Genomic DNA, 105,964 nt, shown 5'->3' on the forward strand with positions numbered 1-105,964 from the left:
ACGCCTTTCCTGCCCCTCTTCTGTCTTCTTGAACTGGGGGCACCCCTACCCCTTCTGCCAAATCCAGGGCGAGCCATTCAAAGAGCAAAAGGGGTGTGTGACTTGTTCTGAGTCATCTCTGCACGTGTCTGTCCCCTCTTTTTTTTTCTTCAGCTGCCAGTGGCCCATTCTTTGAAGCAATTCTGGGTTAACTGCTGCGCCTCCCTCCGGGAGGCAGAGAAAGGGAAGACTTGAGGCTGCATTCACCAGCGAGGTGTGTGGCTAGTCTGCCGGCAGGCTGCCTAGTTGAGCCGAGCGGCGCGCCCAGCCCTCTGCCGCCGCCAGGATGTGCGCCCTCCGCGCTGTGCAGGCACTGCTGCTCCTGGGGGTGCTCCGAGCCTTCCCACAGGTAAGGGGGTGTCAGGAGCCTGGGGAGGGAAGCGGTCCAGACCCCCCTCCTTCCCAACAGTGCCCTGAGCTCTTGGGAGTGTGGGGCACGTGGGGTGCAGGGGAGGACAGGGACGCCCCTGCCTCATTCCCTGCTCAGCTGGAGTGAGGGGGCGCAGGTGACAAGCGGGGGTGGGGGACCAGAAAGTGCAAGTGTTATAGGTGGGAGGGTGGCTGACAGGCTAGCAGGGTGCCTGTCCCCGCCCTGGCAGAAACAGGGATTTTTCATCTATTTAACCTTCACTGAGCTCAGGGGACTGCCTGCAGGAGACGGGGCTGTTTGTAGATGGGGGTCCTTGGAAGATCAGGTGAGGTCCCCTGGGATCTGGGCAGGCCAGGAGAGGTTGGGGTTGGGGCTCTCCCTGCTACACCTCCCTGGTCCCTAAACTGGCTGCTGGCTGAAGGTCTAGGGAGGGAAGGAGGGATCAGCAATGTTCTTTGGAATCCTAGGGCAGGGGGTAGAGGGTAGTTGGGTAAGCTCAGGCAGACGAGGGAGGGTATGGGTGGGAAAAGGGGGACAAGCAGGTGCCCCCCATCTCTCTTCAGTGGGACAATGTGAGACACCCCCTCCCAACAGAGGGTAGAAGGGGCTGCTGACAGTGTAATAGGACAGAGACTCTGGCTAGAGAACCACCTACTGCCACCCCCAGCCCTCCAAGCCCTGGGGGAGGTGAGAGCTTGGGGCACCAAGGTCTTGGGGAGGAGATAAAGGGAGGAAGGAATGTAAGAGGGGCTGGGGGCGGGGGTGGGCTTTGCTAGTATTTGGTGGCTGGAGCTCATGTGCTTCCTTTCTATACAGCGAAACCCCTCTTTAAGGAAAAAAATGATGTGTCTCATTACACAAGGAATATATAAATATATCCTCTAAGCAAGAAATTGAAACTCTACAGATAAAGCACAATCTTTGGGCATTGCCTATCTTGATTCGTTCTAAGATGTAACTGCCATTATTGCTTTGGTTCCTGAGGAACCTACAGGGTGTCCCATACGCCGCACACACCGTAGGGACACACAGCTCTTCCTCTGGCTTTTCCAGCACCCCCGGCGTGTCTCGGGATGCTTTCCTTGCAGAACCTAACAAAGCCCCTGCTTAACTTTGAAAACGTGGTGGAGAATTCCGTCCTACAGGGGGAGCCTGCAGTTCATTTCCATCCCTGCTAGATAGGGATAAGATTCCCGCCCTTGTTTTTTGTCTGTTTGCTAACGTAACACACAGCCTTGTACCGGTGCTGGTGCCGGCTGCGCCCCCTTCCCGCAGAAGCAGCTGAGAGAGAACGTGGAGGCGCAGGGCGGAGACGCGCGCCTCCCAGGGTGGCTGGCCAGCTCACCCTCCAGGGGCAGCGTGAGAGTAGCAACTTCCCCACATCCTAACCGACATTTGATCTTATCAGAGGAGTTTTAATTTTGTCAATGTGATCTGTGAAAAGGGCCATATCCTTGTCGTCTTAATTTGCATTTCCCGCCTACTAGAGAGGCCGAGTGTCCCTCTGGGCTCAGACACTAGGGCCCTTCTTGCCAGGAATGGGGTGCCTGTGGGGGAGGGGCTGCGTGTCCAGCCCATCTCCCCCTCTGTCTAACCCTTCACGCCCTCCCCCAACTTCTGTGGCCCCAGGAAATATGTGGGAAGTTCACTATGAAAAGACAAATCAGGGCTTGAAATTTAAATCTATTTTTCATCACTGTCTGATTTTACAAGACAGCATCATTTTTTTTTTTTTTTTTTGTGGTCGCACGCTGGGGGTGAATACTTTCCTGCTGTGCGTCACCTTCTGAGAAAGAGAGCTGGCCTCCCATGCCTCATACCACAGTCTTCCCAGGTGTGGTTGTGGTGTGACCCAGGTGCAAAGCCCGAGAGAAGAATTCCCTGCTGTGAGTCTCGCTGGCTTCCCCCTTTCCTGTGCACGCACTGGGCTGGAGGGAGCAGGCATGCGAGGGAGGCCCGAGGTCTTCCACAGAGCTCTGCCCACCTACAAGTCTCCCCAGTCCCTTTCCAGGCCAGGCAGAGGCTACAGGCAAGCCTCCCTTCCACATCCACAGCCCCACTTCCAGCTCCCTTCTCCTCCAGCTGCAGACGGACCTCTGCCCAGAGCTGGCGGGCACTCCTGCTGGGGGAGGTTCTCATGGATATCTCTTTGCTGTGGATAAATAACTTGGTGTGTCCCTCTATCCACCGGGGTGTCCAGACTTGAGCTAGTGACCCCCATCGAGGGCAATGGTCCTGGTGGGGTTTTCCTGGCGAGGGCACTGGAAAGACTTTCTGGTTCTTTTTGGGAAGGGGGTGTTCCAGGTTCCACATCCTGCACGGAGTAGGAGTCCCACCTGGACGAGGGGGCCTCCTAGAGGGCACCCCTGATGGGAAGGGGGAAGGGGTGTGTGGGGTGAGTCTGAATCCAGGCCTCCCCTCCCTCAGTGAGGCCAGGGCAGCGAGGTGAGCGTGGTGGGGATGGGGGGGCCCATTACTCAGCTTGAGAGCAGCCAGTGCTGGGAGGCGGGCAGCGTTTACTGTAAGTCTGCTGGCGCTCCCACTCATATCTGACCTACACTTGTTTCTTGAGTTCGTTGTGATTCATCCTTAGGCCCATATGCACCTTCCTCAGCCCCTCCCTTCACCTCGGGAACATCACTGGAAGGAAAATGGGCCCAGGGATGTTTGCATCTGGGCCTGGGAACGCCTGGAGGGCTGGCGGTCCTTGGCACAGACGGTTAGCTTAGCCCAGCTGGGGCCAGCACGGCTTTGTCCGGCCTGTGCCCTGACGCAGGGCGGGGGCACACCTGGAATTCTGGTCCCATTGGGCAGACGAGGGTGTGAGGCCAAGAGGAGGGGAGGGCCTTGTTCACAGTCTCAGGGCCGGTCTGGGTCAGAGAAGGACCTGAGTCCCAGACCCCATGGACAGACAGCCCACAGAGGCAGCTCTGTCTGGGGCCGGCCATCCAGTGCCTCTCTCTCCTCCCACCTCCCCCAGCAGGCTGTCAGGCTGGGGATAGCAAGACCTCTTCTGGAATCTTCGCTGCGCTGCCTATGGTTGAAAACCACCAGGCATTCTCAGTGGCCTCGCCGGTGGGAAGGGACTTTTCATACACCACTCAGGCCACTTACGCAGAGTGCCTAGACCTTTGGGGACATTCATCCAAGTATTCATGCATTCACTCACTCATGCATTTATTCATTCATTCAGAAAATCTTACAGGGACAATTGCCCTGTGTCAGGCGTGGCCCAGGGGCTTTTGTTCCAGGTTGTTCCAGGTGGTCACTCTGCTTGCAGGTGACAGGGCACCCTCTCCCTCCGAAGGCAGCTGATGCTGCCTGGGCCGGCGCTCACGTGCAGATGGTCTTTGGGAGGCATTGAAATCTGTCTCCTCCACGCTTCTGCCCCTTGGTCCCTGTTCTGGAAGCCACCTTCCTTGGCAGTGCCTCCCAGCAACGTGAAGGCTTCCACGCTGTACCCTCCAAGGTCTCCCGGCTGAGCGCACCTCCCAGGGCTTCTGGCATGCCTTCCTCACGTGGTGCGGGCTCTGCCATGCTTGTTCTCACCAGTCCCTTCATTCTACAAACACAGACCGAGCCCCACTGTATGCCAGGGAATGCTCCGGATGCTCAGGGTCAGCCTCTGCTTCCGGGAACTGACGTTCCGGTGCCGGCAGACAGACCAGTGCTATGTTGCTGTGGAGGTGGCTATGACAAGCTAGTGTGACAGGGAGGGTGGCCACCCCAGGTAGGGAAAAGAGGAGGGCCTCCAGGAGACAGGACACTCTCAGGAACAAAAGGAGGGAGCCCAAGCTGGAAGGAGGCCCATGTGGCTGCAGCAGAGTGGGTGAGGTGGGGTGTGGCAGAGAAGGTGACAGGGAAGAAAGAGATATCAGGGACCTTTGTGGCCTGCCGGTTTTGTAGGGGGAGTGACATCGCATGACATAGTGTGGCGTTCCTCCGTCTGCTGGGGCAGGGGGAGGCGCAGGGGCGCAGGGAGCCAGGCTGTGGCTGTATCCAGGGGAAGGGCAAGTGGAACCAGGAATACGCTTCGGACCCGAACCCACAGGAGCTGCCGATGGACTGGGTGCGAGTGCAGAGGACAAGGGGATAGCGCCCAGATGTGAGGGCTCCACATCTGGTTGAGTGGCAGTGTCGGTTACGGAGGCAGGAACACTGGGCAAGGGACAGAAAGGGGTTTCAGAGGAAAGCGTGAGGTCTGTTTTGCTGACAATGTTCTATGGGGGCCGAGCACAGAGGTATGGGGCTCTCTGCAGAGCCCGGGTCCCTGGCTGATGGCCCCGGTCCCAGGGGTGACTGTAGCATTCCTGGGGCTGCCTGGGCAGGGGCCGAGGGTCAGCCACACTGCCCCTCGCTGGAGCCCCCTCACTTCTGTTGATGTAGCCCAAGATGTTGTGTTTTCTTGACATTGTCTCGATCCACTCCACCCAAAGGTAGGCTCTTCCTTGCATCCCACTTGGATTTCCTATTCGCTTTCTCCAGTGGCTGCAGCAAACGATCACAGATTTGCTGTCTTGGAGCTCTGGAGGTCAGAAGTCTTAAGACTGGTGGCGGGCCTTGTGCCCCCTGGGGGCTCCAGGGGAAATGGTCACCTTGGCTTCGGAAGCTTCAGGAGGCTGTCTGCCGTCCTTGGCTCAGGGCCCCTGACCACTGTGACTTCTGCTGGGTTGTCCCATCTCCTTCTCTGACTCTGCCCCTCTGTCCTCTCTCTTCAAGTGCCCCCTGTGATGACACAGCCCGTCCGGGGAGTCCAGGGGAATCTTATCTCAAAATCCTAAATGGAGTCCCACCGGCCAGGCCCCCTTGCCAGGGACAGAGCACGCCATGTTTTGCTGTGTAGGGTGTGCTCCCCTGTATGATGCGTACCCACGTGTTTGGTCCAAACTTTCAGAAAAAACACCTTTTGTTTTAATTTTAAAATTCAATTATTTATTTATTTGTTTGTTTATTTATACTTAGGTATTTGTTTTTTGTGTGTGTTAGAAAGGAATTTTAGCATTTATTTTTGAACATATTATGGTACAAGAAATTTTTTTTTAATCTGACAAAAAACACTATTTATTTATTTTGAACAGGTAAAAGAATTATATTTAAAAATATGCTTGTTTGTTTTTGGCAAGAAAAGCTTACAATATTTAACTAGGTTTTTTTTAACATTCAAAAGTCAAAGCAACTGAAACAGTACAAAAAAATTAAAATTAAAAAGTAAAATTTTTTCCACTTCAACCCCTTCCTGCCCTATTCTCCAGAAAACATTCCTTTTTTTAAAAAAAAACATTTTTTTTGTTGTTGTTCAAGTCGTTTTCTGCCTTTCCCCCCCACCCCTCCCCACCAACCTGGCCATCCCTGCCTCCCTCCCATTTCCATCCCCCATTGTTTTTGTCCATGTGTCCTTTATAGTTGTTCCTGCAAACCCTCCAACCTTTTCCCCTGAAATCCCCACCCCTCTCCTCTCTGGTCACGGTCAGCCTGTTCTCAATTTCAGTGTCTTTGGTTATATTTTGCTTGCATGTTCGTTTTGTTGATTAGGTTCCTGTTAAAGGTGAGATCATAGGGTATTTGTCTTTCACCGCCTGGCTTATTTCACTTAGCATAATGCTCTCCAGTTCCATCCATGCTGTCGCAAAGGGTAGGAGCTCCTTCTTTCTCTCTGCTGCATAGAATTCCACTGTGTAAATGTACCATAGTTTTTTGATCCATTCATTTACTGATGGGCACTTAGGTTGCTTCCAGCACTTGGCTATTATAAATTGTGCTGCTATGAACATTGGGGTGCATAGGTTCTTTGGTACAAGAAATTTATGTAACAAATAATTACAAAATCCAAGAACAGATACAAGGTATTTCAGGTACTACCCATGTATAATGTGCACCCTTACTTTTCCCTAAAACATTTAGGCAAAAAAGTGCGCATTATACACGGCAAAATTCAGGTCCCTACTCACAAGGTGCAGGGATTAGGGTGTGGCCCTCGTTAGGGGCCTTATTCTGCCCCCCCAGTTCTTCTTGCTGAGTCTGGCCCATTGCTCATCAAGCCTTTTTCTGAGGAGACAGTGGAGCATCTTGGTTCATCTGGGCTTTTGGGTCATCCTGCCAAGGTTGCTCGCTGCTTCTGACACCGCATGGCGCTCTTGGGCAAGTTAAGTCACTTCTCTGTGCCTCGGTTTCCCCATCCACAGACCGGGGGTAGTGACAGCAGCTATCTTGTGGGGCTGTGGGAAGAGTCCCATGGGTTAATATGTGAAAAGTGCTGAGAAGAGCTTTTGGCACAAAGCCGTTATTAAGTGCCTATTGTATGCAAGGCATTATGAGTGCAGGGTGAAGATGAATCAGGTTTAGGGCTTGCCCTGAAGGGTGGTGGCCTGGGGAAAGAGACACAGAGGACAGTGTGACCAGGACTGTGTGGAGAGCCGCCCCAGGTCTTCGGGAGCCCATGGGGGCCCGTCCTCTCCTCCAGGTGGGTGGGTGGGGGAGGAGGAGGCCCCCAGGCTCAGATGCTTGCTGTAACCCCAGAACCTTCAGGAAGACTACAATCTGAACACATGGCCCGGGCAGCCAGCCGGGGTTTCTGTGGGCAGGAGGGACGTCAGTGGGGGTTGAGGAGTGAGCAGTCACAGAATTTGGACTCAAGGCCAGGTCTTGGGCCTGCCGACTTAGTCTCCCCCATTCCACCCATCCCCTCTCCTGTTGGCTGCTCTGCAACCAGGGGCGGGACCAAAGGCACTTCCAGGGAATAGTCTTTTTTCCACGAGAAAAGGGCTCTGTGGTCAACTATGTGTGGCAAAGCTCTCGTCCCTCTGTCCCCAACCTTTCCTTGGTGAATCAGAGAGCAGGTGAGCACCGAGGGGCCCTAGATGTCCAATGAAAAGCTCCCCGATGGAATCCAGTGATTCTTTGTATTTTGTTTTTGTTTAGCTCGTCACTTGTTGACATCCTGCAGAACCAGCAGTTGATGGAATGCCATGTGGGAGATGGCAGCCAAGGGTGGACTGCCTGGCCCTGAGTCCTGGGCGGACCTCCTTCAGCACCCACGGGCTAGCACATCAGGCCGCCGCGCTCCGTTCTTTCCCGCCTCTGCACCTCCGCTTCTGTGGTGCCTTCTGCCTGGGATGCCCTCCCTGCATTTCCTCCTACCAGGATCTTCCCCACCCTTTCAGAATATGTGGAAGTACTCCTCCTCCAGGAAGCCCTCAGGAATCCCCCAAGTTAGTTCTTTTTCTCCACTCATCTGCTTTGTGTTAGTGACTCACGTATTTTTCTGACCTCGTCTTTGAGGTTCTCTTTCATTCATTCATCCCACAGGTTCTGTTTGGTGTCTCCCACTGTCTCCCACATGCCTGTTCTGGGAGCCAACTTCATGACATGGGACTGTCTAGAAACTGTCCCGAATTGGCCTTTGTGTCTTCCCGAGCGCCTTGCCCAGCGGCTGGGTGCTTAGAGCAATGCGTGTGGGAAGGGACTTGGGTTTACTCCTTGTCTTCTCAGTGGGGCGCTGCCTCAGTTTTCTACTGTGGCTGCTGCTACCATGAACTCAAGTGGCTTAACACGACATGGATGATTCTCTCTCTGTTCCTAAGTCCAGATGGTTGTTGCTGGGCCAAAGTCAAGGCACCGGCAGGCTGCCCTCCTCTCTGGAGGCCCCAGGGCGGGGGTGGGGGTGGGCAGACCCAATCCCTGCCCTTTCCAGCTGCTGGAAGCCTTCTGCAGCCTGTCCTGTGGCCCCTCCCTCTGCCTTCACGCCCGCTGCATGGCTTCCTTCTGACCCTGCTCTTATCATCGGTACATGTCTCTCTACAACTCTCCAACTGATGCTTCCGCCTCTCTCTTGCATTTTTAAGGACACTTGTGATGACATTTTTAATGACCTAGATGATCCAGGATCACCTGCCTGTCTCAGGCCCCTGATTAGCACCCTTAATTTCATCTGTAACCTTAAGTCCCTTTGGCACCTCAGGTGACACAGTCACAGGTCCCGGGAAGTAGGACGCGGGCCTCTTTGGAGAGGCACGATTCTGCACGCCACAGACCCCTCACCTCCATCTGTCCTCCCACCGGGGAGATTCTCCGTGAGCACGGCCACTGTTCTTGTGAAGTCCATCCCGGAGAGGGTGCTCGCCTCCTCCCGGGGCCCCTCCGGCCCGGGGCTCCTGGTCCGTTCTCTGTGGCTGTTCCTGTGTCTACCGTCTTTGAGTTTTATTTCCAGCCAGGGGCCTGGGCTGCACGGAGTAGTGCAGAGCACCCCCCACCCCCTCTCTGGAGGTCAGAGGCGGGACCTGGGGGAAGCTCTGCCTGGTTCCTGCCTGTAGGTGTGACAGCCATGAGGGACTCGGGGGCCTGCCTGTGGGCAGGGATGGACTGTGTGCCTGTGGGCATGTTTCAAGTCGGGGAGGGGGATGACTTCAATTTCAGGGGATCTCTTGGCCTGGAGCTCAGGTGAGCCCTCGGGGTGGAGAGCAGGGCTCAGAGCCCCCAGGACTAGGAGATGACAAAGCCCAGCCTCAGGGTCACTTAATAAGCCAGGTTATGATCCGCAGAATAGTGGCCCCTTAGAATGTTCGCGTCCTAATCCCTGGAACCTGTGAATATGTCGCCTTGCATTGAAAAGAGGGCTTTGCTGGTGTGATTTAAGGTACGGACCTTGAGGTGGGAGGTGAGACTGGATCATCCAAGTGGCTACATAGTCCTCACAGGTGTCCTTAAAAGTGGAGACGCTTTCCTGGCTGTGTAGGGAGAGGTGACACGGAGGAAGACAGAGATGTGGCAGGACTCGACCCACTGCTGCGGGCTTTGCTGACACAGCGAGGGGCCCGTGAACCAAGCGATGGGAGCCAAGCCCCTTGGCGGTCTAGAGAAGCTGGAAATGACCTTAGTTGGCAACAAAGAGGCAGCACATTGGTCTGAACAACAAACAGATCCTCTCCTGAGGCTCCAGCAAGCACCCAGCCCTGCCCACATTTTGGTGTTCACCTGCTGAGACCTGACTTGGCCAGGCGTGATCAGGCAGGGGGGCCCTGAGGACGTGGCATGCACAAGTGAGGGCTGAAGGATGACTTGGGGTGTTCTGCATGGGGAGGGGGGTGCTGGGGTGGTCAGAGGACCAGCATGTGCAGGGCTGCTGGAGGGAGGGCATGGGTGTAAGTGGAAATGGGGGGAAGGCTGATGGGAGAGGGTGCCAGAGGTTACACTGGCCAGACCAGTGGGGCAGAGGCTCTCGGACCCTTATCAGGACTTTGGGCTTTATTCATAGTTGAGTTGAGGCCATCTGAGTATCTTGGGGAGGAGCCCACACCTGTGTTTGGAAAAGATTCTTCTGGCGTCTGCGCTGGGAGTGGGCTGTGGGGAAAGGGTATATGTGAGGAGACCCGTGCACAGCCTCTGCCAAGTACAGCTGGTGGAGAGGTGTGGAAGAGCGGTGGGCTTGACGGCAGAACCAGGGGTTAGACGGGGCTAGTGACACCAAGCCTGGTGGGTGAGAGCCCATGAGGGACAGCTCAGGCTGCATCCCGGCTCTAATGCTGCTTGGCTGTGGGGCTTAGGCAAGCTTCTTAGCCCCTCCGTGCCTTAGTTTCCCATCTGTAAAATGGGGTAGTTAGTAGGTGTAGGGTGGGGACTGGGGTTTTGCACTTCGAGCAAGTTCCCCAGGGGTACCAGTGCTGGCCCAGGTACCTCAGCCTGAGTAATAGAGGTGGGGGTTCCCCCGGAGTGGAGCTGGGGTGCACCTCCAAGCCCCACCCAGCTCTGGCCCCTTCGTGTATTTGGTATTTGATCATACTCTTCCACCCCCCACCCCCACCCTGCCCCTCTCCCCCAGCTCTAGACTCTCAGCTCCTACATGTGCGGCCCAGCTCTTCTCTGCTGCGGAGACCAGGTGGGGCTTTCTGAAGGTGACCTTTACCACCTGGTTTTGTAGGGAAAGCCAAACCTGAAAACAGACAGGCCTAGAAATGGGAAGGTTTCAGGCCACTCTCTCTTTATCTTGATGCCACGAAGGCTGAGCTGCAGGCCTTGGGTTGCACAGCTCATCACCCTGCGGACACTGTGTCCCACCTCGAATCTGCTGGGGAACCCCACCCAAAACCCCCCCTTCCAGCCCTCGGGCTTCCCCCTCCCACTCTCCCCATTTTGATCCCCCTTCCCTCCCCGGCCATGGCCAGAGCACAGCCCAGCGCTGCCTCCCCCTTCCCCAGGGGCAGCAGGACTTGAGGGCCCACTCAGGGTCTGGGCCTGTGGCCAGTAGAAGTTGGTGGGGCCTTTGAACTTCAGGAGGTCAGACCTCCCAGGGTTGCTGTAGGTTCTGGGGCTGTTGCTGCCTTCTCTGCCAGGAGCTGGGGAGGTGAAGGGCCCGTGTAAGTGGGCAATGGGGGGGCAGAGGGGGGCAGAGGGGACAACAGGAGAGGCGGCAGAGAGAGTGATGAAGGGGATGGTGGAGGGGGGGAGGGCTGTGGGGGGCATCAGACTGGGCCAGTTTTAGGGGACCATACACAGCGCTGCAAGGGAGAAGCTGCAGTCCCCTGATGCCACCTCTTTCTACTTATGGGCTAGGAATGCCCTGGGCAGGTGTGGTGGCCTCCCCCACTGCAGCGACGTTCCTGGAGGGCACTCGGGGCCCGTTCAGCTCTCTGGCACACAGTAGGTGCTTGGTGAACTCATGTGGTGGTCAAGAGTCAGTTGCCCTGGACTCAGATCCTGACCTGGCAGGAAGTGTGATCTTGGGCGGGTCTTCCACCTCCCCAAGATTAGCTTCTGTGACAATAGGGCCCCATAGGGCTGTGGGTCAGAACCAGCTGTTGTTACTACATGTGCGAGTTGCATCGACCCCATTTTCTGGGTGTCTGTAAAACAATGACATCACAGGCAAAAAAAAAAAAATTCCCTGGTGTCTCTTACAGAGAGGGCCAGCCACAGCTGCCTGGGGGCCTCTGGGTGGGCGCTGGGAGGGTGAGGCGAGTGGTGCCCCCACCTGGACCCCACCTATATCTCTGGGAATTCTGGGGAGCTGGGGTCCAGCACTTCCATCAGATTAGGGGGCTAGCCCCTTCCCCAATAAGCCCCATAAGGAAACGGAGACCCCCAGTCCTCTACTGCTCCTTCTGGTGGGGCTCTGATGAGCTACAGCCAGACATCCTGGCTGAGAACACAAGCCCCTCCCCACAGCAGGAAGACAGCGCCCCCTGGTGGCAAGCCGTGGACATACACAGATTGTGGAGCTGCTGTCTCCTGTCCGAGGTGCTGGATGGTTTTGTACATTTGCTTTATTTCTCTCTCTTTTTGTATGCACACATTATTATTACTACTATTCTGTTTTACTGATCCAATTCCAAGTTAGTTGCAGACATTTTGCTCCTTCACCTCTAAACATTTCAGCGTGATTCTTCTCCAACGAGGGCGTCTCTGACATAAAGTTACCAAATTCAGGCGCTCGATGTCAGTAGAACGATATAAAGTCCACATTCAGACTTCATCTTTATCTCAGTATTCTCCCTTACAGCCACTCTCGCCTTCCACCTCCATGCAGGGTCCAGTCAGACCACATCCAGTCGTCCTTAGCCTCCTTTATTCTGGAACATTCCAAAGCTCTTCTTCGTCTTTCATGCATTGGTGTTTTTAAAGAGTCCGGGCAAGTTGTTTTGTAGAAAGGCCCTCATCTGGGCTTTATCTGATGTTTCTTTATGATTTGGCTTAGATTATGGGGTTTTGGTAGAAAGACCACAAATGTGATGCGTTCTTCTCAGAACATTATTTTAAATATGCCACCCAGAGAGGGGGAGAGAACTGGGGACACAGTGAGGGTCCAATGTCCTCTCTGCACTTAGCTGCTGTGTGACTTTGAGCAGGTGACTGCACCTCTCTGAGATGCAGTTTTCTCACCTGTAATGTGGGCTGGCGATCTGGCCCCAAAGGCCTGGGGGTGGCATAAAGGAGGAGATGTGTGACTGGTGGGGAGGGGTGACACATGGTACCATGGGTTCCCTGTTCTCCTCTGCACCTTCTGCCCCTCCACGGACCCAGGGTGTGGTGGCAGGAGGAGAAGGGTAAGTAGCCAGCCTCCCGTCATCAGTCCCCTGGGCCCTGGGGAGTCCAGAGCAGTCAAGGAGATGAGCAGGCGGGCCAGGAGGGGAAAACCCAGACCAGTGGCCCAGAAATTTCCCCACACTCAGCAGGCCCAGCAGGGCTGAACCCTCATACCCCTGGCCCCTCCAACCTGTAGCTTCCAGGCTCGCTCAGTGTGATGCTTTGGGCAAGGGCAAACGGAGGCTGCCAGGCTGTGTGCTGCCCCTGGAGAGGCCCACAGGGGCCACCGTGTGCTTGAGAAGAATGAGCTCCTGCTGAAGGGGGAGGCTGGGTGTGCGTGGGTGAGGATGTGTCACATGACAGGTGGTGTGCAAATGTCAGGTTGTATTTATTATTTCAGATTTGTATGGTGACGTTTCAGATGTGCGCAGAAAGAATGTACACACCATGTATCCACCCCCTCCCGACTACGCAGGCCTTCTTGCTGCTCTCTGTCTATTACAGAAAAGTGTGTTAATTTTCCCTGTTCCCTTGAGGGGAGAGAAGAGCAAAGACGTCCTTTAGACCAGCCAGGCCTCTACCAGGGTGGGGCGTGTGTGAGGGGGCGGTAAATGGCTCTGCTTTCCCTCCCAAACCAAGAAAGCCTCATTCCATGCATCTCATAAGTAGCTGCTGCCTGCCTGTCAGACACCATCTGGGTGGCTGTAGGTATGGGGGTGGGGAGGGCATGCTCCCTCCGGCCCCGCCTCCTCCCCTCCCGCCACTCTCCCTCCCTGGAGCTCTTGTGATGGGCCTGTCCAGAAACCTGCTTCATGCCCCCCTTTGGTTCTACCAGGAAGGACAAACCTCCTTCTAGAGGGTCTCAGCTGAGACTTTCCTCTCTCAAACCCCCTCCTGCAAAGGGGCTTAGTTTTCAAAGAGCCCTGGAAACATGCTCATAAAAAATGCATATTCTTGCAAAAAATGAGTCTTGGCCCTGCTTCACACTGCGTACCAATGTGAAACCTAACACCCATCTGGCAGAAATTCACACTGTGGACCTGTGCCAGAGCGCAGGTGGGAGGCAACTGAATTAACCCAGGGGAGAAGGGATGGGGCTGGGACCAGGCAGGGGAGGTGGGGATAGTGGTCCAGGGAGGCTGGGAGGACTTCTCTGATGGGTTGGATGTGAGCACAGTGGAGGACAGAGCCGGGGAGCCTCCAAGGTATTTGGCCTGAGATGTGGAGGGCTGGAGCCAGTTCAAGGAGATGTGAAATCAGGTGTTTCCATCCTGATTTCTTTTTTTGGATCATGAGGCTTGGGCTCAGGCCTGGCCTTGACCATGAGTGGAGACCCGGCCTCCTGGGACCTGAAGGGCTGGAGGGAGGGTAGGTGCCTGGGGCCCACTGGGCCTCACCAGTTTGTCCTACCTTCCAGGGTCAAGCCCCCACGGACACCTGTGCTGGAGACCCCAGCCTCTACTATGACAAGGCTGCCGGGAGGTGCTGCTTCCGCTGCCCTGTGGGTGAGTGGGGGTGTTGGGGCTGGGGCAAAGGGATCGGGGAGCCAGCATCACCATTGTTGTGTTGACTAAAGGTTCTGAAGGCCACCCTGCTGCGAGTTTTTCTAAATTAATATGGAACAGGTACTGTATATACACTGACCTGAGACCTTCCCATGCACAGCATCCTCTCAGAAGATGCTCACGGTTGTCCTTTGTTATCCCCATTTTGCAGATGAGGCTTTTGGGGTGCTGCAAGGTTAAGTAAGTTGCCCAAGGTCACGAGCTGGGAAATGGCAGAACTAGCTGGGGCTGGAGCCCAGGGCCCCGGGACCCCAGAGTCTGGGCTGTCGACGCCCCCTGACCACCTGGACGCCTGGCCCCTCGGCCTCAGCTTTGCTGTCTGCAGGGCGGTGACAGGCCACCATGCACATGGAGGGCCCGTGGCCGGAGCCAGGCAGGAGCCCCGGTCAAGCTGCTCTTTGACCACGAGGGCTGACAGAGCCCGTGCTCAGGCCAACAAAGGACCAAGAGAAACACCTTGGGAATTCGATGTTTTCTGTTTCCAAAAGTGGTTTGGAGTCGTCGGAGAAAGAGAAAGAGTCGAACCCTGTTAGCCTTTCTGGCCTTTGTTTTGTGGGTTAGTGTTGGCCTCGAAGTATATATCAGGTGGGTCCCTGTATATTTTTTTTAGTGCTTGGGACCTCAGTGCCAGCCAGCCAGCCAGCCAGCCAGCCAGCCAGCCATGTACCTGCCTGTCCACCCGCCCACGCTTTCACCCACTCACTAACTTGGCCACCTGGCTGGCCCTCCTGCCGGCTCCTCAGATCCTTCCCATGGCCTGCAGCCCCCTTGAACCCACCCTGGGGGGGCCTTGGCAGAGAGTGGGTGGAGAGAGGGCGACATCTGGTCCCAGGCTCCCTCCATATAGACACTGTGATTTGGGAAAAGGGGCCCCCCCCACCGGCCACTCGGCTTCTCCAGGGCCTAGTGACTGGCAGCAGCTGAGTACTTCTTGTGGGCGGGGCATTTTGGTGGAGTTTTATTGACCCTGTGCTTCCGGGCAGGCAAGGGAGGAAAAACCAAAAACCCACAAAAACCCCTTCCTTGGTCTCTTGGGGAAATTTCTGACATTTTGCCCGCCCCCTGCAATCGGCACTCAGCTGTGTGGCAGGGTTTGTGCGGGGGCGCGGGTTGGTGAAGGAAGGAAACAGGGAGACCTTTGAAACTGAGATGTTTAGATGTCATCAAAGCCCTCCTCTGCCCCAGGCCTCCAATGCTTTTCTGAGCATCTGTGACAGCTGGTCCTCTGCTTACACACCCTCAGTGATGGGGAGCTCACTCATTGCTTCCTAGCACTGGCAATGATTTGCATTGATGAGCATGCTCTGTGCCAGCCACGGTGCTGAGCCCTTTACCTACATAGTAGCTCACTGAACCTGATAGGAAACCCAGACAAGGAACTTGGACATGGTGGGGTTCAGGGAGTTGTCCACAGTCATGTGCTCCGACGTGGCTCAGGTGGGGCTCAAATGCGGCCGTCTAACTCGGAGCCGCAGCTCCTCAGTCTTATCTGGTGCTGACCTCCAAGGCACCATGTTTGAGAGGCAGCAGAGCGCATCAGAGGAGAGCCCAAGCCCCTCGCTGTTCTGTACCCGCTTCCCAGATCACCCTCCCACTTGTGCCCAGACTCACTGCCCACAGGGAGGGGCCTCTCTGCAGAGGTGTGAGGCCCGCCCAGGTGTGGGGGGACCCTGTGAAGCCAGGCTGGATGTTCAATGGAGAGCGTGGTTTGTTTGGGGCCAAGTGAGTGTATCCCACCTAGTGCCTAGAGCCGAGGGTTTCTCCAAGGGCTGTAAGCAGTGGGGGGGAGGAGGAGGAGGAGGCCTTTCTGCCCTGTCTGTTCTTGGCCAAGCTCGGCTGGCCCACCCTTCCCTTCTTATCTGTACTTCTTCAGGGAAGCAGGAGAATCATCAGACAAACATCTTTCAGCCCCAGTTCCAAAGTCAAGCAGAAAGCGTCTGGTGGCCCAGATAGGTCTGGATGTTCACCTCTGCTCTGGTTCCCCAAAGCCAGGACCGCCCTGGACCGCTGCTGGGGGGAGGGTGGAGATGGGGGCCGTTCCCCAGGAAGGGCAGCCCGTGGGCTGGGAAGCCCTTCCAAAATCTGTCTGTTGCAACAGGCTGTCAGACTCAAGGGCGGTGCTGCTGGGGGCCCTGGGAACACACACCCGGGGGACCTGAGCTGACTGGAGCGCACAGGGGGGCTTCCTTGAGGAGTCGGCATCTAAAGGAGACCCCAGGATGTGCAGGGCTCTGCCAGGCCGAGGTGGGGAGGCGGTGTGCTTTGGTCAGAGGGCATAGAAGATGCCAAGGCCTGGAGTGAACAAGGATGGGCCACTCAAGAACTGGGCGCTGCTCCATGTGGTGGAAGTGCAGGGCTGAAGGGGGGTGAGGGAGGGGACAGTGTGGGAGCTGGTGGCTCAGACTCAGGGAAGTTTCCGGGGCCAAAGCTGCTGGGGCTGGGCTGCCTAACCACCCTGAAGCTGAGCCAGAGGAAACCCTGACTGGTGTGGCTCAGTTGGTTGGACATCATCCTACAAAGTGAAAGGTTACCAGTTCAATTCCCAGTCAGGGTGCATGCCTGAGTTGTAGGTTTGGTTCCTGGAAGGCGTGCGTGTGAGAGGTCACTGCTCGATGATCCTCTCTTGCATCGATGTTTCTCTCCCTCACTTCTCCCTCCCTTCCCCTCTCTCTAAAAATAAATAAATAAAATCTTAAAAAAAAAAAAAAAAAAGAAGCTGAGCCAGAGGCGAGAGTCAGTGACAGAAAAGCCAGGACAAACGGAGAACACCGGACGGAGGTCAGCGAGGCGCTGGCCAGAGCCCGGGAGCGGAGCGTGGCTGCAGACAGGTCAGGACAGAAGGGAACCAATTCTAAGCGCGCTACCCCTCGGAAGCCTGTCCGCACCAGTTTTGTTTCTGATGATGAAAGTGATGCTCAGCGGTGAAGATCTCTGTGGAAAATGGGAAAGGGAGAAGAGAGAAATGAGCAAACACTCCTAACTCTTCTGCTCCCTCTGCTCCAGCCCCTGTGGCCTTTCTAGTCTCTGCACAAGCCGAGCCTACTCTGCCCAGGGCCTCTGCACTGACGGGGCCCTCTGCCGGGAAGGCTCCACCCCCAGCCTCCTGCCCGGGGCCGCGGAGGCCGCAGGAACACGCTCTGCAGGGCTTACTCTCCACTCCCCGCGCTCCTTTATTTTCTTCAGAGTTTGTATCCACGCTGGAAACCAGCTTGCTAATTCCCTTATTGGCTCCTTTCTGAAACCCAGGCTAGAGTGTAAACTCTATGGAGCAGGGTCCTCATCTTCTTCAATCTCAGAATCAGTGCTGGTGCCCAGGTGGTGTTCAGGTGGTGTTCTGGGTGAGTTGAGTGGGGAAAAAAAAATCCCCACCAAATAAGTCACGCCGAGCCTTGAATTTTATTTTATTTTATTTTGCACTTTAAAACATCATTCTCAGCAGCGTCCACAGGCTTCCCCAGAATGACTCAGGGGCGGGCACAGAAATGTTGAAAACATTTCTTTCGGTTGTAACTGAAAACAGTCTTTCGGTTGTAACTAGCAGAACCATAACTCAGGCCCAAACAAGACAAAAGAGAAATAATTGGCTCAATAATGGGAAAATCCATGGCACCATAAATTTGGGTTTGAACTATGTCATCAGGAGTCCATTGCTCTGCATCTGCGGCCTCGGCTGGCTTCTGAGTTACGTCCTTCCCAGGGAGACCCTGCCCACTGCAGCAGCTGTGCTAGGGCAGCTCTGGGCCCAAACTGCCCTCCCAGCGGGGGATCCAGCAGTGGAGAGAGGCTCTTCCTGGTAGCTTTTGCAAAACTCTCAGTGATGGGGTTTATTGGCTGGCACGGGTCAAGGGCCCATGACCCAGAGTGTTGAAGAAGATGTACTCTGATTGGCCTGTGTGGGTCATGTGCTTATCCGAAAGGATGAAGTATTCTGATTGGCTTGCCTGGGTCATGTGCTTGTTTAGAAGCCACCAGTGGGAGGCCGACTCAGAGTGGGGCGGGGCAGGGCAGGTGAAGGCCCTGTGGACAGCCAGGACGCCGCCTACCTGTTTGCTCCATGCATTCCCTCTCAGCATCATGCCTCTCCCCGCCCCAATCCTGTACAGTGGGATTCAGGAGCAGCTGGGTGACTTGCCAGCCTCTCAGTCAAGGTGGATGAGGCCCCTCAAGGTCTAGGGCCCAGGGCTCCCTGGTTCCTACCGCACGGCAGTACCCCAGGAGTGAGCAGCACTTGCTGTGTGCCCAGGACTGCGGCAGGACCTCAGCCAAGTTTGTCTTCACAACCCCTTTCATATCTCTCCACAGCCCTGGGTGGCGCGTCCTATTGTTAATTTATTAGTGCCCGTGAGGTCGTGGTCACTCGCCCAAGGCCACCCAGTTGGCCTGAAGCAGCCCTGGAATCCCAGGCCCAGCTCTCCTCCCCACCCCACGCTGCTTCCACTGCCTGCCAGGCCACCTCAGGCATCAGCGCCTATGTTTATACACGAGAGTTGTATCGATGTGATTGGGGGCTCAGGGGTATTGCTGGGAAGGGCTTCAGGGATGAGAGGTGGAGGTGGTGGCCCCTGGGAGTTTGCCACGGTGGCCTGGCCTGCAGCGTCTCTGCTTCCTTTCCCAGGGCTGTCCCCGCAGCAGCGGTGCCCGCGGGGGTCATCCGACTGCAAGAAGCAGTGTCCACGGGACCACTACCTGGCCGGGGACGGCCGCTGTACGGCCTGCGTGAGCTGTCACGGTAAGAGCCCATGGGGGACAGGCGGAGAATCTAGAAGGTGGGGGTGGGGTGCATCAGGGTGTGGTGGCTACACTCTGAATTGCCCCCCCGCCCCCATGTGCCTCAGTTTCCTGCCCCGGATTTGCCAACTGATATCAGCCATGATCTCCTGCATCCACACTTTTTGAAGAGACTTAACTTAATTAACCGGCTTCCTCAAGGCAGGCACTCACAGTTACTGAGTTTAGTTTTTGCAAAACCCACAGGGGAAGATTCTTGTCTTATCCCTGCTTTGCAATGAGGAAACTAAGGCTTAGGGAGGCGAAGGGCCTTTCCAGAGTTACACGACTCTGGTAAGAGTCCCGACCGGAGCTGGAACGGATGGTTGGACACCGCAAGCTATGTTCTCTCCGGGGACCACAGTGCTCCCAGGAGAGCCGTTGTTGTGAGTGTCTTGTGATGGTTCGTTCGTGTGGCTTGTGTGCCAGCTGGTGTTCGTTTTCCTTTTGTGTGGGTTTTTTTGGGGGGTGGGGTGGGGAAATTTGTTGAGATTTCTTAGCCTAACGAACATTCCTATTTCTTAGCATGTGTGGTGTGTTTGAAAAAAAAAGTGTATGTTCTGTTTGCTTCACACAAAATTCTATGTATACCTATTCGATCACATTTGTTAACTGTGGTATTTAAATAATATACGTTCTCACTTAGTTTTGTCACCTCCACAAAGGCCGATTTCTGAGATAGATGTGTTGACATCTGTGTGCCAATATGCTTGGTTTGCATCCGGTTTTCATGGTGTTCTGTCTATTTTTGCTTCAAATAAGTCAAAGCTGTGTTGTCAGGTATAGTGACCATCATATGATGCTTCCTTGGTGAGCTGGACCTTTAATCAACATGAAAGATACCTCTTTGTTCCTTATAATGTGTTTGTCTTCGTTCCATGTTTTTGCATACTAGTATGGCCATTCTGTGTTTATGTCAGCGTTTCTCTGGTCTAGCTTTAATGCTTTAAAATGAATGGCCGCATTTTATTAAGTGAACGTTACACGTGTTCACTGCTAAAAATTCAACCAATAGAGCAGTGTAAGGAAGCAAGGCAATTCTGTCCCCTCCCCCATCACTGGGCACTGGACGTTTCTCTGTTCTTCTCTTTAGAGGGAGCGGGTAGGTCAGTAGACAGACAACACAGACATAGAAGGAATTTTTAAAAAATGATTTTACTGATTTATTTTTAGAGAGAGGGGAAGGGAGGGAGAAAGAGAGGGAGAGAAACATAGAGAGGGAGAGAGAATCGGCTGTCTCTCTCTCACTCCCAACTGGGGACCTGGCCTGCAACCTAGGCATGCGCCCCGACAGAGAATCGAACCTGCAGCCTTTCAGTTTAGCAGGCCGGCACTCCGTCCACTGAGCCACACCAGCCAGGGCAAAGAAGGAATTTTTTTAAGAGGATAGGATCATACTATCTGTGGCATTAAAATGATTACATTCAGTTTCATTCAAATGTATCAGAGGAAGAGGAAGCTGAAGGGAAGAAACTAAACGATCATTAGAGATAGCAGTGCCTAACAAAACCCCCTAAAATTAAGAAAAGAGGGTATGAAAATCACTAAGTGCTTAGGAATCAGTTAAGGAACCACTATTTCTTGTGATAAATTCATATTCCACTTGACTCTTTGTAATGAAAATGAAGGCATTAGCATGCCGACCTCCCGGCCTCTTTCTGGCGTTTATTGCTCACCTGCTTTCGCTTTGTCCCAGCCTGCGGTCCTTCTATTCTTTTCTCTGACCCTAAGTCGCTTGGCATGGCAGCTGTGCGTCACTCTTTCAGTGTGGTCCTTGCGCACTATGAGTACGGTTCCCACGCTGCTCCGTCCCTGAATTTTTCATTTTGATTTATTGCTTGATTTCACGGTCATGTGGATTTTCCCGGAAGGACTCAGCTTTGCACCTTCCTCGGTTTCTTTCACGTCTGAGAACGTCTGTCATCTCCATACGTGAATGACAACTCGGGAGGCGGAATGTTATTCCCGGGACATGTTTTCTCTAGAACTCTGCGGGTATTGGTTCACTGTCTTCTTGTGATCAACGTCGCCGCGGAGGGGTCCACTGTCACCCTTGCTTTTTGCTCTTTGTAGGTGACTGAGAGAATAATTCTTTCTTTATCCCGAAGGATCAAAGAATGTAACCAGAGAAGGCTTTGATGTTAATTGCTTGGAAACCACTCTTCCTGGTATCTGGTACATCTTTTCTACCTGCAGCTTGCGCTCTGCCTTCATTCCAGGGAAACTGGTGTGGATTTTTCTCTCCTCTACATACCTGTGGGGTGGGCAAGAGTAGGTTTACAAGTTGTGAGAATGCAGAACACAGAGTTTGTGCTTGTATTATTATTGATTGGTTATTGCATCATTTTCCATATGAACAACTGTACACCTACTTTTGCCCACCCCTGTATATTTCAAGGTCAACTGTATCGACTCTAGTTATCCTTCTGCTTGTTGTTGAGGGGTGTTTGCATTCCTTCTCTTTTACCAGCGACTTTTTTCTCTTTGAGATAAAATTCACCATTTAAAAAATTTTTCGTAATGTATTTGACTTCTGTTTGGTATTTTTAAATGCTTATTGCTTAATGCAGCAAATTCTAAGATCACCACAAAACCAAACAGACAATGAGATTTCAAGACGGCCAGACTGCAAAGCATGTCCAAGAACTAAGTCAATTACTAGTGTGGCATGCTTGTATTCGCTGTAGTTAATAACTGCCAGAAATTATTGTTTGAAAAAGTACAAGGCCTTCATTCGTCTCTTTTTTGCCCTATAGGTTTAGCACATAACTATTATCAGATGAATAATAATCAGTTACCTCAGTGGCAGTTAGCAAACGCATGGTTGTTGATATTGCATTGTGTAACAACACTTAGTTACCTTTCAGTACAATGAGTTTGCACACCTTGGCCCCACGGGAAGACTTCCTCACACTTAGCACCTTATTGTTAACATAGTTGAGATGTTGGGACGCATTTAGTTTGTAAAATTCACCGTTTTAAAGCGTGCAGTGCAGTGATTTTCTTATACTGTGCTCACCGTGTGTAACCACCACCGCTGTGTAGTTCCGGAACATTCCTACCTCCCCGCCGAAGAAACCCCTGACCTCCCAGTTCTTTCTGCCTCTCATCCCGCCCCATCCACTTCTCTCTCTACGGACTTGCCTGCTTTGGACATTCCGTGGAAATGGGGGCATGCGGTACGTGGTTTTCAGTGCGTGGCCTCCTCTGCTTTGCACAGCGTTTCCGAGGTGCAGCCATATTGTCACAGGTGTCAGCGCTTCGTTGCTTTCAATGGCTCGATACAATTGCATCACGTGGATACACCACGTTGCGTTTACAATGCGACGGGCATTGGGGTTATTCCTACTTTCTGGCTGTCGTAAACCGAGCTGCTGTGGTCACTCTCGTATGAGTGTCTGTGTGGACATGCGTGTTCAGGTCTCTGGGGTGGATACAGAGAGTGGAATCGCTGCATGTCCCAGTACAATCTATGTTTAGCTCCTTGGGGACCTGCCAAGCTGGTTTCCACAGCGCGGTGGAAGTAGCATTCCCCCCGGCACTGGGTGAGCATTCCGGTTTCTCCACATCCTCGCCACCGCTTGTTACCGCCTGTCCTTCTGCTTCCTGCCTTCCTGGTGGATGTGAAGTGGTGGCTCACTGCGGTTTTGGTTTGTATTTCCATGGTGACTAATGATGCTGAGCATCTTTTCCCGTGCGTACTGGCCATTTGTATGTCTTCTCTGGAGAAGAATTTCCTCAAATCCTTGGCTCGTTTTAAAAAAACACCTAGAAGACCTTTTGAAGGAACAGTTTTTGATTTTTAGAAAGATTGAGCAGAAAGTACCTAGAGTTCCCATGCGCCCCCCTGCCCGCTCTCCACCACGCCCCGCAGCTTCTCCCAGTATTAACAGCTCACGTTCTTGTGGTACATTGTTGCAGCTGGGAAGCAGCACTGGCGCCTTATTAACTGAAGCGTATGGTTACGCGAAGGCTCACCCTGCGTTTGCAGTTCTGTGGTTTTGGGCTCGTGTTTCACAGCACAACTCCACCGTTGCAGCATCGCCCAGGACAATCCCCTGTGCTCTGCCCGTTCTTCTCCCTGCCCTTGGCCGCTGCACCCGGCAGCCACTGATCTTTTTACTGTCTCCATAGTTTTGTCTTTTCCAGAAGGTTATACAGTTCAAATCACAGTGTGTATAGCCTTTTCAGGTTGGTTTCTTTCACTTAGAAATGTGTGTTCAATGTCCCTCCATGTCTCTTTTGCCCATTTAAAAATGGGGATATTAGTTTGTTTTTAATACCAATTTGGTGATCTGCAGGGCCGTGGGCCGGGCGGTGGGGGCTGCCTCTTGGACACAGCCTGCCGTCCTGCCCTCATCTCAGGAACACTCTGGAAAGGGCTGAGCATGCTGGCTGCCCTGCCCAGTGGAAGGCCACGGCAGCACCCCCTCATGTGCTGGACTGTCCCTGGGGGGGTCCTCAGACCCCTTCCCCAGACCCGCCTCTGTCCTCTGTGACCCTTCTCTGTGCCCCTTAGACGACCTTGTGGAGAAGAAGCCGTGCTCGGAGAACTCGCCCCGTGTCTGTGAATGCCAGCCCGGCATGTTCTGCAGCACCACGGCCACCAACTCGTGTGCCCGCTGCTCCCCCCACTCCGCCTGCCCTGCAGGGAAGGTGGTCAAGTTCCCAGGTAAGTGCCCTGACTCCCGGGGCTGCTCCATCATCACTGATGCCCACGTGACTTCCTGCCTCCCATGTCCTCCTTCCGTGGGACAAATCACTTCTGTTTTCACAATGAGGCCTTGGTGTACCCAGTACCCAGACCCCCCTGCTGCCCCTTGCCTTCACCTGTGTCTGGGGCTCAGAGAGACCCCGGCGGCCCAAGGCCCATGCCTGGCTGGAGGAGGTCTTGGGATGGTTTGAGGCTCTGGATAAAAGCTGTCTGGTGCCTGATAAACAGGAAAGAAACCTCAGGTCTCTGTCCTGGGAGATCCCTGGGAGTTTAGGGCTGGTTTCCCCATTTTACAACCGAGGCCTTGGGAGTTAGACCAGCAAGAGGTTGGGTACCAGGCTCAAGCCTGAGAGATGTGGCTTTCTTTTCCAACTGTTGTGTGACCTAGGCGAGTTCCTAATGTTCTCTGGGCTTCTCATTTCCTGACAGTACAAGGAGGGCCCGTGGCTGGAGGGGAGAGAAGGGCCATAGGTCCCGTGTGGGTGGCACTGAAGCATGGGGCGTGGGTGGGCTCGGGACCCCAGCCCAGAAGAGGTGCCACAGCCACACAGGGCACACAGGGAGGGGGCAGGGGGGCATCAGAGGTAGCCACGTTCACCGGGAAGGACAGAACCCATGACCTGGTCCTTTCCCAAAGTCCCCTCCCTCCCACATGCTCCATTCCTCCTTCCCTTCCCTGCCAGCCAGCCAATCTCCAGTTCTCTCTTCTGCCCCCACCCCCAGTGTCTTCCCCATGGCAGACAGCCAGAACCTCCCGGGCAAAACCAATCAGATTGTGTGTGTGTCTCTCTCTCTCACACAAACCTGCCTAAAACATTTAGTATCTTCCTTTACTCTAACGATAAGGACGTGATCCTTTGATAAAAGAGAACAGGTTTTTTTAGGGGCTTTTTAAAAGCCTGCGTAACTGTGGCATTTCTGGGTTGCTGGCTTACTGGGCGTATGGTCTGGGATATGCAAAGCAAAGAGAACACCCAGGGGACTCACCACTGTGTTATTCGCGGGCGCCAAGACCCCTTGCCTCTCTGCCTTTTCCTTTCCATGTTTCGGAGTCTTAGCCATGCCTGGTGGGAGCACTAGGGGCAACTGCATGCACTCCATCTTCCCAGAAGCAGAGTCTGGGTTTTTCCTTTTTCACAATTGTATGTATTTATTTTTAGAGAGAGGAATAGGGAGGGACAAAGAGAGGGAGAGAAACATCGATTGGTTGCTTCTCATGTGCACCCTGGCCAGGAACTGAACCCGTAACCCAGGCATGTGCCCTGACTGGGAATCAAACCGGTGACCTTACACTTTGCGGGCTGATGCTCAGCCCACTGAGTCACACAGGTCACGGCCAGAAACAGAGTCTTGAGGACGAGACCCTTCACATGGCTCTCCGTGGTATGGCCCCTCGGCCCTCCAGCCTCAGCTTTCAGCCCAGCCCCTCACTATGGGGGCCCCACCTGTGTGTCTTCTTTCGGCCCAGTGCCTGGGCCATGCTGTCCCTCCTACCAGGCCTTTGCCCACGTGGTGCCCTCTGTCTGGGACACCCTTCCCTCACCGTTCACTTGGTTAACTCCTACGCAGCCTTGAGCGAGCTGGCTCACCGGAAGTGCTCTGGTTTGGGGCATACAGAAGCCGCCACCCGCGAGCAGGGGCCAGGTGGGGGAGTGGAAAGGGCTCTGGACTGGGCATCAGATACCCACGATTTCGTATAGCTCTGCATCTGTGGGGTATGTTCCCACCCTCTGTGGGGCTCAGTCTCCCCATCTGTCAAATACTTTGAGTTCAGTGGTTCTAACCAGGGCACATGGACCAGCTGGGGCTGGTGTGGTTCTCTCAGAGGTTTTCCTGTGATGGCCACACAGGGGCGCCAGAGTCAGCTTTTTGCTGCCCCTAGAGCCTCTGCCCGAGTTAGGCCAATGACCACTGAGTACTTACTTAGTACTTAGTGTGGCCAGTGGCACTGAGAAACGCTGCCAGTACAGAATATGCACGGGGTTTCAAGGGCTTAGCATAAACAAATGGAAAACATCTCATTAATTATTCTTTGTATCAGTTACCTGCTGACACAATATTTTAGATCTATTGGGTTAAATGAATATATCATTTAAGTTAATTTCACATGTTTCTTTTTACTTTCTTTTAAATGTGGCTACTAGAAAATTTAAAATGGCCTGTGTGATTCTCATCATATTTCTATTTATTTATTTATATTTTTCGACAGAGGGGAAGGGAGGGAGAGAGGGAGAGAAACATCAATCAGTTGCCTCTCCTGTGCCTCCTACTGGGAACCTGGCCTGCAACCTAGGCATGTGCCCTGACTGGGAATCGAACCGGCAGCCCTTTGGTTCTCTCACTCCACTAAGCCACACCAGCTAGTGCTGATTCACATCGTATTTCTATTGGCCAGCGCCGCTTTGGAAGCGCCCTAACCTTTGGCTACTGAACCCTGGCTCACTTCCAGACTCCGCTGTGGTCCCACTCATGGGGCACCTCTCAGGGTCTCGGTCTGTCCAGCTGTGCAAAGTGGAAAGTAGTTCCTGCTGTGGATTCAGCTCCCAGCTAAACCCCACGCTGAGAGCACGCCTCGGCTCTCATTCCTGAGACTCACGGACCCCCACAGAGCAGACGTATTAGCTCCGTCTTACAAGTAAGGACGCTGGGTCTGGAGGGGGCAGGCAGACTGCTCAGGACCGCTGAGTGGAGAAAGTCCGAGCTAGGGTTTGAATGTCACCCCGCCGCGCTGAAGATGCACGAGATAAGTCTGCCTCGTTCATACCTACCTCCATGAAACCTTCAGATCCTCTCCCACTCACGTGGGTCACTTTCTAAGCGATGGGACAAGAGTCCAGATGAGGAAAAGGACACTCTGTTTTCTGGGCATCTGCTATCTGTTGCACTGTGTGATGGGTGCATTAGGCACCCTCTCTGTCTCTTGCGACAATGGCCTTGCGAAGGTTGTATTAGTATTATAATCATTTGCCTTGCATGGCACAGCTACGGCATGACAGAGGCGGCGGCAAACTCAGGCCCGCCGATGGCAAGTGCTGTGTGTTTTCCTCTCCACTCCGCTTCCACCCAGTATAGCCTTCAGGACTCTTTGCATTGCAAGTAACAAAATCTCAATTTTGGGGGCTGCTGTAACTAAAAAGTCTGGGCATAGCTATGGGTAACTTCAGGCATAGCTGGATCCAGGAGCTCTGTCTTTGCCTCTCTCTCATCTGTACCTGCTTATGTTTAGGTGTCTGTGAGACACCTACCAGCAGCTCCAGGCTTGCTTCCTACCCAACCCCAGTGGGAAGGCAGCTTTTCCTCCCTACATTTCCAACCACCAAAAACAAAACCGTGAAATTGCATCTCATAGGCGTGGCTTGGATCACGTGCCCATTCCTGAGCCAATCCATCATGGCCAGAGGAATGGAATAATTTGATTGGTCCAGCCTGGTCCCATGCCTACTCCTGGAAGGGAAGGGGGTCAGTCAGTCCCAGCCCCTAGAAATAGATACTGGGTTTGGGGACAGTGATTCCCCTGAGAAAGTCGGGGTGCTTTGCACCAAGGGGGAATGGATGCTGGGCAGGTGCAAACACCAGAGGGCTGCTGCGTTTTCCAAATCCCTGGAGTCTTTGGACTCCTCGATACCACGCCTGAAAGCATTGTGTCCCCCTGCAGGCACAGCGGAGAGGGACACCGTCTGTAAGCCGCTTCCCCTAGGAGCTGGCCCTGACTGTAGCACCAGCCCAGAGGACTGCAAGGCACCTGCCAGGTGACTCCGGCCTGCCTCCACCCAGTTGACCTTATTGTGGGGCAGTCTCTCTCCACAGGATGCCTGGGCCATAGCTGGGGCTGGTGGTGCAGGTGGGGTTCAGCACAGGGTGTCAGGGGTCCAGGGTGCCTCTTTGCCAAGCCCATAAGTCATTTGAAGCCATACTGTGTGCCCAGCCCACCCTGATTGCATGGGAGACCCAGAAGGCCTAGAAAACAGCCCTTGCTCCCCGACAGGGGCCTGCCAGAGACTGTGGGCAGAGGGCGTGGGGACCCCTTCTCTGCAGAAATGGTCATCCCTGAGCACAGACCCCCGCCCCCCCCCCCCATCAGTACAACTGTCTGTTTCATCTCTGGCTTTTTTCCCCAGCGGCACCGCCCCCCAGGCCAAGCCCATCCTGACCTCTGCAGACTCTGATGCCAGGACCACGCTTCTTGGAGGGGACACTCCCCTCACCCTGAAAGATGATTCCAAAATGACAAGGACGCCCAACTCTCTCTCCTCTGGGGAAAAGCCCAGTCTGGATCCAGGTAATTTCTTCAGATAAGCTGTGGGCTGTTTCTCATAGCAACGGTGTCTGATTGGTGGGTGACCTGTGTATGGTGGTCCCGGTAGAGGGGCTCTGAGCTGTGGGCTCTTCCAGCGGGGGGAGAAGAGAGACTGAAGGCATCGAGGGCCAGAGTATGTGATGGAAGTGCTCCCTCCTTTCACCAGAGTTCTGAGCGCCTCCTGTGAGCCAGACACTGAGGTGGCTGCTGGGGCCTGCAATGGAGCAGGCCAGCCTCTACGGGTGTCGATCAGATGCCCTCCTGGTTCCCATGGCAACAGACTGGGGCCCGCAGTTTGCCGCTATTGATTACTGAATAGCCTTCCACGTGTAGGCACACCACCCTTTGCTTACCTGAACAGTTTTTGGATATTTGGGTTGTTTCCACTTCTTGGCTATCGTGAATAATGAAAAACAAGTCTTTGTGTGAGTGTATTTTCTTCATTTCTCTTGGGATATTAAAAAAAATTGATTTCTAGGACTTCTTATAATGCTGGGTTTTGAGCCCTTCACCCTATAGTTGTGCTCAAATGCCTCCTCCCAGGCCGTGGTCTGCCTTCTCGTTCTCTTTACAGTCTTTCCGCGGAGGGTGTTCTGAACTGTAATGTAGGCAGATCCAGCCGTCTTTTCCCGTGTGACTGTTGCTTTTTATATTCTGACTTGTAAGCCTTCCTCCTCCGAAGTCTCCCAGGCGTTCTGCACTACCGTCTAGGACCACTGCCGTTCAGCGTTCTGTGGTTAGCTCTCCAGCTCCCTTGGCTCGTGTGCCCGGTGTGAGACAGTGGTCGTGTTGAAAGTGTCCACGTGGATATCCAGTTGAACCAACATCATCTACCAAATGAATTGTCCTTTCCCCACGGTGTGCGTGCCAGCTTTGTTGTGAACCGAAAGTCCACGTATGTGTGGGTATGGTTCTGGACTTTTTATTCTGTCCTGTGGGTCTTTTTGTCTGTTCTGTGTGAATGCCATACTGTTTTAATTGCTGTCCTTTTTCAATGTCTTCGTGGGTGGTTGAACGACTTCTTCAACTTTGGTCTTCAACAGTGTATTCTAGTAGTGTGCATTTGCACATACATCTGAGAACCAGCTTTTCGAAGTCCACACAAAGTGTCCTATTGGGATTGTGGTTGGGGTTGCCCTGAAGCCACAGGTCGGTTTGCAGAGAATCCACATTGTTACAGTGTTGGGAAAACTGGCAGAGCCCTGCGTTTACTTAGGCTTCTTTAACTTCTCCCAGTGATGCTTTATTATTTTCTATGTGGAGATACTTGAGTCTTTTTCTTAGATTTCTAGGTATTTGATATTTTCAATGAAAAGGTAAATGGTATCTTTTTCGATATGTCATGTTCTAACTCTTTTTGAACCATGTGAAATTGCCAGTATTTGACCTATCAAACCAGCAGTTTCACGTGGTTCAACCCAAATACACGGACATTCAATATGGATATAGTAATATTATATTCGACCACCTCGCTGATTCACGTATTAGTTCCAATAACGTATCTGCAGATTCTTTTGGATTTTCTGTGTACTAAGGGATATCATCTGTCCGTAACAGATTGATATCTTCCTTTCTAAACCTTACTGCTCTTATTTCTTTTTCTTGCCTTATTGCATGGTATAGGATCCCCGTGCCATGCTGAATGGAAGCTGGATAGTGGGCATGCATGCCTCAGCACTGATCTCAAAGGGGGAGTGGCTACCAAAGTTTTGAGGGGGGCTGTGGCATGGCAGTGAGTGTGGGGAGGGGACTCTGGCATAGTGGAGATGGTGGACCGTGGCGGGGACCAGAAGTGCAGGGGCGCTCAGAGCTCTTCTCCTCTGTGTCCTTCGCCACATTCCTTCCCCCTCGGAGCCTCGCGACCTTCCCTCTGGGGGATGGAGCTGACACGTGTGGAGTTTGGGAGCTGGCCATGGAGCTGGGGGTACTTCAGTGACTGGGGAGCTGAGGCCCCCGCCAAGGTGGCCTGGCCTGGACCTTCTCGGCCTCTTTTTCCAGGGCTGTCCCTGCAGCAGCAGTGCCCGCCGGGGTCCGCCAAATGCCGGAAGAAGTGTGAGCAGGAGTACTACGTGGACAGGGACGGCCGGTGTACGGCCTGCGTGAGCTGTTCAGGAGGTAGGAGCCTGTCTTCCCAGCAGGGGCTCCTTCCAGGGGCTGGGGGTGGGGGTCTTGCAGGACAGACTGAGAGTCTGGGGGAGGGGAGCCCTGAGCTTGGCCTTGGGCTGCTCAGCCCTCCGGAGCCTGGTGCACTCTCTGTGCTTTGAGCTGTCAGCACGTTGTGACTCCCACTCACGGCTGTGGGTTTCTGGCGGCGGTGACCCCTTTTCCATTCACTCACTCTCTCCGGTGAGGAAACACTTGTTCATCACCTCTCTGTTCCAAACAGGTCTCGCCATTTCTTGTCACTACCGTGCAATGCATGGCCTGCGATTGTCCCCATTTTGCAGAAGAGGAAACTGAGCTTTGGAAAGTCAAGGGACTTCCAAAGGCCACAAGCCCTCGAGGGTGGCAGGCTGGAGTTTGAACGTAGGGTGTCTGCCCCCAGGTTCTGGGCTCTGGTCGCCCCACTGTGCTGCCCTTTAGGGTGTACTCTGGACAAGCGCTTGGCAGGTGACTGCTGTGTGCACTGCAGGCTGACATCCTGCTGGCGTTTCCCTGTGGCCAGTTCGTCACAGCCCCAGAGCACCACCACCAGCCCTGTGACATCCCTGAGAGCCACACGGGGCAGGGGAAGTGACCCAGGGCTCGGGCTGCCATGGTTGTTAGTGGCCCAACCCACTCACAGAGGCTGCGGGGCAAATGCGCAATTCTGTCTCCTTGCCTGGGGTTTCTTTCACGCAGCAACCGCGACCAGACTCGAGGCAGACCAGACAGAGGAAAGAACAGCGTGCCGTCACCAGGGGCCGCTGTTCCAGTAACCAAGGCAGCGTAGCAAACTTTCTCAAAACCAAGTGGTGAAAACAAACCACCCACTGTGCTCATGGATTCTGTGGGTCAGAATTCAGACAGGACATTGCAGGGACAGTTGGTCTCAGCACCAAGACGTCTGGGGTCTCAGCTGGAAAACCCGAAGGCTGGAGGCTGGGATCCTTGGTGTACCTGGGTGTTGATGCCAGCTGCCTTCTGGGGCCTCAGGTCCTCCCCATGTCGGCCTCTGTATGCCTCACCTGAGGCTTTCTCATGGCCTGGTGGCTGGACTCCAAGAATCGGGGTTAGGGGAGGAGTGGAGAAGTCACATCCCTCTTTATGACCTAGTCTTTGAAGCCACATGGTGTAACTTCCACCACGTTCTAGCTGTTGAGGTCGTCACAGATCCTGCTCGAATGAAGGGAAGAAAGAAAAATCAAGCTTATTGACCTGGCCAGTGTGGCTCAGTTGGTTGGAGCATCAACCCATAAATGGAGAGGTCACGGGTTCGATTCCTGGTCAGGGCACATGCCTGGGTTGTGGGTTCATTCCCTGGGCATGTGCGAGAAGCAACTGATCGATGTTTCTGTTTGGGTTCTGGAGCCCAAGTGCTAGGGTTCAAATCTTGGCTCTACCACTTGGTAGCTTAGAAACTCCAGCAGGCTTGTCTGCGCCTGAGCTTCCTCATCTGTAAAATGGGTGTGATACCACTACCATCTCAGAGAGCTGTGGGAATGAAGCAGGTTAAACTGAGTTCATCGGGTAGAGTGTTAAGAACGTTGCTTTGCACACATGTGATTTTATCGATAGCTGTCATTGTGTCGAGTCACCTCACTCGTGGCTGAGCCCACTCTTGCCCCTGCACAAATTCCCCAAGCCCCCTCTGCACCCCCCACCCCAGTTCGCGCTCTCTGGAGGGTGCAGGAAGAGGCTGTGCGGCCCCTCATCTTTATCATGCCAGGTCTCTACCCAGGGATCCCGCCCAGGAGATGTGTCCTGCCTGAGCACGTCCCTTGTGCCTCACCTACGATGCTGTGATTGTTTTCCCATAAGTAGGGCATGCACAGTGTCTCCACACATACATTAGTGCATTACTAGGCCTTTTCCCTGATAAAACCTCTGACGTTCTATTGTTTGATTTTGGAAACAACACTTTTCATCACTGAAAATTCAAACCTGTTGAGCAGAAGAGCGGATCAGGGACGCTGGTGGACTGCCACCCAGGGTCAAAGACCCATGGAGTCGTGGTCCGTCCTGGTTCATCGATTCCTGTGCCCACTCACCCCTGGCCTCCGCGTTACTGTAACAGGCCACTGAGATAGAGTGGGCGTGTAACGCAGTGCGCGTGTTTCAAGTGTGCGGCATGTGAGTTTTGACATGCTTGCATCTGTGAAACCACTGCCCCGGCCAGAGTAAGAAACTACCCAGTACCCCCAGCGTTTCCTCCTGATCGTCCCTCCCCGCACCCCGCCCCCACCGCTGCTCCCACTCCCCGACACTTCCGCTGTCTGTCGCTGTGCAATATGCTGCGTTTTCTGGAAACGGAGTCGTAGAGCACACCGGTCTCGTCTGCCTTCCCGCACTCCGCATGGTTATTTGAGCACGCGGAAAATCAGCTCAGTGGCAAGTCAAATGAGCGTTTGCTCCCTGGGGAAATGCATCTCTGCCCACCCCCCACCCCCCGCCCCTGGGGGGTTCTCTGCACTCCCTGCCTTTGCCATCCCTCCTCCTTCCTTACAGCCTGTCCCTGTGCCCCTTAGATGACCTCGTGGAGAAGACGCCGTGCACATGGAACTCCTCTCGAGTCTGCGAGTGTCGGCCTGGAATGTTCTGTGCAACATCAGCCACCAACACCTGTGCCCGCTGTGTTGCCTGCCCCATCGTCCCCCCAGAGACGGTCTCCACACTCCAGGGTAAGCAGTCCGAACCCCTAACGGAGCGGCTGAGGTCTGCGTCCCTGCAGCCGAGCCTCTTCCCCGCCGTGGGGCAGGCGGCCTTCAACCCCAGCTGTTAACTAGGTCAGGGATCGGAGCTTTGTTTTTTCTTTGACTAATTAGATCCAGCGACTGGCATGAAATCCAAACTGGTTGTTTTGGTAAGAGGTTCTGATGAAGATTAAAAAAAAAAAATTCTTCTTCCTCAAACTGTTGGGCTGGTAAAATCTTGACTTGCTTGCCAGGTTGTTGTATTGACTCAAGATAGATGAATAGAAAATTTATGAAGAGGCTTCCAGCCCAGGACGGCGGATGTTTGCCAGAGTCCAGAAAAGTATGACCCCTGAACGTGGAAAACAACAGCAACAAAAAACCCAGGTTCATCAGCCACTGAGAGATTGCAACAAACTCCTAGACAGCAGAAAACAGATGCAAGGATGGTGACAAATGGGACCAAGTGGAGGGAAGCTCACCCCAGAATTCCCTACGTGAGGGCTGTGGGGAAAGGGAGGGGTAGCTTGCTTGTAAGATCCTGAGAGAGGCTCAGGGCTCGGAGCCGGCGAGTAAAATCAGGATTGGGGTGAAATGGAGAATTGCAAATTGTAACTTCATCTTGAAAATAAAATTTCTAAAAATCTGTAACAGTGGTATACCATGGGCACTGAACCATCTGAACAGGTGGTTCTGGGGTCTTTATCTCCTGGGGAAAATAATCCACTTTTCTGGCCAAAGACACTCACGGAAGGGGTCTCCGCAGGAAGCCAGGGCTAGCGGTGCGGTGCCGCCCCTCCGGGACAAAGCCCTGTTTGTGTATTTGGGAGCACGCCCTGTCACCGGGCTCCTGACACTCTGTCACTAAGTGAAGGTGGCCAGCTCACACGCCCCACCGGCACCCCAGAGCATGCAGGTGGACCCCCTACTCAGGAAAGCGACCCGCCACGGAAAGGACATGCTGACACCACAGCAGAAGAAACCCTGCTGGCTACTGGACTACTCAGCATAGTCCTTTTTTAAGACTACGAATGAGCAGTCAGTATTTTCAGGCCTCAAGGAAAACCAGAGAATAACGAGATATGCCCCAAACTGACTACAGTTGAAGCAATGGTAAACCTAGGAACAGAAGAGAACTTAAACAAAGGTAGATGTGTCCACAGGAACATTCAAGAAGTTGTTACATCCACAAAGTGAGACCAGAATGCTATGAAGCAAGAGCAGTACAGACCAGAGGACCAGAGATGGCTTTTAGAAAGTGTGCTTGTTACTGATCGCCTCTCAGCTCCTTGTGAGCACAATGCTAAGCTTTGCCAGAAGAGGGCGCTGGGGGGACATGGCGGAGGGAAGAGACTCTCTGGGCTGTGTTTGCTGCTTGTTGCTCCCGCTGCACCCTCTCAGTCAGTCCCTCCCTTGGAGACCTCCCAGCTCCAGCCCAGGCCTGGTGACCACCTTGGTGTGGTGGCCTTCCTAACAGGGACTCGGGCACCCTGCAGGCCTCGTGTCTGCAAGAGTGCTGTCATTTCCTCTGTGCACCCCCTACCTGCCCACTTGGCCACTGGGGGCTCCAGGCCTTGCACCCACAGTAATACCCCAACTTTCCCTGTGTACCTGACCTGAAAAATATGAGACTGCAGGATGAAAGCACCTACCAGAGGCAAAGCAGGGTGAACGAGAATCACCCACACCTAGACACAGTAGATGTGCTTCCTGTGTATATATGTATGTATGCATGTATGATGTGTGTGTGTAAATTTTCAACGATAAGTGGCGTGCAGTATTATATTAGTTTCAGGTGTACCACACAGTGATTAGACGTTATGTCACTTACAAAATGATCACCTTGACCAGTCTAGCACCCACCTGACACCATTCACAGTTATTACAATAGTATCGATTATGTTCCCTGTGCTGTACTTTACATCCCTGTGACTTCTTGTACGTGGCAATTGATGCATGTTAACCCCCTCGCCTTTTTCACCCAGCCCCCCGCCTCCCCTTCCATCTGGCAACTGTCGGTCTGTTCTCTGTATCCATGATTGTTTCTACTTTGTTTGTTCATTCATTTTGTTCTGTAGATTCCACATCCAAGTGAGATCATATGGTGTTTGTCTTTCTCTGACTTACTTCACTTAGCTTAATCCCCTCTCGGTCCATCCATGTTGTTGCAAATGGCAAGATTTTGTTCTTTTTTATGGCTGACTAATATTCCATTGCATGTCTGTGCCACCTCTCCTTTATCCGCTTGTCTGTTGATGGACACCGAGGTTGCTTCCTTGGCCTGGCCATTGTAAGTAATGCTGCCGTGAACATAGGGGTGCATATGTGGTTTTAAATTAGTGCTTTAGGTTTCTTCAGGTAAAAAACCAGAAGTGGCCCTGGCTGGTGTGGCTCAGTGGGCTGAGTGCCAGCCTGTGAACCAAAAGGTCGCTGGTTCGATTCCCAGTCAGGGCACATACTGGGGTTTTGGGCCAGGTCCCCAGTAGGGGGTGTGCAAGAAGCAATCACACATTGATGTTTCTCTCCACCTCTTTCGCCCTCCCTTCCCCTCTGTCTAAAAAATAAATAAATAAGACCTTTAAAAAAACAGAAGTGGAGTTGCTGGGTCATGTGGTAGTTGTATTTTTCATTTTTTTTGAGGAAGCTCCATACTGTTTTCCATAAGGGCTACACCAATTTACGATCCACCAATAGTGCATAAGAGTTCCCTTTTCTCTGCATCCTTGTCAACACCCGTCGTTGGTTGATTTATTGATGACAGCCATTCTGACAGGTGTGAGGTGACCTCGTTGTGGTTTTAATTTGTATCTCCCTGTTTTGTGATGTTGAGCATCTTTTCATATGTCCGTTGGCCATCTCTATATTCTCTTTGGAGAAGTGTCTGTTCAAGTCCCCTGCCCATTTTTTCATAGCATTTTCTTTTGGGTGTTAAGTCATATGAGTTCCTCATTTATCTAGGATATTAACCCCTGATAGAGTGTATCATTGGTGAATGTCATCTCTCTTTCAGTTGGTTGCTTTTTTGTTTTGTTGATGTTTTCCTTTGCTGTGCAAAAACTTGTTAGTTTGATGTAGGCCCATCTGTTTATTTTTTCTTTGTCTTCCTTGCCCGAGGAGATGTAGCCCCCAAAATATTACTAAGAGTAGTGTCAAAGAGTTTACTGCCTAGATTTCTTTTAGGAGTTTTATGGTTTTGTGTTTTACATTTAAATCTTTAATCCATTTTGAATTTATTTTTGGACACTGTGTACAAAAGTGATCCCATTTTATTCTTTTGCATGTATCTGTCCAGTTTTCCCAACACCGTTAATTGAAGAGACTGTCTTTACTCCATTGTGTAGTCTTGCCTCCTTTGTCATAGATTAATTGACCATATAAGCCTGGCTACCTGTCCCCCCACCCTGCCCCAGTGTGGTCTGCTGCTGATGGTGATAGTGGAAGTGGAAAAGGGGGCAGTGGAAGACAGAGGCCTCTTAAGGCCCAGACTGGAAACAGGCACCCTGTCATTTCTGTCCCTGTCCACTGACCAGACACATCATATGGCCACGTTCAGGCATCGGTGGGGCCGGGACACAGGCTGACACCAGCCTGGGCTTGGAGGAGCTGCAGAGTCCCCAGGAGAGAGGTCTCGGTGTGGGGCAGGGCGGGGGTGGGACCCACAGTGTATTCCACCACCCCCATCCCATGCTGTTGCTAATTCAACTCATTGCTTTGGGGAGAGAGACTGGAGTTTTAAAAGCAGCTTTATTGAGGTGTAATTCCTATGCCATAACAGGGATTCATTTTAAGCGTACAATTCCATGATTTTAAAGAAGTTTACAAAGTTGTGAAACTATCACCACCATAAAAAAAATAATATAAACAGAGCCACTGAAAATGGGGCTGGAGCCGCCAACCCAGGAGCGCTGCCTGGCGCATCTTCTGCCTCAAACCTGTTAGAACTGGGCATCACCACCTTTGGACGGGGCCTACTCAACCGTGCGCCCCAAGGAACCGTTCGCAAAGATGACAGGAGAGCAGATATGATGACTACCGGACTGAAGACCCCAGGACTGAAGATTAAAACCATTCCCTAGAATCAGTGTCACTGTGTCACTGTACCTGCTCCTATAGCAATGCCTGCCTTTTGTGGGTGTAACTCACATTCCGTTGATGTAGTCTTCCTTCTAATGACGTCACTGTCTCCCTTCCCTTTCTCATACACACCCCCTGCTTTTGCCTCCTAATCGGACCACTATTTGGGGTTCTGTCTGAATCAGAGCTTCCCAAATAGCTATTCTTTGGGATAGCAAATAAACATTTGGTGTCTCTCACTTTGGCCTTTTATTTTTAGGTGAACACATGATCTGAAGAAACTTGTGCCCACTTAGTGGCTCGGATGCCACTAGTTTACTTCCTGTCCCCCTAGATTAGAGCTTTGGGGACATTTTCAGAGTAGTATGTGTTCTTCTGTGTCTGCTTCTTTCACGGAACAGAACAGAACACATCGGAGGGGCAACCATGCTATAGCACAAGCTGATACTTTGTTCCTTTTGCTGCCCAGCAATATCCCAGGGGAGAGATGTTGCTGCTTGTTGTTAGCGGTGCATGAGCTGAGGAACATTTAGGCCGTTTCCACTCCTTGGACTGCTATGAAGGATGCGCCGTGAACCAGTGTGTACAAGAGACCTGGCTGTGTTGAGTCCCCTGTTTCAGTGACCTCATGTGCTCTCGTGTGACACCTGAGTCACGCCTGTGAACCCTACCAGCCTGTCAGCTCCTGAGGGTGGGGAACTTGTGGCTATGCTGTCTCCCTGGAAGTCCTCAGACCCTGCTGGGTAAGGCTCCTTGGCACTGACTCTTAAGACCACTCTCTGCAGGTACAGCTAAGAGGGACTCCAGCTATGAGCCGCCTTCCCCGAGGCCCCACCTTAACTGCAGCACCAACACAGAGGACAGCAAGGCTCCTAACAGGTGACTCCGTGGACCCTTCCGGGGGAACTGGACTGGGGGCGGAGGTGAGGCTCAGGCTGGATCTCTGTACCAAGCCTGCAAGTCATTTTGGAGAGTGTGTGCCCAGCTCTAGGCTCGCACCAAGCCTGCAGGCCTTGACAGGCAGGCCCTGACCCTACTGTGCCTGGCAGAGGCTGCAGGCAGAGGGCCTGGGGACTCAGGCCCAATCTGCACAATCTCCAGAGGACAGGAAGTATTCCTGAGCTCATACTTCCGTTCTCCTATCTCCATCGTCACTCCTACCTCCGGCTTCTCTGTCCACAGCACCAGCTCCTCTCAGATCTCCCCAGCCGACTCCCAGGCCAGTAAAGGGCACGGAGGGGGTGCCACCCAAGCCTGGGGGGACGCCCCCATCTCAACAAGTGTGCCTATCTCTTTCTCCTCCACGGGAAGACCCATCCTGGTTTCAGGTAATGGTCACGTCCAGGAGGCAGGGCCTTCCTCCCAGGTGGGCATAAGGAGGGAGGCTTCTCCCAGGGCTGTGGCATCTGCTGAGTTGGGATACCACAGTGGACCCTGGGTTTCTGGCTTCTTGGGCTGGGGCTGGGGCTGGGGCCCTGCCACTTGCTAGCTATTATTTCTTAATTCTTGTGAGTAGGGATTTCATTCACAGCTTCCTGCTCCTGGCCCATAACTGCTACTCAGAAAGTATTGATATTTGGCGAATGATTTAATGACTGCGGCTAATTGCTTAATGCCTTTGAGCCCCAGTTTCCCCCCGTGTAAAATGGTAACAGCATGTACCATGCAAGGTAAGTATGTAGCCAGCCGCTCACCACCAGCTCCGTGCAGACATTCGCTTGCTTTAAGTACAATTCATTCCAGGACTTGCGGTTCTAGTTTTGGGCACCAGGTGGCGGTAGTTTCAGGCCAACGGTTCTCACCGTGGTCTTGATCTTGCAGCGTCAGCAACTCGTTAGAACCACAAATTATGGGCCCCACCCCAGCCCCACAGAATCAGAATCTGCATTTTAGCATGGTCCCCAGGAGATTCCTCTGCACATTCAAGCTTGAGAAGCACTTCTCTGGCACAAACTACTTTTTAGCGTCTAAAAATGCACTGAAAACGGTAACTACTTACATGATCTACTGAAACGGAAAAAAGGAGGCAAGTTAAGTACGAAGATGTAAAGAAGTATACCTGGGTAGCAGTTCAGCATGTGGGCTCTGGAGTCCCCCTGGCCTGGCCGGGCCTGAGCCGAGATTTTGCCATTTACCCTAGGGCGACCTTGACCGAGTTACTTAACCTTTGAGAGCCTCGGCTTCCCTCGTTTGTAAAATGGAGGTGGTGATGGTAATGGTGCCCGCGGCCCAGGGCTGAGTGTGTTCTTGTGGGGAGTGGACCCCGTACCCGCCTTCACAGAGCTCCCCGTCTTGTGGGGACACACGTCCTCCACAGTCCCCAGTCCTTGTCCTTTCGGAGCTCAACTCCTTCTTCACCTGGCCCCTGACTCCTCCCTTCCCTGCCCTCTAGGAATGGTTTGCTCTTTTCTCCACTATTAAGCCCCCCGATGGGCTTCCTGGAGCCAGGGCTGGGAGGGCAGGTGGGTGAGAGCTGGGCAAGATCCAGGGTCTGGTTTTCAGTCCTGGCGCAGGGAAGGGCTCCCTGCTTACCACCATAAAGCGGACTTTGGGGGCTCCAGCCTTGGGGTGGAGAGTACAGGGCCACCTCTCTGTTCCAGGCTCCATGCTCCTCTGGGTGGTCCTGGTGCTGGTGGTCTTCATCGGCTCCGGCTCCTTCCTCATGTGCCACCGGAGGGCCTGCTGGAAGTGGATTCGGCAGAGTGAGTGGCTGGGACCCTGGGGCTGTGGGGAGGGCTGGGTGTCTGTCAGGGCCCTCCCTGCCCTGCCCTGCCCTGCCCTGTCCTGCCCTGACCTCTGAGGCCCTCTGAGGCTCAGTCCCCATCTGGATGTCATTTCAGAACTCCACCTGTGCCGCCCAGTACAGACCTTCCGGCCCCAGCAGGAGCCTGTGGGTAAGTGGTCACGTGTGTCCGGGGCCTCATTCCACCCCAGGAATCCCAGGCCTTCCTGAGTTCTAGGTTGTTCTTGCTCTCTGATCCCTGCCCAGGCTCCAGGCCAGCTCCTCCAGGCAGCCTTCCAGAGCAGTGGCCCTCCCCACCCACCCAGGCAGCACATCTCTCTTCCAGCTCTCACCTGGGGGGAGGGGCCTCCCAGACACCTTGTACCGAGTGTCTTCTTTCTCCCTCGGAGCCCCTTTCAAGGCAGGGCAAGGTCGTAGTCAGCACTCTGGGTGCTGGGCCCTGAGCTCAGAGGAAGGAGCAAACCTGAATGGTTTGAGCTTCCCTGTCAGGTTCCAAGGCAGGCCCCTCCCCGCTGCAGGGTCTCCTGACCCAGGAACCCCAGGGGCAGTGGGTGATGGTGATCTTCTTTTTGTAAGGAGGTAGATAGCTGGCCCCCGGCCACACATCCTAACAAGAGCCACGCCGGACTCAGACACCGGTCCTTGAGACTGATGTTCCGTGCTTAGCGGGCTCGGAGCTGTTCCCTCCTCCTCCTCCCCCACAGGCTTTGTCCACCCCATGGCCCCCCAGGCACCCAGCGTCCAGCCCCAGGCCGGGTCATGCCCCCCTTCCCCCCCCATCTCTCCAGGACCCTTGGAGAGCCTTGCTGTGGCCTGACTTTTGACTTGGGCACGAAAGCACCATCCTCAGAGGCACGGTTTGAATCTGAGTTTCACAAGCAGGTGCTCGTGTCCCCTCCGCAAGGGGGGTTTTTGTGTTTTGATAGTTTCAAGCCTTTTTCCATGAGCTGTCAGGCTCAGTGTCTCATTGAAACCCGTGTTTGCTTTCTTGACATTTTTCTAGTATTAGAATTTCCATTGCCGTCAGTTTATTTTTTTCTTCGAACCTTTGTGACAGCAGTTTTGTCACACACAGAAAAAAAAGGGAGAGAAAAAAAGCACCTGCCCTTAAGAAACCAGCCCTGCAAGGAACCCTGAGCCCTGAGACTCGGTGGTGGCTGGTTCTGGCCCTCCGGCTTCCGGTGGGTGCCTGAGGGGGCTGGGAGGTGAGGCCAGGGTCAGCACGCAGGGCACAGGCTGGCAGTGGACTGCGTGGGGTGGACGCCGTATTCCCTTGGGACAGAGCGGCTGGCGCTGCAGGAGTGAAGGAGCGTTCGCTCATGTGTCCGCTTGTGCAGATATTCAAGCCACTGGGTGGTTCCTAGTGGGTCTGTGCTGTGTCCAGAGCTGTCCTCGCTCTCCTGAGCTTTTAGACCAGCGTCAGGTGCTGAGGGGTAGCAGGATGGGAGTGGGAGCCCAGCCTGGCACACTGAGGCAGGTGCCCATTACATGCTCACCAGTCATCTCCTGAACTGATCTGACTTTGCGGCGTGTGTCCTCGGTGGCCGGCGTTTACAAAGCCCGTCCATGACCTCTTTTGCCCCCTCCCAGCATCCGTGGGCGGCACCCACTGCTATTAATCCTCCGTTCCCAGGTGGGGGGCCAGAGGCTCAGGAAGATGTTTAGGGCGATGTGGGTAATGAGCAGGATTGTGTTGTTATCGTGGGTGGTGAGGCTTTTGTAAAAAGGGTCTCACACCCTCGCACTGTTGACACGCGGCACCGGATAATTCTGGGCTGTGGGGGCGGTCCTGTGAGCGGTAGGGTGTCGGCCCCGTCTCTAGACCCACCAGCTGCTAGGGGCACTTCCCAGCTGTGACAACAGAAAATGTCTCTGGACATTACCACGTGTCTCCTGGGGGGGAAATCACTCCTGGTTGAGAAACTCTGATTAAAATTCTTTCAGTCCTTCATTTTCATGGACACTAAAGTCATCACTTTACCAGTTCATTCAGGTAGGTTTAGTTTGAAAAAAAAAATATCGTCTCCCTCTTTTGAAATAACTTCAAACGTACAGACACGTCCCAAGGACAGTCAGTGCGAAGAGCTCACTCTTCCCCGGCGTTTGAGAGTAAGTCGCTGACTTGGCACCTCGTCATACCTGACGCTTCAGTGTGTCTCCTCCTAGTGAGGCATATTTTTACACAGCCGCGGTGAAACCATCAAAGTCAGAGGCGTCCCCGTGACGCATTGCCCCCCGCCGATGCTCAGACCCCACTCAGGTTTCTTCATTTACCCCAGTAATGTCCTTCAGAGCAGAAGAACTCAGTTCCTAATCTCGTATCAACCCCTGGGTTGTCGTATCTCCGTGATGCGGGGTCAGTTCCTGTCTCTTCCTTCACGTTCATGACCTTGCCACTCTGGAAGATTCCACCAGTACTGCCGTGGGTGTCCCGCCCCTCGGCCTGGTCTGCTGTTTCCTTGCTGCTGGATTCACCTGGTGCATCTCTGGTGGGAAGAGCCCGGAGCGACGCGAAGCCCTTCCCTGTGGCATGCGCCCTCCCAGGCTTCGCCTGCTCCCTGTTCTGGCTGTGGTTCACTTTGATTCAGGTGGCCTGCGCCAAGCTTCTCCACCATGACGTTGATCCGTTCCCCTTGGCAATCGCCAAGGACTTGGAGGGGAGACACTAGGAGGATATGTAAATGATCTGGTTTGCGTCAGACTTTCCTCTCCTTCATTTATGTATTTATATCTGACTCACGGATTCCTATTTCATTCTGCTGCCATCTTTTTTAGTTTGATGTTCGAATTGTCCCTGGTTAGGTCAGAGGGGGCCCCTTCAAGCTGGCCCCGGTGTCCTTTTGTGTTTGGAGTACTTCTTTACTCTAAGATGTTCCCAGCTTAGCTTGTCCTTTCCTGCCCCCGCCCTGGAGTCCTCCAGCTCTGCAGGGAGTCCAGGATTTGAATGGAGATGTGCCAGTTGCCGAAGCCTGGCCGAACCTCTGTGCCAAACCCTTTCCTTGGGTCTGTTTCACTTCCCTCCGCAGCTGGGATCCCAGGCCAGAGAGGGGATGGGACCGAAACGGGGGCGACTGGGGTGGAAGGGACCCAGGGTGATACATGAGCCAGGACCCAAGTGCTCGGCTGCAGTAGCCTTCAGGGTAGCCCTAGGATGCCATGCGCTGTCCCAAGAGGGCCACTGATGCCTGGCATGTCCCTGGACTCATGTCCTGGGGTGAGTTTATGAGAAGATCATCATTATTCCAAAAGCAGTGGAACCAATAAGTGGAGACAGTGGACTGAAGCAACATTTTTAAGGGAAAAGCTCTTTCGCAATTGGCCTGTGTACTTGGCACAATGTGTTCTGAGTCTTTAGCAGAGTACACAGGCGGGCTGCGGGCTGGCTGGAGGCAGCTACTCCTGTGTACTGCATTCTGCCTTTTTACGCCGATATGATTCCCTGCTGGTTTGCGAGGGTCAGTGTCAAATGCTGATCTTGTCTTTGTTGTGATGGAGTCGGTCCAGGGACCCACTATGTACTCGGCTGTGTCTTGCGCACCTTCCCTTTCTAATGTGAAACATTTTAAGTAGACTTCATTGTTCAGAACCGATGTACAGAAAATTTGAGAAGGTAACACAGAGAGTTGCCATATACCCCCACCTGGTTTCCTCTGTAATTAACATCTTATATTAGTGTGATACATTCGTCACCACGAACAAGCCAGTGTTGATACAGTGCTATTAACTGACGCCCACACTGTATTCAGATTTACTTAGTTTTTACCCAACGTCCTTTTTGAGATCTCCTTTAACCTTCAAAAAACCCCTCCAAAGGCAACCCCATTTTCCAGCCCAGATGACCGAGGCTGGGAGAGGCGAGGTCACCGCTGGGGTGAGCTGCCAGGAAGGCCTCCTCCTCAGGCGTGTTTGGCATCTGGCTGGCTTTCAACTCTTTGGTTATTACAAGCACCCTCGGGAGAACGGCTTTTTCTTTTCTTTCTGGTTGTTTCCTGAGGGTGTGTCCTTGAGGAAGAGGGATTACTGGGTCAGAGGGTGTGAGAGTCTCACTGCCCCATGCCTCGCGAGAACGATGGGACCAGTTCCAAGGGCCAGAGCAGCTGTGTTCTGTTTACCCACGTCCTCTCCGAGACTGAGTTTTATCACTTTTATTTATTTTTGTCTTGGTACTTTGTCACCCCCAGCCACCCCCCATCCCGGTGACTTGGCACCAAATCACAGTTGGCTGTGTGCAAAACTCAAAATCAGCCACTAAGAATGGAGATTCAGCCTCACTGACATCATTTGAAAAAATGTGCCTCGGGCCAGAGAGTATTTTCTCAAAGTGGTGGCTTGGTGGGAAGGAGCCCCAGCTGCCCTGCCCGAGGTGACCAGGCTGCTGGGAACAGCAGTTATCAGATTAAGTAAGTGTGCCAGGTATGTTAAATCCAGAAGGAAGAATTGGGTCGTTTTAGACATGTATTTCTTTTCATCATCGTTCTGATCTGTTGACAGGCATTTATTTTTTATTTTAAAAAATATCTTATTTATTTACTTTTGGATAGAGGGGAAGGGAGGGAAAGAGGGAGAGAAACATCGATGTGTGGTAGCCTCTTGAGTGCCCCCTACTGGGGACCTGGCCCGCAACCCAGGTGGGTGCTCCGACTGGGAATTGAACCGGCAATGCTTTGGTTTGCAGGCTGGCGCTCAATCCGCTGAGCCACGCCAGCCAGGCCTGTTGAGAGGCCTTTAAAGCGGGCACATAGGAGTGTTTCCCAAGCTGAACTTGTGTTCCACACAGCTCGGTCGGTCCATTTACTTGTGCCATCGTGGTTGGCCAGCCTCTGGGGGGTTTTCATCGAGGATTCAGGGCTGGTGGTTCCCCAGAGCTGCTGAAATCAGGGAGAATGTTCTGCAAGTGACTTAGCTGGCATACTGGCATCTCCCTAGCAGATTTCTCTGGTCAGGTACACACACCTGACAGGGACGTATTCTGAGTCTCTGCATGCGGCCTCCCGGAGAGTCGGGAAAGGCTGCGCTCCCCTGAGGCACGGTCTGTGCCTGGGAGTTGATGTGCTCTAGGGTAGACCAGATGCCTGGGCCATGGTTAAATGTCAGTTTACACTTGGCCATGACTTGGCACCCTAATCAGTATGAGAAAAAAACTGGAGCTGAGGGTGGGGGTCTGGGAGAAGAGGATAAAGTTCGTGCCCTAAAAGTCATTGTGTCAGCAGCTCTGAGCCCACCAAAGGGTGCAGCTGTTCTCCTCAAAGGTGGTCACATGGTCTTTTTCAAGCACAGTGCACAGAAAATTGAACTCGGAGTGGCCTGAGCCAAAGGGGCTCCAGTCTGGCCTGGCTTCGGGAATGTCAGCACAGGATTCAGAAAACGTCCCCAGGGCCCGTCACCCACTCTCTGTCGGCCTGCCCTGAGGTCCTCCGTGTTGACCTTGATCTGGGCCGCTCTGGGCCCTCCAGACCCTGGGTGCTACAAGGTGGGAGCAGGTGCCGGAGACCAGTTTCTGAGTCAGCAAAGCCTCCTTGGCTCCAGCGGGGGCGTGTGCCTCTCTGGAACCATTCCTTCTTTGTGTGTCGGGGCGGCGGGGTCTGGGTAGGTGGGTTGGGGATGGGTCCAGCATGCTGACTGGCTTGGTGGCTGGAGGAGAGGTGGTCCCCCCTGGGGGGCATGGGCGTGGATCCTGAAACCTGCCCATTGTTCTCCAGACCGAGGGCCTAAGTGAGCATCAGCAACTACTGGGGAGCAAAGGGGGTGGCATTGGTCCACATGAGGGGTGGGGCAGGACCCAGCCGCTGGCAGACCCTCCTTGGTGAAGTTACCACTTTTTTCTCTTTGCAGATCCCAGGCCCCAGAGGAACCAGGCAGTAAGTACCACCCACCCTCACCTTAGCCTGGTGCCCCTAAATCTGGCTCTTTAACCAATCTGCTGGTGCTGAGAGCTGCCTGGTCCCCCAAAAGTTCACGCTGGGCCTGCCTCATGCAGGGAGCTCTGAGCAGAGAGGGCCCTCAGCCAGGCCCTGGCCACCCCCCCACCGCCCACCCCAGCAGCAGCCTCCGGCTCCTGGCTCATCCTGCCGGGGACTTCCAGAAAGGCCTGCTAGACTGTGGATTTGATTTTGGCCACTTTGGGTGCCAGGTGTGGTCAGGTCACGAGGAAGCCTGTGTTTATTTCCCCTTTTCTCCTTCACTCCTCCATGAGTCTTGTCCTCGAAGCTGGGATGACAAATCAGTAGCGAGAATTGTTAAAAACTTAGCTATCGTGTATCGCGCATTTCCCACGAGCAAGGCACCTCGCTTTGTGCTTTCTTGATGTTATCTCTGGTAGTCCTTACAAAGCGCAGTGGCGGTACTGCTGTCCCGTTCTAGAAGAGAGGAAATGGAGGCCCAGACAGGAAAGGTGGCTCCACAGCTGGAGAGCAGATCTCCTAGGCCCCCCACTGGTGACTCCAAAGCCGGTGCTCTGAACCGCTACCCTGAGCTGGCTCCCAGTAAGCCCAGCTTCACCTGCCTTTTATGGAGTCCTCGCCGCGCAGGCGCTGGGCTGGGGTGTTTACAAATGTTACTGCTGATCCTAGGACCACCCAGGATGGGACCCATACACCAGGTCCTCGCTGGGCTTGTCCTAGCACCCTGCGCTGTGCCCAGCCCCCAGGGGCAGCTCAGGCAGTGGGAGCGGGGCAGTGTGCTCTGCAGCCGAGGGTGGGTCTCAGGCGTGTATGATTCCCCCGCCTTTTTTTTCACTTCTCAAATCTTTCATCACTTTCTTTTAACTCAAACATTTATACGTGGACAGTTTGCAACCTGCCTGTAACATTAACTAAATGACGTAGCTTTTACAGTTTCACGTGTGCCCGTAGGTCCCCCACTCTCTTCAGCATCCGTTAGTTACTGCACTTTGTAAGGGGCCCGGCATTGGAGCATTACGGCATTTTATCGCACCGATCGTATAAACTTTTTCAGTGCCATAGGTGTATTTTTCAGAGACAAAGCCAAGGTCAGTTTCTCAAGGTCTCTGCTGTCTCCTTTATCAGCATTTGATGGATGATCTTCTATATACATCTGTGACAGATGAAAAATAAACCAGATTGCGGCTTCTTTTTTGTGACGCTTAAACCATGTGCCAAGTTTTTGGTCCAAATTGTGTAGAATAAGTTAAACTTAAGTTACATTCTGTTAACCAATACGAGTGTATTTCTCTAAGCATGGTTATATTGAAATAAAGTTTTAAAAAGAAAAAAAATATCCCATTAGTACATGGAGAAAGGTTTCCATCCTTTGATTTTTAAACATAATAGACAGAACCACAATACAAGTTCAATTTTAAATTATGGGAGATCACTTTCAAATATGCTTGGATCAGACAAGTCGCTGTTACATATTGAGAAGTTTCATGAAAAAGGTATTCAGCCCCGGCTGGTGTGGCTCAGTGGGCTGAGTGCCAGTCTGCGAACCAAAAGGTTGCCAATCTTATTCTAAGTCAGGGCACGTTCCTGGGTTGCGGGCCAGGTTCCCAGTTGGGGGCGTGTGAGAGGCAACTGATCAATGTTTCTCTCCTTCTCTTTCTCTCTCCCTTAACTTCTCTCTAAAAAATAAATAAAATCTTAACAAAATAAGAAAAAAGGATTCAATGATTTGTAAGATAATCAAATATCTTATATGGCTACACGGGCCAACACATTAATAGTAAATTGTTAAAAAAAAAAGCCGTCTTTTGGATTTCAAATTGTTACAATATTCAGAATTACGTAGGTATACTTTCTGAGTTACTCAATCTTGTTCCATTTTGAAGGCAGCAGGTAGATGCTACATGCTAGAATGTTCCATGAGACCACTTCTCCTTTGCACTTACCTATCAAAGTCAAAAACTAAACCGACACTTTCCTGAAGACATGGCTATTTTTATAATGCATTGGCGTAATCACAACCGACCGCTGTCCCAAGAGGCCAGGGCTGGTCAGTCAGGGTGAGCTGGAGCTGACGCTTGTAGACTGGGTCAGCGCCTGCCTCCCCTGTGCCCGCAGGATCTGAAGACGATCGTCTCGGTGGCAGAGCCCTGCACTGGAGATCTGGGGTCAACGAGCCAGCCGGCTCTGCGGGAGAGCCAGCCGCTGCTGGGCGCCAGTCCAGGCGGGAGCCCCTCGTCCCCCAGGGACCTTCCTGAGCCCCGGGTGACCACGGAGAACACCAACAACAGGATAGGTGAGTCTGCTCATTTGGGCTTCCTAGCATGGTCAGGGGTGAGAGGGCAGTGGGGCGATGGGTGCTGGGCCCTGGGTCCCGGGCCCCCAACTGAGAACAGAGACCCCAGGTCCAGAAGGCCCTGGTAAGTGGGAGATGCTTTTGTGAACATGTCATGCTGCCCCTGGGTGGACTGTGGGATAGCGGTGGTGGCGGTGCCGGCTTCACAGGGCCAGGGCGAGAATTCCTGGAATAATCACCTGGCGTTGTCTTGGTGGGGTGGGGTGGGGTGGAGGAAAGGGGCACCCCCTGCTTGGTGCCACTATTACTAAAGAGAAAAGGGAATGCCACCCCCAGTTTCCAACGAAGAGCCCCTGAGGGGCCAGGAGGGAGACGTGCAGTGACATCAGAGCGGTAGGGCACTCGTCTGATGCATTCCGGACACTGTGCAATCGTCACATCTCGTTGTCACACAACCTTCTGAGGATGGTGTCTTCTTCCCCTTTTCGCAATTGGGGAAACTGTGGATGGAGGGTGGGTGAAATGATTTTCCCAGGCCCACGGCCCACGTGGGACCCTAAAACCCCTGCTTCGTCTGCACGACCACCCGTCCCCGCGGGCACGGAGGCCAGCACTTCCCAGACTGCAGCTGCCCGCCAGCTCGGGCACACCTTCCGCTTTGGCCTCGCCCAGGCCTCACGCCTCCTCTGTTCCTTCTCTCCACCCTGGTGCCACCAGAACGCTTCTCCCCAGTTGTGTACCTCTCCATGTTACACTCTGCTTAAGACCCTCCAGGGGTCCCTGTGACTTCAGGATGAATTCCAGGATTCTCATTCCAGGATTCAAGGCTGGTCACGAGCTGCCTTCTCCCCACCAGACTCACCTGTCCCCTGACCCCACATGTCCTTCCACTCAATGGCAGTTTCCTAAGTTCACCGGGTGCTCTCTTGCTTCCAAGCTTCTCTATGGGAGCTGCTCCCTCACCTGGGACAGCCAACTCCACCCCCTTGCAGCTAGTCAATTCCTGATGTCCCCAGGACCCTGCTTATCTGCCTCCTCCCCCAGGAGGCCTTCTTTGCTCTTCCCACTCTGCTGTCTAGGCCCGAGGCACCTCTGCTCTGCTCCCCAGACTCCAGGCCTTCCCACCAGTGTCCTTGGCACAGAGCAGTGTGACTGTGTGTGTGACCTTCTCCTGTACCCTCACTTGTCTGTGAGCCCCCTGGGGCAGAGCCTCAGGGGCCCCATCTCCAGCTTCTCTGGAAGGCTAACCCCCACTTGGATAATACCAAAGAGGCATCCACCCTGCACATGTCTGTGGCAGGCGGTGGTGGGCAGAACTCTGGGGCAGAGTCTTTCATACCAAACAGAAACTGTTGGAACTGCAGCTTGTGGCGAGTTTAATTTAAAAAGAATATATTTGGGGAAATACTGCCAAAGGCATTTCCTTCAAATTTCCTACGAAGCCTAAGTTGGACTTTTGAGCCCTTGTGAGTTCAGTGCCCAGAACTTCAGGGGCGGGGCCCGGGGAGTATCTGGGAGGTGGTGGAGGCAGGTACCAGACTCCAGGACAGCTGGGTGTGAGGCCGGGCCACGGGCAGACCACCCAGAGCCAAGCCAGCCTGCGAGCCTTGCTGGTGAGTAGGACAGTGGGGAGGGAAGGCCTCGGAGGGTTTCTAGGGACACCCAAAGGACAGCAGGCCCCTTCTCCTGCTGACACCACCCCAGAGGAGCACCCTAACCCCCGCCTTGTTCAGTTCCCAAGGAGGACCCAGCTTTGGCCTGAGCTTTATCACCCTCCTGCCCCGGCACCCGGCAGGGAAGCCCCTCTCCCCCACCTTCCCCCACCTACTATGACAATTTCCCTGGATTCTGAAGCCCTGGGTGAGGCAGGAAGTCCAAGTAGCTTTGGGAAGGACCTCCTCCTCCACTCTGGGAGCGGCACCCTGTGGTGGGGGACAGGGCCAGAGGGATCAGGACTCAGGGAATGTGAGGGGAACGATGGTCTGGCCCCCAACTTTGGCCTCTTTAACCTGGACAACCCACTCCTACTCCTCTCTGTCTCTCTGTCACCGTCTCTAGCCCTGTCTGGTCTCCTCTGTGTCCCCTCTCTTCTCCCAGGGCGAGGGGCCTGCAGGTCTTAATGAAGATGCGTATGGCTGGACCTGAGGTCCTGTTCTCTCTCTGGGGGTGCAGGGTGGCCTCCCGCAGCTTGTTTGTCTCTCCGTCTTCTCTTTAGTTCCTGCTGCTATTTTGGACACTTCTCTCTTTCCTGGGGGTGTTAAAACCAGAATAGAAGGGCTGGCATTTTGCAGTGGTGTTGAGGGTGCAGGGGCTGCAAGAACGTTATGGGAGTTCCTGAATCAGAGGGGTATCACTGGTTACCCAGAGAAATCCAGAGCCTCCTGCCTGACCCCAGCTCCGGAATCCTGGGGCTGAGCAACGGCGAGCCTGCCCAGAGCTTGAGGCCATCAGAAGCTGGCCTGGTGGCACTTGAAGTCAGCTGACCTGGCCAAAGGCCAGGCTCCCTACTGCCCAGCTTCTTAGGCAGCTCATTTAACTCCCCTGAGCCTCCAAAGCCCCTGAAAGCAGGCGGTGTGTGGAGCACCCGGGCTATCACATCTCTGATGGGCTGGGCTGGTCAGGCTTCCGAGTGACACGCACGAGCGGTCCTACCCTGGGCCAGGCAGGGACAGCCATGGGGGCCTCAGGTGGGAGACAGACAATAAGCAGAAACACCGAAACGCGCTGCCCCTCCCAGAGCTGTCTGCATTGTGGACACTGGTGTTTTGAACAGGGCTCAGGTTTCTGCAGGGTGACCAGCTGTCCAGGGTTGCCAGTCACTAGGATGGGGGACTTTCACAGGTAAAACCAGGAGCATCCCGGCCAAACCAGGACAAGTTGGTCAGCCCAGGTTTCCGCATTAGGCATGTAGGAAGGAGTGGAAAGGGCAGAGAAGCCGGCGTATCTTTGGGGGTTTCTGCTAAGTACCTGGTGACCTCGGGCAGGTCATTTAACCTCTCTAGGCTTCAGTTTCTTTTTCTGTAATTGGGGTGATGATAGGCTATTTACCTGGCAAAAAAAGGTGTAAGGATCCCGAAGCTAAAGTGTGGAAGGTGTCCCGAACAGCATCCAGCGCAGGCTACCCTATACTCGAGTTCCCTGGTGCTGGTGTTATTATTGTTATTTTTACTTTTGTTTTTCAATCACAGTTGACATTGGAAGGTACTATTGTTCTGGATTTGACTTGCTTCCTCCCCACGACTTGCTTTCCCTTCCAACCCCATTCTCTCCTTCCCTACTCTGTCCCCGCAGAAGCGCCCCCCAAAAAATCACTAGCCCCTCCCACCTGTAGCAAGTGGGCCAAGTTTGAACTCCTCAGCACACAGCTCCCAGTTGTCAACTTGGCCAGGCTTCCTGTACCTCAGAGAGGTTGTGTCATCTGCCTGAGGCCACACAGCAGGAGGGGCAGAGCTGGGATGGGGATGCTCCTCTGCCCCCTCCTCCCACCCTCTGGGGCTCTGGTCTCCTCACTGTGCCCACGCTTTCGCTTTGCAGAGAAGATCTACATCATGAAGGCCGACACAGTGATCGTGGGGACTGTGAGGACGGAGGTGCCCGAGGGCCGGGGCCCGGCGGGGCCAGCAGGGCCCGAGCTCGAGGAGGGCCTGGAAGTGGACCATGCACACTACCCGGAGCAGGAGACGGAGCCACCTCTGGGCAGCTGCGGAGACGTCATGTTCTCAGTGGAGGAGCAAGGGAAGGAGGACCCCTTGCCCACGGCTGCCTCTGGGAAATGAGGCCTGGCCCGGGCTGGGGCTGAGAGCACCGAGGGGTGCTCCCTGGGAGCCAGGGCGGTGCAGGTGGACTAGGCCGGTGGCTGAGGCCCATCAGGCCTGAACCTAGTGTCCAGCACTCAGTGGCAACGAGCCTGCCCACGTAGGAGGGCGTCTGCTGGTCTGTACCCACACCCCCACCCAGCTGCCCTGCACCCCCTACCCTGGGGCTGTGGGGCGTGCAGCCCAGACAACCAAGGGGCCGGATTGGAATGGAGATGCTTGCTGGAGCCACAGACAGACGGCAGGGACAGGATACCGCCTCCTGCTACCACTGAGAAGACGGCCCAGGGCGCTGGGCATCGGACCCATCCCCCAGGGCTGGGGCCCACCTGAAGCAGAGGCTGTGAGGCCCACACCCTCACCCTGGGCCTCAGGAGTGATACCCACTGGGCCCTGCTCCCATGCCGACAACCCCAGTTACTGTAAACATGGCCCCTTGGGCACCGAGCTAGCGCCTGTGGTTTCTCCTCAGTCCAAAGGGAGATGGAGGGATAGGGCTCTGTGGGGTGGCCCATCTCGGCCACAGCTGCCGCTTCTGCCCTGTGCCTGGGAGTGCCCGGCCTGGCCTCCAATGCTGTTTGGGCTCAGAGGGACCCTCCGGTGCCACCTCTCCGCCTCACCCCCGCTCCTCCGTCCTCTCCTGTAGCCCCAAAGCGGGCAGGCCATGGCCTAGGATCAACTCACTCATCTCAGAGTGTCCCTACCAGTCCCCACAGCGAGAGGCATCTCAGGACCCTCAGCAGCTGCGGCATCCGTCCCCGTCAGAGCCCCTGCCCACCCACCTGCCGCCTGGAGAAGGGCCCGCTCTGCTTTGCTCGAGGGCTCCCTCCACCCACAGACGAGGAACTGTGGGCCCCTCTGGGGCCTTGCCTGCCTGGCCGGCACCACCCGCTCTGTCCTGGGACATGAGGATGCACCTTCCTCAGACCTGCCACGCACGTGGACCCCGACGGCACCAGGTCTCCCACTCTTGCTGCAGTTGCTCCGCACCCGGGGTGGGAATATGGTTGTCGAAAGCCACACTCTGCCTTATTCTGGGCTGTGGGGGTGGGGTGGCGAAGAGGTTTGCTTAGTTCAATCTTTCAGGATTTTTGCCTTTCACACTAAGGAATCATTCCTCCACCAGCTGGCTCTCCTCTGTTCTCCTAGGGACTTTCAGACTCATGTAAACAAGCAAGTGGCCTTGGGAAGGGCCGTGGGCCCAGACGACAAGACCGCAGCAGCCTGGGTCTCAGGTTATTGGGAGACTCCTGGAATTACCCGCTGGAAGCCAGACCTGAAAGTGCTGTTTACTCACCAGCCTGCTTGTCTCTGGAGGAAGTTGGGGCTGGGTCAGGCGTCCCAGGGTAGTTTCTGAAACTGCTCAGATGTTTTGGGGAAAGTTGGAGAGGCTGGGACACTGCGCGAGGTGGTGACACCAGGGCCTGGAGAAGTTTGTGTGGGATGGCTGATACTCGCCCAAATGCGAGCGTAGGCAGCTCCACAGCGTGGAGGACGCCACACGCCCAGTGGGCAGGGGCTCAGCAGCCTCCACGTGAGGCTGTTGACACAAGCTTAATGAAATAATGTGCTCCCTTACCCGGGAGCCCTTCACAGAAATTTTTGATCCTTAAAAATTCGTAAGGTTCCTTAAAAACAATCATAAGGGTTAAGGAAACTCTCCCTGGGGCTGGGAGTCTTGGAGAAGCTCTCAGGATCTCCACCCCTCTGTCCAGGACCCTTCCTCCGTGGAACTCCTGCTCCCTGGTCCAGGCCTGCCTTTGGGGATACTCGGAATACAGCTGCAGTACCCCAGGCTCCCTCTGGGTATTTGCAGAAAGGACTGTGCTGAGCAGCCCCACAGCAGGAGAAAAAGGAGTCACAAAAGCAGAGTGTACGCCCCAGATTGGGGGAGACAAGGAGAGGACCATGGGGTACACGGGAGCCTAGGCTTCATGCTTGAGCGGGGAGGAGCCCAGCCTGCCTTTGTGATCATAGCTCTGGGGAGGGGGCGTTCAGTTTGGGGCCTGCTCCCACCCCAGGCAGCCAGCCTGGGCCCCCTGGGACGGTGGCTACTTTGGGGGGTGAAGAAGGGGACCTGGGACCACGATCATGTGACCAGTGGGGACTGGGCCTGTGCCCGGCTGCCTTGGGCCAGCGGGTAGCGTGTGGGTTCTTGATTTGGTATAGGACAGATTTCACAACACAAGTCCAGGCGATTTTGAGAGGACGTTTATTAAAGCTGGCGGCAGTGAAACAAGGAAGGACTTAAGGTAGAAGAAGCAACAGGAGAAGGAAAGAGAAAAGGGGGCCTTGTAGTCAGGATCAGGGAGTTAGCCTGGATGAGCTCCCACTGCCCACTGCTCCCCTGGCTGCAGGTCTCGTGGGGTCCCTTCGAGTTCAGGAGAAAGCAGAGATTCGAGGCGTGGGTGGGCTCCAGCGAGCGCTTGCGGTGGGTCCTCTGTCTTGAGGCTTTTTATCTTTCTTTGGCTGCAGGAATCCTAAAGGAGGTCTTAGGGGAGGCTCCTTCAATAGGCTGATTCTTCAAAAGTGTGCATATATGGAGGGGTTAGGGATTATTTTCTGGTTGGTTTTATCTTTAAAGAACATCATCGAAGAGGGACCAGGACTGAGGCTGGCCTGTCCCTGGACGATCTGGAACGAGTGAACCATTTGCTCCTAAGTGTCCTTGGTTAGAAAGGATCTTGTGTCTCGTTAGCTGGCTGGAAGTTGCTCAAATTGTTCGGCCTTGTTTAATTATTTTGTCCCAGTGTCCCTTATTCCACTCGTCAAGGAATTTTCCCAGCTTCTCACTATCCTGCCTCAGTCAGACCTTGCCCACCTCACCCCCCAGGGCTCCAGCCCCCACCCAGACCTTGCCACTGAAACCAGCGGCCACATGGGCGGTGGGAGAGCCAGGGCAAATGTCCCTGCCCCACCAGTAACGGGGGTGCTGTGGGCTCCTTAACCTCTGGCTGTTCTGACGTTCAGATGGGCAGGTGGACCAGGCAGTGCCCTGCTGCTCCGGCTGGCGGTTCCCAGGATGTAGGGGACCTTCTCACGCACATGCACACCCCTCTTCCTGAAGAGCTGCAGTCAGAGAGTGACAGAGAAGCATCAGTGTCCTGCGGAAGCTGTTGCATTCGGAGGAAACCCGCTGTTTCCCAAGCTGGCCTCGTCGGCGGGAAACTACTCTAGGTTCTTAGAACCGCTAAGGCCAGGGCCTGTCCCTCAAATGGAGCAAGACCCTGACTCTTCAAGGTGTCTGGAGATTCCAGAGCATTGGGAGATGCCACCGGATATGTGGCTTGTGTTTGCTGTATGGCAGCTTCTGTCCTCGGTCCAACCAGTGGCCACTTGCCAAGAGGGGGCCCTTCCTTGGCCTGCAGTATTCAGCCCCTCTGACTTACAAACAGGTAACCTTCAAAAGGGCATTGGGCTTAGAACACTTTTCTCCCAGAAAATAACTGGTGGTTGGTTCTGAGCTGGCCCCCCAAAGCCTGTGTTGGTGTTGGTAAGGTGAACCAGGGCTTTGGGGATCTCCTGGGGCCTGGCCTCCCTCAGGGCCAGGCTGCTGTGGGAACCTCACAGTGGACAGGCCCCCTCTTGCTCTGTGGGGGACCCAGAGAAACCCCCCCTCCCCCAGTCAGAAAACTGGCGGCTGGTCAGTCAGCTGTCTGTAACTCTGGGCATTTGTGAAGGGTTGCGGGCCCTTCTGCAGGGGGCGTCCCGCCCTCGGTCCCAGTGAATCCCAGACTGCACTGCGTCGCTGCGCAAAACCTTCCTTCCTTCCCTCCTTCCAATGACACCTGTGGTGAGTCAGGCCAAGTCCAGCTGCAGAGGGTGTGTGGTGCTGAGACGGACTTTCTCTCGTGTGTCCCCTGGATGAGACCAACGGTGGTGCAGAACTGAACCTGTGAGCGAGGTCATTCCAGAGGCGACCGCGCTGTGTGCTAGGGGAGGCCCCAGTCAGGGCACCATGGCAGTGTCTGGAGGGCAGGGGCAGGTCTAGCCAGCTGGTCTGGGAAGGCTTCTTGGAGGAGATGTCCTTTGAGCTCCACCTGAGTGACACAGCAAGTGGGCAAGGTGAGGCAAGAACCTGGAAGTTGAGCATTCTGGGGAGTCAGAACCACCGCCGCAAAGGTGCACACCTGGCAAAGTGCAGTGAGTGGGCAGCCAGCACGGCCAGATCGAGGAGGGCCTGGTGGGCGATTGCAAGGCACTCCGACTTTATCCTCAGAACATCGGACTCTGATTATTTCTATTTCCCTCCTTTAGAACAATAAACATCCTGCTATTCTCTTGGCGCTGGGCATGAATGGCTGGAGCAGGGGCAGCAAAGGTTGTTTTAACCCAGTTCGGAGGGAAGTGGGGGACAAAGGCAGAGGCTGCTGGTAGCCAGGAACCAGTTGAATGTTTCTCAGAAAGGGCAGGGCTGAGGCCACATTCCCAGTTAATTAACATCGCAGCCCTGGGTCCAGGCTGCTCCGTCACGGCAGGAGGCCGGCAGCTGAGGTTCCTCTTTCTTTGGGTGTCTTCCAGAAGAGTAAAAACCAAACCGAAAAATCCTGGGAAGGCCGCAGGCCTCTGTTTGTGTTTTGGTGTGGGGTGCGGGTCATCTTAACATCACGGCCTGTGCTTTCCTCCCATTCCCCATGGGCCTTCAGGCTTCAGTGTCCAGGTCCAGGCGTTCCCAGCCGCATGGCCTCAGGCAAAGCCCTTGAGGGCTTTCAGCTTTGGCTTCCTGACCTGCAGTGTAAGGGCAACGGTTACTTTGCAAGGCGGATGGAGGTCGTGGGTGAAGTGCTTGACCTGGAGCCAGGCGTGGTCCCTGTTCAGTAAATGACAGTCATTGTAAGCAGCATTTAAAGAGCTTTCAAGTCTGCCTGAGGCTTTCCACATTCCTTAGGCACTCAGGCTTCCTAAGCACAGCTGAGACTAGGTGGGCTGAGGGTCAGCACTGCCGTCTACTCATGGAGCCTCAGAGAGGGGAAGCAAGCAGCCGGCCCACCGCTGCACAGCCAGGAAGTGCCAGAGCTGGAGCTGAATCCCCCTGCTCTGTGGTTCTAAATTAGCCCCTGTGCCCAAGCAGCCAGGCTGCCTCTGTGGCCGGGGCTGTGTTTCGGTCACAGTGGTCAGCTGGCACCGTGCCCTCTGGACACGTTCCTTTTCACCTCCAAGTCATCGCAGCTGGGAGATAGGGAGGTTCCTTGGTTGCTTGTTCTATGGGGAGGAAGGGACAGTTCCCAGAGGCTGGGAGACCTGCCTGCGAGCAAGCAGCAGCCCAGGTGTGATTTCTCCCTGATTCTCTGATGCAGAACTCACTCCTTGAAGGTGGTCCGAGGCAGCGGTCAGGGGACTCAGGCTCTGGGAGGACAGGCAGGACAGAGACCCCCCCGGGAGGACTGGCCAACCATCGGATCGCCTTTGACACCCTCAGTAACTCCTTTTACCCCGCTCTCTGCCCCATGCCGGGATCCACGGAAGACTGGGCAAGAAAAAACCTCTCCATTTAACAGATGGGAAAACTGAGCCCCGTGGAGGTAAAGGGGGTTGCCTAAGGTCCCGGCTGGATAACTTTGGTCCCTTGCTGTGTATGTTGGAGCTGTGGTGGGGGAATTGCAGTCTAGGCTAAGAAAACAGTAAAGATTATTTGCTGATTTTCAATTTCCCTTTAAAAAAAAGTAATTTGGCTCTGGCCACTGTGTCAACTGGTTAGGCATCATCCTACAAACCGAAAGGTCACAGGTTCTATTCTTGGTCAGGGCACATTCCTAGGTTGTGGGTCTAGTCCCTGGTCAGAGTGTGTGCAGGAGGCAACCAATGGATGTTTGTCTCTCGCATTGATGTTTCTCTTCCTCTCTTTCTGCTTCCCTTCCCATCTCTCTGGAATCAATGAGAAAAAATTGGTGTTAAAGTAAAAATTGGTTGTGGGAAGAGCGTTGGGTTCTCATTTATAAGGCAGCTTTGCCAGAGCCAAAGTGGTCCCCAGAGTCAGACAGACAGGAAGAGACAAGAAGCAGGACTTCTGCAGCCCCCCAGCCACACGGCCTGGGGACTCCCACAGGGTCGCCGTGTAGAATGGCTGAGCTTGGTGGCATACCCCGCTGTTGCCGTCTGGAGAATTACCAATACCTTCTGAACCAGGGGCCCTGCATTTTCATTTGTCCCTGGGTCCCCCAAGTTATGTAGCTGATCTCGCATAAGGGGCAGGGAAATTGTCTGTTAGGAACTTAATGGCAAAGCCCTTTCCATGCCTGGCCGCTAAACCTCACCGTGACCATAACTGTGGATGAGCGTGCAGATGCCCAGCTTTTGAAAGCGTTGAAGGGTCAGTCACTGACCTCCACTGTCCTAGCGATCTCTTGCTATGCCATAAAGCACCTCAAAACTCAGTGGCTTAAAACACCACCAGTCATTTATTTTGCTCACAGAACTGTAGTTTGGTCTGGGCTTGGTGGGGAAAGCTCACCTCTCCTCACACAGCACCAGCTGGCACCGGAGAGTGTACTTCAGAGACGGCTGGCCAGTAGGTACCAGCTGCAGGGTTCTCTCCGTGGGCCCCCCTTGGAGAGGCTTGGGCTTCCTCCCAGCCTGGTGGCCAGGTTCCTAGAGAAAATGACCCAGGGTAGGACGTGGAAACAGACAGGTTCTTAAAATCGGGGCCCAGAAACAGGCACATTCTTTGGCCGCATTCTGGTGGCCAGGCGGTCACAGAGCCCAGAGTCCTGGGGAGGGGAGGTGGACCCCAGCCCTTGACGGGAGTGTGGAGGATTTGTGAGCTCTGTGTGTCAGGTGCTGTCCTGAACTCTTCCCAGGTTGCCTCATGTCATTCTCCCAGTAATTGGACCCTTAGCTTCCCGAAGTTGCCTCAAGGAAAGGAAGTACCCCGCCCCAGGCCACCTGGCTGGGATTTGAATCGAGTCTGTCTCTGGAGTGTGAGCTCTGGACCAGGGGCCGGCCTGTGCACTGGGGCCTCTGTGCCGTCAGAATGTGCCAGGGCCGGAGCTCAGGCCTACATCTGTCTGCTTCGGGAACACCTGAGGCTGTGGAAATGATCAGTTCCGATGCCCTAGTCTCCTTGACGGGGAAACTGAGGCTCGGAGAGGTCTCGTTGGGCCTCCCCTGAGGAGGGGGGCAGGGTTCGGCACCTTCCAGAGCAGGATGCCCCACCCACCCCGGGGCTGCACAGAGCCTGGCCAGGAAGCCACAGAGAGCTGTGGGCAGATTATGCAAGAAGAGGCCGTTGCAGGGACGCTGTTTTTCACTGCGTTACACTTCACTCCGGAAATACCCACCGCCTGGGCAGGTGTCGAGAGAGGCCACCAAGGTGGGCCAGGGTCCCCTGGGCCACGTGCATTCATCGAGAGTTCCCTGAGAACCACTCTGTGCCCACTGAGCCGGGCTCCAGTGAGGGAGATGGAAAAGTCTCCCTCTCTGCTATCCAGGAAGTCACACGTTAGGTAGAGCGACAGTAGGAACTCTCAATTATTGAGGCTTTTGTGCTATCTCATTTCCTAGGAAGTGGTTGCTTGTTAGTATCTCTGTTGCCAGTGAGGTGACCGAGGAGGCAGAGCAGTTAAGTCACTTGCCCAAAGTCACATAGAGGCTAATAAATGCAGCCAGGATTCAAACCTACGCCATCTGGCTGGAGTCCGAGTTCCCAACCCTCTGGCCAAGCCTTTCCATTGCGGCTCAGGTTGGAGCCTCCGCTGTGCTGTGGCCCCAGCCCTGAGTCTTGGGCCCTGCAGAACACGGCAGGGACCCACAGGGCTTAGTTACTGTGCAGGGAATGCATCCTGGCTTCCATCTGCCTTTCCTTCCCAAGCCCAGCTCTGACCAGGCCACCTCCTCACTGAGCTGTCGACAATTCCCCAGGACCCACAGGCCACAGTTTGCCCCTCCAGCCCTCCCAGGCATGTCCTGCTACCTCCCACCGCTCCCCGCTCCAGCACCCAGATCCCCGATGAAACCCAACTGCATCCCTTTTATCACTAAATCTGGAGGGCGCATCCCCACCTTGCAATCTCTGCCCAGTGCCCCAACCCCCAGACCTCCAACCTCGACTTTCCTTTCCTCCTCCAGAAAGCCTTCCAGGACCATGTGGGACCAGGACCTTTGTGCCCTCTGAGTTCCCACCGCCCTGACGGTGGCTGGAGGCTTAGTTCCAAAGACCTCACAAAAAACACCTCTGTGTGGAAAGATGACTTTGCTCATGTGTTCAGCCATTCAAGCAACAGCTCTGTATAGAGACAGCACCCACTGTGGGTCAGGAACTGTGCTGGGGAACAGGGTGGAGGTACTTGGGGCAGGGCACCCGCCACTGCTCTTGGGGAGTCCAAGCCCAACTGGGGAGACGGGCTGACTTGGGTAAGCATGGTGCCGTGGTGCCCGCTGCACGGCATCTAGCCCCGGCGACGGGCCTCCACTTCCTCTGTAACACGGATTGAGTAAGAGTCCCTATCCCCAAGCGAGGGTGGAAGGGTTAAGTTCATTCACTCATTTGTTAGATAAATACTTACTGATTTCAAACTACGTGTGTTGCTGGGTGCTGAGGACACAGCCCTCCTGCAGGGGGACTGTGAGGAGTACCAGAGCTACCCCAGCCAGGGGTGACTGCAGAGGCCTGCAGGGCCCCCCTGAGGGGGTCAGGTGTGCAGCCAGGGCCTGGGAATTTGGAACACATCACGCAGGTCTGGGAAGATGGAGAAATTCGGGACATGCAGGGGGGAAGTGGAGGTTGCCCCACCCCTGCACTCACATCTCTAGATCTCCTGGGAGGATGATGGTGGCAGTTTCGAGGCGGAAATTGTTCTGTGGGAGCTGGGAGGGAGACTGGATGGGCTGGACTGGGTGGTTGGGGTTGTTGGTGGGAAGTTGCAACAGCTTCAGGAGAGTTGGGGAACTGCAGGGGAATTGGGGACTGAGGGGGGTTTCCTTTGAGTGTGCCTGAGGCTGAGCACTTGGGGAACTTCACAGGGAAACCTTTCCCTGTTCCTGGGGGGATGCCGGGCTCCACTAGGGGGTGGGAGGGCAGACTGTATGGCTGCATTCATTGAGCTCCTGCCGTGCGCCGGGCACTGTGGACTCTGATCCGTACAGCATCCCTGCAAAGGGGACATATTTCTCCCCATCCTATAGATGAGGAAATAAAGGCTCAAGGAGATGAAGTGATTTGTCCAAGGTCAAGGTCACATGCTGGTGAATGTCCTGACCTAGGACTTGAACCCAGGTCTAGGTAGGTGGTGACAAAGTCGATGCCTTCTTGGTGCTTGAAATCCCAGCATTCATTCCTAGAAGGTAAAGGTCCCTGGGATCCTTGTTTGGGCGTGTGGTTGGGGCAGGGTCTCAATGACCTGTGGGGCAAAGGGGCAGGAGAGTTCAGCCCGGCACACAGTTGGTGCTTAATAAGTGTTTGTGGGATCTGCAGGACTGGCAGGACGGGCCTAGGCAGTGGGGGGTTCTGCTTCCTGGTTCCCTGGGAGTGAGGTCCTGCAGGTAAACGGCACCAGGGAGATGAGCTAGAGGTGAACAAATCACTGTCGCGTCCCTGGAGGAGCCCCTGGGTGCCTCAGCAGGGTCCTTCTGTCCTTCCTACGAGTTCTCTGCCTCCGTGCCCTGCAGGGGTTGTGCCCACACTGAGTCAGACCTGGCCAGCCCTGCCCAGCTCTGGCCGGAAGACATGTACTTGTAAACATCAGAATGAGAGAAGATTAGGAAACCGTGCGGGGAAAGATTACTAACGTTTTCCTCCTTTTGAATTGGGGAAGGAACAACCTGCTGGCCGCATGAGGTCAGTGACTTCGGCTCCGTGTGCTCTGTGACGGTGAGAAGCAGCTGAGTCTCCTGTGCTGCGTGTCCCAAAGGGAGGGCTGGGTATCATGTCAGGGACACTGGCCCAGAGCCACCCCACATCCAGCCTGGCAGGGAACTGCCCCCAGCCCCTGGCACTGCCTCCTCATCCCTGGCTGCTCCCGGGTTGCTCCCCTGCTGAGCCGAGGTCAAGATCTGGCTAAGGAGAAAAATTCTGCTTATTCCTGTTGCTGTAGGCCATCTGGGCTGGTGAATGAGGGGTGTGTGACTCCCAGACCTCATAGCCCCCTGCGGCCCCTCCCTCTCTGACTACAGATGGGGAAACTGAGGCTTGGGGAGGTGAGTGCTGTGCCCGAGGTTACACGGAGAATCAGTGGCTATCTGGACTAGAACCTGGTGCTGGTGCTTTAGAAATTCAAACAAAAATCAAAACCCTTTATACATAGAGAGCTAAGTGTACTTTTGAAAAAGAAAACCCATAGAAACAGGAAGAAGTACAGGGAAAACAGTAAAAATGATGCACGATCTCACCCCCCATTCTAACTGCTCAAACATTTGGGTTTCTTGCCTTTCTTCTAAATAATACTGAAAAATTATCCTCACTGATTAACAAAATAAAACCTCTTCACTTAGGGGTATAATTAAAATCATTTCCATCCTACAATTACAAATTGTTGGAAATCTGTGACCTGGGCTGTCAGCATGACCCCTTCCTTCACGTTTCCCCCGACCCCCGAGAGGAACTTCTAGAGGACCCCTGCTTTTAGTTCTCATTCTTTTACTTTATGTACGAGCCCGGCTTCTTCTCAACGCCTGTGCCGCATTAGGGAGTCGCTTGGCCTACTCCACATTTTACTTTACACACCTTACTCCACAGAGTCGGGATCACCGATCCAGACGGCAGGACTGAAGGGCTCTGGGGATGTGACTTGGAGGGAGCCAGCTGAGTGGGGAGCAGGTCTTCCCCAGCCCCCCGCTAGCTGGAAGCGGCAACCCGGGTTTGTGTTACAAAGTGGGTTTCCATCCTTACTAGTCATCGTCATTGCGTGCTTGCCGTGTGCCAGGTCCTTTTCACGTGTCATCACACTTACTCTCCATGACAACTTTGGGAGGCAGGCACAGTTATTATTGGCATTCCACAGGTCAAGAGACCGAGGCTCAGAGAGGTATGGTGACTTGTCTGAGGTCACACAGCTAAAGATCAGCAGAGTTGGGATCCGCACTCAAACAACCTGAGAAAACTAAGTTATTTTTCCATCTAAGGTTCCATTTGAGCAAAGGGTTTTATGCCCTTCTCCCTGCCAAAAAAATCTGTGGCTCAGTGGGTTGGGTGTCTTCCCGCAAAGGGAAAGGTTGCCACTTCGATCCCCAGTCAGGGCACATGCCTGGGTTGTGGGTTCATTCCCCGGTTGGGGTGTGTGTGAGAGGCAACCAACTAATGCTTCTCTCTCACATTGATGCTTCTCTCCCTCTCTTCTCCTTTCTCTAAAAATAAATAAATAAAATCTTAAAAAAACATCTTTGAGAATCTCTGGTTCAGCTCATTCCAGTACCTTTTCTCCAATGCCAGCCTTCCTGAAGAGAGGGCAAGAGATCCCTGTGGGCTGGAGAGATACTGGAGGACTTCAAGAAGGAGGTGGGATGGAGAACATCTCACTTCAAGCTTGTTTACATCCAGACTGCCTGAGGGTCCAGGTGGTACTTTGGAGGAAGCCTTTGGGAAAGGTGAGGTGGGGACAGGTTCAGGGAAGCTGTTTCCCGTAAGAAAGGGCAGAAAAGGTGTAACAAGCATGACTTGGCCTCCTGGCTGGGCTTGTCTGAAGAGCCGGGACCACTGACTCCAAATAGGTATGAGCTACCGGTGATGGGAGGGATGGGCTTGGTGATCCTGCCTCTTCCAAAGGGCTAGCCTGGGAGCCTGGAGCCAGCCCTGCGTTCCCCATCTACGCAGTGGAAGCTCTCTAGGCGAGCCGTGCCACTTAGCATGCAGCCCTGGGGTCTGGCAAATCCTTCATGACACAGACTTTCCAGATTCTCATGGGGCTGGCTGTAGAGAGCTTTGTTCTGCGTTCTGTGCCCACGCTCTGCTGGCAGCGTGGACCTGGGCAAGCTGCTTAAAATCATCTACTAAAAATGGACCATAGGCCCTGCTTTTCAGCTCACCTGGAGTTATGGCAAATATCGAATGGGAGCCCAGGTGCGGATGTGGTGAGTTCAGGAGGGGCACTGCCACCTTGGGCCCCGGCCACACCCAAATGCCCAGAGAAAAAGTCAAATGATTGGAAGCGGAGAAGCAGCAGCTCTGGAGGAATGAAGGGTGTCCCGTGCTGATGGATGAAGGCTGCGATGATGCCACTCCAGTGCACCCTCTATTAACAGCACAGCTGGAATTTGAGGAACTTAAACATATTCTAGAATGAGTGCAGAAGAATAAAGAACCGGGTAGAATTAAAATAAGTTTGAAGAAGATGAACAAGGGAGGGTCACTTTACCAGACAGTAAACATTCTGCAAAGCTCCACTAGTCAAAACCCTGCGGAACTGGCCTCAGGACAAGACCAGCGGAACAGGTGGATCAGCGACAGACCCACCTAATTCTGATCGGTGATGCAAGGGGGGCCGGTTTGGCCCATGGCGTAGGAAAGATTGGCTCACGGGACAAAAATGCAGTTGGTGGGTTTGTTTTTTTTTCTAGATCTTCCACACCACACATAGTCTGCTTGTATTAAAGACCTAGATGTGAGATGTAAAAATCATAAAGCTAATAAAAGAAAATAAAAAATATCTTTACATTTTACATGTGGGAAAGGATATTTTGACTGAGACCCAAGTGATAAAAAGAACTGATGGGGTTGATTACATTAAAATTAGGGATTTTTTTTTAAAAAAAACATAGAATACCATAAATAAGGACACCAGACAGATGACACCATGGGGCAAGTATTTGTGATATCTAAAAATGACAAGGGATTAATATCTAGAATCTACGAGGAATTCTTGCAAAGCTACAAGAAAACGACAGGATGTGAAGAGGCAGCCTGCAGAAGGGGAAACCCGAATGACTAACAAGCAATGAAGAGGTGCTCAAACCCACGAATATTTAGAGAAATGCAAATGAGACACGGTGAGTTCCACTTCACACCCATCTCCCTGGCCTTGTTGGCCAAAATCAGAATGTTGGCTAATGATGAGTCTGGGGGAGAGGGTGAAAAAAAATGGGAACCCTCTGAACCTGCCGGTGGGAGGGGGTGTGGCTGGCATGGCCATCCTGGAGAAACTTCTGGGGCTGTCAGTGAAATACGTGCCCAGATACTCCAATGTCCAATAGTCCCATTTAGAGAAATGGAGACACTCACAGACAGCAGCACCAGGTGCTTTGCAAGAACATGTGGCCTGGGCTCACGGTGGGGCAGCAGTGGGAGCCGGGCTGGGCCTGAGCTCACAGTGGGGCAGCGGTGGGAGCCGGCCTGGGGCAAAAAGGAAACAGCAAACTCCGTGGGGTGTGATTCACTGAACCCGCTCTGTCAGGTCCAAACAACTGCAAGTGAGAGAGAAGCAAAAAAAAAAAGTTCCATTCCCACCAGCTAGCTACCAAATTATAAAACACCCAAGGATGACTGACAGGTGAGGGAAGGGGTTGGAGGAGAGGCTAGTTGAGGGGAGTCATGGTTCCTGACCAGACCGGCGGCCCAGTGTGTAATGGGTTGGACACCTCGGGGGAAGGTGGGGAGACTGAGGTCTAAGGGAAGGCAGGTCTGGGGAGAGCCAGGTGGAAGGCGGCCATTGCTTGGTTTTGAGTATCTAGATGGGGACCAACTGATTCTCAGCTCTGCCAAGGCCTGAAGGAGAGGAGGTGAGGAGAGTGGGGTGGGTGGTGGGTGGCAGTTGGAAGGGGTGGAGTTAGCAGGGGCGAGAGGTGGGGAATGAGGGGAGGGAGTGGAGGGGTTTAAGAATCGAGGGTTGGAAGTTGGAGGAGGGGGCGCCTACCCTTTAGATGCGAGGAACACTGGCAGGCCCGGTGAGGCTGCAGGAGGCAGGAGAATCGCAAGAACAAAGGGCTATGAAAGGAAACCCAGTGATGTGGGCGCAGGGGCGTCTCACACGCTGCTGGTAGGAGTGGAAGTGTGCACAGCCCCTTGGGAGAGGAATTTGGCAGGACCTAGTGAAAATGAAAATGCGCAACCCCCACTGCCTGGCAGGTCTACTTTCTAGGTTTATGACTTGGACAGGCTCTCAGTCCTGTGCTTTGGGAGACAGGTGCCAGAGCGCATCGCAGAGTGTGGACTGGAGCGGCCGTGCAGGTACCTTACTTAGCTCCCACTACAGGGGAGCAGGGGCACAGCTTGGGGCAGCCATGGGGTGAGGGGGGAGGGTAGGCAGCACCCCCAGCAGGTAGAAGGAAGAAGCCAGGGCTGAACTCATTAACATGGAAAGTTCTCAGAAACACAGCCGAGGGCGGGGGAAACATGAAGGAGCAGAATAGTGCACCTGGTATTCTATGGTTTGTATAAACGCACAAGCACTTATGTAAAAGAATACTCGTTGTTGCTCGTTTATGTGTGAAGACGGAAGCAGGTGGACTGGAGACAAACACCGCAGACTCAGTGGCAGCCGCCTATGGGGAGAAAGAGAAAGGACTGGAATGGGGGCTGGGAGTCAAGAAGAACTTCAGTGTTCCTTAGAAATAAAAGAATTTGAAGCCAAAAAATTATTCAACAAATATTTACTAAGAGTCTATTTAAAAAAAAAATCTAATGATGTCGGTGCTGATTTGTAGGTGCTGGGACCCCAGCAGAGAACAAACCAGACGAGGTCCCTTTAATGAGGAAATGATGACAACTGGCACGAAGAGAGGTAAAGCAGCTGTTTCGGCTAGGAGGGTCAGAGGAGGTGACCCCTGAGGAGGTGACTTGGGAGCCATGCAGGTGTCTAGAGGAAAGGTGACCCAGGCAGACAGAACTGTAAGAGCGAAGGCTCTTACGTGCTTTGCATGCTCAGGACCGGCCGAAAGGGCAGAGGGGTCTGGTGTTACAACAGGAGGCCGCAGAGGAAGGACGGCTGCCCCTCTGTTAACCTCAGTCAGTGCCAGGTGCTGGGAATATGGTGTTTCCTACACTAAGCTTTGAATTTTTGCCTTTAAAGTTTTTCTTTCTTTATTTTTAGAGAGAGGGGAAAGTAGGAAGAAAGGGAGAGAAAGATCCATGGGTGAGAGACACATCCATCAGTTGCCTCTCGAATGCGCCCCCAACCGGGGACCAGGCGCGCAACCCAGGCATGTGCCCCGAGTGGGAATCAAACTGGTGATGTTTGCTTTGCAGGTTGACCCACTGAGCCATGCTGGTCAGGGCTGAATTTTTTTAATTAAAAAAAATATATATCTCCACAAAGCAGATGTAAGGTTAAAAGACAGATGGGTGTAAAACCCAGCCTCGTGGGTTGCAGCAAGAAGAAAGGGAGAGCTGCCCGCCAGGCAAGGCCCAGGATGGGACCGGGCGGCCGTTCCTGCAGGACGGGCACAGCCCCTGGGCACCGCTGAAGGCAGCTGTTTAGAGCCCAGCCCGGCCCTGTCCAGCCCTATCTCCTTGAATCTCGTGAAAGCCATAGAACCCTTGAACATGGGGACAAGAGGGGCCCTTGGTCCCAGTGCAGAGATGGCAGCGGGCAGGCAATCGTGTGGCGGACCCTCCCCCACCCAGGGCACACCTGGCTGCGAGCTCATGCATCCTGTCTTACAGAGTCCACAGGCTCGCTCAGAATCTCTTTCAGCACAGAGCCCAGGGCAGCCGTCACCAGGTGGGGTTGGCGTTTGGGATGAAATCAGCCTGTATCACCTGACCTAACTCAGCCCCTTCATGTTATAGGTGAGGACACTGGCCCAAGGTCACACAGGCTGGAATGGGGACTCCCCTGAGGCTTAGTGGCCCCATGTGCTGGGCTTAGAAACTGGGGGTCTTCTCCAGAAGGTATGGGCCTAATTGGGAGCTGGTTCCTTGGAAGAGGCAACCCAGAAGAGGGAGGTTTTGGGGGACTGGGGAGACAAGGAGTCCTGGAGGTGCTCTTGGCTCCCTTCCCCAAGTTGCCTGGGGTCTTCTTTGAGGGCGGAGAGCGGGGAGCTACTCTCCCTGGCTTCCCGCTCTTCTTTGGAAGGAAACCCGGACGGAGCCAGTGAATCTTCCTCAGCCCAGCACCCCCAGCCCCAGCTTGGTGTGGCCAGCTCAGCCCAAGTCTCGGCTCTGGGGAAGGTGGGAGGGCAGGCAGGAGGGCCAGGGGGAGGCAGTTGCAGGGTTGTGTCTAACACCCAGTGTTCCTTCCTGTTCATGATTTTAGGACATGAATCATCGAGGGGCTGGGGCAGGGCACAGAGACAAGCAGGACAGGGGGTGAGGGAGAAGGCTGCTTGCCCCGCTTGTGCACCAAGAGGGGAAGGGGCAGGGGTCCTGCTGCCCAAGCAGCCCCTGCAGGGCAGGATGCCCCTGGGCCTCCGGAGACCAGGCTGGAAGGCGCTGGCTTTGTGGCTGATTGTGAGACCGCACCCCTGCCGTGTAAACTGCCGATGCCAGCACGCCGGCACGGCCACAGCTCTGCCTCCACAACCACCCTCAGCCACAGAACCTACTGCAGCTAAATCCTCCCTGCAAGGTTTCCCAGAAGGTGTCTGTCAGTCAACTCCAGCGCATGACAGAGCCAGATCGTCAGATGTGGGAGGGGGCCCAGGAAACTGCACGTGTCAGAAGCCTTTTAGATGACCCTGATGCTGGCTGAAGCTGGAGAGCCATCCCTGCAGAGTCCCCTGGAGTGCCTGGCACACAGTAGGTGTTCATAGATACTGGTGGACAGACCCGCTATTCTCATGCACGATGCCTGCTGCTGCTGAGTCTTCGCCTACACCTGTTTGCAAAGCATGGTCATCAGCTGGATGTGTGTGGGAGATGGGCAGGGGCTCTCTGAGGGCCAGGGGCTACACCGGGAAGTGTGGAAAGGCACAGGGGAGCCCTGGCCAAGGTTACAGATACTGTGCGCACAGCCCCCGAGTTGGGGACCAGAGGGCCATGGTCCTGTCTGCTAAAAGCCTGCTTGTTATCCATGACTGAGGAGCAAATGGGCTTTTCCTGCACTGTGGGGCTGGGACGGAAGACATGCATGGTCTGGGAGACAAGGTCGAGTGTGTAGGGCCTTGGCCTTGACCCTGACATCCACTCATTCACTCGCTTGCTCACTCACTCACTCACTCGTTCATTCATTCACATGCACTCATTCACTCACCCCTGTACCGCCTCCTCCTGCGCACACCAGTCCTGCACAAAGTCCTCATGCACTGCCACTTCGCGGAGCCCTTCCTGTGTATCACCCAGTGTCCGGGGAGCAGAGGGGGCCGTGACTGAGTCCCACTGCCTCGTGTCATAGGGGCCAGCGTGTCATAGGGACTCCCTGTGCCATCGCTGAGTTTCACCAGATTCCCTAAGGGTAGATACAACACTGTGGGTGCCAAGGTCAAACCCCATCTTGAAGAGAAAGTCCTGGGCCACCTACACAGGTCATGCTAAGAGACTCAGCATCAGATGGTTCGTAAAGAATTTGTCATCCCCACCCCACCTCAAGCCTAAACAAAATGTCGGGTTTGGAAAACCCAAGAGAAGGACTTTGGGGAAGGAGTCACCATTGCGCTGAGTGCCGTCTTGGGGAAGGGGGCGGGATGCTTCCCTTTACTGGGGCCAAGCCGGAGGAGCTCCCAGGGGCCACTCTGGAAGTTGATAATCATGGGAGTTTAGGGACCATGAGACTGATGGGAGGTTCTTGTGCACCACTGAGTGCCTAGCACTCCAGGGCTGGCACACAGCAGGCTCCCAATAAAGGTCTGTGACAAGCATTAGAGCCTTTGGCTAGCAGGGTCTGCGGACCAGAGCTGGGTGGGGCAGGGTGCATAGGACATGAGTGGAGAGCTGCCACAGTGGGGACAAGTCACTGGGACCCACTGGGTCTGAGGTGTGTATGGGACATCTGCCCCTGCTTCCACCAGGTGACACCCCACTCCTGGCCTTTGGCTCTCTTCTATGAGTCAGGGAGTCCTCACAAGTTCCCCCAGGTGAGACTGGTAAGGGCTACAAGAAATCATCCTGTGAGTTTCCGAGGCTGGTGCTGAGGCATTAAGATTGTGGGCTGTGCTGACCACACCCTCAGCAAGGCCCATCTCTCACGGCTGTGTGGGAACCAGGTGATTTCCAAGCCTCCTGATCAGGAGGTGGGATTTTCCATCTGCCAAGCGTCACTTCCCAGTTTCTTGCTCAGTGCTAAGAAGCACCGTCCTTGGCGTCTCCATCACAGGAGTCGGTGGCCCAGAGCAGGCGTCCCTGCCCCTCTCGGGGCAGCCTGCAGTGAGGGAACAAGGAAACAGGGTCACCTCCTGCCACCCTGCCCACCCCAGCCTGCAGGAATGTCCTGTGTGCTAGGGACAGGGACTCCCAGGGCTGGGGGACGATGTTCTGGTCACACAGGGCTGGCCTTGGCATCAGAAATGGCACTTGAGCCCTGGCTGGTGTGGCTCAGTGGGTGGAGTGCCAGCCTGCAAACCAAAGGGTTGCCAGTTCAATTCCCAGTCAGGGCACATGCCTGGGTTGCGGGCCAGGTCCCCAGTAGGGGGCACGCAAGAGGCAACCACACATTGATATTTCTCTCCCCCTCTTTCTCCTTCCCTTCCCCTCTCTCTAAAAATAAATAAATACAATCTTAAAAAAAAAAGAAATGGCACTCGAAATGAAGGGGGTGCAGGTGGCAGCTAGCGTGGTTGCTCAGTCACATTGAAAACTCCAGGAAAGCCAGCTCTAGTGGCCCTTGGCCTCCGTCAGCCCCCCTGCGGGCCCCCAGTACTTCCTGGAAGGCTTCTGTCCCAGCTTCTTTTTACATGTCAGCCATCTGGAGAGGGGACTCAAGAAGGAAGGTAGGGCAGGGTCTGGCTCCCTGAACAGTGTGCGAGGAATATGTAAGGGTAGGTGAAAAAACGAATAATAGCAGTAACATCTAGTGCGTATACAGAGATTAATAAACGACATCTATACTTTGTAAGTATACCTACTTATGTGAGATACACTATGTTATGTGTATCTTTTAATCTCCACAATAACTCTACGAAGTTTGTGCAGAGACTCAGACCCAGGTGGTCTGTCTCTAGAGTCGGAATGAGAGTGAATGATGTAGAGCCGCTGTGGTCCCCCTAAAGCTAGTGTCAGCTTGGTGGGAAGTTTTTCCAAATTAGCGCCACGCCTCCCACGCATGGGGAGCCTGCGGTGGAGGGAGGGGTGGAGGGAGGCACAGCCTCGGCGCAGCCACAAGCCTGGGGAGAGTCTGTCCCCAGTCGGGGTCTACCGCCCCCACACCGGGAGTGGGACGTTCGGGGAGTGGGCATTAGAGGGAAGTTGAGGGGTCACCGAGGGCTGGGAGTGGCTGACCCTGGAGGTAGCCCTGAAGCTGCGGGTTGGCAGAGGTGGGCCAGGCTCCGCCCTGCGTGGGGTCGGGTCTGGGCGCCTGCTGGGCAGCGGGCTGTGGGGACCCGGCGTGTAGGGAGGTTGGGGGGAGGGCCTTCTAGCCCCGCCCCGCCCCGCCCCCTGCCTTTCTTCTGCCCAGCCGCGCAGTCTTTCGCTTTCAGTTGGAGGCGCGGGAGCGCAGCGGAGCGGAGGGAAGGCGAAAGAGAGCCAGGGCCAGAGCCGGCCGGGTCCCTCCCGCGTTTGCCGTCGCACGGTCCTCATGGCTCCCGCAGCAATTTGGGTCGTGCTGGCGGTCGGACTGCAGCTCTGGGACGCGGGCCACGCCGTGCCCGCCCAGGTGGGTGCCTCGCGCGACCCGCGGGGAGAGCCCGTCTTTCATGCCCACCCGGGCTGGCGCCCACCCCGGGGAGCCCCCGGCCGCGCTTCCGGGGCGCTGAGACGGGGGTGCGGGGCTCGGGGTGACCGAGGAGCGGCGTATTCTACTGGGTCAGACACGGTCTGTGCACCGCTGGAGACCTGCTGGGGACCTTAGTTCGGCACATATGCCCGGGGCGGGGGTAGGGGCCCAGGGACGCTGCCGGGTGCCTCCATCAGTGCAAGACAGGGCGTTTGGAGATCCTAGCTTCGTTACCCTGCAGCTGCCACGGCCAAGCTTTCCTTCCCGTGGGGGCAGGGGTGCTGCCCCCACTGCGGATGCCGGGCACACTCTTAGGATGACTCCCCTCCCCCGCCCTCCCTGGGCTATGGTTTTCCTCTTTCTTAGAAATACAAGGGCTGCCAGGTGTACAGTAAATGCCTAATAAGGGCACAGTCGGACTGTGGGTTGGCTGTCGCCAATGGCCAGACCCCTTCCCCAGGGGCCACCTGGTGTGTCCAGAGGCCATTTCCGAGCCTCCTCTGTGGGCTCCAGGGTCATGGGGCGGAGACAAGCGTCCTCAGACTCCCCTGGGCTGGACTGCGGAGCCCAGGGACCGCTGCTGGCCTGTTAACAAGGCAGACGTGGCGTCTGAGGCGCTCCAGAATACGGAGAGGGCAGAAACCCCAGGGCGCTATTCTCGCGCACCCGCCGCGCTAGCAAGGTGGAGGAATTGCCTGTCCGTTGCCCTTTTTGGCGTGTCCATGATCTGGTAAGGTAGAGGTGCCCCATTTAACAGAGCGGGGAAACTGAGGCTCAGAGGCCTCCTTGTATTTCATGGAAGGGCATGGGGTTGCTCTTCCTTCCAAGGATCACCTCTTCCTTTACCCCCATGGCTGGGGAGGAGGTGGGCCTTCACCCCTCCTCACCATCCTCCCCTGATGGGCTGTGGTATGAGCTGAACCATCTGGACATCTGACTGGGAAGGAAGGTGGGGGCGGTGGCACTGGCTTATGTGTTGATGTTTGGTGACTCACTGGCTAAGGCTAAAGACATCTTTGAAGTCCAATTTTTATTTTTTGGTGTACACACACACACACACACATGATTTATTGGGGCTGACATTGGTTCAGAGAGTCCAAATCTTAAGGGCAGAGGATGGAGGCTGTCAGACCAGAGTAGAGTCACACACAGTGGGTACCAGGGTGGATGCTGGGGGCTTGCCCCAGAGGTTGTCCTGGAAACAGCTGCGGTCCTGAGCAGCTTCCAGCCAGGACAGTCCCGGATCTGAGAGCTGAGCGTGGATGCTGATGACTGTGGTCCCTGGCCTGACCACAGGTCCTCAAGAGGTGTCGTCCTGCTCCTGTGGCATGTGAACCCCTGGGGGCAGAAGGAGGCACAGGTCTTCCCTGTGGCCTAGGGGACACGGGTGCTGGAGTTTTCTGAGGGATTTCTCTTGCGCCTCTCACTTCTCTCCCCTCTCGACCATCTCCTGAGTCATCTCGGGTTCCCTCCTGAGACTACCTCCGCAGCCTCCTAGCTGATCTCTTGGGCCCTGTGCCCTCTCCCGCTGACCCTCCTTGCTGGCATCTCTGGGGTGACCCTCCTCAAGTTGGAGCATCTCCCCTGCCTGCCTGAGAAGCCTGGTACGACTCCCAGCGGCCGAGGCAGAGACTCCCCCAGGTGTCCCAGGCCGGAGTGAGTGAGGTATCCATGTTATTGCTGCCATTTCTCTGCATCTGTACCTTATGCCTGGTGGAACATGGGTAGCCCATGCTGTCCCCTCTCTGTGGTACACCCCGTGCCCCATCCTTCAGGGCCTTTTGCAAACGCCACCCCCTGCAGGAAAGCCCTCCTCCATTCTCCAGGTTGGATTTGATCATTTTCCCTTTGAACTGTCAGAGCCCTTGCCCTTCTAGAGGACAGGCGCCATTCTGCTTTCTGGTCTGGTTGTGTCTTAGCCAGCCCAGCAGAAAGCTCCTCCAGGGCAGGGACCGTGTGGCCGTCCCTCTTCTCTTTATTGCCACACAGCTCCTGTGTTTCCAGCATCCAGGAGGAGCCGGGCACTGTGCTAGGCATTTCCTATAGAATCTCACCAGAACCTTCCTTTCAGCATTTCCTGAAAGGTGGATGGTGCTGTTCCCACTTAGAGATGCGGGAACAGGCCCAGAGAGGTTACAACATCTCCCAGGATCGCAGAGCCGGGGGGTGAGAGGGTGGATGGGATGTGAAGGCAGGTCTGCTTGATTCCAAAGCCCTTTGCCCTAGCCTCCCCCGCCCTGACCCCATGTCCACATCCCTGTTCCTGCCCTCAGCCGGGTCCTTCGCACGCAGTGGGTGCTGAGTAATCTTGCCTGTCACTAGACAGAGTTACAGAAAGAGCCCAAGGTGACCTGAGCTGGCTGCAGGGACGGCAGACTTGCTCTGATTACCCGTGTAATCAGGGCTTTGGCCTCCTGTAAAAGCTGCATTTGTTGGCTGGAGTGGACTGGATCGCTCATTCATTTAGTCGTGCACTCACTGGACAAATGCATGCCGTAAACCTGGAGGGATAGGTGAGCGCTGGGTGCCCTGTGATGGGAACAGGGAGGGCCCTGCTGTCTGGCTCTTTGTTGTTGCTGGGAGGGGCTGGGGGCATCTCCACCTGCTGGGTCTGACGAACCTACCCCTGATGTCTTGAATGGAGGGGCTGCCAGCTCAGGTTAGGGGAAAGGTTGGGGGCTCCCAGGCTGGCCTCGGGGTGCTGGCCGTCAGAGTGGAGACGAGTGACCCAGGGTGGCTGCTGTCCCAGGATGTCCCTTTGCCCCCTCCCTGACAGCCTTGAGAAGAGCCTGAGTGCTGACGAGGAGGCAGCCCAGTGGTCATGTACTGCTTCAGAGGGCGGTGGCCAGTGCTGGGCGCTAGGGACCCCAAGGTGACCACGACCCAGCTCCAGCCTTCCAGGAGCCACACTGTCAATGGTCACAGACCTGGGCTCTGCCCTGTCACCTGGGCCAAGTCACTGAGCCTCTGTTTTTCCAGCTGTGGATGTGGGAAGTATTTCCCACCTGGTCTTTCTCGCAGGACCAAGTGGGTATGAAAGGTGTGGGAGCAGATAAGGTGTCTGCATTCTGGTATCTGAGGGCCGCCTTCACTGTCGCCCTGGGGCCTGGCTCAGCGGCTCCTGGACTGCTGTCCCTCCCAGGGCTGGGAGACAGTTCGTGGCCTTGACCATCCAATGCTTCCTGGACGAGCAGCCAGGACAGTTGTGGGGGTGAAGGGGAGGGGAGGGGTTTGACGCCAGCTGTGGGGTATGTGTGTGTGTGTGTGTGTGTGTGAATACGCACGTGTGGTTGCATTGAACTCCACACATCAACTTAGTTCTCAGTTGATGCCATGCTGGCTGCTTTTCTGCTCCTCAGACGTGCCCTCCGCACGCCTGCCTCAGGGCCTTTGCACTTGCTTTTCCCTCTGCCTCGAGTGGTCCTCCTGCTGTTATCTCCTGGTCTTATTCCCTCAATTCCTTCAGCGCTCTCTCTGACCACCCTGCCTGTAAAAGCTCCCACCAGGTACGCGCACTCCCTGACCTGCTTCGTTTTCCTTGATAACGCTCCCGACCCACTATGGTTTTCTCACTTTTGTTGTGTCCTCCCCATAGGGTGCATGCACAGTGAGGGCAGGGACTTGTCCACTGCTGCAGAGTCGCAGCCTAGTGTACAGTTGCTCATTCTCAGCGCTCTTGACATCCGGGTAGTTGTTGAGGGGCCGTCCTGCACGTCACAGGGCGTCTAACGGTACCCCTGGCCTCTACCCGCGAGATACTAGGGGCACTGCTCCCTTCACTTGTGACACTGAAACATGTGGCCAGACGTTGCTAAATGCCCCCTGGCGGAAGATCGCTCCTGGTTGAGAAGCACTGCCTGGCTTCTAGAACAGTGCCTGGCGTGTGGTAGGTACGCAAAGGATGTTGAATAGATATTCAGAAATACTCATCTGACCTTTACTGTGACCCTGTTTTATGGGTGAGACCGGAGAGTGTGAACAGCTGGCGGTGACGGGCCTGGGTTCCCTCTCTCTGGGCTGGGTTTCTGGGCTCGTCTCCCTGCTGTAGCGAGTGTGCAGAGGCTAGAGGTGCTCTCCCCAAAGTGCTCATCCCCTCACACCCGCTCCCGGACTCGTGATGGGGCCACCCACTGGCAGTGACTCACGGCCCCAGGGGGCACATGACTTGCCCAGGAGCAGGCAAGAGGGAGGGAAGCTGGGGCTTAGGAGAGAGAGGGGGGGGGTACTTAGGAGAGGGAGATCATTTCCGGGGACATAGGAGCAAAGTGGAGATGCTGCAGCCTCCGGTTCTGGACGCCCTGCCAGCCACGGGGAAGTTGTATTGACGACTTAGGAGAAGGGCCCGGCCTCAGGGTCAGACAGAGCTCAGCACAAAGCCTTGCTTGGCTGTCACAGGCCGGGCGACCTTAGCAAGCCTTTCCATGTCTGGGAGCCTCTGCGTTCCCATCACTAAGTTGGGCCTAATGCCCACCTCACTGGTCGGTTGTGCAGCCCACTGGCAGCTCTGTGAGCATTTGTGGCTCTGCAACCTGGCCAGATGCTGGGCCCTGGGGCGCGACCCAGGCCGAGACAGGGACCCCCGTGGAACCCGATTCTCTGTCTGAGCCACAGGGCCATGAGGGGTGGGTGGCAGGCCTCCAGTTGCCCAGAGCTCCAGGCCAACATCTCTGAGAACATTTTCCCTGCTGCCTGGCTGCGCTTCCTGCCCAGCTGCCCCCTTCCCGGACCTCTCACGCCACCTGCCCAAATGGCTGGCCTCAGGACCTGGGCGTGTGGCAAAGGCTGCCGGGCCAGGAAATCACTACCCTGCCCTTCTCCACTCCTTTCAGTGAGGGACAGGTGCCGTCTGTCATTTGAGGATGAGCAAGGGGCTGCCCGAGGCCTCAGCTCTCCCACCTGCAGGCGGGCCCGGCCGACGGCAGGCTCTGTCTGACATGTTTTCCGTCTCTCTCCTCTCTGGTCCTGAAGGTTCTGTTTATTCATACCCCCGAGGAGGGGAAGCCCTGTGGAGGCATTGTGAGGCCATGCTGTCCACCCCGCAGCTTCCAAGTGACTTCCAAGACAGCAGGGTTCCCATCAGGGCGCTGATACTGGCTTGCCAGGTGACCTTAGGCGTCCCTATCTGTAAATCCCAGCAGCCCTGATCCCAACACTCTCCTCGAATGTTGGGGGGCTGTCAGCCTGGCATGGGCTTGACAAAGGCCACAGAGTGGGGGCATGAAGGGATCTAAAAATTTTCCCAGGAAGGAGAGCCCAGCGCTCCCACCTTAGTATCTGTGCTTCCCAGCCTCTCTCCCCACTGACCTCAATCGCACTTGCTTCGGCTGGACTTTCTTGGATGATTTCTCGGATTCAGGCCCCGGAGGCATCAGGAAAATCCTGGCTGCCTGTCCGCTTGCATCCAGGACAGGATGCAGAGCCCTCAGGCAGAACAGAGGCCTGGGTTCCACCTCTCTGCCCTTTAGGGCCTAGTTGGCACCTTGTAAAGTTCAACAGCCAGACCCTTTGGGACCTGAGACTGTGGGCACCCACTGCGGGGCCTGCTGTCTGGAACCCACAGGTTGGAGGAAGCCTTGAGTGGGGGGGGGCGTTTTTTTCTCAGAGAAGCCCTTTGTCACTAGTGATGGGCACACAGCCCTCCCCTGTTCTGAGTCCTGCCGGCCTCCCTCACAGCCCAGGGCTTTGGGCATTTGTCCCCTTCTGCCGAGCTGTTGATTGCCAGGCTGGGACTCTGAAGCTCAGGGCTCACCGTCCGGGGCCCACAGTCATTTTCCACCGCGGTGTGCTGTGAGGTCACAGGTGCCAGTGACGTCGCTGTGGTTTGGGGTGCGTGGCCCGGAGGAGGAAGTGTCTGTTTACTGACGGGGGTCTGGAAGAATAGCTTTCCCTCTGCCCTGAGTGTGAGCAATGAATGCTGGGAGGAGTCCTGTGGGGGTGGGGGCTGCTGTCCAGGGGGCCCCCAGGTCCAGTCTCTGCCCTGCTCTCCTGTTCACTGACACCCACGGCCCTACCTCTCAGCCTCTGCGTGGTCTTAGCAGAGGGAAAGGTGATAGAGTGGGCTCCGTCTCAGGTGTCACCTGTGGAGGTGTGTGACTGCTAGACTGCTGATCCGTCACTAAAACAAGAAGGCCCCTTAGCCGCTCGCTCGCACCCAGCTTCCTGTGTCAGGCGGGAGGATGCAGAGCCTGCTTCCCCGGCCCCAGGCGGGCCAGCTGCCCTCTGGCTTTTGGCAGCAGACGCAAGTGGGCACACGTGGGAAGATTGGCAGTGTGGATGACGTGGAAGGCCACAGGCGAATCTCTTCCAGGAGCGCTGGGCCCTCTAGAGGCCAGCAACACCGCTTGCCCTGTCCTGGCTTCGCAGCCTGGACCGGGGCTGGCTCCACTGCTCTGACCGGGGGCAGGGCAGAAATCCCCAGGGGGTTTTGTTTGTTTTGCTCTGCCATCCGGACAGTGGTCTGTTTCAGTCTGAGCTCGGCCTGCAGTGGGTACTGCTGATGTGGCCATGGCTTCAGGGAATTGAGTGGGCCTGAGGGTGCGAGCGAGCGGGAAGGGCTTTGGGGGCAGGCGGGCACTGTGTCTTCCTGCCCGTCTGTGGGAGGCCTTCTCTAATGCTAGTCGGGAGAGATGCTAGAGGGCTGGGAGTCGGGGGTCTGAGGCCCCACCTTGGCTTGGCCTGTAGTGTGGGAGGGCTTGGCCACTTTTCTTCTCTCTGGACCTCAGCTACCCCAGCTGGAAATAGGTCAGCAAGGACCTCGTCCACCTCGCTTTATTGCCCTTGGGCCCGAACGTTGTACTGGGGGTGGCGGTAAGGGGAGTTGGTGACTTTGGGCGGAGGGTGGAGTGCAGCCCTGGCCTCTCTGTGGCCCCTGCTCAGAGAGCCCAGGTCTGGACCTGATGGGGAGTCTTCAGGGCAGGGCTCCCAGCACTTTGCCTCAGTTAGCAGGTCTCCTGCCAGCATCTGGGCACCCCTAGGTCCTTCTTCCTGCTGACCCACGGCCCGGCTTCCATCTGCCACTGACTGAGGCTCCAGTCCGACTAGTCCCTGGTCACCCCATCACCTGCTGCTCCTGTCTCCCAGTTCTCTGGAGCTACAAGCCCCCAGTCCCGCTCCTTGCTGCTGTGTCCTGCCCGCAACATTGAGCCCCTCCCCCACCTCATGCCTGGACCCCCCACATCCTCCCAGCCACCTCCTCTTTGTATCCATGGTTCCCCCTCTTCCTGGCCTGGCTCCTTGGTCCCTGCCTTCCTCTTTCCCGGTCTCCTTTCTGACTCTGCTACCCAGGCCACCCTCCTTCTGGCCCTCTTCCCACAGCGACCCCAGAAGGGTGCTGCTAAATCCCAGTTCTGCAGATGGGCAGAGCGGGATGTGTGGACACCAGGAGGAAGGCACAGCGGCGGGACTAGCAGGGGACCATGGCTGCACTGTCCTGGCTGGAGCCAAAGGCTTGCGAAGGCAGTGATGGCATATGAGTCTGCAAGCTGTTTGGGGCCAGTTTATGGGAGCCATGATATCAGTTACATTAAAAAAGTTTCGGAGTGCTTAACTAAACACGGTACCTGTGTTACCTCATTGAATCCTCACAACAGCCCCAAGAGGTAGGGACTATTATCCCTTCCATTCCACAGATGTAAAGGCAGAGGTTTATTAACCTCATTTATTTAAAAAAATACAAAAAAACCCCCAAAACAAGAAAAACCCTCGTCTGATGCTGCCTGCCAGTGAGGGGGCATCTGGATTCTGAGCCAGGCCTTCCTCCCCCCCACCCTACGCCCTCCCCCCCCCGCCCCGTCGAGTCCATGCTTTCGGCTGCCACGCTCACCTCCTCTCGGGAGTGGAGGCAATGGGGAAGCACTGGTAGTGTTTGAGCAAGGGAGTGACCAAAACAGAGAGTGTATTCGGAAGTGCAGCCTGGCCTCAGTGGCATGGACGGACTGTTGCAATAGTTCAGGCAAGAGCGGTGGACTCAGGGAGTAGCAGCAGAATAGGAAGGAAGGATCAAGGCTTCAGTGGGGAGGAGGCCTTTGTGCTGGACCGAGGACCTAGGGTGGGGACAGGGGCCCTCAGGAGGCAGAGGAAGTGTCCCTTTCCACCCCACCCTGCATCCAGGCCCCTCGGGCATCCTTCCCCCCATGCCCCAGCCAAGGCCAAGGGACCTGACCAGTGTCAGCCTTGTGTGTTCCTGGAGCTCTGTGGTCAGCCCTCGGGTGACCCTGGCCTCGGTCACTCCGGCCTCTGCTGGGTGGGCGTGAAACTAGGCAGGGCTAGGCTGGTCACCTCCGGTGTGAGACGTGATGTGCCCGCTCTGGCAGAGGAGCGGGACCGCTGGCGACCTGTCTGACTCTGCTGTCAGAGCACCTGGGGTGTCTGCACTGCTGTTTGGGCTTTGGTTTTCCTCAGTGGTAAGGTGGGGACAAAAGCGTCCCTCTCTGTCACTGCGCACTGGGGCTGGGAGATGCTGGGACAGCGCAACGAACTGAGGGCTAGGACTGACATCCAGGGGGTGCTTCGTGGAAGCCGGGTGAGGGGCTAGTGCATTGCACACGCCCAGCGCCTTTCACCCTCACAGCCACCAGGGTGGGGCACCCTCACTGTCCCCATTTTGTGGGAGAGGCAGCTGAAGCACAGAGGTGAAGCAATTAACTCAGACTTCCAGCTCACCAGAGGCAGATGCTGCCCAAGGCGGTCGGGCTCCAGAGCTCTGTTCTTTTTCTCTTTTTAAGATTTTATTTACTTATTTTCAGAGAGAGGAGAAGGGAGGGAGAATGAGAGACAGAAACATCGATTGGTTGCCTCTTGTTCACCCCCAAACGGGGACCCGGCCTGCAACCCAGGCATGCGCACCAACAGGGAATCGCACCGGCAACATTCTGGGTTGCAGGCTGGCACTCAGTCCACTGAGCCACGCCGGCCAGGGCCAGGGCTCTGTTCTCACACCACCACCCATGCGTAGTGGTGGTCACTGTGGCCGTGCGGGGCGCTTCTCTGAAACCTGCCATTCGGTTTCCCCCAGTGGGGGCACCTCCCCCTCTCTTGATTAGCCCATTTCCCGCCCAGTCCTCATGCAAGCCCTAACGCATTTCACCTAGTGGAAATGAAAACTTTTGCTTCTGTTCAACAACTTCACGTCTATTAGGCACCTGCCCTGGGCTGCGCGCTGGGCTGGGTGTAGAGGAATGAGTAATAACCCCACGAGTAGCGCTCGGCTCTGACCGCCAGCCCGCCTGGCGCCTAGCGCTTTACCCAAGTTGACTCAGTGAATCATAATGGCCCAGTTTGGGGGGCACTGTTTTTGTCCCCATTTTGTAGATGACAACACTAAGGCTGGTGAGTGACAGAGCCGGGACTCAAACCCGGGTGTCTGGCTGAGAGGCCACACTGGTATGTGCAGGGGGGGTTAGTCCTTGCCCTAAGGGGGAGACACAGGGAAGTAATTAACCAAAAAGTGGTCTGGGCTGGGTAGAGATATACCCAGGTTGTCTGTAGAGCCCCAGGAGGGACCTCTGAGCCCATCTGGGGGTTCGGAGAAGGTTTCCTTGAGGTGATGGCAGAGAGAACTTTTGAAAGAAGCCGAAGAGTCAGCCCTGCAAGGGGTTGGGGCGGAGGGAGGAGCAGGGGTGACGGTGTGGGGAGCAGTGAGGGAGCCAGATGCTGCTCTGGATGAGAGGCGGTGGGGGATGCTGGCAGGGCCGGGTGAGTTGAGGACTGTGACCTTGGACCTGAGGGCAGTGGGGCCATGGGAAGCTCTGAATCAGGGCCAGACCTGGATGTGGGAAGGCGGCTTCAGGTCCATCTGGAAAGGCTGGGGACCAAGAGTGAGGAGGCTGAGCTGGCGAGGGAAGCCTAGGATGGAGGGGTTGCCATGGGGAGATTGAAGAGGGGCTACTGACAGGCCTAGGTTGGGGGGTGGAAAGAGTTGGGGTGCTCTCTGCAGTGAGACTGAGGGCTCCTTGGGGGCAGGTACCACGTCCTGACATCTGGTGTTACCCCACTAAGCACAAGGCCTGGCCCCGAGAACCGGATACCAGCCTGGGCTTCCTGTCTGCCCCCAGCTCACTTCTAAAGGGACATCACAGGCCACATGGATGTGTCACCCCTGAGCCACCACCTGTGATGTGGTCGGTCCTTCCTGACGCAGATGCTGTTCCTCTCCGTGACGGAAGACGAGCCTCTGCAGCCTGGCCCTGGCGTGGTGTCTGTGTTGGCCTGGCCTGATGTGGTTGTACCCCACAGCCCACGGGGCTCCTGCAAACCCCCTAAGATGGAGGCCCAACCGGCTCTGCTGCTTCTCACTGCACTCAGGGGCCCCAGGGGCCTGCCATGCAAACGAAGTGGTTTCTATATTGCTCGAAGACAGTTTTCACCTGTGCAAGGGTCCCTGGGTCCCTGCACAGATGCCTCTGCCCTTCCCACAGCTTTGGTGTCTGCGCCCAGGACCCTGGAGACCCGTTAGCCTGGGAGAGTCACTTCACCAAGCTCTCACTGTATGTCCTCAGGGGAGTCACTCCCCACCTTTGGGCCCCTCATCTGTAAAACGATCACAGGGTATAAAATTGTCCAAGGATGTGGAGGTAGAGGTGTGGCTCCTGCCTGCCACTTGCTGGCCACGTGGCCTCTGACCCGGGGTCGGTGCCGAATCTCCAGAACCCTTTCTGCATCTCTAGAATGGCCTAATCCTGAGCTCGCTGAGTTGACGCAGGAATAAAGTGAGAGAATGCATGTGAGTGTGTCTGGCACCGTGTCTGCACACAGTAGGTGCTCCTCGGGGGTCTGAACAGTTTCCATCAGTCTTTCTGGCTCTGTGAAAAGGCTAAATGTGAGAGACTGCCTGAAGCCAAAAGCTTCCCCCTGTGGCCTCCTTCCCACCTAGTACCCCTCCTGCTCTTAGCTGGCAGTCAGCCGAATCCCTGCCCAGGGCTCCAGGGAGGCCTGGAGTGTGATGCCTTCTTCCCGAGGCTACTGATGTTGAAGGGGGGGCTCCAGAAAATCAAAAAGCCTTGAAGACCCCACAGATGCTGCATTAATGGTGGCAGGAAAAGCAGAGGGCACCGTAGATTTTTTAGTGCTTCTAGATGACAGAAGTGGTGGCCACTTCTTCCTTCCCCATGCCTGTCCTTTGTCTTCCTCTCTCCTACTGTCTATTTATAAATAGGGGAAGGGACTGAGGGCCCCCACCTCAGTGTGTGTGCGGGGTCTTGGTCTGAGCTGAGGAAGTCAGCTGGCTGGTGCAGGGTTGCCCAATGGCCTAGAGAGAGCTGATGCGGACTCAGGGGTCGGAGACCTGCATGGCTGCCCCGCTCTGCCCCTCCCTGGCTAAGGGCCCCCTTGAAGTGCCCACCCTGGTCCAGCAGTCTCCTCCCCCAGCCCCAGCTGCTGGCTGTGGTTGCGGATCCTCCAGGGTGACTGTAGGGGGAGGCGGGGAAGGCAAGGAGGGAGCAAGGGCTGGCAGGCAAAGTCTTGCAGACTCACTAGGTTGGTCTTGTCGGGCTGTTGCTCCCCTACTGAGGCTCACTCTTTTTCAGGGACTCACAGCCACTTTGCTGTCCCTTATCCTGGACACTGTGTCCCTTGGCCACTTCATGGACCCCCCAACCCCTGGATTTCGGTTACTCATCCAGACTCTTTATTTTGGGTTCCCATTACTCCTCCGGGTGTTCCTCTTGAGTAAAGTCCCTTTGAGACAACCTGAGGCCAGTACCGTAGGAAGCCCACATCTGGCCTGTTAGGAATGTCCCCCACCCTCTGTCCCAGTGAGGTCCCCAACCCACTGTCCTGGCAGCTGGCCTGTCATGGTCTCCTGATTTCAGGCTCTTGGAGGAGTTGCCTGGGGCTGCCGTAAAGGTCATAGGTCAGCTCCCCTACACTTGTCCCTTCCTTTTCTTGGGCCACACGAGCCATCTAGCACCTCACTGGAACTGGGCCACTTGCTCAGGGCCTTGTCCTCGCCCGGCCCATCCTCAGCTAACACGGGGGCAGACGCAGCCCAGTTCCAATGTTCTATCTGACCCAAGTGTACGGCCCAGGGCCTTTGCACATGCTCTCCCCGTGGGTCCCTGGGAGTCTAGGAGAAGAGGAGGGACCCAAGCTAAGATCTCCTGCCTCTGCTGCTGCCACAACCCCAGCAGGGGACAGGGCAGGGCATCATGTCACCATTTTACAGGCAACTGTGTTGAGGTGCAGAGAGTGACACCCCCAAGTCCCCCAGAACCAGCACAGGCAGCGGACCCTCTCACTGACGTCCAGTGCTGCTCCGGGGATTCCAGGTGTTTGTGCACCTGGCAGCCTCTTGCCTCCTAGAGGCCACCTGCTCAGGCGGCCCTCACCCTGGGAGAGGGGACAAGGGGCAGAGGCTGGGGCACGGAAGCCGCACCCTGCACCCACATTCAGCCTTGCCTCCTGCCCCAGCCCCTCCTACCAGCTCATTCAGTTTTTCCACCTCTCATGTGGGTGGGCCACCCTCCCAGCCAGCACTTCTGTGGTCTCGGGAGGGGCTGAGCTTTTCGATACCCGTCTTTAAGAAGCCACAGCTGGAAAGGGCTTCCAGCATCAACCAGGTCCCTGCTGCCATTTTGCAGATGAGGAAACTGAGGCACAGAGAATCTGGTTACTGCCCATAATAGAGGGAATGCCGGAGGAGGGGAGGGAGGATCTTTGGGGGGACCTGGGGGTTGAAACCCAGCCCCCTGGCGTGGGGGAGACACAGGTGTCAGCTTGATGCTAGGGAGGAAACTGGGCCAGAGGTGGGGAGGCCTCATGGAGGCTCAGTTTTCTCATCTGTAACTTGGAGACAGTAACAGCACTGGCGCCCCAGTGCTGAGACAGGACTCAGAGACAGTGAGGAGCACTGGGCCCGGCCCGGAGCCAGCTTCCAGGAGAAGACGCTGCTGCCCCTTGTCTCCCAGCGTCCGTGTCCTAGCCCTCACCTCGCCCGCTCTGGCCCAGCTGCCCTGGCCTCCTGGGTGTGCCCACAGCGCCCTGAGCACCTTCGCCCCTGGCTCCTGGCCCCACCTTGCTTTTCCTTTCTCCTGGGCTCCTGCTGCCACCTTATGTTTTTCTACCCCATGTGTCTGAGGCTCCCCCACTAGGGCTCAGCTTCTCAGGGCAAGGACATGGACGTGTTTGATGCAGTCTGCCCAGCTCCTAGAACAGCAGGGGCTCAGTATGTTTGATGAATGAATGAATGAATGAATGAGCGTTTCCACCTTGGCCCCTGACTTTTTCTGAGATGTCTAAGGTTGCTGCCAGCCCGAGCTGCCGCGCTTCAATCCTGCCTCCACTTCTGGCTCCCACTCGTCTTTCTAGCACTTGGCACGGCCACCCGTCTGCTGGGCCAGCCGTCCCCGCTCGCAGACCTTGGAGCCGGGCTGCCCTGCTCCTGCCTGCCAAGGACCTGCCAGCCTGAGGACGGACCCTCGGAGGCGCCCAGTGACACAGGCTGTTCTGGGAAGAGCTGGGTCTTAGGGGCCTGCTTGTCCGGAGGGGCCCATGTGGTGTCCTGGGGATCCGGGAGAGAGCTGAGTCAGAGGCTCTTAGCCTGAGACTGAGGCGGGTTCCCTGCATTGGGTACGTGCGTGTGTGTGTGTGTGTGTGAGCGTGGGTGAGAGAAGGAGCATGCGTGTCCACGTGAGCCAGAGCCTCAGACCCTGCTGGTACAGAAGGAGATGGCAGGGGCTGGTGGCACTGCAGTGACTCAGGGACCAGGGGTGGAGGGTGGATCCGGGGAGCTGGCTCCTGCTGCTGTCCCGAGGAGGGGACCAGAGATTTCCTCCAGTGGGAGCAGTGCGAGTCATGTCCCAGCTCCGCCTCCTCTTTCCTGGATGAACTCAGACTAGTGATTAGACTCCTCTGAGCTATGAAATGGGCACACGCCCACCTACTTTTTGGGGGGGCAGAAGTGAGAGTCTGTATAGTGCCTATAACCTTGCCTGGCACATAGTAGGTGCTTCATGAACATTTCAATGTTTTTCTTCCTCCCTGAAGGGCCATCACTTGGTGTCAGTGCCTCTGTCCCCTGTAGAGGGGAGGAAGTAGGGCCAGCAGACCCTGGTGTGAGGCAGCTCTGGGGCCTGGGGCGGTGAGGGTGGGCCCTGATGGCCTCACTGCACCCCAGCCTCCAGCAGCCTGCCACCACTGCTGCAGTGGCCTGGAGCCTTTGGGGGACAAGGAGGTGGCTCTGCTTCTTTCTACCTCCATTTCCTCATCTGTGAAATGGGCTCAATCAGACCTGCCTCACAAATTGGATGTTAGATGGTCCTCCCTCCCTTTTTCCTTCTTCCTTCCTTTTCACTTTCCTTCCTTTCATCTATCATCCATCTACCATCCACCCATCTACCTACCTACCTACCTACCTGTCTTCCCCAGTCCCCCACCCCACGGGGTCACAGATGGCTCCGTTACATGGGTGGTTAACGCCCATCAGTGATTTCCACGTTTCTCCTGGGACTCTGTATTTTGAAAGTTTGGGTCTGCTAAACATGCTGAGCAAATTAGTGACTACCCAGTTTAGTTCCTCTTTCTAAAATGTCAGTCAGCACTCTCCCGAGGGTGGGTGGGGCCCCAATCCGAGCCTCCCCAGGAACTGGAAGCTTCCGTAGGCCTGTGTTTCCCCGAAGCTGCTCGCCACCTTCTGGGGACGTCCAGGGACCCCCGGCCTGTGTGGCCCTCCGGTGACTGGAGGCCAGGCTCCCCAGGCTGTGTGCGGTTCGCCTGTGCAGTAGGGAGCCCTGCGAGTGGAGGGGCCGACCTTTTGTCCTGCTCAGTGAGGGGCTTTCTGTTCCTCATTCTTTGGCCATGACAGGGCTGCATGTTTGTTTTTTCTTTTTCGGTCCAAGAGGATAAATAGGCCTAGAAATTGCTCAAGGGAGGGCTGACCCCCATCACACAGAGCAGCAGGAGGAAGTGTGGGGAAGGGCCTTCAGAGCAAGATTCAGACAGGAAAAGACCCTGAGGGGCCGCTGTGGAGAGGCCGCTGGGCGGATGCCTGGGGGCCAGAGGGGTCCAGCTGCATGCCTTTGACCAGGAACCCTTGGCCTGTGGCTGGAGAGAGAGAGCCCCCTCCCCTCTCCTCCCCACCCCAGCTTGGCCAAGGCAGGGCCCTTTCCCATCAGGCCCTGTGGGCCTGACAGGAAATCCTCCTCCAGCTGGCAGGCCCCCTGGGCTGCATGCCGGGAGCCACCACATGAATGAGGGGCTCCCCTAGTTACTGTGGGGTGCTCTACAGATGCAGGCTCCCTGAGACCTGTGTCACCACCCTGCAGGGCCCCTCCCTGCCCTCGGGCGTGCTCTCTGAGGGGGAGGCAGCAACACTTTGAGGCACAGCCCTGCCCTTGGAGAAGCCACATGCAGCAGATGCCTTCAGGGAAGGCCCGTTCTGGGGGCCGTGGGGGGAATGGCCCTCCTCGACCCACAAACAGTGCGTGTGACAGGAGCTGATGGGGTGTGATTTCCCTGGTTGTGGGGCTGCCCCGCCTTTGACCACCCGGTGCTCTCCATGTGCCCCTTCCCCAGGTCACCGTGCTCTCTCTGGTGCCGCCAGATAATCAGGCGTGTTCAGCTGTGGTGTGTCAGAAGCACCTGGGGAGGTTTTTCTTTTTCTTTTCTTTTTTAACAGGACAGCTTCCTGGTCTACCCTTGAGATTCTTTCACCCAGTCTGTTGGGTGGGAGTCGGCATTAGTAACGGGCACTCTGTCCCCCAGACGCTTTGGACACAGGCAGTGAGCCCCGCCTCCGGGGGCTGCGAGGAGCCCTGAGAAGGGGCCTGGCTTGCCCTTTCATTCAGGTGCCTGGCAGCCTGCTCCAGGACCAGATGGGGAGGGGAAAGGACTGGGAGGGAGTGTGTGCGGCCACGGGCACTCGAGTTCACAGTGCAGATGGGGATGGAAGTTATCTTTCTAAACTCTGTGTTACCCAGAGTTTAGAAAGGGAAGTGCCCTGGCCCACTTCCCTCGCCAGCTACCTGTGTCTCTCCCATCCTCGGAAGTCCAGAGCTGGCTTTCTGGGGTCTGGGCCTGGGCCTGGGCTGCATGAGGAGAGGGCTTCAGGGGCTGGCCCGTAGGGTAGGTGCTCCCATGTTTGGGCTTCAGGGTCCTGGTGCAGGGTGGGACCCCTCCGGGAAATGACATTGTCAGGAAGCCTGCTGCTTGGAGTGGTGACCCCTTAGCACCTATGACATGCCCGGCTCTGGGAATAGCAGTATCAGTCCCAGCCCGCAGCCTCCGAGGGCGCCCGTTTAGTGGGGGCACAGCCCTGTGTACCAGGAGCCCTGAAGGAGGACGGTCAGGATTCAGGGTACCAGTGGTTATTCAGGGTGGGTTATCAGCAGGGGGAGGTTGCCTTCAGAAGGGACAAGTGGGATTTTGTCAGATGAAGCAAGAGGCTGTTCTAGGTGATGAAGGCAGCTTGGACAGGAACGTGGGGGAGAGGAGCGCAGATTTTGGGGACACCAGAAACCCCAGTTCTTGGGGGCTGTAGAGACACCAGGATGGGTCTGGGACAGCCTGCCAGGCCCAGCAGGAGAGGCCGCTAGGTGTCCCGTTTGCTTGTTCTCAGTGTGGGGTGGGGGGGCAGCCAAGGGCCCAGCTGCGCAGTCACGACTTCCATGTGCAGGGTGGGGGAAGGAGATGGGGTGGTGGTTGGAGCACGGACTCTCCCACAGCATCTGTCTCATCTGCAGGCGGGGTGGTGGTGGGGAGGGGTGTTCTCAGGTAGTGCGCCAGCTCCGCCGCGGGCTGCATGTTGGAACTGAGGGTCTAGAGACGATGAGGCCGTCATTTCTGCCCTGTGTGTTGCAGACAGGTGGTGTGTGTGCACACGCGTGTACACATGCACCCATGCAAGTTGGGAGGACAAGTAGGTGCCCTGTTTCAGCACAGCGAGGTGATTATTTGAAGGAGTTCTGTCCAGCATTCAGAGAGCCCAGAGGAGCCTGAATCAGCCTGGGGGAGTCTGGGAGGGCTTCCCAGAGGAGGCAGCAGTTGGTCGGAAGGACGAAGGGGCAATTACCAGGTGCAGGAAGGAGGGAAGGGGAGGCATCCTCAGAAGAGGGCTACATTGTGCTGAGCACCGTGGGCCCCTGCCTTTGGGGCGGCTCTAAGGGCCCTACATTTGCCCTGGGCCATGTCAGGAGCCGGCCTCACCCTCAGGCCGACGGGCTCCGTGTCACTGCCTGCAGACACCAGTGTGCTACACTGAGGAAGGTACGGGGCAGGGACTCTCCCTTCTACCTCCACCACGCCCCCACCCAAAGGGAGAAGTCCCAATGTCCTTTGTCCATCCGTCCGCGGAGCCTCAGCAAGGAGAGAGCCAAGCACTTGTGGGCACAGGATGGGGATCTGGGCGTCAGGCGTGGCCGAGCTGATGACTGTCCTTCTCCCTTCCAGGTTGCGCTCACCCCGTATGTCCCAGAGCCTGGAAGCTCCTGCCGGCACAAAGAATACTATGACAAGAGGGCCCAGATGTGCTGCAGCATGTGTCCTCCTGGTGAGGGACAGGCCCTGGATCCCTGACCTCAGACTGGCTCCATCCCTGGGGGCTGGTGCCTTGGAGGGAGTGTGTGAATAAGGGTTTGGAGGGGCAGGGTCGTGACTCTTGATTCTTACTGAACCCCTTCTAGTTCCATGAATCGGCGCTATGCTCCCTCTTGCCTTTGCACACACTGTTCCCTCTTCCCAACTCCCTTTCCCTGGTGAACTCCTACTTATCTGTTAGACCTCAGCTTAGATGTCCACCTCCTCCAGGAAGCCTGCCTATACTGCCTGGCCAGATCTGCCTCTTCCTTTGAGCTCCCAGTGGTCTCTGGTGTCCCCCATGGCAGCAGCTCTTTTCATCCTGTGCTGTCCTGGCTCCTCTTTTGTCACCCCCACTGTGTGTTCCTCTAGGACAGGGACTGGGCTTGCTCTCCACTGACTCCTGAGCACCTGGCACCATGCCTGTCACTTATGTGTGCTCAGCACGTATTTGATGGATCAGTGAATGCTTACCTGTTTCATACACGGTGGACCTGAGGCCTAACCCTCTGTGGGAGAGCTGGGTGGCCCAACGCCCAGTGCCTGTACATCATTCCTATAATACTGATAAAGCATCTGCTACCTGTCCGGCTCTGTTCTAAGTGCTGGGAATACAACAGAGAGCAGGACAAACAAAATCCTCACCTTCATGGATTTTGTTTGCATTTTAGTAGAGGGGCAGACAAGTAAACAGAAGGAGTAGATGTGTGATCCCATCAGAGATTAAACGCTTTGGAGAAAATAAGGCCTGCTAAGGCAGATGGAGGCAGATGGAGTAGGCCATGCTGTTCTTAACGGAGTGGTCAGGGGAGGCCCGTCTGAGGAGCTGACACCTGGGCAGAGACATGCAGGAGGTGAGGGAGTGAGTCATGCAAGTGTACGGGCACAGCAGGCCAAGCAGGGGCCACAGCAAGTGCAAAGGCCCTGAGGCGGGAGCCTGTTTGGTGGACCTGAGGAACAGCAAGGCCAGTGTGTGGTTCAGAGTAAGCAAGCAGGGGCGGTGGTGAGGCGTTTAGATTTATTCTGCAGGATCCAGGAAGCCCTTGGAGGGCTCTGGGCCATCGGCCTGAGATGCGGGCTGGCACGTATCTACCTATCGCCTCCCACAGCCATTTTAAGAGACTCCAGGGGAGGTGACTTTTCTTTCTTCTCTGAACTGGCAGGGTCTTTGTAAGAAGTTACTAGATTAGCACAGCAATGACTATGGCGGTGTAGGGCTCAGGGCTCAGAAGAGAACCTCCTTAAAGGTTTGCCTTGGTACTCTTCTGTCGCCTGGTATGCCTTCTCTCCAGGCCTTGCTGGGAAACTATACTACATCCCTACTTTCTTTTTCCCCCTCTAGTTTATACTCCCAGGTGGAGAATTTTAGCCAACTCTAAAGAAGAAAGGAGCTGACAAACCAGTTCGCACTAAAGTGTGATTGACTGATAACAGGCAGTTCCGGTAGTGGAATTCTAGGCATCTGGAAAGAGCAGAGGGGAAGATGTTTTATGAGCCATGGACGTTCAGAGATGGAGGGACAGCTGGTACTGGCTGGATGTGAGATGAGTTGATGGAGGAGTTGGAGCCCTGTCAAAGAGCCTTTGCAGCTAGACTGCGGAACTCTGGGTTCTGGGGAATGGTGGGTGAGCCCAGGGTCTGGAAAGAAGCCCCGCCCCACTGAGACCTCCGGTCCTTGCTTTCTCAGGCTACCATGCACGATTCTTCTGCACTGCTACCTCAGATACGGTGTGTACCCCTTGCGAGGACAGCACCTACACCCAGATCTGGAACTGGGTCCCCGAGTGCTTGAGCTGTGGCTCCCGTTGCAGCTCTGGTGAGTAGGCCCAAAGGGAGGGGTAGCCCCCAGCATCCTGCCCCAGGCACCAGGCATTCCAGCCCCTTGCTGAAAGCTGGCTGGGATTCCCCCAGACCCAGCGTTTCCATGCCCCAGGGCATGAGGTTGCATGGGTGCAGTTCTTTACAGTTTATCAGTGACATTTTCCTCCTGTCTCACCGAGTCCTCTTCAATAGCCCCATGGGGCCGGCTGGCGCAGCGGAGGGAGAACTGTGCCCATTTTAGAGTTGAGGAAGCTGTGTCTTGCTCATGCCGTGCAGCCGGACCAAGACTTCAGGCCTTGGGACTCCGTGGCCAGTGTTCTTTTTGCCCCATGCTGAGGGGGACGGTGGGGGCCCGACTAGCCTGCTGGAGATCAGAGCTCTCTGTGGGTGTCGGGCTGGCTGGGAGGTCAGGGTGGCATGGTGGTGGGCGGGGCCGGTGGAGGTGGGAATGACCCTGGGCTGCCTCCTTGCTCCTCCAGACCAGGTGGAAACTCAGGCCTGCACCCGGGAACAGGACCGCGTGTGTGCCTGCCGGCCAGGCTGGTACTGCATGCTGCAGAGTCAGCAGGGGTGCCGGCTGTGTTCCGAACTGCGCAAGTGCCCCCCCGGCGTCGGGGTGTCCAGACCAGGTATGGGGCCAGGGCAGCGGGCCTGGGACCCCATCGGGTCTCTCTTTCACAGGCATCAACTCGTCAGCTGAGCCTGGGAACGTTGTCCGTGGCGGCCGGTCCACCCGTCCCCCATTTATTCTTTCCCCCAGGGCTCCCGAGGAGGCACGCACTGCGTGTGGGGCCCTGGGGGCCTGGAGGTGCATCAGATTAAGCCCTAAGCTACTGGGAAATTGAGTGGTGCCACAGGAAGATGAACCCATGTGACCCTGGAGACCAGGAAGTCACTAGAATCGGTTAAAGGACGATCCCCCAGCTGTGTGTGTGTGTGTGTGTGTGTGTGTTTTCTTTAGAGGGAGAGGCATAGACAGAGGTCTGGGGGCCCCTCAGATCTCCCCTAGGTCTCTGGTGCATCTGAGTTGGTGACAGTCTCCAATTTTTTTTTCTGAAGGAACTAAAACATCGAATGTGGTATGTGCTGCCTGTGCCCCAGGGACATTCTCTGACACAACGTCATCCACGGATACTTGCAGACCCCACCGGATGTGAGTGGCTGAGTCCTTCAGTTCAGGAGCAGGGAGGGGCTGTCCCTGGGTGACGGAGGGACGTATTGTACGAGCACAAAGTGGCTGTGCCATGGTGCCTGCAGTCTCCCACTCCTGGCCGTGGGTCGAGGCATTGCCCGAGCTCTGTTCAGCGCCAGGGTGGGTCAATCTAGTGGTGGGTGGGTCCCAGGACAGATGGCACGGTGAACAGGAGCCTTGCCCCAGAAGTTGGGACTGAGTGGGGAGCGTGGGGAGAGGGTTGGGGGTGAGGACAGGAAAGGGCAGTCTTAAAAGAGGACCCTCATCCTGGCTGCGGGGACCCTTGCCCGCCGACCTGCCTCCCATGGGTGAGCCCAGCCACCCTGAGCCATCCTGAGTCCTCTGTCGCCCCTGACCAAGTCTCCTCCCCCACCAGCTGTAAGTCGATGGCCATCCCCGGCAATGCAAGCAGGGATGCGGTCTGCACTTCTGAGCCCCTCACCGAGACAGTGAAGCCGAACTTAGCCCTTGTGCCCCAGCCAGGGTCCACGAAACCCCAACTCACAGAGACAACTCCAGGGCCCCGTACCACTTCAAGCCCCTCCGACCTGTTCCCGCTGGTCCCCAGTCCTCCAACGGAAGGGCTCAGCACAGGGAATATCTCCCTTCCCATTGGTAAGTCACGAGAGGACCCCTTCACCCTTCCTCCCTGTTATCTCAGAGACGTACTGAGAGCCCGCCGTGGGCTGGTGTACCCTGTCCTTGGATGTACGTGGAGGTGAGACTTGTCTTCTCCCAAGACCCGGCACTGTTACTGACAGCCCTGGGTTGGGAGCGGTGGGCTCAGCATTTTATCTCGAAGAGGAGATGGTCTTCTGGTTGTTGGTTCTGATGAACCCATCAGGCCATGATGACAGCGTGGGCTGGACCATGTCACCTCGTGGGCTTCCCATCTGCGGTCAGGACTACTTCAGGCCGGAAGGCTCCAACTGGTGGCCCCCGTGCTGACCGTGGTCCACAGACATGCTTTGTTTGGCACAGTTTTGGGCTTGCTTATTTTGTCATTGAATTTGAGACCTTGGGACTGGCTTGCCCTTCACCTGTGACAACTGGGCGCCTGGTATATTTGAGTTTGCTTTTTGTAGCTGTTTTTGAGCTTCTCCTGTCCTTCTAGGACTGATTGTGGGTGTGACAGCCTTGGGACTGCTGATGCTGGTGGCTGTGAACTGTGTCATCATGGCCCAGAAGAAAAGTGAGATTCCATTCCTTTTTCCCTTTATCCATCTGTTCACAAACTTCTCCGGGGGTCAGACAGAGCTAGATGTCGGTAGACTCTGCAGGAGCCTAGGGCGTGGGGCAGAGGGCTCTTCCACTCACTCATCTACTGAAAGGAAGGACTCCAGTGGGGCTGTCCAGAGGGGCGGGAGGCCAGGATTTTTGTCTGGGAATCCTGGGGGAGCCAGGCCGTCTGGAGCAGGCAGCATTTGAGCTGGGTAAGATTTGGAGGGGGCATGTGTGCAGGAAAGGAAGGGCATGCTAAGCAGAGAGCATGGCATGAGCAAAGGGGGTGGGGTTTGGAAACCGGTAGAGGGTGGTGGAGCGGAGTGGAACAATGTTGAGCCAGCTGGAGAGTTGGGTGTGGGGTCCTGTCATGCCTTGTCTAGTAGGTCATTGTTCCCCCGTGGCTGGGTCTATTCCCGCTGGTCCTGCTTGGGCCCCGTGTTACCTGCGCAGTTGGATCGCTGTGGCCTGAGGAAGTCACTGCCCCTCACTTGTCTTCTCTCTCCTCTTTGCAGAGAAGCCCTTCTGCCTGCAAGGAGAAGCCATGGTGGTGAGTGCCCCTCTGCCTCCCCCCTCCTCCTTCCCTGCTCCCCCTCCCTGTGTCCAGTGGTGGGTGCTCTGCAGAGCCTGGGGAGGCTGAGGAGAGGCACCCAGGGTCTGCCCTTGGGGGTGACGCTGCCCTCCATGGGCCAATAAAGGAGACTGGGTGTGAAATGCCGCATAAGGAACTGGGGGGCTCATGGTGTCAGTGGCAAGCATGTGGTCATGGACCTGTGGTGTCACCTTAGGCAGATGTGGAGTGGCTTGTGGCTGTTTCCTCACCGTTAAATGGGGACAGTCCTGCTCAGGGGCTGTGCCATTCACTCGGCTGGCAACAATTCTCCGCATTTCTGTGGTGCTTACAAAGCACCTCCTCAAAGAGCAGTGGTTTTCAAACCGAGTGCCAGGGCACCCCTGGTGTTCCACAGAAGGCCCTGGAGATCATCTCTGGGGTTGAGTTGGAGCCTCGGGGGCTGGGCCCTGAGGCCCCCCACTTTAACCAAAGCAGCTCACCTTGGTTTTTTGAATAAAGTAGGGCCTATGAGGGACTTTTGCTAGAAACACAATGCTGACGTAGTGTTTTATCCATTCTCCATCAGGAAGGCATTTGGCTATAACTGAAAACTTAAGGGTACCTTAAGACAAACGGACTCTGTCTTTCGCATGTACCACGAGGCTGAGGCGTTGGTGGCTGCTGGAATAGTTCAGTTGCATTCTTCGGAGAGTCCAGTAGGACCCCGGGCTCTGCCACCTTTAGTGTGGTGGTTTTCGTTCCCTTGCTTGCGGCGTCAGGTCATGAGAGGGTGGTCACCACTTCCTGTGAGCTCCGATTTGAGGTGGGAAAAAGAGGGGGGAATGGCCAGGGCAGCCACGGTGCCTCCCATCAGAAAATCAGATGCTCTCCCAAAAGCCCTGGGTAGACGTCTCCTTTTGTCTCATTGGCCTGAATGGTGTCATGTGACCACCCCTAGCTGCAAGGGAGGCCAGGAAAGGGGGCACTTTGCTTTCCCAGCCTCTGTGGTGGAGGAAGACAAGGGAGACGGCTTGGAAATGGGTGTGGGGTGAGTCAGTCCACGGTGGCTGCTGCACTCCTGGGTCTGGTAGGCAGGGCAGGGTTGTACCCACTGTGAGGAGCTCCCTCCATCGCCTCCCACCCTGCTGAGGCAGGGTTTCCCAGCCTCGGCACCATTGATTTTTGGGGCCTGATCATCCTGTCATTGGGGACTGTCCTGTGCTTTACAGGCTGTTTAGCAATTATCACTGTGCTCTCCCCACTAGACCACTAGCACTGCCTCCAAGGGGTGACGGACGACCAAAAATGTCTCGGACATTGCCAGCTGAGAACCACTGTGCTGGGAACAGCTCAGCCCTGGGCAGCCCAGTGCCTGAGGTTTACACAGGGCTTTGGACTCGGCAGGGGCCAGGGACTGATTTCATGTCTTGATTATGCTGACAAGCCAAGAGGGGCAGTGAGGGGAAGTGACTTGCCTGAGGTCACACAACACCATGTCTCTGGACCTGCTCTGCAGTATTTCAGCAGATGTGAACACTGGTTTGGGACTTCAAACTGCCTCTCGTTCCCTAGGAGTGGCAAATGCCACTCCTTCCTTTTTCTGGCTTCCGCTCAGTGAAGCTGACAGCCGCTGTGGGGTGGCCCAGAGAGCCGGCGCGCCCTGCAGGCTCCCCTGCTGCAGCCCCGCTGGCGCAGTCCTCTCTCTTTCCCCACCGACAGTTTCCCCATATTCGTGCGGTGAAGATGTCTCAGGTGCGGCCTCCGCTTCCCCTTTCCCTTCCCTGAGCTCTGTGTTCACTCAGTGTGCACAACTCAACTACTCCTTTTTTTAACCTCTCCCGAGGACATGCGGATTGGTTTTACAAGCTCATTGATTTTAGAGAGAGGGGAAGGGAGAAGGGGGGCGAGACACAGCGATTGGTTGCTTCTCATACGTACCTTGTAGCTCCGTCGGGGGACTGAACCCACAACCTAGGCACACACCCCGACCGAGAATTGAACAGGCGACTTTTCAGTTTACGGGACCATGCTCCAACCCATGGAGCCACATCGGCCAGGGCCCTGCCGGCAGAGCCCCGTGCCAGGCCCCCCACCTGTGCTGCGGCACTGACTGCATCCTCACACAGCCCTGTGGGGTACATGGTACAATCACCCCCATTTTACAGAGGACAAAACTGAGACTCAGGGAGGTTTTGTTACCCATATGAGGTCAGCCCACTCAGTACATGCCAGAGCCCAGGTTTGAAACTTGTCTGAATCTGCAGGTTTGGGCAGGCCAGACATTCTAGACTGCTCCAAGCACCTTCAGCCCCCCGCAGGGCCTGCCCTCGGAGGCTGGTCACCGCCCCAGATGCCCTTCAACCCCCAGGCCTCCACTCTCTCTCCCACCCCCGTGCTTAGCCTGCATCCACTCTGTTCCTCAGCTGGCTGGCAGCGGGCCCAGGCTGCTGGGCAGAGGGTGCAGTGATTCCTCTTGCTGCAAAAGTAACCGCAAGGAATGGTGGGACAGTGGCTCCCCTTTCTTTAGGAAAGGTCAGCGTGTCCACGTGTGAGCTCGTCCACAGTCACCCCCACAGATGCACCACGCACGGGCTCACGTTTAACAGCGAGGGGGAGCATTTGTGAGGTGCTGAACGCATGCCAGGCGCAGTTCTGAGCATAGTTTCTTCTTACAGCCACGCTACACACAGGCTGTTAGATTATTGCTCCAGGTTCATGGCCCAGGAAACTTGGGTTCAGAGAAGTTAAGTAACTTTCCCAAGGTCACACAGCCAAGGCAAGTGGCCTGGGACACAAACCTAGGAGTGCCTCTCTTCACCCCCACCCCCCAGCACACACATTAACTGTACCTCTCCCAGACATGGACACACGTACCCTCACAGACTTGTGTGTGCACATCACATACCCACACCCCTGTACACGCAGGCGCGTGGGCCTCATGGGCACTGTCAGTCTGAAGGACCTGGCTGGAGGGTCTGCCAGGTCTCTGTGTCTGCTCATGGCAGTGCTGGACCCCGAGGGGCTGGGAGGTGAGCTGGGGCAGGCTGTCTGGGATCCTGTTTTTCACATGAATCCCCCCAGTACCCCACCCCCTCACTGGGGCCCCAGCCCAAGGAACAGGAGCCTGTCTGAACTTTGCAACTTGTGAGGGAGGGAGGCAGGCCGTGACCTTTGGGGGTTCTGTTCCTTGCAGCCCTGGCCACAGCAGAGGAGTGTGAAAACCCCCTTCTCTGGGGGTTGTTGAGGAATGGCATTTGGATGCTCCTCCTGTCCCTCCCTCCCTGCCTGACCAAGTTCAGAGCAGGGCTGGGAGTGGGGTCCATTGGCCAAGGTCGGGCCACCTGGGCAAGTACAGCATGAACTAGAAATTTCGAAATGCCCTCCATCCCCTCAAAGCTGGGGAAGTGGGGGTGGGGGTACCAGGGAGGCAGGATACCCTGGCAAGTCAGCGGTTCTGGAACACTGATCCCGGCTGGTCCTGCCCCTCCCATGGACCACCTGTGTGATGCCCAGCAGGGGACAACCCCTCTCCATGCCCCTGTGGCCTCACAAGAGCGACTTGGGAAGGCTCCTTCCAGCCCAAGCAAGAGCCCACGGGATGTGTAGGGCTCCTGAGGGTGCAAGTGCTGAGAGGCCACAGCCCAGGTGGGCGGGCCTGGGGGCAGGGCTGCGGTGATTGGCCGGTCCAGGCAGGGATCAGGTACTCTGCCTCTGCTCAGAGCGCAGCTGGAATTGCAGCTCCTTCTGGAGCGAGGGGTCGGGGTCTCAGCCTTCGCTGGGGAGGGGGTCTAACACGCCCGTGCCCCCCACCCCACAGCAACCGCTCACCCTCGAACCCTCCTCTCCCCTACCCTGCTAAGGTGCGCCTCACCATCCCTTCTCTCGCCTCAGTTCTCGTTTTACCCTCTCATCCCGGGCAGCGGGTGAGAATGTGGCCCCTTGCAGTCTTCTTTCCTCCTGGGACCCAGCAATCACCAGAACCCCAAGTCAAGGGCTTGTGTGCCTGTCTGGCTAATGTGGACAGGCAACAGCCTTGGAGTGGGGTTTCTAGGTGCTCCCCAGCGAGCTGTCTGGAAACGGGCACCTGTCTTGGGCCTCCAGAGCAGAAACACCACGCACCCAGGAAAGGCATCATGGGCCATAGCCTAGCTCTACCATGTCCTGTGTGACCGTGGGCAAGTAACTCAACCCCTCTGGGCCTCGGTTTCCACACCTGCAAAGCAAGGGCCGCACTGGGCCGTCGGAAGGGTCACTGTGGATAGTGTCTTGGAAGGATGTTGGCACAGTGCTGGGCATTGGATGACACGCAGATGTTGGCTCAGGTCGTGTTGTTGTTTTATGTTCCACAAGAAAAAGAAGTTAGGGTGAGACAGAGAGCAGCCTGGGGGTGGACTCTGGAAAGGACCCTAAGTAAAAGGGCTGCCTGCACTGGGTTACTGATGCGACGCGGGGGCAGCAAGCCGTTCCCGTAAAGGGCAGGTGGTCAGCGCTGTTGGCTTTCAGGCCCTAGGTCTCCGTCACAACCACTCACACCTCACCTGCCACTGCTGGGGGAAGAAAGCGGCCGCAGATGCTGCGTGAACAGGTGGTGGGGAGGGGCTGCCATCCAGTACAACTGTATTTATAGACACTGACATTTGAACCTCACGTAATTTCACGTGTTACAAAATATTAACCTTCAGTATTTTTTCAACCATTTGAAAATGTAAAACGCATTCTCAGCTCGCAGTCTGTACAGAGACAGGGGCCCACCCGCGCGGGCCCGCGGCGGCAGTTACACGCCCCTGACTTAACAAGCCCTCGTGTGGGGCTTGCTGCGTGAACGGCATTGTTTGAGCACTTTGCAAATACTCAGCCACTTGATCTTCACGGTAACCCGAGGTGGGTTTTTATTCTCCCTTTATAGTTGAAACATGGAGGCACAGAGAGACTAAGTAACCTGTCCAAGGTCACACAGCTAGGGAGTCATGACTTGCACCCACATGTCTGGCTCCAGGGTCCATGCTTGTGGCTGCTAGGCTGAGTCACATCACGCTGTGCTGGGGGTGACCTCAGGCGAGTCACTCTTCTTCTCCAGGCCTGCCTCTGTTTCCTAATACAAAAAGAGGATGAAAACCCTGCCCCACCTCTCACACTATCTGGCGAACCAGGCCACCTGGCGCCCTGCCCAAAGAGGGCTCCCGCTGCCGTCGGGCGGCTGGAGGCTAATCCCGGAAACCACAGAGAACCGCACGTCATGACTGCACTGTGTGTGGATAGAACGTGCGTTGTGGGCAGAAGCCTCATGTAAACTGTGAAGCGCTTGTAGCATGGGGTGCAGATGGTGGTGAGAAGGAGGAAGGGGGAGGAGCTGGCTGGTGGCCTGACCTCTGCCCCCCCCCCCATCCAGCCTCACCTGCCTGCTGAGAAGGCCCAGGGTGCCCCCAGCTCTGAGCAGCAGCACCTGCTGACCACGGCGCCGAGCTCCAGCAGCAGCTCCCTGGAGAGCTCGGCCAGCGCGGCAGACAAGAGGGCGTCCTCCGGCAACCAGCCACAGGCACCGGGCAGGGACCAGGCCAGCGGGTGCGGGGAGGCCCGGGCCAGCTCCGGGAGCTCAGGTAAGAGGCGGGAGCCCACCTGGCTTCATTCCCCCTTCGTGTTTCTTCCTGGTTTCTGTCTGAACCCTCTCCTCCTGGGTCTCCCCTGAGGGTGAGGCCTGAGCCCCAGGTGTGAGAGCGTTGGTGCACCCTCCAGCCTTCGCTCCCTACCGCCCTCAGGTGCAGCACTGAACTGCAAGGTTCTTCCGGTCCTCTGACCCCCCAGTTCCCTCCTGCCTTTGCCCACGCGGGTTCTTTCACCAGGAACACCCTTCCTTCCAGACATTCCCCCCTTGCCCTTCGAGTCGATATCCAGGCAGGGAATTTTCTTGTGTTGTACATCTAATATGTAGTAGTATTACATATTAATGTCACAGGATTATATAACTATTATATAATCATTGTTTTATAATTATGTAATCTATTAATATCGATTATACTCTAAAGACAAGGAAACTGAGGCCGAGAGACGTAAAACAGCTTGTTCCAGGGCACGCAGCTAGTAAAGGAAGAGCCAGGCCTCACCCTGGGCTCTGGGGCAGAAAGCTGCATGGGTCGGCGGGGCCTCCAGAGCTCCACTGGCTATGGCTTGTCACCTGGGTCCTCTGGGCCTGAGGCCCCAGGGTTGGGTGTGGGGTCTGGAGAAGCCCCTGCCCCCCCTTTAGCATCTGCATTTTGCCCTGGATTTGGACAGGTGTCAACCGGGTGGGTGTCTCCAGTGCCCACGCTGGAGGGCGTCCCTGCGGGGGTCCCCAGAAAGCCTGGAACTGCCTTGGGTAGGTTTGGTAGTGAGAGGTCAAGTCTGCTGGCCCGTGTCTCCCCAGCTCACCCAAAGAGTGACAGTGGACTTGGTCATTTCTGGATGCCCTCCCGGCTGCTCTGGTGCCACGAGAATCTGAGCCTCAGTTTCCTCATCTAGAGATGAGCCCTGGTGCCTCCTTAGCAGGGCTGCCACACTCTGTTCTCCCTGTCACCTGACTCGGGGTGCTTCCTCCCCGGCTGCCCACATAAATGAGGCAGCCCACTGTGCTTCTCCATCATAGCCTGCCCTCTGCATGTGGTGTCCTGTTGGTGCCCCCACCCAGCCTGAGAACCACCCAAGGGGGCTCGGGTCAGAGCCTGGAATACAGCAAGCAGGCAGCCCTAAACGGTTGTTGAATGAATGAATGAGTGAGCTACAAATATAACTCTTGGTCTTTGTCCACCTTTTGGATTCACCTTTCTGATCCCTAGCAATACCTGTTGCACGGCCATCCTGGTGTGGCTTCCTCCTTGCCCCACCCCGTGTGGCCCCCTGACCGTGTCTGCCCACCCCTTCCACCCTCTGCCCCTTTTCTGTTCCTCCCCTTCCTGCCTGTCTGGCCTCTGCTGTCCCCTTTTCTGCCTCCCACCCCAACACCTCTCACCACTGTGGGAACCGGTAGACCCAGTTGCGGTCCCCCTGTCCGCCCCCGCAATGTCTCATTGGCAGTGTGCAAAGGCCATGGTGACTTTGGCTGACATTTGGGTGCTGTGGAGATGCAGGGTGGAAATTTCCTCTGGCCCATGATTTCAGCCTTCCCTCCCCTGGCCTGTTCAGGGCTGTCCTGAGAGCAGCTTCGCAGCTCCGGCCTCATCTTGGACCTACTGGAGCGGGGGGAGCTAGGCTGGGGAGAGGGCTGGAAAGGAACCAGCCAGGCCCCCCTGCATTCTGTGGACACCACCGACGTCAGGGCACTCAGCAGGGCCCCAGGGTAGCAGCAGCTGTCACTTTCCAAGGGCTTTGGTGTGTCCGGACCCTTACATTCAACTCCTGGCTTTCCCATCCTTAGTCCCTTACCGGCTAGTTAGGAAACTCAAGTGCCTGCAGGGGGTGGGCACGAAGGCGGTGGGGGCGGGGCGGAAGGAAGGAAGGGAGTGGGGGAGCTGGGCAGTGAACCTGCGCCCTAAAGCCCTTCCTGCCGGCTGCATTCAGGTATGCGGGTCCTCTGTGGCCAGGCCTATACCTGGCTCTCAGAGGAAGTCATAAATCCAGATGTGTAAAATGTAAATTCCTGAATTTTAAATGCTGGCAGCCAATCACTTAAACACATGACCGCCCACGAGAATAAAACGCACCTGTGAGCTGGTTTTTATTTATTCATCACATGTCTATTACAGACAGGAGGGGCATGGCAGGGAATAGTTCCTGTCTTCTTGAGTTGGGAGCCTGGTGGGGGGACACAAATGAGTGCCCCAAGAAATGGGCCACAGGTGGGAGGAGCCAGTGCCAGGAGAGAGAGCATAGCAGAGGGGCGGGGGTAGAAGAAGTGAGCGATGGGATGGGAAGTGAATGTCTTTTAAAGAGGACAGGCAGGGAGGCTTCTTGGAGGAAGGGGCCTCTGAGCTGAGGCCTGGGTGAAAGGAAGGAATGAGCCATGGAAATAGGGAAGAGCTTTCCAGGCTGAGGGAACAGCACATGCAAAGGCCCTGAGGTGTGGAGTGCTCAAGGAGCTGCAGGGAGGTGAAGGAACCCTCCAGGGCTCAGAGCAGCAGGAGATGGGATGGGAGGAGGCAGGCGCCAGGTTCCATGGGGCTTTGTAGGCTGTGGTGAGGACCGTGGTCTGTTGAACAACCAAGGAAGTGACCTGCCATGTTTGAAAGGGCTGCTCTGGCTGCTGGTGGAGAATGGACTGCAGAGGGGTAGGGTAGAGGCCAGAAGACAGGGGGAGACTCTTCACACTGGTCCAGGTCGCAGTGGATGTGGGTTCACATGGGTGGTAGGTAGCAGGAGGTAGTGAACTTGAAGTTTCTTTTGAAGGTGGACCATGCAGGCATTGCTGATGGATTGGAAGAGGGGTGTGGGAGGAAGCGGGTTCGAGGCCTTGGGCCTGAGCAGGTGGGTGGGTGCTGGCTGTGTGAGCAGAGATGAGGAGGAGCAGGGTGGGTGGGAGGAGGGGCTGGGATCAGGGTGAGGTGCAGCTCACGTGGTTGGCTCGGTGGGGCCAGTGTTCCGCCTGGCATCACTGAGAGTGTCACCCCATCTCCAGGAGCCATGCAGGCTCTGGAGACACGGCAGTGAACAGGACTGTCATCGCTGCCTGTGAGGTGACGGACAGGGTCATTATGTCCATTTGACAGCTGAGAAAATGGAAGGCCCGTGGGTTAAGTGACTTGGCTAAGTCCATGAACTTAGAGCAGGGATTCGAACCCAGGATTGTGAGGCTGCAAAGCCGCCAACACCCTGGCCTCAGAGATGAGGACAGACTGCTACCCCTTCCCATTCTGGAACCCCGGATTTGTGACATCTTCGAGGCATCTCCCCGTGGAGGGAGAAGACTTGCTGCAAACGAAGGCAACTTACTCTCCACGGAGGAGCGATTGAAGAGAAGTCGCTTTCTCTGAGGCAGCGCATGGCTGAGCGTGGTCTCTGTCAGCTTCCCCCATGGCGTGCCATGGCCGGGGCCAGAGAGTGCAGAGGGGATGGTGCTGCCCATGAGCCTCCTCTTCAGATGCTTGCAGAGTAGATCCGGGGTTCATCCGTGGCTTTCCGAGCAGGTGAACGTGCAGATGGAGGGCCGTGCCACTGGTTTCGATGGGTGTGCGAACTGCATTAGATGACGCCGAAGGGAGATGCATTCTAAAACAAAGTCAAGGAAACAACTAGGTCAGATCATGCTAAAAGGAGATGATACTCTTCTGCTCCCTAGTGTCTCCGGCAGAAGTGAGTAAGGGAGTGAGACATTGCGGAGGAGCAATGCACTTTGGTGTTTAGGTGTTCTTTGTTGGGAGTACAGTTCTTGAACGTTACTCACATTGCGTCGATTACCACTATGTTACTACCAGATGACAACCAATGCTATGAGATTGTTCCCACTTTTAAAAGGGGGAGCAATTCAAAGCCTCTAATGTTGACTCTTTGGCATACAGATAAGTGGGTCACTGACCGTGTTCTTGGCTTGTCACACTTGGTGTGGCCAGTGCTGCTGATGAGGCCAGGACTGGAAGGTGACTCATCTCGATTGCTTGACCGATATTCTGTAACGTACACTTCCCGTCCCTGCTCACTTTTTTGATACTTTGTGGGAGGTATGCTTTTTCTTGGAGCACCTTCACCTGCTTTCTGTAATTGGCTCCTCCCATCTATGGGGTGAGTTGAGCTGGGAATTCTTAGCTAGAGATGAGGAAATAGGCACATGAACTTTAAATGACTTGCCCAAGGTTAACAGCAGAGCTGGGCCGGAAGCGGGGCCTCTTGGCCCCTGGCCCAGTGCTTCTCCCGCCCCTCCATGCCTTAACCTGCCTCTTGGGCAGGAGACAGGCCGTGATGACGTCCCTGCTCCCCACTCCCCAACTGACCGTCCTCTCTCATCTTCTGCAGAGTCCTCCTCTGGCAGCCACGGGACCCAGGTCAATGTCACCTGCATCGTGAATGTTTGCAGCAGCTCCGACCACAGCTCTCAGTGCTCCTCCCAGGCCAACTCCACATCAGGGAACCCGGACTCTAGCCCCTTAGGCTCCCCGAAGGATGAGCAGGTCCCCTTCTCCAAGGAGGAATGCCCTTTTCGGTCCCATCCAGGGGCCCCAGAGACTCTGCGGCAGAGCTCTGAGGAGAAGCCCCTGAACCTCGGCGTGCCTGACGCCGGGATGAAGCCTAGTTAACCAGGCTGGCGTGGGCCGAGTCACCGCCCAGATGGACTGACCTCTGAGCCTTCTCGGCCCCCACCCCCCAGCACTCTGGCTCTTTCTAGGCCAAATTCCTTTAGTGGCCCTTACAGCCTTGGACTTTCTCTCACCTGCTGTCAGAGGGAAGAGGCGGGGAGAGTTGTGGAGAACCTGTCCTCACAAGGCTAGCTGGAAATGCTGGGCAGCCCAGGCGGGCCTCTGCCTCTCTGAACTGCCCTGTCTCTGGTTTTGTGAACTTGGCTTCTGAAGCCCTCGTTTTATCCCTGGGCTCTGTGGGCTTTGGCTCCCCGGGAGGCCCCAGCATCCTGCCTTCCAGAGGGGCCCGAGGGGGTGGGGGAGTGCTGTGTGTCATCCATGGAGAAGGGGGCAGCGATTTAGCGTGAATGCTGAGACTTCCAGGTGATCCCAGAAGGGGAGGGGGCTGTCATCATTCAGACGGTTCTGTGCAGGGTGGGGATCCCCTGGGTTAGCTGAGGACCCTGGGGCATCACCACTTCCCAACTCCTTTCCTGCCAGTTCCACCTCTTGAGCCTGGCATGAAAATCAGACACCCAGAGGGCCCCGGTGGGCAGCCTGGGTGCGTGACCTGCCCTGGGCAGGTTGGCAAACCTCTAACAGGAAGTCTTCCTATTTTAATATGTGGGAGTTAAGAAAAAAAAGTAAGCACCATGCAGACGAACAAGCCAACAACACAACAAAGCCAAAACCTCAGAGTTGCCTTCTCTGCCTTTGACCTTCGCCCCTGTGCCCACAACGCCCACCCTGCCCTCCCTTCGCTGTCTGGTGTGGGGCTCCTAGGCCACACCTTCTATCAGGGAACTTCAGACCTGGAGATGACCCAGGCCCCCAGCCGTCTCTCTCCTCCTACCTCAGCCTGGACCTTCCCCCCATGACTCCCGAGGGGTGCTCCTGTCCCCCACAACCTCCTCCCGCTGTTCCTGGAGGCCCAGGCCCCAGGGGAGCTATGGGGCCACTTTGGTACTGTGCCTGTCACGATTCCCAGTGGACGTGAGATGCTGAGAGCCAGTCTGTGTGTGTCTGTGTGTCTGTCGTGTGCTGTGGGTCTGTGCAGCCTATGTTGTCAGGCCAAATGGCCTTCCTGAAGCAGCTGAAGCCAAGTTTTGCCAAAGAGTTCTTACCTATTACAGAGTCAGCCAGCTCCCCCAGACACACTGTCCACACCCTGCAGAGGGTGGGCGAGTGGGGCCTCACCAGATTCTGGAAAGAAGGGCCCTGGGGCTCTTTGAGAAGCCATTTGGGTTCGTGGTACTTGGATCCTTTGTTGAAAAATTTCACTGGACTTGAACTTTGCAGCTGAACTTTTAGAGGGTAGGGGAGACCAGCCATTACCATGGAGACAAGAAAGGCTTCCCACCCTGGAATCAAGATGCGGGTATACTGCCTGGACCGGCCAGGGTCTCTGCCCACAGTGGACTCTGCTCGGCCGTGGAGCAGGGCTGCCCCCTGGTGGACAGTGCCGGGAGGCCCTCAGGCCTCTCACCACGACTCCAGTAGGGCCGGGAAGCCATGAATTAAATTGAAGGAGACCCTTTCTGGATGTAGCCTCAGTTCCCGGGCTTGTGTTAACGCCAAGACCATGAGGTTTTGCACTGCATACTGGAACGCATTCCTGCTTCTGAATAAACCTCCCCTTTGTTTTACACGTCCACCTGGCTCTCCTGCCTCTTCTGCTGGTTCCTCCTCATCTCGGTCCTTGAGCCTCTTCTCCACCTGCTGGTCCCATTCAGCCTTGTGGCTTTAAGTGCCATGAATATATCCTGCCAGCCCACAGTGTTTAAAGGGACAAGTATTTACTGTGCTTCCCATTCACATCAGGCCCTGCTGTGGGTGCTGGGAGAAGCAGCGGCTCCTAAACCAAGGGGGTAGGAAGAGACCGTGAGCAAATGCACAGCAAACGGCGATGAAGAAAATGAGGCTGACATGGAGGACCTTCTCCATCAGGCAGTCAGGGAAGGGACTGGGCAGGTGATAGGGAGCAGAGAGGCCTGCAGAATGGAGGGAGAAGCCAAACACCCCCCCTCCAACCCAGGGCCTGGTGGGGCGCAGTGAGAGGCAGGGGAGGAGCAGCTCTGCTAAGGTGGGCAGCGATAAAGGGGACTCCCCAAAACGTCGGAACCAGTGGAGAGACACAGCTAGATCTGTCTTTTGGAAAGACATCTCCAGGTGCTGGGAGGGGGAGTGGGTTGGGAGCAGGGCTGTGGGGTCAGGGATGCTAATTGCATCCTCGACTCTCTTGGCCTCTCCTTCCCAGGAGGTGGGGTGGTCCCTCCTGAAGCCCCCTTGCTCTGGCCACCGTGGGGGCTGGTAAGGGATGAGCGGAGGGGAAGCAGGGAGACCAGT

At 55.6% G+C, this 105,964-nt stretch overlaps 2 protein-coding genes and 1 long non-coding RNA gene across 3 annotated transcripts; 2 read left to right on the top strand and 1 right to left on the bottom strand.

The window, feature by feature from the left end:
- The first annotated feature begins 256 nt into the window (after nucleotides 1-256).
- TNFRSF8 (TNF receptor superfamily member 8) lies at nucleotides 257-57,800 on the top strand. The gene is made up of 15 exons (XM_024554933.3): nucleotides 257-388; nucleotides 13,842-13,929; nucleotides 18,605-18,718; nucleotides 23,276-23,428; nucleotides 27,126-27,219; nucleotides 27,589-27,749; nucleotides 29,766-29,882; nucleotides 32,435-32,587; nucleotides 37,459-37,552; nucleotides 37,856-38,001; nucleotides 39,274-39,375; nucleotides 39,514-39,567; nucleotides 45,249-45,274; nucleotides 47,432-47,609; nucleotides 51,144-57,800. The coding sequence occupies exons 1-15, from the start codon at nucleotides 326-328 to the stop codon at nucleotides 51,383-51,385; spliced, it is 1,785 nt and encodes a 594-aa protein (XP_024410701.3). The 5' UTR covers nucleotides 257-325; the 3' UTR covers nucleotides 51,386-57,800.
- Nucleotides 57,801-70,835: 13,035 nt separating this feature from the next.
- On the top strand, nucleotides 70,836-105,270 carry TNFRSF1B (TNF receptor superfamily member 1B). Its single transcript, XM_024554845.4, has 10 exons — nucleotides 70,836-71,031; nucleotides 88,471-88,570; nucleotides 90,284-90,412; nucleotides 90,897-91,046; nucleotides 91,477-91,570; nucleotides 91,986-92,224; nucleotides 92,724-92,801; nucleotides 93,346-93,380; nucleotides 98,773-98,980; nucleotides 103,299-105,270. Exons 1-10 carry the CDS (start codon nucleotides 70,954-70,956, stop codon nucleotides 103,577-103,579), a joined length of 1,392 nt encoding a protein of 463 aa, XP_024410613.2. The 5' UTR covers nucleotides 70,836-70,953; the 3' UTR covers nucleotides 103,580-105,270.
- LOC128780533 (uncharacterized) lies at nucleotides 101,027-103,416 on the bottom strand. The gene is made up of 3 exons (XR_008426452.1): nucleotides 103,277-103,416; nucleotides 102,282-102,557; nucleotides 101,027-102,018 (listed from the first exon to the last, which is right to left on the bottom strand). It is a non-coding gene; the product is annotated as an uncharacterized lncRNA (long non-coding RNA).
- Nucleotides 105,271-105,964: the final 694 nt, after the last annotated feature.

The sequence above is a fragment of the Desmodus rotundus genome, chromosome 3 (assembly GCF_022682495.2).
Source record: "Desmodus rotundus isolate HL8 chromosome 3, HLdesRot8A.1, whole genome shotgun sequence".
NCBI lineage: Eukaryota > Metazoa > Chordata > Mammalia > Chiroptera > Phyllostomidae > Desmodus > Desmodus rotundus.

Excerpts from the sequence above, each read along its gene's own strand:
- TNFRSF8 (XM_024554933.3), top strand. The coding sequence starts at position 326 with ATGTGCGCCCTCCGCGCTGTGCAGGCACTGCTGCTCCTGGGGGTGCTC. Across the intron at positions 389-13,841 it reads TGCTCCGAGCCTTCCCACAG|GGTCAAGCCCCCACGGACAC; the intron begins GTAAGGGGGTGT and ends CCTACCTTCCAG. Across the intron at positions 27,220-27,588 it reads GACTGCAAGGCACCTGCCAG|CGGCACCGCCCCCCAGGCCA; the intron begins GTGACTCCGGCC and ends TTTTTTCCCCAG.
- TNFRSF1B (XM_024554845.4), top strand. The coding sequence starts at position 70,954 with ATGGCTCCCGCAGCAATTTGGGTCGTGCTGGCGGTCGGACTGCAGCTC. Across the intron at positions 90,413-90,896 it reads TGGCTCCCGTTGCAGCTCTG|ACCAGGTGGAAACTCAGGCC; the intron begins GTGAGTAGGCCC and ends TTGCTCCTCCAG. Across the intron at positions 91,571-91,985 it reads ACTTGCAGACCCCACCGGAT|CTGTAAGTCGATGGCCATCC; the intron begins GTGAGTGGCTGA and ends CTCCCCCACCAG.